Source organism: Muscardinus avellanarius, assembly GCF_963383645.1.
Source record: "Muscardinus avellanarius genome assembly, chromosome: 3".
In the NCBI taxonomy this organism is placed as follows: domain Eukaryota; kingdom Metazoa; phylum Chordata; class Mammalia; order Rodentia; family Gliridae; genus Muscardinus; species Muscardinus avellanarius.
Window position 1 is genome coordinate 160,214,651 of NC_137788.1, and position 131,084 is coordinate 160,345,734.

The 131,084-nt window shown below is 49.6% G+C and overlaps 4 protein-coding genes across 4 annotated transcripts in view; all 4 read right to left on the reverse strand.

Annotated features, from left to right (window-relative positions):
• Positions 1-437: 437 nt before the first annotated feature.
• On the reverse strand, positions 438-64,451 carry CHSY1 (chondroitin sulfate synthase 1; the record flags this gene model as incomplete). The annotated part of the gene is made up of 3 exons (XM_080693047.1): positions 438-2,030; positions 47,055-47,550; positions 64,144-64,451. 3 exons carry the CDS (start codon positions 64,449-64,451, stop codon positions 438-440), a joined length of 2,397 nt encoding a protein of 798 aa, XP_080549173.1.
• A 19,570-nt stretch (positions 64,452-84,021) lies between these two features.
• On the reverse strand, positions 84,022-92,480 carry SELENOS (selenoprotein S; the record flags this gene model as incomplete). The annotated part of the gene is given in 7 exon segments (XM_080693463.1): positions 84,022-84,101; positions 86,370-86,448; positions 86,855-86,944; positions 88,492-88,598; positions 91,634-91,768; positions 92,353-92,389; positions 92,391-92,480. Coding segments are annotated over 7 exon segments (618 nt in total).
• Positions 92,481-95,832: 3,352 nt separating this feature from the next.
• Positions 95,833-107,539, reverse strand: SNRPA1 (small nuclear ribonucleoprotein polypeptide A'; the record flags this gene model as incomplete). The annotated part of the gene is made up of 9 exons (XM_080692363.1): positions 95,833-95,891; positions 98,373-98,466; positions 99,525-99,600; positions 99,990-100,069; positions 100,864-100,966; positions 101,189-101,235; positions 104,357-104,435; positions 105,231-105,378; positions 107,458-107,539. The coding sequence occupies 9 exons, from the start codon at positions 107,537-107,539 to the stop codon at positions 95,833-95,835; spliced, it is 768 nt and encodes a 255-aa protein (XP_080548489.1).
• Positions 107,540-116,823: 9,284 nt separating this feature from the next.
• The window catches only part of PCSK6 (proprotein convertase subtilisin/kexin type 6), a gene marked incomplete at both ends in the record, with an annotated part of 187,514 nt that continues 173,253 nt past the window's right edge, over positions 116,824-131,084 (reverse strand). Inside the window, 4 exons of the mRNA XM_080691856.1 lie at positions 116,824-116,921; positions 118,464-118,576; positions 122,272-122,401; positions 129,261-129,364. Of these exons, the coding sequence (XP_080547982.1) occupies positions 116,824-116,921; positions 118,464-118,576; positions 122,272-122,401; positions 129,261-129,364 (445 nt within the window). The remainder of the gene's footprint in view (positions 116,922-118,463; positions 118,577-122,271; positions 122,402-129,260; positions 129,365-131,084) is intronic.

Sequence of the window (131,084 nt, forward strand, 5' to 3'; positions counted from 1 at the left end):
ACAACTGGAATGGGGGATGGCTTAAAAAGAAAAACTATTGTAAAAAGACAAAAGGTAGAATCTGCGAGGTTAACAGTCACAACAGGACATTTAGCAGTTACAGTGTTTTCTGTTACAATAATACTTTGTCGGGATGTTGATGTTTTCTGCCATAGGACTGTGAAGAAAGGGCCTGGAAGGAAAACGTAAAGAGTCCTGTCCTTTAGCGACATTTCAAGTCAGAACCAAGCAGGTTGCTACACAAGGTTCAGCAAGATGTGTTCAAAGGCAAACACTGATCACATTTTTGTTCAAAAAGCTCAATCTTAAAGGAGTCCTATGTAAGAAAACCACTTGGAAAATATATCCTTGTAATGGACTTCAAAAACTGATCATACAAAAAACCTTTGAAAAATAAATTAGATAATTAAAAGTGTCTTTTCCAGCAGAGCTGGACATCAGGCTGTCCTTGCAGAGCTGTTGTTATTGCTGCTTTTGCTGTAACTCGGGTCGTGTTTTTCCAGCCACATTTCCGCCAGCTGCTGCGTGGACCCATACGTCGATGCCTTGGACCCCAAGCACATTTTGTACTGCTTGGGATCCAGGTTGGGGTCGCAGAAGACAGGGTGGTGGACGTGGACGACGCCCACCTCCTGGCTTCTGAACGTCTTCAGACCTGCGTGGACCACCTTGTTAAAGAGGTCCACGTCCTCCAGCCCCCAGCCTTGGATGGAGACGTCAAAGCCGCCCACCCGGACAAGGTCCCCCTTATAAATACAAGTAATGCCAAACCCATAGTTTCTCCAGAAGCCAGTTTTCTGAGTAAAGGCAAAATGGTTGTCACTGGGAACTTTCCCACTATAAACAATCTTTGGATCGTACTGGCTAAAGATGATTGGGAAATATATTTGTTGGCCCAGAACCGTATTTGCTCGACACCGCTGCAGGAATTCCGTAGTGAACACGAGGTCAACGTCACAGAAGAAGAGCAAGGACTCGTTGTTGAACTGCGAAGACCCCACCTCCAGGGCCAGCGCTCTCGAAAACTCTCCTGACACCGGCAAGACCTGCATGTCGGCCTTGGGGTACTTGGCTCGGTAATCTCGCATCAGTTCAACCTGTTTGGCCTTGTCAGGGTTGGAGTCGGAATTGAAAAGCAGAACGACGAGCTTGACATTCTGATTTGGGATGAGACACGTCTTCTCGAAGTTCCCCATAAACCTCACGAACATGTCAAAGCGTCCGGACAAGGGGATCAGTATGTTTATCTTTGTATCTTTGGGCTCTCTGCGCTTGTCCCTGGACCCGGGGAGCTGGAAGGGCACGAGCTTCTTCAGGGAGCTGGAGAGGAAGGACAGGGCCCCGGAGTCCTGGTTGATCCTGCTGGCCAGCTCCTGCGCGTCCAGCTCCTCGTGCTCCACGAACTGGATCTTGCTGAAGGTCTGCTGCAGGTAGGCGTGCCTGCGCACGGGCACCGTCATCTTCTTGCCCTTGTGCTTCTTGTACAGCAGCAGCAGGTCCAGGATGTACTCGGCCCCGTACAGGGGGTTCACGCGCCGGTAGCCGTACTGGATCTCCTTGAAGTCGATGACACGCCCGCGCGTCTTGGCGTTGGCGTTGATCATCTCCATCACCTGCATGACGATGTCGTCCAGGGCGTCCCTCTGCGCCGAGTCCATGCCCCGCCGCGGCGGCTGCCCGTCGGCGGCCGAGTACAGGTACTTCCCGGTGAGGAAGTCCCACTCGAGGACCTCCTCCCGCTGGCGGGCCTGGAAGCGCATGAAGGACGGAGGCACGCCCAGCTGCAGGTCGTCCTTGCGCAGCTCCGTGTTGCTGTACTTGCCCATCAGCACGATCTCTCGGTGCAGCTGGATCGTGCGATGCCGCAGCTCGGCGATCTTGCGGCTGAGCATGTAGCTGTGCAGTCTGTACTGGTAGGGCGGGTTCTTGTTGGGGTGTAACGTGATGGCTCGGTGGATTTTACTGTTATGGAGATCTCTGATGTACCCCTTCTTGTTCTGCTCATAATTCTCGTAAAACAGCTGCTGCATCTGTTAAGGAAAAGAACATGACTCTTTTAGTACCGCATGGCCGAAGGTCCTCCGTTCTTATAGTTCCTTACACACCTGCTGACATTCGGGACAAGAGTCTGTGTGTTATAACTGTCTAGTGGCCAAGAGCACACAGAAGGCCATCGGTCAGGCTCAATCAAGGGCAGCCCAGTGAGTTCAGGAGAGCTCATAGACATGAACTGCTTAAGAAACAAGGCTTAATCAGCAAGCAGATTGGCTGGTTTTCAGGACAGTATGCAAAGGTTGTCCTATCATACAGCAAACCGTGAGCCTGGATCACCGTGTGCTAAGGGGGCGGGCCTGGGAGCGCGCCACCCAGCTGCACGCAGCAACCGGCTCCCACGGCCCAGGGACGGGTGCTGGAGCAAGGGAGGTGCATCAAAGGAGATGCGTGTCCCTGCATCTTTCTGTTCGTTTACTTTAAGAAGGTAAATTTCCAGGGGAACACCAAGGAACGCCCCCTGACCTGCAAAGGTGGCAGTAAGCAAAGCAAGTTTGGGAACCTCGGCACTAAGCGCATGGATGGCCCAGCCCCTGGAGCAGCAGGCCCTGCGGTTGCCCTGCCCGGGACGGAGCCGCAGGCTCGGCTGGAGCAAAGGGCTGACGGACACTGCTTTTGGGGAGCAAAGGAAAGGATGGCCAACCACACACGCTCGCGTGAGCCAGACCTGCGCCCTGGGCTTGAAGGAGACTCTGCGTGGTCCCCGGAAGCCAGCTGACCTAAAGCGCACCAGTGCCTGCTGCCGCTCGGCACCGAGCAGGGGAAACACTTCAAAGATGGCCTGGAAGAACCAGCGTCGTGCCAGGCTCCGAGCAGCTCCGGAGCCATGCTCCTGCCCCTCCCGGCCTGACACGTGGTGTCGGCACAGGAATGAGCGCACCAGCCACGCCCACATGGTGTGCGGCGGTTCCTGCCTCTACCTCCACATCCTTTCATGCAGAATTACCCACTGAAATCAGGGAATAATGAATTAACTAGAAAGGGCAGTCAAGTTTGTTATTGCTTTGTTATTAAGGATAAAATTTGAAGGGAGCAGCACTTGCCTGCCTATCCTAGGAGGGCAAACCTACCGTGACTCCGGGAGTGACACGAGGAATTGGGCACGCGGCCGCTGCCCCCCCCCCCACCCCAGGCAGCTCAGCGCAGCGGGCACCTGCTATGGGGAGTCTGTGCTACCCACCGTAAACCAGGCAGAGTGAACGGAAACCTCTGCTCTAAACACTCGGAAGCAAAGCATGTGGGGTAGACTCTGTATGCCTTCCGATGGCCAGGGCAGAGGGGAAACTGGGACCGACAACGTTAAGATAAGCGTCCTGCGGCCAGGTTTAGGTGGCCAGCATAATCTGTCTTTCTTTTTACTTTGCTCCTAATGTGGGTCACAACAAAGAAAGTTGAACAAACTCCTTTTCTTTGCGGCACTGGGAATGGAACCCAGGAGCATTCTATCTCCGAGCTCTACCCCCAGCCCTATTTTTTTAATTCCTTATTTTGAAACAGGGTCTCACTGAGTTGCAAAGGTCCTAAGTAGCTGAGGCTGGCCTCCAGCCGATATCCTCCCATCTCAGCCTCCCAAATGCTGGGATTACAAGCGTGCGCCACCACGCCCGGCTTGAATGAACTCTTTGCCAAAGGTTCTTTACTGCTCATTTCCAAAGGGGCTGGTGCTGAGCACAAGCTGCTGGGCTCGGAGGCGAAGGTGTGTAGTCTGAAGTTTCTAGGAAGCAAGAATCTTGAAAAAAAGAGTCATTTTACAATCCTGCAAACCTAAAAGTAATAGGGTACCTGCAAATACCCACTCCCAAATCTGAGAAGCCACTTCTCCTGAGCACAGGAGCCAAGGACTGTCACTCCACGCGCCGCCGCAGTAACTATGTATGCCACACAACGGGAAGCTAGAGCGCCTCCAAATGCTTCCATGATGTCATTAATAGGTGTGTGGTTTCTAATCACTTTTGATAATAAACGCGAAGAACTAAACATGCTTTGAAAGTCCTTACTGTCCCCACTTCCAAAAATGTGAACTCAATATTGTACTTCTGAATACAATTCTACAGGTCATTTTCCTCCTTTGCCTTGCTTAGCACATAACTCTGAAGTCCGATTTCTCCAGAAATTACCCGTGAGCCTAGGTAGAGGTGCGGTGTAAGGGTGCCATGGAGGGAATGCAGACCCAGGCGTCAGCAGGACCCGGCCCTCATCTTGCCCTGCCTCCTCCCAGCACTTCCCACCCCCAGCGCGACCTCAGAGTCTTCTGGAATAACCAAACAGTCCCCAAAATGCAGTTCTCCAACAAAAAAAGGCAGCCTCAATGTTGGAACACTACAGCAGAGACACAGATTTTTAAAAAACCTCATCTACAGCGCTCCCATCAGCTTTTCAGTGTTCCACCCTTCACAGAGGCCCCACAGCCAGGATTACAGCGGTGGGAAAAGGCTTCCAGCAGGAAAGATGGAGGCAAAACAAAGACACAGAAAGCTTGGCGCAAACGGAAACGACAGTGAGCAGAAGAAAGCCTCAAGACGGCAACAAGGAGAAAACTACGGCGCACTCAGGGAGAAGACACTGAATCCACACAAAGAAAACAATCCTGCAAAAAAGAACGTGAACGCACAACACCAAATCCTTGAAGCGAAACACAAAATACACAGAAAAGGGGCGGCATTTGAAAAAAAGTTGAAAGAGTTCCCCAGGAAACAAGAAAGACAATCAAATAAAAAAGTCAAGAGAGAGAAAAGCACTCATTTTAGAAAGAGAAAGTACATGGGGGAGAAAATAACAATGTAAGAAATGGACATGGAAGCCGGGTGTGGAGGCTGAGACAGGAGGCTCGCGGTTTGCGGCCAGCCTCAGCTACTTACTGAGGCCCTCCACAACTTAGTGAGACTGTTTCAAAATAAAGAATAAAAAACAGTGCTGGGGATGTAGCTCAGAGGTAGAAGGCTCCTGGGTTCCACCCCAGTACCCCCACCCCCACCCCCACACAAAGAAATGGACGTGGAACTCAAGGACCCGCGTGCCCGGGTCAAGCCTGGGCTTCAGCATGAAGAACGCACACTCAGCCGGGCATGGAGGCACACGCTTATAATCCAGTGCTCCGGAGGCTGAGACAGAAGGATCGCAGGTTCAAAGCTAACCTTGGCAACATAGCGAGGCTCTCAGAAACCTAGTGAGACCCTGTTTCCAAATAAAAAAAATAAAATTGGGCTGGGTGTAGCTTGGAGATAGAAAGTCTCTGAGTTTAATCCCTAGTACAAAAAAAAAAAAAAAAAAAAAAAAAAAAAAAACAGAGTAGAAGAGAAAATTATCCTCACTGCAGAACTCCCTCCCAAACGACTCGCCAAGGAAGAAGGGACAAGAAGTGTCTTCAGATGTTCAAGGGATCCGATTGATCTTGCATCCCTCCTTCCCAAGAAACGACTGCAGAGTGTGCTCTAAAGTGAGAGAACAATCTGGAAGATGTCCACGCAGGGTCCAGGAAGCCAGGGCTCAACCCAGAGCGCCCTGCACATGCGCCTCACGGAATGCTTCATGGCAGATGAGGGGGGACAGGCCAGGTCCGCGCTCACTGCCCTCATCCCAGGGCCGGACGTGGCACTACGTAACTGCAACTCACAGACGGGTGATGAGGTGTTAAGCTCCGAAGCACAGGAAATACCGGGAAACCGCCGAACGACTCCATGTGACGCAGCGGGTGAGGGCTGACACGCACCACACATGGTGAACGGCTTACAGGGACTATGCGGGCGTCTCTGACCAAGGTACATTTTCAAATGTAAAAATCAGTAGCACATTTAAAGAAGAATATCTGCATTGCCAGAGCAATGATGCAGTCTTCTTTCTTCTGACCCCAGGGTTTATAGTAAGACGCCCCTCTGCTGTTGGCTGTCAACACCGCACACGGCGGGCTGGAGCTGGTGGCGGAGCGCAGTGTGCACCGTGGTGTCGTCTCCTCTGGACGGCTGATCCCTTCCTGCAGACGCGCATGGCAGCAGGCCCCCAAACATTTTCAGGAATATGTCTCAAAATGTTTTAGAGGCTACTCACGGCCATTTCTTTCCCAGTGATTGGAGTGTAAGCAGGATTAACCCAAAATACAGCATATATGCCGAACATGGAGAGGTATTACCAGGGACTTGTGGAAGCCTAAAAACAGACTGAGAACTTTAAACTACACGACACTTGCTGCAGCGTCCTTCTGCCTAAACTGTTTGACTAAAATGAACATTGTGTCATACTCACTTTTTCAAAAAGACAAGTAAGAAATCTGCTGACAAAAGTAAGCGGGGCGGCAGGAGCACTGGAGGAGCAGCCAAGTCCGTGCCTGTCTGACCTGGACTGGCCTCCCCACCCGACCACGACCCACAACACAGACGCTCCACGGGGAGCTGCCACTGAAGGCTGAGTGGGACACCGCGCGTGAGCTTCAGAAACATCTTAATTAACGTCAAGGCAGCAGCCCCTGGTAGACGGGCTAACGAGGATGGACGTGCGCACCAGGGGAGTGCCCGCCCTGTAACATGTGGGGACGTGCCTCCCAGTTAGCGGTTCTGACGGTCAAACCCAGACCTGCCGGGTCGGCTTCAAGTGGCACCCACAGCCAATTAGCACACTTTGAACAAAGTCTTATTGTGGATGGCCGTGGTGGAGAAGTAGGGACCATTTCCTTTCTGCACTCAGTAAGACATGAAGGGAGGAGACGGCTGTCAAACCTGCTTTTCTAATTTCAGCGGAAAATGTTTTTGAGAGAACTGTATTACAAATCATCACCTTCAAGATTAAAAACAAGGATTATAAAGGATAATTCAAAGCAAAACTGCCAATGAGATAGTAAAACCAGATTCGAAAAGAAACTCAGAAACCACCTGTAATTTCTGAAAGGAGGAGGAGGGAACGAGGAGATCCCAGTCCAGGGCTGGAGGGCAGACGGCCCTTCGCCTTCCACCACCACGCCCAGCAAGCCCAGGGCACCCGCCCTGCCTCTGCTGCAGGGCCGCCACTGGACCTGCTGCTGGGCCGCCTTGCAGATTCTCCATCTCAGTGCCTTAACAAGTTTCTAGTTTCTCTGCTGTGACTTGGATTTTCTCTACCTTTGACTTTAAGAAGGGGACTGAAACTGAACTGCTGTGGTGAACAGGCGGAACACCTCCAGCTTTCATTTTCCCTGTTTCCCTGAGACTGTGGTAACTCGATATTTATCTCCAGGCACCCCAGTAAGCAGGTAAAATTCAGGTCAGAGTTACTTTCTAATCTCTACGCAATTTCCTGAATTCAACAGGATGAAAACCCCCAATCCTTATGAACTGTAAGTGCAGACTAAATCAGTGTTTAGCAATTGTCCAGTGACAGAAATAAAGGATTGTTTCTCTAGAAGTTTAGAATATTTTAATCTCAAGAATAAAGATTTAAATGTAAGTTTCATAGAGACACTTGGTGATTTTATGCTACTGCTAGGCTGAAAGACTTTGGACCAGTGACGTGAACTCATCAGGTCTCAGAACTTCTCATCTCTGAAGCGGCCGAGTGTTAGAGGACTATGAGGGGCACTCTATGAGGACGCCTCCCTCCAAGTGAGGCGCTCCAGGACCCAGGAGACCAGGCGCCAGCCAGCCCCCACACCATGACATCACCCCTGACACACTGGGACACACTCAGAGCCGCCTGACTCCACCCACAAACACACCTCCAGTTCTACAAAAACAAAAATGGCCGCTAAGATCATGGATGCACAGAACAGTCCATTCCACAGCTCAGGTGTGACAGAAACGTGAAGACCTTTTTGTTATAACTTTAAATAGTACTGAATTTAAAATGTAAGAGAAACTCATTACTAGGTAGCTGAATCATCTTCATTTGGCATATTTAGAAGAATATTATAAAACTAAGTTAACAGAAGAAAACACAGGTTGATGCAAACAGGTTTTTTAATAATAAGGTTATTTGTGGCTTAAAAAAACAAAAGCTAATTAGAGAAACCTCCCTAAAATGCATATAGTAGCAATGGTGGTTTAATCTCCATGCCCAAACAGCCCTTAAATCTATATTCTAAAAAGTGTCTCCCTCCTTCAGCTGTGTTGAAGCCATCTCTCTACGTGAGACCTGGAGTTACTCTGTGCTAAGTCCAGGAGGGGTTAACAGGGAAGGCCAGGCTCTCCCCAAGGACAAACACACGCTACGGTTTCGTTAGCAAATGTCCTGGTCCTGCGCACTGCACGCTAACATTCTCGCTTGGTCCTCGGTCTTCCCATTACAGCTTACATCACCGCCCTTCACTGAGAACACGCTGGCCCACACCCAGAGACCAGCACTGCTCATTCTCCTCAGATGTATGCAGTTTCAATGCATTATGAATTTGTTTTAGCATCCGTTTGCCCTGCAAACTGGTTTAAAGAAAACACAGACTGTCTAAATGTTAAGAGATCACAATTGCTGGTAGTTATAATATCCAAAGTCACAGACTTTAAAATATTTAAATTAATAGTCTCAGGAGCCTGCAGGTAGCATACTGGCCAAAACAGGTGCTTTGAGTTGAAAATCAGTGTCTGCTAACAGGTCAAAACCACTGGCACAAACTGGCTGTTCCAGGTTGTTAATACATATGGTTACCCTACAAGCCCCTACTAGGCCTCTCCTAATTAGAAATAGAATTTGCCAATTTCCATCCAATTAAGATCAAGCAGTAGATACTTTGTATTTTAAAGACTCCATTCATAATCAACTTTTTCCTGGGCTCTAGTGGCAAAAAAAAAGAGAGAGAGAGAGAGAATTATATGGATGATTCTTAAATGGTTAGTGTCAAATTCTGAAATCTAAACACCTGTCAGAGAAGGCTGGCCCTTGCCAAAGCAGTGGAGAAGAGAGCTTGGCAAAGCTAAGCCAGAACTGCTGGTAGTAATTTAAGGCATCTGCCTAAGTCGGTATAAAAAAGAAGCAGCGGAAACAGGATTTTGCAAGGGGACATTCTGTAGTTTGAATAATCAGAAAGACAGGGCAGGCAGGAGAAGCCTTATCTGCATTCAGAAAAGGTCATCTCAGCTCCTCCCAAATGCCTGACCTTAATACCTTATTTTTTTAATAGATAAAGTATCAAATGTGGCAGTGTTATGCTAAACACTTTAGTCTGCACTTGCAGTTTATGAATATACATGCAGACCTGTCTTTAAATGAACAAGGTCCTAGGCAGAGGTGGCACCACACATTACTGAACACTTTGGAAAGGCAGGGAGACTCCAAAGGGCCCTGTACAGAGGAAGTCTAAGCCAGGAGCTGGGTCAGGGCGGGGACAAGAGGGCAGCAGGGCCTTCTCTCTGAAGTGCATCTGGAAAGCCTGCCACGCTGCAGGTGGGGCCCAGGCCCCAGAGCCCCCGATGGCGCTCCATCCCTACACCAGCCAAACGCCACGTGTGAACCAAAACGTCTCTGTATCATTATGTGATTTAAGCTCTAGGCTAGGGTTCAGCAACAACAACAATAAAGGCAAAACAAAAGAAGTAAAACTAAAATGAAAGTACAGGGCGGGTGAGTGTAAGCCAGAGGGTGGAGGTGGGGAGGACAAGGGCACACCCCGCAGGCCTGATGCTGTCAGCCCTTAGAGAAGCCGAGATCCTGCTCCAGGTGGGGATCTCTGAATGTGAGGCTTTCTGTTCAAATTAGGAAGGGAGGCTGGGCCAGAAAAAAGGGGAAGGAAGAGAAGAGAGGAGGAAAAGAGGAAACCCAATGCACCTGCGAGTCAAATGTGGCCCAGGTGCACTTCCTCCAGGAGTCTGGTTTTCATCTGCTTCATTTGTTATAGAGTCTAAAGCACCCAAAACAAGCAAAACCAAATTCCACCTAAAGATTCTAACAGAATTTGTATTTAAAAAGCCTAACCAGCTGTGTGGGGCGCAGCCTCCAGGGCTGATAAGGTGAAACCACGACTGGGGGGCAAGAACAGCCCCCACCTCTGCAGTACGACACCCTCACCGCTGAGGGCGTGGGGTGCGTCACGCAGCACTGATGCTGTAGAACCAGAAGGAACGTGATGCCCTATCCTTTGGTGCTAGTGACAGTGTGTGGCAGCCCCAATTTCGGGCTATAGTATTAAGCACTTCTGCTGTGGGCTAAGGTGCCTATGACAAGTGTGCGGGGGGATTCTCACCTCACCGGCATCGTTTGAAGGCACGAGTTCTTACAGTCGGCTAGAGGGGGTGATGGAAAAGGAAAGAAAGTGGTTGGGGTAGGTGGTGTGGGAGCTATTAAAGCTTTAAATTCTGTAGTCAGATTCCCAGAAACTTAATACAAATAGCTTTCAAAACTCAGGCACAAAGAGAACAGAGAAAAGGCTTTAAGCAGATGCTGCTTGAACAACTGAATATCACCATGCAAAAATAAATAAACAAAAATAAAAATCTAGACACAGGCTCGACTCCCCTCACAAAAATTAACTCAAAACAGACCACAGACCTAAATGTAAAATACCAAACGGGACACAGAAGAAAGCCTAGATGACCCTGGGTTTGGCGATGACTTTTTAGATACAACACCAAACATATGGTCCAGGAAAGAAAGAATAGATACACTGGGCTTCATTAAAGTTAAAAACCTCTGCCCTACAAACGACAATGTTGAGTGAGAAGACAAGTCTTCAAACATTCAATAAGAATTACCAAATGACTTGTCCAAAATACACAAAGAACTCCTGAAACAGGAACACAAGCAGCCCAGTCAAAAAGTGGACAAAGACCATAACACACATCACCAAAGAAGGTACACCTATGGCAAATACGAAAAAAGGCACACCTGTGGCAGAAGAGTGTACAAAAGATACCAAAGTCACCAGGGAAATGCTAGTCAAAACGAGACACCACCACAGTGCATCTGCAAGAACGCCTAGGTCCAGAGCACTGACATCAGCAAACGCTGGCAGGAGTACGGAGCAGCAGGAACTCTCGGCCCTGGCTGTGAGAGTGCACGCCGCCGCCGCCGCCGCCGCCGCCGCCGCCGCCGCCGCCTGGAAGAGTTCGGCAGTTACTTACACAATGAAACACACTCTCTACTATACAATCCAGAGGTGGGCTCCATTAGTATTTACCCAGAGGAACTAAACTTATGTCCACACACACAAAAACCTTGCATGTGGACATTGAGGGTAGATCTATTCCTAAGTGCCCAAACTCAGAGGCAACCATGTCTTTCACTAGGTGGATGGGTAAGCGGTGACAATTTCCTCGATGGAAGAGCATTCAGCATTAGAAACAAGTAGACGACCAAACCAAAGACATGGAGCAACCTTCAAGCTTACCATGCGAAAGAAGACAATCTGAAAAAGCTGCGGCTGTGACCCAGCCAGACTCGCCATGGGAGGGGCGAGCGTCGGAGGCAGCGGAGGCCCATGGCCAGGCCAGGAAAGCGCTGCACCCTGTAGCTGCAGCTACTCGGGAGGCGGGTGTCGGGAGCCGCCTCGGCCCACGCACTGCGGCCACATTCAGACCAGCTTAGCACACAGTGCGTGCTAAGCAGAAACCGTCTGCAAGCAGACCAACCTCTTTGGACTGTCTGGGACCCAGAGGTGGGCGGGTGGCCTCCTATTCTCCCTGGAAGGTTCACCTTCCACTCCCTACCCTAGCCCGACACTGCCTTGCCCTAAAACTTAGCGTGTGATCCCGAACTTAACTCGTCAGCTCCTTGCCCAGCATGCATGTGGCCTGGGCTCAGTCCCCAGGACCGAGCAAGAGACACAGACCACCAGTGGCCATCAGGGGTTAAGGAAGAGAGATGAAAAGGTACCACACAGGTGTTTAGAGCAATGAAACCCTTCTGTATGGCCCAACAATGGAGACTTGTCCAAATCCATCGGATGCTCCAGGAAGCTGTGCGTGTACGGAGGTTGCTATTCGGGAACGCTCTGTACATTTCTCCTTAATTCCACTATGAACTTAAAACTGCTCCGAAATGATACCTATTTTAAGAAAGGCAACCTGTATCTGGGCATGGTGGCACATGCCTGTAATCCTAGTACTTGGGAGGCTCAGACAGGAGTATCGCAAACTAAACCTTTATAGAAACACAGAACGCACTGCACTTTACGTCCTTTGTGGGAAGAGGCTCGTTCCCACATCCCACCCCTAACCAACGTTAAACGGTTGGTGTGATTACCTAACATCAGCCAGCTACACCAAACACCGGGCGTGCGCTAATGAAATGGCCACGACTGTCCAGTGTCTACCCTTGGGACAGTGTGCGCTGCGCTCGGCAGCTGGTTTCCGCTCCACGTTCACCGCATGCGGAGCCAGGCTGCCCTTAGCTCTGCCGCCTGCCCGGCCCGGCCCCAGGCCTGGGTCCACCCAGAGGACAGGAGGCGGCAGCTCTCCTGGCACTCACAGGATGAACAGAGCGAGTCAGATGGTGAGCAGTCAGCAGCGAGGTCCAGTAGCTTCACCTGCGGCCCAGAGGCCTCCGCAGCAGGGGAAAGTCTGAGCGAGCAGAGACCTGCGGCATGGAGGGGCGTGCTCCTGGAGCTGAGGTGTGTGGTACTGTGCCCGGCATCTTCCTTTCTGCAGCAGCGGCACACCCCCCCTCGGTGAAGGCACTCCGCCGAGTGAGGAGCAGGCACGAGGGCAGGCCACCAGCTTGTCACCCCGGCCTCGGGGGCTCTCCTTCCCGTCGGCCACGCCGGGTCCTACCCCACCCCCAGACCTGTGGCCACCGCTCTGCACAGGCTTGTGGCGAGGCTCCAGGGCACGCACAGGTGTAATTTTAATGGTGCAATCAATAAAAAGGGCTATATGTTAGAAATGACATGTAAACTTTCTGAATAAGCATGTTGAACACCATGGAACCAAACTTGGGCCAGATGGGCAAACAGAAGTGCTGGGCCTTCCCCAACTCAGCTGCACACAACACAAGCACCCCAGCACTGAGGACAGCCCTCAGGGACCCTCAAATCCTAACTGAAGCCACGCGCTCCGCCGTGGGGCCCACGCCGTGGTCACTGCTAATCCCGTAGCAGGTGGGAACCAGCCTCTGCGGCGAGGGACACTGGGGCGCAGTCCCACCCACCCCGGGCAGCCGGCTGCCTGCCCAGGCCCACACCAGCAGAGTGGGACCTGGAAGCCACCCAGCATCTCGCTAGCGCGACGGGACTCGAGCACCAAGCAACTTTCCTGGGGCCCTCTGCATGTGGTTACTGAGTCCTCCACAGGAAAGCCATTACCAGAAGTGCTGTAGTTAAGTAACCTTTAAATAAGAAAAATTAAGATTGGGTAACGTATGTTTTATTATTTGCATTAACACATGGACTGCTACGTACGATAGGCTGAAACAGTAAGAAATAAAAACAGTCATCTGTTCAAGGTGGAGCGGTCTCAGCTCAATGGGCCTCTCCTCTCTGGTGTGCATACTTCTCACGGGCACTCCGCTGAGGAGCCATGGTGGGCTAGCAGCGCCCCGCGAGGTGAGCGCTCACCGCGCACTGTAAGTGTTGACTGCCAAATGAACTCCAGGCCACCATGGCTGTCTGGCCACCAAGGTGCCCCGTTCTCCTTCCTGCACCCACAGACACAGCTACACAGGTGGAAAGGAAGAACACGCGGAGCGGCCACTCACACAGGACAGTGGGATTTACCCCATCACAACCAGCGCTGTGCTCCACCCGGGGAGCACGCGGAGCGGCCGCTCACACAGGACAGTGGGATTTACCCCATCACAACCAGCGCTGTGCACCACCCGGGGAGCACGCGGAGCGGCCGCTCACACAGGATAGTGGGACTCACCCCATCACAACAGTGAGACACTGTTTTAAAATAAAGAATAAAAAAATAGGGCTGGGGGTGTAGCTCGGAGGTTAGAATGCCCCTGAGTTTCATCTCCAGTACCGAAAACAAACAAACAAACAAACAACTGAAAGGGGGAAGAGCCACTCAAAACCTGCTAACATTTGAAAAACAGTCATTATTATAATGCACATACACACATGTATAAAGTAACAAAACTAATACTCTTTAAACTCTACTATATTTATATGCTTATAAATACATTATGTCAGAGTAATAATTCTATTTATGAGCATCTGAGCATCTTATTTTCCTGGAATGGTAGCGTTACGCCTAAATGAAATCAAACTGTCCTGTTTGTCAATCAGGATCAACCAAAGAAAGAAGGGCTTTGAAGTTAGAGGCTACAAGAACTACAGAAATTTCAGAAGTAAGAAAGCTTAAAGGCTAATGGCAAAGGAATATCTTAAGAATGTGTCAACCAAAAACATCAAGTACAGTTCTTGCCATTAAACAGTGTGGGGACAGCAGTAGAGAACAGTAGGTAGATTCGAATTCCAGTTACACAGCACCACCGCCTCTACTCAGTCGGTATAAATCAGGTGTGAATGTAAAAAGCAGATGTATGTACAGAATAAGCATAGGCAAACTGTTATGGTCTGGGTTTAGAAAGTCTCCTAGACCTCAAAGCCATGATGGAGGCGAGGCTTAGCTGCTGCCAAGAGGTCCCTGGGGTGTGGGCTTGGGGATTATGTATGGTCCTTCCTCACTCTCCTGCTTCCGGCCTCCATGATGCAGGAGCAGGGCCCATGAAAGGCTATCATTCATTCATATCCTCTCTCCTTCCCACCACTGTGCCCTGAGCTCTGCCAGTGTAACCTAGCCTGACATGGGCTAAGCCCCTGAAATCTCCAGAACTGTGAGCAAATGAATCTCCTTCCTCTAAGTTATGGTGGTCAGGGGCTTTGGATTACAGCAGTAAGAACACTGACTAGAACATTAATAAACAATGGAATACTTGTAAAATCCCATAAGGATGAATTACACTAAAAAAAAAATGAAAACCTCTTTCTTCTCTTTCTGTCCCAGCCTCTAGGTAGGCCTTTTCTCAGGTCCGATTTGTATGGTCAGGTGTCAAATGGTACTGTGTCCATGCCAAGAAAAAAACATGGATATACATACATGCATACATACATATACACATACGGCTTATTACTCATCCTATGTTTACTGAAAAACAAGAAAACTTAGGGAGGTAAAAAGAAATATTAACTCCATTCTTACCACTCAGTAATAACCACTGCTATTAACTTAGGGTGCAATTAATGACAAAATAACTTAGAAAAGCCACAGCATCCTAATGTCGCCACGTGGTATTTCACACCAAGATCCACGACTAAGGCAATAAACAACAGAAAGATTAGACGATGTAAGCAACAAAGCCAAAATCTCAGTGTAAATGCCTTGCTTTATTTCCAAATTGTCCTGGACACACAATATGCTGCACCAGAGGTGTGCGACTACAGACATGCACCTGGAATGCTGGAACAGAAAGGGGCGAGGCAGACAGTATTATTTTAGTCTTCGCTTTATCTCAGTTACAAGTATCTACCTAAACAAATACCCATGAGTCAAAATTTGTTCTATTTCTTCCCAAAGAAGCATTATCTAATGCTTCTTTTTAATAATTTGAGATTTAATAATTTGAGATTCTCCTCTCAAATTATTGCTAAATCTGACTGCAAGCTACTTGTTCCTTCTTTAGAAATCATGTTAAGCTTTGGTAACTAACCATGAGGCATATCCATGCCCCCACCTACAAGTTAAATCAAAAAGGCATTCCCAAACCCGCTGCTATTGCAAAGTAAAGCTAAAAGCCACATATGAAAACTACAGGCTTCAATAAGGAAGATAACCTAAGAGAAACTTTCCCGTCTGGACTGATCTTTAGTTTACACTATATATTTATAGAGAGTATTCCCAATTTGTTAGATCATTATTATAGCCAGAATGATTTTCCAAAAGAGAAAAGTTTAGGTCAAGCATCTAAGAATACCCAAATTATGGCATTTCTAGAATGCTAAGTTATGAATTTATGCAATGTTAAACTGCAATACAGCAACATAAAACCAAAACTACAAATAGAAAATACTGATTACCAGTTTCTAAAAACCAAGGATTCTTGCCAATGAAAATGTCTGTTGGGAATCTCTCTTAACCTAAAAGCCAATTAAGCTGTATTGTGCAACTGTATTTCTTAAATGTCTGGCCCGGGCACACTGCCATGCGTTCCAGGAGTGTTATCCAGATAACTTACAGTCTGAGAACCTAAAACCCCAGTCCACAGGCGAGGGCGGCAGTCTGCCTGGGATGCACCACGCACACAGAGCGTGGCCTCATGGCAGGGTCTGTCCTCCCTGTGGTGATGGTCAGTGGCCTGACTCCAGCTGCCTGGCCTCCTGTCCAGTTGGGTGTGACCACACAGTGGAAGTGACGTGTGCCCGCTCCACCTCTGCCGGTCGGGCACAGCAACGGTGCGATCCAACTCCATCAAGAACACTGCCACAGGAGAGGAGACGGCAGGAAAACCAAACCAAACACCCAGAATCCCCAGTGCCAGAGGCACAGTCCCCACCACGCTGGGATACCCGGAGCTGCCACCCTGGTGTTGATACAGAAATTAGCATTTCCCTGATGTATTTTTCAGGTTTGCTGTAGCCGTTTCATTTTTTTCTAAGTCATACACATTACAAATATATACTAAACACAGCATCAGCTGGTGTGGTGGCACACTCCTGCAATCCCAGCGCCTGGGAGGCTGAGACAGGACTGCAGACTCCAGGACAGTCTCAGCAACTTAGTGAGACTGTTTCAAAACAAGGAATAAAAAGGACTGGGGGTGTAGCTCGGAAGTAGAATGTGCTGGGGTTCAACTGAAGGAAGGGAGGGAGGACAGACAAACAGACAGATGGACCCACAATGGCTCACGAACGATCCATGATTTAAACATCACCTCAGAATGACACCTCAAAAAATTAACTAGTAACCCCAGCTTGAGTATTTTTGGCATTCTGCATACTGTCTCCTGTAACCACGCGTCAGCCCTAGGTACTGTAGGCACTGCTCCGGCGTTAGAGGAGGGAACGGCCTCTGAGCGGCCGGCTAGCTCGATGCAGCAGTGGCAGGTGCTAGATCAGAGCATCATGGCCACCTAGGGCGCTGGCTGGGCTCATCAGTGCCGCTGGCCCTTTACAAAGCCTGCCGAGGCCGATCCACAGCCTCGGGCAAAGCAAACCCGGCTCCCAGAGGCGGTGCTCCTCCCCAGCAGCTCCCCTCCCCACGCAGGGCTGAGCTCCGGTGCCCTGGGTGCCTGGACACCAAGCCACCATGCTTGACACCTGTGTCTCCCTGGCGCCAAGACAGACTCTGCCTCTGCCCACGCCACACCCTTAACTCCTACCTTTTCAATTCCAACAGAATACCTTCTTTAAAGTAGTTGTTCTAGAGATTAGAACCTTTTCACAACAATGTGCACGTACTTAATACTTCTGAACTGCACACTTAGTGTTTAACACAGCCGGGCGTGGTGGCGCACATCTGTAATCCCTGTACTTGGGAGACGGAGAAGGGAGGATGGCAGGTTTGAGGCTAGCCTCAGCCTAAAACTTAGCCAGACCCTCAGCAACTTAGGGAGGCCTTGTTTCAAAATAAACAAAGGCCCAGGTGGGCCTCTAGCTGAGGCCCTCTGCCTTGGCTCCAGAGTGCTGGGTTATAGGTGTGTGCCACTGCAGCTAGCAGTGCTATGCGTATGTCGACACAATTAAAAACAAAAATTTAAAAAGATGATTTCTAAATTAAAATTTGATGTGCAATTTCCAAACACTAAATACTTTTGTGTGTGTGTGGTACTGGGGATGGAACCCAGGGGCATTCTACCTCTGAGCTATACTCCCAGCCCTATTTTTTATTCTTTATTTTGAAAAAGGGTCTCACTGAGTTGCAGAGGGCCACTATAGCTGAGGCTGTCCAAAAACCACGATCCTCCTGTCTCAGCCTCCCGAATGCTGGGATTGCAAGTGTGCACCACCACGCCAGCCCTAAATACATTTTATGTAAGTTAAACAAAAAACTTGAAAGTAACACCACAGAAGCAGAGAGCGCGATCCATCCAGTTCTGCGTGGCCTTCGCTGTGCAGTGTACATTCATTCTACTTTGGTTCTGTGCATAAAAGGCAGTTTCAAGAAACTAAAAACAGACATAACACTCCTGAAAATAGAACCCATGACCACAAACAGCCTCCTGTATTTCAGCCCTGTCCCTAAGACTCGGCGGCCTCGGCCACTGCGCTGAGTCCCTGGAGGGCAGCTCCCCACGGCCCCCTGGCTCTGCACGGCCCTCCGGAACACCCTGCATCCTGGGCGCTAGGCAATCCCCGGCAGCACCAGCTGAGGTCCCGGTCCTCGGCATCGGTCAGGCTCCAGGGCGCTGCTGCTCATGCAGAACACGTGCTGCCGGCACATGCAGTCATTTCGGAGCCAGTTTACTTCTACATCACTTTTTATTTTAATTTTTGTGAGTAGCAAGGTAAAAAGCCAGTGGTGTCATCACATGAAAATGCCAGCCGTGAGGAGGGCTTTTGCTCAGTGGTAGAGCATCTGCCCAGCACGGGCAGGGCTCGACTCTCAGCACCCCAAAAGGAAAACGCTGCCCGAACACAAAGCTGCGGGTGTACGGCCACCAGGGAGGCAGGCGGAGCAGAGCGGCCGGCCCCTGAAAGTCTATTTGCCAAGCTGGCCCAGGTTCAGGTGAGACGCAGGCTCTTCTCAAGTTACCCTGTAGAGCAAGCTGTTAGTTTGGACAGGGGTCTGTTGCAAGGCTCTGGGAGGGCAGTGGATGCAGGCTGAGAAGCCTTGCCCCCCCCCCCCCCCCGGGCACACAGGTCAGCTGCTGAGCCTCGCCCACTCGCCCTTCCTCCTGCAGTCCCCAGCCAGCTCAGGGCTGACCTCCCCCTGCCCTCAAATGGCTGCTGGAGCCCTGTGTGCCCGCCCCGCCTCAGCCTCTTCTGGACCTGGTGAGGTAGTCTTCTGATGTGAAATTCTGGCCATGTTGCTTGCTTGCTGACAAGAATTTAACCCACCCTGCTGGGCAGGCGGTGCACACTCATCCCAGCATTTGGGAGGCTGAGACAGGAGGATCGCGGTTCGCAGACAGCCTCAGCTACTTATTAAGGCCCTTGCAACTCAGTGAGACCCTGTTTCAAAATAAGGAATAAAAAATAGGGCTGAGGGTGTAGCTCCGAAGTAGAATGCCCTGGGTTCCATCCCCAGGACACCCTGACTGCTCCACCTAAGCCCTGGTCCCCATCTCCTCTGTCCACCAGGCCCAAGGCCAGGCAGGCGGCATGGGCTGGGCCAGCAGGTTCTCCCTGGCTGCACATGCCACCTGGATTCCCAGGGTGAACCCTGTGCCCCTCTGTCATACAATGTCCATTGTCCCCGCCCTCTCAGGACTTCCCAGGGTGTGGATGTGGAGAAGACAGGTATTCCAGGCAGATCCACCCCTAATTCCTCTCACAGATTACCCGGGGCACACAGCAAGTGTGCAGGTCTGCAAAAGCCCTCTGCATGAGGAATAAAAGCAGGCTGGTGGAGGTTAGTGCAAGTTCCCTAGGGTCCCCTGCTCCTGCCTTCTATCACTTCAACACGGAGGCACTAGGCAGGAGGACCCTCTTCAACCTCGGATCAGGCGGAGTCAAGCCTAGAACAGAAAGGATGCGTGAGCCCCAGCCACGCAGGAGGCAAGGCAGGGGGACTGCTTGAGCTGAGCAGTTTGTGAGCAACCTGGGCAATACAGCAAGCCCCTGCGCCTCAGCAACAGGGCAAAGATACGGGAGAAGGATGCCCAGAACAGCGGGAGGCCGGCGAGCAGCCCTGGTCAACTTGTGTCTTTCCCGGCTTGTGGACCCACCTGACGGTGGACAAGCGGGCTCCTCTTCCTGAGGACGGCCAGGCAGGAGGGGAGGGTGGCTGTGAAGGGCAATCAGCAGGGAGCTTTAGCAGGGCCGCAGCTGTGAGTCAGCGGTGGACAGGCACAGGTTAGCAAAACCAGCAGCCGGGAAGAAATGCAGACGGGCGTTCCCTGGCAGCCCAGTGGCCCTGGCCGGCAGTGCCTGCCCCTCTTTACCACAGCTGATGTGTTCTTAGAGAAGCTGGGCCAACCAGATGGAAAGGAGGGAGAGGACGGCTGGCTGTCACCCGCCACCTTTCCTGACTGTGCCTGAGACAGAAGAGGCGACTGCCTCCATGCCTCCTAGTGGGGCGCCACGTCAGGCACTGGCCAGGGGGAGGAGGGCGCCTCAGACCCTGCAGGCACCTGCCTTTCAACCTGAGCTCACTGCCCCGTGTGCGTGAGCGGCAGCAGCTTCCCAGGCTGCCTGCCCTGGAGGACAGAGGCAAAAGGCCTCTGGGAAGGGGGCAGTGGGACCCCAGACACAGTGAGGCCATCGTGGAGAACAAAGGCACTTCTGACGTGCCGCCGAGTGGAGACGGGCTAGCTATGTATTTCACTTTTAAAAGGCTTATTTGTAAACAGTAGTTTAGGGATTTGGAAGGGGTCGTTAAGACTAAAGGACAATGATTATAAAATGATGATAAGTAAGTTTAAAGGTCCTATTAAATGGAAATCAAGTAAGAAAACAAGTATTGGTAAGATGAATTGTTTCTGTATTTTAGACTTTAGAAAATGGCATGAACTAGCTGTAACTTGGGGGAGGATGCCCTGGACTCTGGGCTTCACATGAGATGCAGACTTAAGATTCCATACGGCTGGGCATGGAGGCACACGCCTGTAATCCCAGTACTCAAGAGGCTGAGACAGGAGGATCGCAGGTTCGAGGCCAGCCATATCTACATAGCAAGATCCTCACAACCTAGCGAGACCTACTTCAAATTTTAAAAAGGGTTGGCAGTATAACTCAAAGGCAGAATACCTCTGGGTTCAATCCCTAATACCACCCTCCCCCCAAAAATGATCCTATATGGCTTGCATCAATTTAGTGGGAACCTGTTTTCAAATAAAATATAAAATAGGGCTGGGGGTGTAGCTCAGAGATAGAATGCCCCTGGGCTCCATCCCCAGCATCACAAAAATAAATTCTTTTTGAGATTTCATTTGCTTTTAAACTCATTTTCGTTGCTATAAGTCACTTGTTTCTTGAATAAAAATGACCAGTACTGCATTATGTCCAGTTTTTTTTTGTGTGTGTGGTTACTATAATGAAATACCTGAGGCTGGGCATGTTCAAAGAAGCCTGCTTGGCTCACAGGTTTGGAAGGGAACCACCAAACAGCGTGGTACCAGCCCTGGCAAGGGCCCTGGCCGCACCATCCCGTGACTGGCTGGGCACAGGTGAGAGGGAGACTCGCTCCAGACAGGAGGCCAGAGCGAGGGGAGGGACTGGCCTTGCGTGTCTCCCCTACCCCCGGCGGCCGTTCACCACCGCTATGCTGGGGGCCGAGAGGCCAACAGAGGCCACACACAACCCACGTCTAAACCAAGTAGTTGTTGGCATATAATTAGAAATATGTGACACCAGGATTCAGTAATAGTATTTTTTTTTTTTTTTTTTTTTTTGGTGGTGGTACTGGGGATGGAACCCCAGAGGCCTTCTACCTCCAGGTTACACTCCTAGACCTATTTTATATTTTATTTGGAAACACGGTCTCACTAAGTTACTGAGAGCCTCACTAAGTAGCTGAGGCTGGCTTTGAACCTGCACGATCCTCCTGTCTTAGCCTCCCAAGCGCCGGGATTACATGTGTGTGCCACGACGCCCAGCTCAGTAACAGCATTTTTAAGTACACAGAATGAGATACAGATCAATTATTAATAACTTTTTTACACCTAAAACCAAGCTTTCAAAGTAGTGTTGAGTTCTAAAAGTCCCTGCAATCGACAGGAATGGGGTGTAGACTGTGTATCGGCAGAGCAGCAGGAGGGCACACTGCAGGCTCTCCCCAGTCCTGACAGGGCACGTACCGCCCCCCTGGACCGTCCAGCCCACAAGCCGAGCCGCACATCTGCAGCTCTGACGACCCCGGGCTAGGCGCTACACAACCTCAGCGCACAGCTTCTCAGGTTCACGGTCACTCGAGCGACCTCTAGAGAAAGTCACGGTGATAACAGCCTCAGTCCAAAGCTGCTCAGTAGACAGGGCACCATACGGTGGAGTGAGGAGTACTCCCACTGACACACCTCATGTCATCAATGCAGATCAAAGCCACCAAGAGCTGGCAAAGCCAGAGGACGACGTTACGAGAGACAAGACCACTCCCCACCTTAAAGGAGGGGGAAGCCACTCATCTTGCAGTGGAGAAGCCTTGCGGGTGACCAGGGTTAACAGGGAACACTGGAACCACGCGCCCCGCTGTGACGCACAGAGGACGCTCTGCCCAGGGAACCTGAGCTGAAGGGAAAACTTCAACTGAGGTTCACTGCACAAAGCAACCCACCAGGCCGAGGCCTAAGCGCTCCAGCACACACCTCGCCAACACTCTGCGCCCGCTCAGAGCGCCGCAAGTCCTGGTGCCGTTCTCGACGGAGGAAACCACCGGGGTAACTAAAATACGACCCAAGTCTGTAGTGTTATATCAATGCTGCTTTCCCGATTTTGATTACTGCACTGTGTTTCTACAGAAAGATGTCTGTGTTCTTGGGCAAAAACAAGCATTATACCTACAACTTACATAGTGTGGAAAAGTAATAGAGAAGAGGATAAAGATGATGTTACTATCGACAACTGGGACAGCAGGGTGAAGGGTTCAGGAGTGTTATTTTCTTTCAAGTTTAAATTTAAAAATAATTTAAAAGATTAGCTAAAAAAATTACCATCTGGAGAAGTTAAAATACTGCCATTTGGAAAATATCATAGTGACTTTTTGTAATATTACATATTCCAACCGCCAACAAATCATGAAGTTATAGTAAGAGATTTTTTCAAAATTCTCAAACGATGAACCGGGCGTGGTGGCGCACGCTTGGCATCCCCGCGCTGGGGAGGCAGAGACAGGAGGACCGCGCAGGTTCGAAGCCAGCCGTGCAGGTTCGAAGCCAGCCGTGCTGGCTTAAGAGATCCTGTTTTAAAATGTAAAAGAAGTCTGGGAGTGTAGCCCAGAGGTAGAAGGGCTTCCCGGAACCCCAGTACCACCAAAAAAAAAAAAAAAAAAAAAAAAAAAAAAAAAAAAACAAACCTTAAACTATTCAAAGAGATTTTCATAAGTATAAAGCAAAAGGATTTTTTTTAAATCTGTAATCTGTAATTTTTATTAGGCCTAAAGCATTAATGTTTTGTCTCTTGGACCCTTCCTTTCCTTTTTCTTTTTTAAATACAGTCAACATGGTAATGCTTCATTATATACCTTGAGGTTTCCTGGACAAAACACCCTGTTACTATTCCTATCCCTAATTCATCCTTTCTGCTTGCTGTGCTGTGGGTATGACATCAGTTTATTATAACCAATAATTTACAGTGTTTCGTGTCTACTAAATTACCACCACACTCACTGATGAGTCAGAGGGGAAAAAACTTGTATATATATACTAAAACCAGCATGCTCATCGGTTAAAAAAAAAAGCCTGGTCCTGATAGCTTCCCTATAACCCACACACTAAGTATCTATATGCAAAGACGTACCAAGCTTCCCGACAAGCATGAAGACTCTATGGCTTGACTACATTTCTACAGCTACCTGCTGAACAATTCCTATGGAAACCCACGGGTGCTGTGATAACACTACAGCAGGCCCGCCGCCGCTGTGAGTGGCTGCTGACCAGTATCAGCATCCTGGCACCTCAGCACGCAGATCCAGGATGCTCCTGCTACTCAAGGTAAGACTTCAAGACACTAGTAATGATCATGGCCGGGCGTGGTGGCGCACACTTGTAATCCCTGCGCTTGGGAGGCAGAGACAGGAGGACCGTGCTGGTTCAAAGCCAGCCTCAGCTGGCTTAAGAGACCCTGTTTTGAAATAAAAAAGTATAAAATAGGTCTGGGAGTGTAGCCCAGAGGTAGAAGGGTTTCCAGAAACCCCAGTACCACCACCACCACCACCACCACCACCACCACCAATAATAATAATAATAACAACAACAACAATAACAATAATAATAATGATCATGTTTGTGACTTAGTGCAATCACATGGTATGATGCAAACCTTGTGTGATATCAGGAATTTCATTCCAAACCCTAACCCACGCCTGATCCCTTCCTCTCGCACTGGGCAGTCTCTGGGCCAAGGAAGATGGCCGTGGGGGAGGATCGGAGGCCACACAGACAGGGAAGGCTCCCGGCTCTCGCGCCAAGGCGAGATGAGCCGAGCAAGGACAACCCAACAGGTCTCAAATCTGTGGACGAGCCAATTCCAGGAGTCACACGATCTGCTGAGGAAGCAGCTGAGCACTGAGCGGGCAGAGGCGCCCGCTCCCAGGAACAGCTCCTCCCCACCGATGGCGGTCTGCTGGTGAAGGGCCGCAACACAGACAGCGTCTCTGTGGGATAGCGCCATTCAAATATACTTCAGAAAATACATGAACCCCCAGCAAGTCAGACCCTGAAAGAATAGGGCGTTCTGCAGAGATCAGTAAACTCTGGAGCTGGGGAGCCAGAAGAGGCGGCAGTGAGACCACGTGAATAAACTGGCTACAGAACACTCGCGTGAGCTTAGACAGACTGTGAGGAAGCATGTCATTCTCGTCTCAGTCATCGTCCTCTTCTCGACACAGACGTACCGACAGCAGAGGAGTGAAGGTCCCCGCAGCCCGGGGCAGTCTGAAACCGTCCTCCAATAAACACTAGTTTCTTCCTCGTTTATAATCTCAAAAGTGCACGCAATCTGCATGATACGCCGACACCCATGCACTTCATTATAAAAAGCCTTTCTCCCTCCCCCAAACCTCAGATTAGATTACTATTCCAGGACCCTGGGCAGTGTCTGTCCCCCAGCTTGTCAGCGCCACCTGGCAAAGACGCACATGCTCTGGAGAAATCTGGCTCCAAATTAAAATTTTACTTAATAGAAACAAGACCAAACCAACCAAACCAAACTACACCAAGCAAAATAACACCTAAAGGGGAAAATCCTACTAAGATCTGAAACAAATTTTGTCTAATATATTTCTCAAGAAGAGTCCACTCCTGAAAAATGTTTTTTATATTAAGAAAGCATTTACAGTAAAAAGGAGAGAGAAACCACTCACCACCTGAAATGGGAATACAAGGCTTTTCTTCTAGACTTCATTTCTGGAAATAAAAAAAAAAACTTTGGCTGAAAGAAGAGGAAAGAGTTACACCCATGTGAACCTTCAGAATGGGAAGAATTAGTATCACCAAATGCTTTCAACTCAGCCAACTAACAACAGCAATTTGAGAGTACAGTTCATGACGCTGGCCTGCTACCTACAACAATATCATCACTTTATATAGCGCTGAATTTCAATGTTAGTAAAATATTTTTTTCTTAAAACTCAAGGTATCTTTATCGTATCCTCTATGCATGGTAATTTATTACACTTTAATTTCCTAATAGGCTAGCCTCAAAGAGTAATTCCAAAATGATCAAGACAAAACCCAACCTACAGGAAAAAGGAAAAGCTGAGTGTATGGCACAAAGGACGTCCAGAGAAGATGGACCTCCAAAGACATGCTATCAAACAGCAGCGCTTCCTTCTGTGAAGCTTACCACCATTCAAAAGCCTCTTAACATGAGGCTAGATGACACGTCATCAAGGCAGTCAACACTGGGCTCAAGTGCCTAAATCGGAGCAGGCGTGGTGGCGCATGCTCGTAAGCCCAGCATTCGGGAGGCTGACATAGGAGGACTGCAGGTTCGCGGCCAGCCTCAGCAACTTAGTGAGGCCTTCTGCAACTTAGTGAGATCTTGTTTCAAAATAAAGAAAAATATAGAGCTAGGTGTGTAGCTTGGAGGCAGAATGACCTTGAGCTCCATCTCCAGTTCTGCCAAAAAATAAATCAGTCTGGTGGTATAGCTTTGAGGTAGAATGCTCCTGGATTCAATTTCCAGTCTCACACACACACACACACACACACACACACACACACACACACACACACTCTCTCTCTCTCTCTCTCTCTCTCTCTCTCCCCTCCCTCTCCCTCTCCCTCTCTAGCTCAGTCAACTGAACAGCCCTTCAAACAGCAACACAAGCACAGGAGGCCTTCCGGTACTCCCACTCTGAGGACTGAAGGTCTTGGGGAATGGTGGGCCGCAGGGCTGCGGCAGGGAAACCTGAGTGTGGGAGAGCTCACTGCACAGAGAGCAAACAGCGCTCAAGGAAGGACAGAGGCATACAGAAAGGACGTGGAAGGCATGGAGAGGGCCGCCCTGGGCGGATCTGGAATGAAACAGGGAAATGTAGTGACAGGAAGAGATTATAACCCACTGAATGAAACAGGATCCAAGAGTCTACACTCACACAAACACACACACATAACTAAGTACATGAGAACAAAACAGATCCAAGAGTCTACACTCACAGAAACACACACATAACTAAGTACATGAGAACGAAACAGGATCCAAGAGTCTACACTCACACAAACACACACACACACATAACTAAGTACATGAGAGCAAAACAGATCCAAGAGTCTACACTCACACAAGCACACACAACTAAGCACATGAGAACAAGCTTTTATTCACTTTCAGTGAGTAACAGTAGAAGGAATGGTTGGGTCACAAAGTCACCACTTGGCAAACAGCACAATATTAGTTTACTTGGCCAAGAAACATCAATGGATGCTAAAACCAGTGGGTGCGAGTTCGATGCGGAAGAGGATGTCTTTATATAGTCTCAAAGGAACGAGGACAGTTACTAACTCGAAAAAGAGCATCTTCAGTGAGAGCCTGAAGGACACACCCACTGGGGGTCGAGGCAAAGCAGAGTGCCTGCATCCAGGACGGCGCCACTCCTCGTGTGCTGCCCGACACGCCAAACTGAGGCCAGCCCACCGGGCCCCAATCCATACCTGTCGAGATCCTGCCGTTCCGGGCTCTGAGTGTCTAAAGAGACATAGCACAGCATAAAAACTCCTTCCACTTGAATCAAACTTTAACTCACAGACTAACAGAAAAATACTTAAGAGTTTCCACCAGTATGCCATGAGACTTTCTATTCTAAAGAAACAAAGTAAAAACCTCTATCATCACTGATGCTTGAGAGACTGGGAATCATACATACTCGGTGTTCCATAGGGGGCAAAACTGCTAAACAAAAATAACAAATACAAGGTCAGTTGCTACGCAACAGTAAGACATATTTGCATGAAGTCAACAGGATAAACGGCAATAAAAAACGAACCTTTCTATGTCTAAAAATACCAAGGTAGGTTACAACGAAATCAGGACCTACATCGATAACTAGGTACCGTCTCAGAACACACCGTGGCACTCTTCAGTTTACTGGTGGAGGAGTGACATGGGCAGAACATTATCCATGTTAAAGACAAGTCTATCAGCATGTGACTTATTTCCACCCAAGGACAACTTAAAAAGCAAGTCGAACACAGAAAGTATAAAAGTGCCTTATGCTTCATAATTTAGACCCTTTAGGATTACTTCAAGTCAGTACTGTTAAAAACTCTTAAAGCACTTGTCTTTAACTAATGCTGCTGTTATTATTCCTACCTACTACCTAACTCTGGTAAAAATTTCTAAATGCTTCTAGTCAAAAATATGGGAAAGAAAGAATAAAGCTCAAAAACAAGATCTGTTTTAACGCTGGTACAAGATTTTATTGTAATTACTCTAATTAAAGTTTTAGATTAGCCAGTACCTTTTATTTGTCACATTTTAAAACACTTAGCCCCAGGAAGTTGAGTGAAGTGCACGAGAGCCATAATTTCACACAACACGCAAAGCAAAACCACACAGTAGAAAAAGAGAGGCTGAGGCTCCACCATATCTTGACAGCTTCCTGAGACTACATCTCTCGCCACTACAGAAACACACCTAAGAGAAAGACGAATCCTGGTGTGAGTAACAACCTAGAACTGGTACAGAGACACCTGAATGAATATCAGAAAAGTGCTGCTTTGAATCTCAGGTCCTAACTTCTCAAGTTTTAAAATCAGAAAGTTTCTGTGAGGTAAGGCAAAGTAGAACCTAAATTTCATTTTATTTTATTTGTGGTACTGGGGGTGGAACCCAGGGGCTTTTCTACCTCCAGGCTACACCCCCAGACCTATTTTATACTTTATTTGGAAACAGGGTCTCACTGAGTTGCCGAGAGCCTCACTAAGTAGCTGAGGCTGGCTTCGAACCTGTGTGATCCTGTCTCAGCCTCCCAAGCACTGGGATTACAAGCGTGCACCACCATGCCCAGTAGAACTTAAATTTTAATTAAAAGATGATAAATTAAGATGACTGCAAGGGGCGAGGGTGCAGCTCAGAGGTGGAGCACATGCTTACAGTGTCGAGCTGGATGCACTCCCAACACACACCCAAGAGGAGAGGGAGGCAGGAGGGGAGAGCGGTGTGTCCAGAGCTGGATGAACCCCGAACACACCAACTCCTTTAAAGATGAAGCAGCTTTGCTTGGCCAAATCCCTGCCTGCAGAAAGGTACTGTGTTCCTGTGTTAACTCCCGGGGAAATCATATCCTCAACAGAGGAGAGCAAACCCACCACAGCCTTGCCGATTTTCACATTTGCCTCTCAACCAAAAGGTGCCAGACCTGCCAGTTCTAGACTCAGCGACTGGAAACCGGGGCTGAGCGGGGACAAACACAAGAACCCACACTTCCTATACACAGACTCGAAAGAAATATGATGGATATGCTCAAGAAACAGATAGCAGGATGGGAAATTTCAGCAGGGTACATTAAGCCACTAAAAGATAAAACGAAAACCCCAGACTAAAATGTGTAGCTAAAATGTAAAACACGGTAGGTTTAATGCAGACTAGACACAACTGAAGAGAGAAGACTATAACAGAAGATGTGTCGGGGAAAATAGCCACTTTTGTGTGTGTGTGTGTGGTACTGGGGTTTCTGGAAGCCCTTCCACCTCCGGGCTACACTCCCAGACCTATTTTATATTTTATTTGGAAACAGGGTCTCTTAAGCCAGCTGAGGCTGGCTTCGAACCTGCGCGATCCTCCTGTCTCCACCTCCCGAGCGCGGGGATTACAGCGTGCACCACCACGCCCGGCAATATACAGATTTTTTTTTTTTGGTGGTACTGGGGGTTCCTGGAAATCCTTCTACCTCCGGGCTACACTCCCAGACCTATTTTTTTTACATTTTTTATTTGGAAACAGGGTCTCCTAAGCCAGTGCACGCGGCTGGCTTCGAACCTGCGCGATCCTCCTGTCTCTGCCTCCCAAGCACGGGGATTACAAGAGTGCGCCACCACGCCCGGCCATATCCAGATATTTTAATGTCATGGAATACACACACACATACACAAAATGTACAGGGAAAAGTGAAGAACACCACAGGAGTCACAGAACAGACTGAGTGGAAATGTATAACGTACATCAGCTGGAGTTCCAGACACAGACAGGAGAACGAGAGAATATTCACAGAAATAATGGCTGAGAAATGTCTAATACAGATGAAAGAGATAAACTCACAGACTCAAGAAACTGAGGAATACCCACTGCACAAAGCAGAAAGGCGTATCGTGGTAAGTCTATTCAAAAGCAGAAACACCAATAAAACACTCTGAGCACTCTACTCTGAACACAACGGCCCTTTTTCTTTTGAGACAGGGTTTCTCGAGGATGCCCTGGCTGGCCTCCAACTGAACTCGCCATCTTTCTGCCCTGCCTCCCATGCAGCTGATTAAGATATAACTACAAATGCTGTATACGGAATTTCAGTGAATGCTCTGTATGTATTCATATACTCACTGAAGTATTTCAATTCTACATGGTAAAATGCTGAACAAAAAAATATTAAAACTTTCTAAAAAAGTGATCTGAAAGAGTTGACTCTTCTGAACAGAGGGAAGAATGGCAGGTGGTAGAGCAAGGAGGCAGGAAGGAAGCGAGTGAGCGCAGGGTGGCTATGGATGCAGGTCTAGTAGAGCTGACCTCTGAAACGTAGGAAGACGTCTTGTAGGAGCACACGTGGCAAGAGCCCACAGGGTGGGAGGAGTGAAATGGACTTACCATATTCTAAAAGCCTCACATTTTCTGGAAAATGAAATTTACAGCCTGCAGGAAGTCAAAACTGCATGACACAATCTCTACTAGTTAACCATTACATAAATGGCAGAGAGAAAAAAAGCAGAATAAAAAGTAATCGAAAAGTAGGTATGAGAGAAAAAGAAATTTAGAAGTTCGATAAAAACAAATAGTATAAATGTTATGTTTAAGCTCAAGTCAGTTAGTCTGTTAAAAATAAACAGACTGAAAACTTCAATTAAAAGGCTATTCTCTCTGCCAGGCGTGGTGGCGCACACTTGTAATCCCCATGCTTGGGAGGCGGGGACAGGAGGATCATGGTTCATGGACAGCCTCAGCTACTTAGTGAAGCCCTCTGCAACTCAGTGAGACCCCTGTTTCTAAATAAAAATACAAAATAGGGCAGGGAGCATAGCTTGGAGATCAAATGCCCCTGAATTCCATCCCCAGAACCTCCCCAAAAAAAGGCTCTTAAACTGAAACAGGAGAAAGTGTGCCACCTGACAAGCACTGCTCATATCAGGCAAACCCTAGGCCTAAAACGCCCTCCATAAAGAGAAGGCATACACCTCCCAACGGAGGGACCAGGCGGTGCACAGAAAACTGCGCCAGCTTAGCCAAAGACTCCAGACTACGACATGCAGAACACGTCTGACAGATCAGATCTTGAGGCAACGTGGAAAGGAACAGATGATATCAGAAAAAGAAAAGCAAACTCACATGCCAACAAATATTCACTGAGCTTCTCCTGTGGGCAATTCCCAGATTTGGTGTTTTAAAAACAGCAATGTAACTAAAAAGCGAAACTCCAGAGGAAAGTGGCGTCTAGCCACGGTCTCATTTCCCTCCAGTGAGAACTGGCTCATCCGACCCTAAACACGTGGTCCAGGCAGAGCACAGGTCTCCCCTGTGCCAGCCCCGAGGGACAGGGGCCTGTCACCTGGGGGCCAGTGGTAAGACACCAGCGGGGAACGTGCTGAGCGTGGACATAGGCGTGCGCGTGTGCACGCGTGCCTGGACCTCATGCTTCACTAGGCAGCCGCAGCCTCCTCTGGCTCGGGCAGAGAGCATGAGCTCCATGTTAAGGGCACGCCACGCCTCCACCCTAGCCAACATGCTGACGCGCACTCGCAGGGCCTGCCTATGTGCCGGCACGCTTATTTCACTAGAGTTTAAACATAAAAGTCTGGTATGTTCTCCTTTAGGAAGATTCCAACTGAAGGAAGATCTCATCCCACAAGTACTTTGGTTTCCATCTGCCATCCCAGAAGAAAACAATGGATTTTTCAATTGGAAATATTGCTATAATTTTAACAAATGTTTCTATACAGACAAATGACATCCACAAGTACCAAGTACAGACTACAAGGCACAGAGCTTAGAATCTTCAAGTTTTTTCCTGGAGTGCGCCATCAGACGCTTGCAATGCCAGAAACACCCAACTCCGGTTTAAAAGGCCGTAAAAAAAATGAAGCAATCAAAAGCTAGCTACTGAATAAGCAAAGTAACCTTCCTTTGTAGTTGGTGCTCAGCTACAGAGCGCTCTCATGCCGGCAATCCTGGCACCTGGTACGTGGCCGTCCCTCTGGCGCCGCTGTCCAGGACGGTCCCCACCGTAGGCTCGAGCGGCGCCGTCACGCGCGTGGACCTGCCTGCCTGTGTCTTGGGTTTCCCACACTGCCCTGTTCCCAGCCGTCGGACTTCTCACTGTCATTATACATGGTCTCTCTCCTGTGAGACAAGCTCCAGGAAAGCACGCACTTGTCTTTCTCGTCTCGGATCCTCTTTGAGTGTCTAAAAGGAGAATGTTTGTATTCTATATTTGTCTGTACTGTTTCTATTTTATAACGATAAAAATGTATTCTCAAAAAAATTCACTTCCCAAAATAGTACATTCAATTACAATCTCAACACTCCATTTACTGTGAAAGGAAGAGATGGTTCAAAGCACAAAAACAGTCCTCCCTGGTGAAAACTGTCCTGACTAGAGCAGGTGGAAGACAAAACACAGGCTGCGCCTTCCGCCCTCAAAGTGGCCAGCTCTCACTCACTGCTGGCCCCGCCCCACCCGCCCCGCGCCTTGAACCTTCAGATACAGTGCTCAGCCCTCAGACGCATGCAGAGGGCAGCGGTGCTGTGGAGGCCAGCCCTTCCCGAGCCAGGCTCGCCCAGCCCCCAGCTTTGTCTTCACCAGAGGGCAGGGACGTAACTCCAGAGGGGAGACATCCTCCTGCAGTCCACCCCACCTGCTCCCCAGCCGAGTACGGCGGGCTGAATGTCAAATTTTGCAGAGTACTGAATGCAACACACACACACACACACACACACACACACACACACACACCCCATTCCACAATGGCGAGGTTGATGCTTGTCTACTCATCTTAGAATGTGTCACGTGGGACCACTATCACACAGCAGGCATTTAATAAACACCTGTTAAACAAAGAGTGAACAGTTCTTGTGCATCTTTTCAGAACCCTTTCAGCTTGTTACTAATCAGCTAGATAGAAAACATGGAACATGGTCATCTGTGAGCTGTTCAGACTTGTCTTAAACATTTTTGCCATTTCTATAAGGTTAAGTGCTCTCGTAACACTCTGCATGCCCAAGGCTCATGAATAACCATAAAGAGAATAGTGAAAAAATAAAACCCAACCCCAGAGAAGATCAGCTCAGCAATTTCTCCATATCCTCACAGTCAGGCACAGACACGTCCAAGCTTAATAGTATTCAGACACAAAACTAGAAAAGAGCCGCTCGCCCAAGTTATGAACAGAAATGCAGTTCCAACTACAAAGCCCCTCAGCCTAGACTAAACCACAAATGCGGCATTAAGAACCTCTTCCTCAAACAAAAATGAAGCGCTGCTACACAATTACTAGGATGGATAAATCCAAAACATGACGGCGTCCAGCGCCGGAGGACGGACACCAGCTGGAGCCCTCACGCTGCGGCCTGGATGCACGGCAGTGCAGCCGCGCTGGAAGACGCTCGGGTAGTTCTCCGCTAAACCCTGTCTTCCACACACGGTCCCGATCTTACATATTTACTCAGTTGATCTAGAAACTCAGGTCCACACATGGGCGTGCATGTGAATGTCTGTGAGAGCTGCATTTATAACTGCCCCAAACTGGATGCAACTGAGGTGTCCTTCAGGAGATGGCTAGATTACACGGGGCACATATCTTACTGTGGTCTATTCAGTTATAAAGATGAAAAATGGCATCAGGCTCAAGAAAGGCACGGAAGGCTCTGAGTGCACACACCGCAGAAAGGACCCTGCCAAAAAGCTGCATGCTGCATGGTTCTAGTTAAATGGTGCTAGAGAAGGCAAAACGCTGGAGACGGCGCGAGGGCGCTGGTGCCAAGGCCTAGCACGGCCGAGCAGTGGGGCCCAGGACTTCCCTCGCGGTGAGGCCGTTCTGCAGGAAGTTGTTCATGGTGAATGCCTAACAACACTGCATTTGTTAAACTTTGCAACAAATTGTAAACCTTAATGTACACAAATTTTAAAAAACTCATTAGGCGGTCAGGAGATCTCAGGATAGCATGCAGATGGTGACTATGTTATACAGGCATAGAACCACCCCAGTGAAGATGGCGGGCGGGGGAGGGGCTGGGTGGACAACCTACGCAGCAGCTCTGGGAATGAGCAGAGGCCAGACTGGACAAATGAAACCGCACCAGCACTGTACTCTAGCTAAAGGGGCGGTTTCCCACAAGGGCACATGCTGACATTTCCAAAATCACTCCACCTGTCCACTGGATTGCAGAATTAAGAAGCCAGGTGGCAGATGGGGAAAGGCAGGCTTCTTACTGTTGGGGTGGGAGCGGGCTGTTAAGCACGGAGAAGAGGCTAGAATAATCCATCCAACCGGAAAGGAGCAGGGTGGAGTCAGCAGTTCCATTCCTGTTTACCTCCATACACAGAGATGGTCACAAAGGAGAGATTCACAGATGCCTGTGCACAGACGTGCGCACAAGCCCTCTGCGTACCCCGACCTTGGTTTCTAGCAGTGGTCTCCAATACAAGGGTCCTGGGTCCTTTGAGAAACTGCTGATTCTAGAACCGGGGAGGAGATAGATGACATGAGCCCGAGCATCTTCTAATATAATAGGGAAGTGCTACAAAATAAGAAGCTCTCAAAGGGCAAAACTAGAACAATGTCAGCAACAAAATAAAGTAGCACATGAGTCATAATACAAAATAGATACCCAGGAATCCACACTGGCACACATAAGTCAACCAGCGAGGAGGAAGGAGAGACATGCGCAGAATCCAGCAGGAGGTAGCCGTTCACGTGGCGCAGGCCCGCAGGGACTTCCTTTCAAGACGCAGCGCAGGTCCAGGCCCGCGTCCGTCACCGGTCGGCCTCGGCAATCCTGGAGCGCACATCCTTGCTACGCTGATGAAAATGGCGTTCTAGCTCCGTGGTCCCACTGAACACCCTGCCTCCACTCTAGTCTTGAGGAAAACGTCAGACAACCCCAACAGAGGGGCGTCCTACAGCACCCTGACCAGGCCTCCTCAAAGCCGTCCAGGCCTCGGGCACGTTGCAGCTGGGTGGAGCCAGAGGAGCCGCCGCAGGGTGCAGCCGGGAGCTAGGCGCTGCAGCATCACCACAGGCACAAGCCCCAAGCCGAACCTTTGAAAGTGCTCTGTAAAATTAAACTTTCCTAAAAATTAAATTTTATTAAGCAAAACAACAAGAAGCTCTTTCTACTCGCCATCCTGTAAATCACCCTACTTTAGGCCAGGGGCTCTCAAAGCTGGCCCCGGGTGCCCGGCGGTCCTGTGGGGCGGGGCCCAGCAATCTGCTTGAAAATGCCCTGGCCGACTTAGGGCTTTTTTTTTAAGGTCTTTTTTTTAATGCAGTGGCTCTGGTTTCTGACACGGAAAGTAGATGGGACTTAAGAACCAGGTGATGCTGAGAATCACTGCTGCAGACACACCCAGCGTCGGGAACGGCAACTTGGGAGTGCCCCTTCCGTGCCGGGTACTGGACGCACACACCTGTGAGGCAGGGCTCATCCCCACCCGAGGGAGAGGGCCGGGCCTGGCGCAGTCTCAGCCCGTCTGCTGCTCCGCAGGGCCACTTCCTGGGAATACCACGCTAGTGTCCTGAGGCTGCTAACAAGTCACTCCAGACTTGGTGGCTTGAGCAGCGGCACAGGTTCCCTCAGACACAGGCAGGGGCCCTGGCCTGTCAGCTCCGCAGGCCGACCTGGCCGAGGCTGCTCGCCCGTCTCTGCTGTCCGCATGGGGCCGCTTTACCACTCCCCGACAGCTCCGGACTGTCTGTTATTTGAAGCGGGGTCTGAGCTGCCCAGACCGGCCTCACGATGTGCTCCTCCTGCCGCCGCTGGAGTGCCGGGCTGCACAGGGCTGCAGGGCTTCTGGTCTGTGCCCCCTCTCTGCCCCCTTCTGAGACCACCTGTGACGGCACCCGTGGCCCACCAGGGTAGCCCAGGGCCTGTCCTCACCTCAGCTTAACCAAGAAGATCTAGGTAAGACAAAGGTGGCCATTCTGCCACGGACTACACGTCCTACAAGTTACAATGATGTCCCCAACTCTCCCTACGGAATTAAGGCAGAGAATTAAGATTTCTGAATGAGGACATGACAGGCGCTTTTCTTTCCTATGGGGATAGTCGCCAAATGTTACCAAAACTCCACTGTCAACGTGGAATAGTACCGCCCTCTAAACTATCCAAAACTTGGTCATCCATCAGGTACCAAAGCCTCCATCGAGGCCAGAGGGTAAGGGGCTGTTTCTTATGACCCTGACCAACATCTTTAGAGAGACTTTAGAGGAATTTTAGGACCCTGTTGTTGTACTGGAGATTGAACCAGGAGCATTCTACCTCTGAGTTATACCCCAGCCCTTTTTTTAATTTTGAAACAGGGGCTTACTAAATTGCTGAGACTGTCCTTGAACCTGCGATCTTCCTGGTTCAGCCTCCCAAGTGTTGGCGATTACAGGTGTGCGCCACCATGCATGCCTTGGACTGGAGATTTTTTGAGAAACTAACCCAGAAACACTGAAAACTTCCCACAGGAAAACTTAGGAATTAGCTGTGTGTGGTGGCACACACTTGTAATCCCAGCTGATTACAAGGAGGCTGAAATAGGAGGATTGTGGTTTATGAACAGCCTCAGCTACTTAGTGAGGCCTTTGCAACTCAGTGAGAACCTGCTTCAAAATAAAGAATAAAAAAATAGGGCTGGAGGTGACGCTCGGAGGTAGAATGACCTTGGGGCCAATACCCAGTGCCGCAAAACAAAACAGAATGAAACAACTTCGGGATTGAAGCCGGAGCACCTCCTTAGTTCTCGTCCACTGCTTAGACCCACGCGAACACTGCAAACGCGCCCTTTACTAGCGAGGCAAGGCTGACGACGCACTGACAGTGCCATGAGGTCTAGTTATTACACCTTGAGCATTACCTTACACGTACGAGCATATCGATATATCCTGCCAAACCGAAATCTAAGAACCACCAACATTTTTCTATTTGTCTAGACAACTGCGTTTATTGGTTCTTTCCTAATGAATGCCGGCAATATTCACAAAAACAAATGTTTATAAGATTTAAAGTGCAGTGCAGCATTACACGGAAAGTGTGATCATCACAGCCAGCAAGCGCAGGCCCTGGAGTCAAACTGCCCACATCCAAGCTCTGAATCGGTCTCTTCACAAACTGTGTGACCCCAAAGGAGTCAAGTGACCAGACTGGGAGAAGAGGAAACAGGATCGGGAGAACAAGGTTTAAATGTTTTTTAGTATAATGAAAGCATAAGACACCCCTCAAGCTCATCTACGGATAGAAACCCTTTACTACAAGGGCCACCTAATGGAATCAGCGCCCAACCGTGACGTCCCGGATGAGTGTCTCGGATGAGTCATCTCTGCCTTTCTGGTCAGGATCTGCCTGGAAAGCCTGTGGATCTTCTGTAACCGTTACAGGTGGCTCAGGCTTCCTGGTGCTTGCCAGCCTTCCATCTATTCGGGAGTTTTATAGGCCAAAGATTACAAAAGTAAAGGCCGAGCCCCTTCTGCATGTCTACAGCAATTAGCAAAAGAGGTGCGGGGACTCTGCTGGTGGGGATGCCGGCAGTTCTAGCGAGGGGAGAGGCTTAGGTGCTTTAAAAACAAAGCCATCCAGTTCCAAGTCACTGATATCCATGCCTATCTTGCTCCAATAGCACCACCAAGATTCTAAATATTACAGTATCCATCTATAAACACCTACAAAGACAGCAGGCACTCAGGGGAGGAAAGGAAGGACCTGCCCACCTCCTCATCTTGAATAAACCACAGTTAGAAAGGAAAGCCTTTTCTCTTTGAATCTGACAGTCCTGTTGCAGGGAAGTGCAGACACACGGCATAAAAGGAAAAGTAGTACCTGGAATACTTTTCTTTGATAGGGAACTTAAAAAAAAAAAAAAAAAACCTTTGGAAACGAATGCCAGAAAACAAAGAAAATAGCATTGTACTGATAGTACTGATTTCTTTACCCCAAGAGTTTAGTGAGAAGATGCAGCGGACACTACAGGGTTAAGCCTGATGGTGTCAGAAAGAGGGTCAGCTGTAAGTTGCTGACTGGATGCCTAAAGAGCCCTGCTGGCCAGGGAGAAGTTCTGCTGTAATGGTACCATTACAAATTTTTTACAGTCATAACATGGTACATCATAAGTTTGCTCAAATGATAAACCCTTTATGTGGTTAAAGTCTGCAGGCCTCTCAAACAAAGACCGTTCTGTCTTAGATTTCCTAGAAGTCAATAAGCTACAAATCACATCCTGCACAATACCCACTTAGTGAACAGAGGATCCAGTCTTCTAATGCTCTGCCCATTTCCCAGGGCACCAAGAGGCTCACAGGATACCCGGGCAGGCACAGCAACATCCCTTTTGTGTCCAATCAGATCATCTCTGGGATCTAGAGGCTTTTTATTTTGAAATCATTTTAGCCAGGCTTGGTGGCACACACCTGTAATTCCAGTACTCGGGAGGCTCAGACAAGAGGGTCGCAGGTTTGCAGCCAGCCTCAGTAACTTAAGAGGCTCTCTGCCTCACTAAGACCCTGTTTCCAAATAAAAAATAAAATAGGGCTGGGGTGTAGCACAGAGACAGACTGCCCCTTGATCTAATCCCCAGTACCACAAAATAATAATAATAATTTTAGATTGCAAGTGTTGTAAACACAGTAAAGAAAGCCCCCCACCCCGCTTCATCCCACTTTCCCTCTACGATTTTATCTTAGTCAACTATGGCACATATATCAAGATGAAGAGCTCAGCACTGTTCCTGAACTTAGTGGCAGGCGTTGCTCACGCTTCACCGGCTCTCCGCACACGTCCTTGTTCCCTGAAGCCCAGGTCACTTGTGTCCAGGCTCCTCCACTCCAGAGCTTTCAGTCTCAGCTGCTTCTCGGAGCCGGCTGGCTGCCGTGTAGAAAGTACCGCACCTCAGGCTGCTGCAGGCTTTCTCCCAGTTAGCCTGTGGCTGTGAGCTTGGGGAAGACCACAGGAGGTGACACGTCCCCATCACACTGGCCCACGGCTCCCAGGAGTGAGCGACAGGCCCTTCACCTTACTCAGGTGAGTGACCAAGACCAGCCCTGGGAAGAGGGGGCAGCCTAGGCCCCACCCACCCACGGAAGATGATCAAGAATCCACCACAGTAATTAGTACTTTGTAACTACATTATTAAAAACAAAACACTGCTGTTGGCCTGATAAATAAACCTCAAATTATAGTTCATGGCAAACCGTGAAAGCTGAGTCTTGAGAAGAGACCTGTGGAATCAACTACAGAAACAAAAAGGCTTTTTTGTTTTGTTTTGTTTTATGTACTGGGGATGAAACCCAGGGGCATTCTACCTCCCAGCTACACCTGCAGCCCTATTTTATGTTTTATTTGGAAACAGGGTCTCGCTAAGGTGCCGAGGTTAGCTTTGAACCTGTGCTCCTCCTGTCTCAGCCTCCCAAGTACTGAGATTACAGGCATGCATCACCACAGCTGGCTTCAAAAAGAAATTTTTAAAGACTTACTTTTAGCTTTAAAGTTTCAGTTTCATCTCTTGCCCAGATTCTCCCATCAGCCCGTCCCCATGTGGGGCTTCCTGACCCATGCGGGGCTTCCTGACGCTCCTTCACTCACTCCTTTTTGGTTACATGTAACTCAGGGGGAGAAGGAAAATCGCAAGTACAGCATTCAGTCTACCGCATGATCATGGAGCTGGGCTTCTTCTCAAAGTGATAACGAGTCACTTACTGGAGAGACCCAAGCCAAACTCCTTTTCTGCTCTCCCTGCTGCCCTGAACAGGGGTTAAAATGGAGGATGTCACTTAGCAAGATGTCACTTCTACATAGTTCCAAAACATCAGTGCATTATAAGAAATGATTCTGAAGCATAAATGGTAACATGGCCCTTAACATCACAGAAGTGAGGACCTTAGGAGAAGCTTGCACAGGGAGATGGGGGACGCCCTGCGCGGCCCCGGCTCCGGGAACCCGGAACCTGCTCGTTCACACGCACGTCAAGGGATTCTCTTGCACAGGCTCTGCCTTTGCGAAACTCAGCCTGGTGCAAGCCCCATGAGCAATGCTAATACCCCAAATGCACGCACACGTGCATGCACACTTTTCCCAGTGGAACGTCTCCACTCAGTAGGTGAGGTGTGAGAAACCCCGGCTTAGCACACACTCCCCCCACTTTTGACTCCTCTAACCAGGCAACACGGCCTTGGCCAGGAAGGCCGCCATCACCCGCCTCCTCGCGCATCCACCCTCACTGTCGGTCTTCAGACACCGGATCATCTTATTAGTTCAACAGTTGGCGCATTGTTGGAGTTAAACTTTTAAAAGCTCTGCTGGTGTCCCTAGGTCCGTAAGCATGTGAAAGGAGGGCCAGAGGGCCAGCTCAGGGGTGGAGCACTGACCTGCCCAGCACGGGCAGGGCCCCGGGTGCCAGGCCTCGGCACCTCGGGAGAACGATGTGGAAGTGATCACTTAACAGTCCACACGTCCAACGCCTTTACAGAGGGCCCAGGCCCCCCCGAGGCCCTCTGTGCTGCCCCGCCACCGGTTACTGGCGGCCCTGCTTTCCTGTGATTCTGACGGCATTCTGCCTGGTTTCTGTTGATTTGGGAATTGGGCAGCGAGACTTTTTTTTAACAGATTAGTCCAGGTTCACATACTCATTGAAGTGTTTAGAACTCAGTGCTAATTTACTTGTACAGCACTTTAAATGCTGGTGTACAGTTTAAGAGGTGGATCTTCAGACCTCTTACAGGAATGGGATGATAACATCTGTGATCTCAACTTTTTCTAATGCTCAGGAAATGCCACTGGACAGTCTCTTAAGATAAAGAAAATGATATATGGATCCCAAGTCCTGATAATGGGCTAAAGAGCCCTTTCCCTTCCAACCAACATAACAGCTTAAATACGCCTAGTAATGACCTTCCAGTAAGAAAAGGGATTAGTAAATAAAGCTCCAGGCATGGTGGCACACATCTGTGATCCCAGTACTTGGGAGACTGAGAAAACAGGATTGCAAGTTTGAAGACAGTCTTCCCAAAACAGCAAGACTGTTTCAAAAATGGACTGGAAGTATATAGCTCAGAGGTAAAGTAACTCTGGGTTCAAGCCCCAGTACCACAGAAATAAAAAATAAGGCCTAGAACAGCTTTCACGTCCTCCTGCCAAGCTTGAACTTCATGAAGACATATCAATTCACCTCCCCAGCCAGGCTGCTGACTTATCAAAGCTAACACTGCTCACAGATGTTTACAGATGCAGAAGCTTCTACTCTGCCAGTAAACAACATATCCAAAGGAACTAACATTTCCATTTTCAGGAACCGATTTTTTTTTTCTGTCAAAATAGTCCTTTCTAAATTGTTAAATCAAAAACAGGGATTCCAATCCTGCCAAGGGGTTAGGCCGGTGCAGGGGTCAACGGCCAGCTTCGGAGCCTGCCGTGAGACAAGGCCACTCCTGCAGCCTCCAAGGCTGGGACCGAAGCCAGCTTAGGGGTTAGACCGGTGCAGGGGCCAGCGAGACCAGAAATGGGGCCTCCCATGAGGCAAGGCCGCTGCTTGAGCCAGCGAGGTCTGGATCAGTCCACTGAGTAGCCAGGCCACTACTGGGGCCATCAAGAGTGGGATCGGTACTTGCAACGCAGCATGCACAGAGAAATATCTCAAAAAATATAAATCAGACGCTTCTCTTAATCAGCAATAACTAGGAGGAAAGGGGCAACAGGAAGAGGTTGAGCTATAGAAAGAGCTCTATAGTGAAACAACTAATGTGACCAATCAGAGGGTATGTAATACTGGAGGACGGAGCCTCTTTAAAACGCAGGAGGTACATAAACAAATGTATCAAAGTAAATCACCAAAGAAGTGTGGGATGGAGGGAGGGGGAGGGGATGGGATGGGGGCTGGAGGAGGGCTAATTGGATGATGTGTGCTTGTATATCCTCTCATGTCTTGTACTCCAATGTGATTGATATATGACAATGCACCAATTTTAAAAATAAATTAATTAATTAAAAAAACTATATATAAAAAAAAAACAGGGATTCCAAGCTCACTGTGTTATGACAAGTCAGTCGGGCACGTTCATCCTGGGCGACCTCTGCGGGGCTCTGTGCAGTGACTTCTGGACGGCCCTGCTGGCCAGCCCTCGAGGAAAGCCCGCAGCCACACTCCCCGGCACTGCCGTGACGGCGTGACAACCTGCATCATCCCAAGCATCCCAGATGCCAACACACATCCTGCTACGCATGCCACCAGGCTTCATCTGCCACCCTGCTGGTTACTCTACCGCAGCGCTGCCAGCCTGCCGTCTTCACCACGCCACACGCACGGCCTCTGCGCTCCAGGCGAGCTCCGCAAGAGCAGAAGAGAGCAAGGTCTCGGGTCCCCAACCGGAACTGGGTGTTTGCTGCTGACCGCAGACATCCAAAACTTGTTTTAAAGGTGAGTGTGAGCCGGGCGTGGCGGGCACGCTTGTCATCCCAGCACTCGGGAGGCGGAGACAGGAGGCTCGCGGTTCGCGGACAGCCTCAGCTACTTAGTGAGGCCCTCTGCAACTCAGTGAGACCCGGCTTCAAAATAAAGAATGATAAATAGGATTGGGGATATAGCCTGGAGGTAGAATGCCCTGGGTTCCATCCCCAGGACCACACAACAAATCCAAATTAAATTAAATTAAATCAAATCCATCTTTGCCATCTTCACACTCCACCAGTTATGACCATACCCTACCCCAAACGCCTCTGTCCCTGGTCAAAGACTGTGTCCAGTAAGAGAAAGGCCTGCGTGTCCGTCACGACTGACCTCAGCTTGTGAAAGCCCACCCAACTCTGCTCCCATGATCTACGCGTTTCTCCACTGCACAGAAAACTAAGAAATAGAACAAGCGAGCCGGGCGTGGTGGGCGCGCTTGTCATCCCCGCGCTCGAGACAGGAGGATCGCACATGTTCGAAGCCAGTCTCACTGGTTTAAGAGACCCTGTTTCTAAATAAACTATAAAATAGGTCTGGGAGTGTAACCCGGAGGTAGAAGGTCCCTGGGTTCCATGCCCAGTACCACCAAAAAAATACAAATTAAAATATAACAATAACAATATTTCATATATTTGTCTAAATCAATTTATTTTTTCATATTTTTCTTTCTTTCTTTTTTTTTTTTTTTTTGCACATCTGGGAATAGAACCCTGAGGCATTTGACCTCCGAGCCACACCCCCTGCCCTATTTTTTATTCTTTATTTTGAAACCGGGTCTCACTGAGTTGCAGAGGGCCTCCCTAAGTAGCTGAGGCTGTCTGCGAACCGCGATTCTCCAGTCTCAGCCTCCCGAATGCTGGGATGACAAGCGTGCCCACCATGCCCGGCTACTTTTTCATATTTTTCAATGTTCTTCAAAAAATACTCATGTCATTTGAGTTAATAATTTCACTTCCATAACAAGGGGGAAACAGGCCTGACTGGCTCCTACCAACTGTTTCCAGTATTTCACAGCTCCAGGGCCACATTTTCACTCTTATAAGTTCTGTGAGTTTAAAAGTATTCCCAAATAGAGTTGTTACACCATTTATTAACAATCTAACTACCAGTAACAATCAAAGCCAGCTTAGACTTGAATCTGAGTTTTGATTTTGATGGTAGTTCCTCATGAGTCATTTTAATTATAGAGCTATAATATGAAGCAGTATTTCTGCTTGCAAAAAAAAGAAAAAAGAAAAAACACCCTCTGGCCAGGTTTACAATAGAGCAAAAATAAGTCCCTTTCAAGTCCAAATCTTAACAGAATCGTCTCTATCACAGACTCTACCTCAATGGTTTCTTATGTAATATACACCTTAGTGATTCACAGGACGTTTAATGAAGGTTCTCATCCAAATGGAATCATCTTGCCTTAGTGGTGAACACAATGATAAGAACCGTAACTCACGTTAGAAGTTCTTAAAACCCCACAAAAAGAGAAAAGGAATCGAAGGTTTAGCTAAATGCTACATGTCCCACTGGATATAATCCTTACAAATGATAATAAAAGCCGGACTTGGTGGTACATACTTGTAATCTGAGTAACTGGGAGGCTGAGACAGGAGGACAGCAGCTTCAAGGCCAGCCTCAGTAATTCAGCAAGGCCCTCAGCAACCTGGTGAGACCTTGTTTCCAAAGGGGAAGAAAGAATGCCCTAGGTTCAACCTCTACCGCCCCCATGATAATGAGTAAGTATGTGAAAGGCAGAGTTTAAAGCACATAGGAAAACATGAAAAATCTTTGTGACCCAAGGAAAGAATTTTTTAAATAAGAGATCATAAAACACAAAACATCAAGAAAAATAATTACACTTAGACACAGTTTGCCTATAATAAAAATTCTACCATGAAGACGAAGAGACAAGCCACACTCTGGAAGCAGATGCTCTGGGTCCAAAATAAAGCACAGCAGCAGAACCCTCCAGAGACAGCGCTCCAGCAGGCAATGGCGGCACCTGCCCGGCGCCGGAGAGGGGGAGCTGTCCTCAGTGCTCCGGGCAGCACCCCGTCTAGTAGAAGCTGCGTCACCAGAGGGCACATTCAACTGCCTGCCCCAATTCCCGAGACCCTTGCTGCTGTCCTCACTGCTCCCCCAGGCAGAGAGCATCCAGGGAGAGAGCTCCTCTCCCACCAGGTCCCCACAGCCAAAGGCCACGTGCGCCGCTCAGGCTAAAGGGCAGTCCTGGCAGTCCCAGCCTCCTGGCCTCAGTGCTGGGAAGTGTCATGTTTCATAACCTCGTAGCAGGAACACAGGCCCTGGTCTTCTGACCCCTGAAGCCCCAGGACACTTTACAACCACATCTTGGCCCTGATGCCAGAGCAAAGTTCTTTATCTAACTCAAGATCCCAGCTCTACTGGTGGTCTACCCAGCATTATCTAAGACACAAACATGACTACACTAAAATACTTTATTTTATTTTTTTTTTTAAGATTTTCTCTCTAAAGTAAACCTGTCCTCTCAATTCCAGTGAGAAGGCGCCCTCTCAAAGATCTGCTGGGTAGAAAGTGTTCTCAAATGCATACCGCACCACCCATTTTAGCCACAACACAACATGTTAACGTAATAACTACTTAATTAAGGATAAGGAAAATGAAGAAATACTGCCAGTTTTATTCTGCTTAACATGGCAAGAAATCCTCCAAAGGCTTTCCTCACTGCAAACATCCGTGACGACAGACTGATCCCCTGGGCCCAAGGCATGGTCTCCTACCCAGGGAAGGGTGTGGGAGAAATATAAGACCCACGAAGATTAAAGGGCTCATTCAGATCGTGTTTAGGATTTAAAATCCTATCTTGAATTTATAATTAAAATTACATGAAAACCTTTCCTTATATGCCTGAATATGCCCACTTCCTTAGAAGTTCAAATGAGAGAAAGATGACAAGACAATTAAAAGCAAGTCTAGGGGGAAGGCAAGTCCAGGCAAAAACACTGTTTCTTCACTGAAGGTTCTTTCAAAATTAACTCAGAAAAAGAACTAAGAAGTCACATCAGAAAGTACATTTTTGAGCCAGGCATGGTGGCACACGCCGTATCCCAGGACTTGGGAGGCCAACAGGAGGACCACAGGTTCAGAAACAGCCTCAGAAATTTAGCAAGGCCTTCAGCAACTTAGACTGTTTCAAAATAAAAAAAAATAAGTTGGGCGCAGTGGTGCACGCTTGTAATCCCTGTGCTTGGGAGGCTGAGACAGGAGGATCACACAGGTTAAAAGCCAGCCTCAGCTACTTAGTGAGGCTCTCAGCAACTTCGTGAGACCCTGTTTCCAAATAAAATAGGTCTGGGAGTGTAGCCTAGAGGTAGAAAGCTCCTGGGTTCCACCCACAGTACTACCAAAATAAAATAAAATAAAATAAAAATAAAAAAATAAACAAGGCTAGGGATATAGCTCAGAGGTAGAATGCCCCTGGGTTCAATCTCTAGTACCACAAAAATAAATAAATAAATAAATAAATAAATAAATAAATACATAAATACATAAATACATAAATACATAAATAAAAAGAGAAAGCACATTATTTTCTTGGGCAAAAGATCTAGGAATTTCCTGTCCTTCCCAAATACCTAGATTTTATCAATGTAAACACAACACAACCTAAACAATCTTTTTCACTGTAACTGTTATCACATCTGCAACAGCAGGCAAGAGGTACATATTTGCCAATAAAAACAGAGAAAAGTAAAAAGCTAACTCATATCCTCTGTAGCTATTAAAGAGAAAATGTCTACAAGGAGACTTCCTTCAAAAAGTCTATGCGTGTCAAGATAACTCAGAAATCACTTACCACTTAGTCCGAAAGAAACAAATGGTAAACGTAAAGATAAATGAACCCAAAGCCAAGGTTCAAAATACTTACTCATTTATTTGTTTTTGGACCTGGGGATGGAACTCAAGGCCTCACATATGCTAAGCTCACTGAGTTACACCCCAACCCCAGAGCTCAAAATACACAGCCAAACGCCACTGAGGCACACATCACTCATCATTTTTTAAAATTCAAAACATGTAAGTTTCTTGCCGGGCATGGTAGCACACACTTGTAATCCCTGCGCTTGGGAGGCTGAGACAGGAGGATCCTGCAAGTTGGAAACCAGCCTCGCTGGCTTAAGAGACCCTGTTTCCAAATAAAATATAAAAAATAGGTCTGGGAATGTAGCCCAGAGGTCAAAGGGTTCCACCCCCAGTACCACCATAAACAAACAAACAAACATGTAAGTTTCTAATCTGTATAGGTCATCATGACCAGATGAGAGTGGTCAGGCTTTGGGGAGGTCAGGGCAGGGAAGTATCCTGCCTTCTTAAAACATGTCCGTGAGCCGGGCGTGGTGGCGCACACTTGTAATCCCAGCATTCGGGAGGCCGAGACCGGAAGATTGCGGTTCATGGACAGCCTCAACTGCTTAGTGAGGTCCTCTGCAACTCAGTGAAACTTGATTTCAAAATAAAGAATAAAAAAAATAGGGCAAGGGGTGTAGCTCCGAGGCCAAATGCCCCCGAGTTCCACCTCCAGATCCGCAAAAAAAAAAAAAAAAAGTCTGTGGAGCCAGCAGAAACCAGAAAGATGAATACTTCAGGATAATCATGAAAATGCCACTATGACCACCAGCCAATCATATGCTTTCTTTGAGCCCCTCAAATTAAAAATAGTGAATAAGCCAGGCATCATGGCACACGCCTGTAATCCCAGTACTCGGGAGACTGAGACAGGAGGATCACCCATTTGCAGCCAGCTTCAGCAACTTAGTAAGGCCCTGTTTCAAAATAAACATAAAATAGGGCTGGGGGCATAGCTCAGAAGTGGAATGTCCCCTAGGGTCAACCCCCAGGAACAGAGACACACAAAAAAGAATTAAGGCTAAATGTGTCTAATTTATACAAACTTTAACCCTCGAAGAGGGTATCAGTACTAGTTTCCTATGACGGATCCAGAACTATGGTCACACAAAGCATTTCTCCCAGAGTAAAGATGTCTGCTCTTACCTCGTAGGACCAAACGCACTGCACGCCCGCGAACCTGCGGACACACCTTCCCACCTCCACGTCCTCGTGCGTGGTATACATCTCCCGGAGACACTTGCCGATGTGTGGCACCATCCTCCGAAGCACCTCACGGCTCATGATCACGCCGGGCCCCCCCATGCAGAAGTTCTCACCAGGCTCAAGGGCCAGTTTCCCCATTTCCTCCATGGTGCCCAGTCCCGTCTGCCCGAGAAAGAGGGGCTCACTGCTATTCAGACTCCTCAGGAAACTCTCCAGACGGTCCCCTTTGATGTACACGTCGTCATCGGCTCTCATAAACCATTCGTACTGGTCCAGGTAGTGGTCATGCATGTACTTGAGCATCATGAAAGACTTCTTCTGGGGGGGGTAGGAGTCGTCCACGCCCCGCAGCGGCACTACTGGAATCGGGATCGATGTGTCTGAACCTTCGCTAGAGAAGAACTCCACTTTCCCAGGAATTGTCTTGGACCACGTTCTGGAATTAAAACACGTATCAATTAGAGGAGTTTGTTTTCAACTTCTTCCTTTAGACACACGTGGGTCTGTCCACTGTGAATTACTGCGTGACTGCTTCATCTGCCCAGGCTGCTCATTTCCGCTCAACAGAAGCCCAGGCCCCCAGGTACCGCAAAGTCCAAATTCATTTTCAAAACAAGCAATGACAAAGAAGGCTGGCAGGCTGAAACAGTTCAGGATCGCTAGTGTTAGTTAAGCTGAACACCAGAGAACCAGGACAGAGACCCAGGGAGTTGGGTTAACTTCCCATACTACCAGCTCTTACTGACCACTCCTCAGCTCCATCAAACTGGCCAATCACCTTGCTCATTCATCAAGTCTAAGCCTGTGCTATGCAAAACAGAGGCCACGGTGAACAAAAACATCGTCCGACCCATGGAGCTGACCTCGGGAGACATTCATTCACCAGGACCCTCGCGTGCACAGCACAGGCTAACAAGCACTCCAAAAACAGGACACTCAACCCGCAGCACAGCGAAGGTGGACTCCAGACAGACGCCGAGGGTGCTCGGGGAGACCGGGAAGCAGCCACCTCTGGGCAGATGGAGGGAAACTGCAGGACTCAAAAAGCCCTCCAGGGATGCAGCCTCTGTGCCTCCGAAGCCCCGGGAAGTCATGGAGGGAGTGCGGCAGAGGACGGATAGAACCCCACACGTGGAAAGGCTGGCGGGAGCCAGAGGTGGTCCGAGCTTAGAGGAAGCTGCCCGCGCAGGCAAAGGATGGGTCCGGAGGGGCCGCTCAGAAGGAAGCAGAGCTCCTCCGCTCGTGCTCCTCGAGGCAGCACGTGCCCGCGGCGCCCTGCACACTCTTCACGCTATGCAGTAAGAGCTGGAGTACTTTAGCTCCTATGACCTGTTTACACAGACGACTTCCAGGAAAAACGTGCGATGGAGAATAAATGAAATACAGGTCGAGCAGCCTCCTTACCGGAGACATGGGACAAGCATTTCAGATGTGGAGCTTTTTAGATTTTGAGTTTGGAATATGTACATAGACTTTACCAGCTAAACATCGCTAACTCAACTCGGCGCTCTGAAGTCTGCCCCTGCGCACTGAGCACCGCGCCTAGTCTTCCCAGGCTCAGGCTGCGGCTGGACTGTGGACGGCAGCGGTGGCCTTGGCAGCAGCCACGGCGAGGGCTTGGTGCAGCGTCTCACACCATTTTGCTGGTCCAGCCTGCCAAGGGCCAGACGGCGAAACTCATGCTGACTGTGAATCTGTGAATGAATGCATGGGAGGTGTTTGTAAATGTATGAAGAACAACTGAAGAGAATGAGTCCCAGCGGCCCCTCCAGCACATTCAGTGTCAGCCGGACTTTATCGACGACCTGGCCAGCCTCGCCCGCCTTACACTGAGCTGCACCCAGACACCCAGCCTCCTGACAGACCAGATCAGAGGAGGAGCTGTGATTCTTCCCAAGGGCCAGGAGGGGATGGGAAGCGCTGGGCGGCTCAGGCTCAGTACACAGGTTGGTGCAGGGCCGAAGCAAAGGTCTGTACTAGTCCTGTCTCCACTGTTACACTCGAGCCAAGACTGAACATAGTAGGTACAACGTGAGGGTCTTTCCTATCTCATCCCCCATCGGCACTTCTTTCTTTTCTTTTCTTTTCCTTCCTTCCTTCCTCTTGCTTTTATTTTTCTTTTTTCCCCTAAAACATTTTTATATGACTTAGGTTGAAGCTGTTAGCAGTTAATGCTGGTTCCGGTCCTCGGAACTGTTCATACCTGCTCATACATAACACTCACTGTACTAACCCTTAAACAAGGGGTTTAGTTCTGTCCTCAAGATAAAGTCTGAGTGAAAAATCAATGTTTTCTTTAGTTAAAAAATCCTCATATTTCCGATTTCCAGCTTAGAGAAATTTATTTCAACGTAATAAATTTCATATCAACAATATAAAAAAATGATGTTTTCCTCTATAAATTTTATTTTTGCTGGTACAACTATATTTATATAGTGAAGTAACTTGGCAGATCAATTAAACATAAACACACACATACTTGTAACAGTCTTGAAAAAATATCTGACATAAATGTAAGACTTCTTGGAAAGAGGTAGAGAAGTAAGGAAACTGGGAGGGGTCGGAAAGGATAAAGATGGTTTTCATCTTTAGTCTATGCATCTCTATATTAAGGGAAAATTTTTACCTTTGAGAAAAGTTTAACTGTGATAAAATATACAGAACATAAAATTCAGCGCCTTCAGCATTTTCAGAGAAGCGGCGGCAGACACCTCTGCACTCTGGTGCAACTCGCCCACAGTGGCCGGGTCCGGGGAACGAGAGCCCACCTCTGCCTTGGGGAAGTTACTCCGTTGCTCAGTTTCCCTACCTGTAAGCGAGTGTCTGCCTGTATGGCTGATGAAGTGGGGGTTAGACAAATTTTTTTGTGTGTGTGGAACTGGGGTCCCTGGAAGCCCTTCTACCTCCGGGCTACACTCCCAGACCTATTTTATATTTTTGAAACAGGGTCTCTTAAACCAGCGTGGCTGGCTACGAACCTGTGCGATCCTCCTGTCTCTGCCTCCCAAGCGTGGGGATTACAAGCGTGCGCCACCACGCCCGGCTGGGTTAAACGAATTTTACATGTAAAGAGGCTGCCTGCCACTTAATCAGTGCAGTATTATTACGGATGACAGGACCATGCCAGTAAAATAGATCAAGAAAAAATGAGGAGTGGGGCATGGTGGCACAGGCCTGTGACAGGAGGATCACAGGTTTGAGGCCAGCCTCAGCAAACTGGCAAGACCATCAGCAACTTAGCAAAACTCTATTTCAAAATATAAATAAAGCCAGGCGTGGTGGCACATGCTTGTAAACCCAGCATCCAGGAGGCTAAGAGAGGAGAATCACAGTCCGTGGACAGCCTCAGCTACTTAGTGCGGCCCTCTGCAATTCAGTGAGACCCTGTTTCAAAATAAAGAATAAAATATAGGTCTGGGTGTGTAGCTCGGAGGTAAACTGCCTCTGAATTCCATCCCCAGTACCACAAAATAAATAAATAAATAAAATAAAATAAATAAATAATAGTCGGGCATGGTGACACACACTTGTAATTCCAGTACTTGGAAGACTGAGACAGGAGGATTGCAGGTTTGAGGCCAGCCTCAGCTACTTAGTGAGGCCCTCCACAACTTAGTGAAACTATGTTTCAAATTAAACAATAAATGCTGGGTGTGGTGTCATGCACACTTGTAATCCTAGCATTTGGGAGGCTGAGACAGGAGGACTGAGGTTCACGGACAGCCTCGGCTACTTAGTGAGGCCCTTTGCAAGTCAGTGAGACCCTGTTACAAAATAAAGAATAAAACATCGGGCTGGGGGTGCAGCTTGGAGGTGGAATGCCCCTGGGTTCCATCCCTGGTACTATAAAAAAAAATAAAATAAAAAACAGGGCTGAGGGTGCAGTTCAGAAAGAGAATGCCCTGGGTTCAACCTCCACCAGTTCCACACATACACACACAAACTAATAAAAGGGTTGGGGTGTAGCTAGTAGGTAGAGGGCCCCGGTTCAATCCCCAGTACCAAAAAACAAAACAAAAAAAAAAAAAAAAAAAAAAAGAAAAGAAAAGAAAGAACCAACCAAAAGAGGAAAGAACGAGAGGCAAGAAAGCGCGGTCTGCCCATGGAGCTGTCGTTTCAAGCCTGCGCTGGAGGGAGAGCATTATGGCGAATGCTGCTCACGTTCCGGCTAAAACCCAGCCCTCAGCCCTGTACGGATCAGAATTGCTTTATTCCCCATCTCAGGGCACAATCCTAACAGGACTTTAAATTCTAAAAGCATTTTCGCTTTAACCCAGGCCCTTTCTTTCCTGTGAGGCCGAGGCCTGGGATCCTCCCCGCCTGGCCCAGCCTCCGCGGCCTGACAGGCCGCAGCGCAGGAAGCCCCGGCGCCACGATTGAGGACGCAATTAATGCCTCAACCGTGCCTTGAAATGGTGTAATTTGTCTAAAAGAGAAAGCAATTAATTTTAAAAGCAGACGCTCTAACCTCAAGCCATCCTCAAGAGCACTCTGCAGTCGCACAGTAACTCCACCCAATTATTATCTGTTCCTTTTTAGGTAACCGGGGAAAACCTCATGTCATTCCTTTCTGTTCTAAATGATGGGTGGCTTGAGGGAAATCTCTCAATATGAAGTCTCTGTAAACCCTCCAATCATAAGAAATTATGATCTTTTCTCTTGGTCCTGGGGGTTGAACCCAGGGGCACTGTGCCTCCAGGCCACATCCCCAGCACTTTTTACTTTTTTGTTCAGAAACAGGGTCTTGCTAAGTTCCTGAGGCTGTCCTCAAACCTGCGATCCTCAGATCTCAGCCTCTCAGTGACTGGGATTACAGGAATGACCGCCACACGCAGCTTAATTAGGGTAGCTTTACCTTAAATAGTTCCATACAGAGGGAACAAGTTCTAGAACACAGCTCATAATTCACCATGGAGCGGGAAGGGAGTGCATTAATAATCTCAAAGACTGGAAGGAAATGTTGCAGAACAAGCAAGCTGGCCCCCTGCAACAAAAACAAGTCAAGTTTCTTTAACTTTCACAAGCAACTTGGCCATGGACACATTTGTTACCCAGAGCTCTTGATGGGAACAGAACACTTGCATACACCCTTCCTTCAGAAAGCTTAATTTTCAACGGACTGGTACCCAACTCCTTCTGAAGGCCAGACAGGACAGCTGGAACCTGGGAGTGCCCCACGCCTCCGCCACTCCGCTAGGTTTCTACAATCGGGCCCCACAGCACATTCAATCACGGCTGAGCGGCGTAGGAGCCCAGCCGAGGAGTCTGTGTTGGGTGCTGGCTCGGAACCTCGTCTTTCTGTTGCTCTGAAACAAGGTCTCGCTGTGCTGTTCCGTCTCCACTTTTGCGGAGCCTGGTCCGGACCAGCGGCCAGCGGCCCTCTAGTTCAGCCTCCGATTACGGGAGTTCTAGGATTTACCACCACCCCAGCTCCTAGCCTCCATTTCTAGTGTCATTTTTTATAAACGTACATACAACTTATTTCTGTGTAAAACTGTATCTAGAGCACACCTGTCCTGAGTACTCATAATAACGTGCTAAGCTTCCAAAGCAGGCAACAGTATGCCTGTGTGATGTGGCTAGCACAGATACCAAAATAAAACAAGGTCCAAATGCTGGGCGCAGTGGCGCACGCTTGTCATCCCAGCGCTTAGGAGGCCGAGACAGGAGAATCACAGTTCTCAGCCAGCCTCAGCTACTTAGTGAGGCCCTGTGCAACTCAGTGACACCCTATTGCAAAATAAAGAATAAAAATTAGGGCTGGGGGTGTCGCTCAGAGGTCATGCCCCTGGTTCCATCCCCACCACCACACACAGACACAAAAGGAGTGATCGCTATTTCTGAAAGGAGGATCAGAAGAGACTGAGTTTTCTTTGTGCTTTCTACATTTTCTACAACAAACATGCATATTTAGAACTAGAGAGAGCTGGGCGTGGTGGCGCACGCTTGTAATCCCCGCTCTTGGGAGGCTGAGACAAGAGGATCACACAGGTTCAAAGCCAGCCTCAGCTACTTAGTGAGGCTCTTGGCAACTTACTGAGTCCTGTTTCCAAATATAAAATAGGTCTTAGACTGTAACTCAGAGTTAGAAGGCCCCTGGTTCCATCCTTAGTAACACATACACACACACACAAAAAGTACTCGGGAGGCTGAGACAGGAGAATCACAGGTTTACAGCCAGCTTCAGCCATTTAGTGAGGTTCTCAGCAACTTAGTGAGACCCCTTTTCAAGATAAAGAATAAAGAAATAGGGCTGAGCCGGGTGTGGTGGCACACGCTTGTAATCCCCGCGCTTGGGAGGCTAAGACAGGAGGATCGCACAGGTTCGAAGCCAGCCTCAGCTACTTAGTGAGGCTCTCAGCAACTTAGTGAGACCCTGTTTCCAAATAAAATATAAAAGAGGTCTGAGAGTATAGCTGAGAGGTAGAAAGCCTCTGTGTTACACTCCCAGTACCACACACACACAAAAAAAAAAAAAAAAAAAAAAATTTAAAAAAAGGGCTGAGTGTGTAGCTAGGAGGTAGAATGCCCCTGGGTTCAATCTTCAGTACTGAAAAAAAAAGAAAAAGCAAGCAATGTGGTGCACACACACACACACGTCCCCCCACCCCCCCCAACATACATACACATGTGCCACACACACACATACACACACTCTTCCCTGTCACAGACAGGAAGACAACTTAACCAAAATGCAAGCAAGTTTAAAAAGAAAAAGAGCCAGAAAATGAGGCTAAAGAGAAAGGAGCAGGGGGCGCAGAGGAAGGCAGGAGGGGGCTCTGGGAAGGAGCCCCTGGAGCTGGTGGCTCCATACTGACTGAGGTGAAACTGCTACAGCACCCCTGCTGGGCTCAGAAACTGTAAGGGTGGGATGTAGCCATGCTTCTTCTTCTTAGCTATGTGTAGAAAATAGCCAGAACCCCTCTTTTTTGCTGTAAGCTTACGTGATTTTATTATTACAAAGATGGAAAGATAGAAACAGATATCAATGCCCTACACCCAAAAGGGGGGTATAGGAGAGTAACTTGAAAATAAGGTACAGAAGTTTTTGGATACAGAACAGGTCTTTGATGTGGGGATCCTTCCTGTAGGCCTGCCCTGTTTCCTGTACAGACCCCAGCTTTCGTCACACCCCACAATGTGTTAAGTGATTGTCAGAATGAGAGACCTCTTGAAGGCTGTGGCATCCTCCCACATCCTCGGGGAAATTTTGCTTGTCTTTAAAATGCAAGGGGCCCTGGGCTCCTTCTGTTCTCTTGCTAATCACCCTTGCTGCCAGGAACTCTGCAGGGTCCTTCCCTGTCTGAGTGCCTGTTCACACCCAAGCTCTGGCTTGCTAATACCAAAGCTATTTTCAAATTTTGAAGCCATTTCCCAACACCGCACACTAACTCTAGCCCAGATTCAGTCCTAAGACCCCAGCAGGCAAACACAAACCTGGAGACCTTGTTCCACTGCTCAAGGTTAACTACTTGAGTACCAAGGCCGGGGAGCCCCACCCCAGCAGAAGGTGAGAACAAAGCTGGCCAAATGTCAACTTCATCTTCACAGGAAGCCAGCACCAGCATCATGACAGCAGTCTTACTGCGTCCTCCCAAAACAGCACACGGCACTCCAGTCTCCACTGCCAGACAGCCCCCAGCGCCTGCTGAGAAGCGCGGGCTGCAGGGCCCAGGCTGAGGGTGGCAGGCCTCCCCTCTCCTGGGCTGAGGGTGTGCCCTTCCCAGGCAGGAAGCTGCCTGCACGGTCAGCTGCTCCTCTGCCCTGGGGAGCGCTGCATCAGATAGTTACAGCTTCACCCTGAGTGCGTGGCTTCCGGCAAGTGGTTTCCCCTTTTGAAATCTTTAACTGACTCGTCAGCCTTAACTACGAGTAGCTCAAATCTCTCTTGGAATCTGTGGGAAAAGAGGATCGCCAATGGCGGAGGAATTGTTGTTAAAAGAGAAATCAATCCTGAAAATTACACTCACAGGGAAAGCAAGTATTAAAGAGCACTTTTTCCTCTCAATTGAGCTGTTGGCAGAGTGGATTACAACTTCCCTCAACAAAGGCCTGGGCGCTAGCCCAGGAGGCGTCCTGGGATTAAGAGCTAAGAGTACCGTGCCCTGGAGCCCAGGTTCACAACAGGCATGGAAACAGTACCAGGAGAGGCCACAGCACCTCTGGGAAACCGCAGGCCTGAGCTGCAGAGTACAGATGACAGAGGACCTTCTCCCCACTAGATACATTGCTGAAGCTCTGGGATCTCAGGGCTACTCTCATTTGTGTACGGCTGTGGAAGTACACTTCAAAGTGTAAATATGTAACTTGGCAAGGGATACACAGGAACAAAAAGGCACTTTTTTTTTTTGCGGGTCTGAGGATGGAACCCAGGGGCATTCAACCTCTGAGCTACACCCCCTGCCCTATTTTTTATTCTTTATTTTGAAACCCGGTCTCACTGAGTTGCAGAGGGCCTCACTAAGTAGCTGAGGCTGTCCGCGAACCGTGATCCTCTAGTCTCAGCCTCCTGAATGCTGGGATTACAAGCGTGCGCCACCACGCCCCACTCAAAAAGGCACATTTTTCAAGCCTGCTTGAATGTGTCTTCCTGAGATACAACCCTAATCCGCACCTAATAAATGCCACTTTGTTCTGTTCTCTAAGGAAAAAAAAAAGACATAAATGAACCAAATCTAATTTTAAGTTTTCAAATCTAAGGGAGAAAACAGTGTTTGATGCAAACTATAAAACGACCCTGAACTTGTTCGGGCAGACCCTTTGCGCATCAGTCTCCGGGCTGAGGCACACCTGGAGACACCCTGCGCAACAACTGAGAGTCGCCCTTTCTGAGAAACCCGTGTGTGTGTGTGTGTGTGTGTGTGTGTGTGTGTGTGTGTGTGTGTTAGGGAGGCCGCGGAGCCAGGCAGCCTGGCGGGAAGGAGGAGGTGCGCCACCTTGCACAGGGAGGGCCGGGCTTCCTTCCCACACACTCTCTTCTCCCTTATCAGCCACACTTCTTTTTCAGGCTCTGGCAGCTGATAAGGCTGAGGAAGCAGGCAGGGCAGATAAGGAGAGAGCCTGACAGCCGACCTCCTTCACCTGCTCTTTGTCTACCTGCCTCCTGGCTGGCCGTCAAGGACACTCTCACAGGGCTAAGGCTGGATGTGACCCCAAAGCAGAAAACTTGATTCAAATGTTACCTTGAGGAACCCTCTTTCTGCATGAGTCTGTGGATGCTTAAAACCCTGCCTACTTCTCTGCAGGCACAGCCACCAGGAAGAGAACAGGCTGCATCTGCCTCCATGCCAGCAATGAACCTACAAAACTTCACAGTATTAGTATCCGCATTTTCGGTAACACTCCTACCAACCATCTATAAACGAATGTATTTGTATACAGAAGAAAAGCTGTGGCTACAGTGCTTTCGAACTGAGAGTTACACTGAGAAGGAAGACAGCTTTAATACCCTTAAACTATAACTAGGTACCTAGTTCTCCTAATCCACCAGAACCAGAAGCCAAGAAGGTGTGGACAGGCCAGGTGTGCTGGTACACCCTGTAATCCCAGTACTTGGGACACAGAGACAGGAGGATCACTGGTGCAAAGACAGCCTCAGCAAGTAGTGAGACTCTCATCAACCTAGCAAGATCCTGTTTCAAAATGAAAATAAAACAGGGCTGGGGGTACAGCTCAAAGGTAGAATGCCCCTAGGCTCAACCCCCAGTACTAAAAAAAAAAGTGTGGACAACAGTGGAGGTATGAATAGTTAATACACAGATCGGGCACTCACATTAAAAGGCTGCCCTGGTCCCCTCAAGCATCGCCTAGAGCATGCAGGTACACTCGCCAGGACAGCAGTTATGATAACTAAATAACCATCCCACGCCCTTACGCCCAGGACAGTGCTACCTGTAATTTAACTGAAACAAAAATGACCATGCCTGGGCCAGGCATGGTGTTACAGGCCTGTAATCCTAGTACCCGAGAGGTGAGACAGGAGGGTCACAGGTCCGCAGCCAGCCTCAGCCACTTAGTGAGACCCTCTTTCAAAGTAAAAAATAAGAAGGGCTGGCAGTGTAGCTCAGAGGCAGAATGCCCCTGGGTTCAATCCCCAGTACAAAAAAAAAAAAGACCATGCCTGCAGCCCCTGAACTTGAGACCCAAGCATAGGGGCCAACCTGCCAGCCGTGCCCAGTGGGCCTCCCTGCCTGTGACCGGGACACTTACGCTGGGCACAGGGTGCAAACCTGTAATCCCACAGGCAGGGGGATCACAAATCTGAGGTCAGCCTGGACAACTGAGTGAGACACTCTCAAATTTTTAAAAACATTTAAAAAAGGGATGGGGATACAGCCAGATGGTAAAGGTACCCTGGGTTTAATTTCTAGAACCACAAGTCAAAACTGAACCCACAGTCCCTCCTTTTTAATGTAGCTCTAGTACAAGGGAATTCTTCACTGTACAGCTAGTATATATACAAAAACGCCAGGAATAAAAGAATCAGCATCACAGTACAGATCTCTTACACTTTTTTCTATGCTACACAAATAATATAAATTATTTTGTTTGATTTTAAGTGACAATTACTTCATACCGGTCATACTATTTCATTAACTACTCTCAAATATAGTTTAAACTTCAAGAAAAATATCTGGGCCACAAATGACTCTTGCACATGGCAGGCAGAGCTCTACCACTGAGCTGCACGCCCCCCCCAGGCCAATTTCAGTGGGGCCTGGGGAAGTCAATCTGAGGCTACCCGGTGAAGGGTGTAACTGAGATACATGAAACATCCTACTGTACACATCTACCTTTCAGCAAGCCTTTACATTTCTTTGGAAAATTTCTAGAGGAATGCTAGATTATAGTAAAGATGCATTTTAAAGTTTTGGGTTTTTTTTTTAATGGTATTGGGGATTGAATCCATGGGTATTCTACCTGAAAGTTACACCCCCAACATTTCTTTCTTCCTTCCTTTCTTTTTCTTTCTTTTTTTTTTTCTTTTTTCTTTTTTCTTTTTTTTTTTTTTTTGATGGTACTGGGGGTGGAATCGGGCTTTTCTACCTCCAGGCTATCCTCCCAGACCTATTTTATACTTTATTTGGAAACAGTCTAAATTGCTGAGAGCCTAAGTAGCTGAGGCTGACTTTGAACTGTGCTATTCTCCTGTCTCAATCTCCCAAGGACTGGGATTACAAGTGTGTGCCACCATACCCGGCTGTTATTTTGAAACAGTGTCTCACTAAGTTGCCAGGGTCTTGATAAGTTGATGAGGCTGCCTCTAGTCTGTGACCCTCCTGTCTCATCCTCCCCCGTACTGAGGTAGCAAGCGTGTATCACTGCAAGCGTGTATCACATGCCCAGCAAAAGCTCTCGTTAAATACTGTTCCCCACTAGGTGCCCATCTGCCCACAAGCCCGCTCCCATCCCATCGCTAGATAAAAAAGCTATTGATTACCTTCTGAAACACAAAACACACTAAGCCTCTCTCCTGATCTACTAACACCAACAGTTCTGGACACCCATAACCCAAGTCCTGAAGCTGGCACCCAGGTGCCTTGGCTCAGGGCCCCTGTGTCCCTGCCTGCTACTCTGTCACCAAGGCTCACAGCGCAGCCCCTATGAGCCGTCCTTTCTCCAGCCCTTCCTCACTAGCTGCAGACTCCTCCTCCTCCTCCTCCTCCTCCTCCTCCTCCTCCTCCTCCTCCTCCTCCTCGGAGACTCAGCATAGACAGAAGTGTAGGAGTCAGCAAGTCTGCCCTGGGCCCCCTACAGTGAGCAGGAGCCTCTCCTCTGGCCCCACAGCAACCCGCTCAGGCAGCGCCAGCCCTGCCCACCCTTGCACTGAACCCCAAGGACTGAGGCCCAGCGCAGGTAACCTGCTTCCAATAACCCGCAGCTTAAAGGACTGGCAGGGAGAGGCCACCCTTGCGGGTGTGCTGAGAACAGAGCCCCAGCCACCCGGCCTGGTCCACGGGGCCTCGGCCTCTCGATGCCCGACGCAGAAAGCCACTCTTGTTTCAGGACCACACTCCCCACTCCTTTCTCTACGGCTAGTTCATAACCTGACGTGGGCTGAGCTGCAAAAGTTCACTCACTGGCCGATTCTTTGAATTTTATATGTAGATGTCTTGCATAGAAATGTTCGCCAAACTGAACTTCCTTTCAAAATGTGAGTACTGCTTTCAACTGTTTCAAGATATACACGGCTCACTTAGCTTGACACGAGGAATGGGCTCTGAGACATGAGAGAGGAGAGCTCTTGGAGCTGGTAAAAGGACCACTTCCTGCAGAGCATCCTGGAGAGGTGACCTCTCCTGTCCTCCCCTGTCCTCCCCATAGTCCCCTACAGGCAGACGCGCATCTTCACCGGACCCTAAGCACTCCCGAGCAAAGGGCAACCAACTCAGGCTTTCTTCTGAGAGAGAAAAGAGACCAATGAAACTCTTCTCCATCTTCAGCCCAGGGGGAGGGGAGAACCAAGACAAATAAAGGTGGTGCTGGATTAGCTCTGTGCTTTGGGCATTAAAGGGAACTAATGTGCTAAATGTGTGGGTTTTTGTTGTTGTTGTTGTTTTTGTTTTGTGGTACTGGGGATGGAACCCAGGGGGTTTCTTCCTTCAAACTACACTCCCAGACCTATTTTATATTTTGGGTTTTTTTGGGGGGTTTTTTTTGTGTGTTTTTTTTTTTTGTGTGTGTGTGTGTTTTTTTTTTTTTTTTGGGTGGTACTGGGGTTCCTGGAAGCCCTTCTACCTCCGGGCTACACTCCCAGACCTATTTTTACATTTTTTTAAATTTGGAAACAGGGTTTCCTAAGCCAGCGTGCAAGGCTGGCTTCGAACCTGCGCGATCCTCCTGTCTCTGCCTCCCAAGTGCGGAGATTACAAGCGTGCGCCACCACACCCAGCTTATATTTTATTTGGAAACAGGGTCCTCAGTAAGTTGCTGAGAGCCTCACTAAGTAGCTGAGGCTGGCTTCGAACCTGTGATCCTCCTGTCTCAGCCTCCTAAACGCTGGGATTACAAGCGTGCGCCACCACATCCATCTTGTGCATGCTTTTTCTTTATCAAAAATGTTGACTTTTAAAAAAAACAAACAGCTAAATCTCATCAAAACTCTCCCAGCAAGAACAGGTAAAGTGCAGCCAAGAAATGCCTGAAACAGATGACAAACAAAGGGGACCCTGTCTACCGGATATTAAAATATTATTCAACCTCCAATCATGTCAGTGGGTGGGACTGGCCGGAGAACAGAGGAAAGATCAATGGGGCAAAATAGGAAGTCCAAACACCCCAAGAATTCCAAGTATGATGAAGACGGCATTTCAAATTGGTAGGGAAATGAGAGACTATTCGACACCTGGTGCTGAGGCCATGTACTATTTGGAGAAAAAATGAGGTTGAGATGACTTTTCTAGAATCAGAAAAAATGTTACCTTTAGACATATCCCTAAGGCAGTACCTTTCTGAACTTAAAGGAGAGGGATCTAAAATCAGAAGATAGGCAAGCTGAATCAAAGAACATAACTCAGAAAAAAATATTTAAAATATGGAGAAAATAAGAATTACAGTTTGTAGCCCAAGAAAAAGTAACACAGGTGGTTTCTACAACAGTTTGATGAATTAGAATAACAAATTCTTCAGGGCAATCACCACAATGCCCAATTACTACAATGTGGTATCGTTTTAAAGTGAAATTACCTAAATACGAATGACTTTGCAAATGAGTCAAATTATGTTCTGTGTTTATCTGCAGAACCACAGCTGCACACCCCCCCTTCCTGCTGATAATCAAGTGGTTTTCCCATTCACTTGGAGTCAAATTCTGCGAGACCAGACACTGTGGAGCCCGTCCCTTTCTTTTGCTGACCTTCCTAGGGTTTCCACACAGGCCCCTGCCTGGGACTTTCGGCTCTTCTCTTTGCCTTGAGGGTTTGTTGAAGACACTCAGATTGAGATCCTTGCTATGAGACCCAAGTGAGGTGGTCCAAAGCCACTATCCAAAGCCTTCCTCAACCGCCTCCAGAAGACGGCACCACCCTCCCTGTCCCGTTCTCCTTTCCCCACAGTGCCCATGGCCAGCTGAAACCCTCCTCCTGGAGCAAGCATCTGTACTGTGTCCCCAGCATTCAGGGTCTGGGCCCACAGGGGCCGCACACCTTGCTTTATGGAGGGATGAAGCCACAGTGCACCCGAATGCTAACGGATCAGGATCATGCCCGTGAACCTAACCGCTGCGTAGCACTCAGGTCTACGAGATCTGGCTGGCCTCTCATCAGCTCATCTACACACACTTCCACTTTTATCTTCCTGCTTTAAAACAATATGTTTCTTAGCTGGTGGCACATGCCAGTAATCCCAGTTCTCAAGAGGACTGCAAGTTTCAAGCCAGCCTCAGCAACCTAGTGAGGCCCTTGGCAATTTAGTGAGACCGTTTCAAAACAAAAAAATACATAAAATGGGACTGAGCGTGCAGCTCAGAAGTAGAATGCCCCAGGGTTCGAACCACAGTTCCACGAAATGAAATGACAATACTGTGGTTCCGTCTGCGATTGGCTGTCACTGCCCTGCCTCCTCTTGGTGGCCCCATCCCCACCTCAAGCACTCGGCAAGTCCAGAAGGTACAAGTACATGGGATGGGCCCCGCTATCACGGAAGCGCAGGAACTTCAGTGCAGACAGGCATGTCTTCTTGGATACTCAAGGGCTTCTCAGCTTCCTCTAGATCGCATCTCATACAGTCCTTGGGAAAGAAGAGGTTGCTAAATTACGATCCCTAGACCTAAACTGATGTCCGCAGTGTCATACACCCCAGTGCCCCATTACTACAAGTGTTGTGGGCATTTCCTTTATGCAGGACCCCAAAATAGGTTAACAAAATAGAAGGTTTTTTCTTGTTTATTCCCCTAAGATAGAGAATGAATATCGTGTGTGTGTGTGTGTGTGTGCGTGTGTGGTACTGGGAGTGAGACCCAGGGGCTTTTCTGCCTCTAGCCTACACTCCCAGATCTATCTTATACTTTATTTGGAAACAGGGTCTCACTAAGCTGCTGAGAGCCTCACTAAGTAGCTGAGGCTGGCTTCGAACCTGTGATCCTCCTGTCCCAGCCTCCCAGGCACTGGGATTACAAGCGTGCACCACCACGCCCGGCTCAATACGGTTTTTAGAAGCAATGTCAAACAGAGCACACCCAGTTCCAAAGCAGAGTTCCACCTTGTTAGGAGATTCAAGAGCGTTTTCCAAAGAGAACTGTGCATGAAGTTTCCAAGTTAAGAGCTCAGTATGGACTTCTGGCCCAGGCTGCAAAGCACGGCACAACAGTAATCATAAGTTACACCCTATAACCTCCATCCCAACTCAGGCTTTCCCTGAAAATTCCTGAAGGCTAAAATTGCTAAAATTGTCTTGGGCCAGCTCCCACGGCCGATCTTTAAACACAGGGTTGACGGGCTGAGGGCAGAGACCCTAACTGGGAAGGGTAGGCCCACCTCCAGGCTCCAAGTCCTCTGACTTCTTCAGATCCGAGGACGTAAGAAAAGATCTGTGAGAAAGCTGAAGGAAGGAGCTCCCTTTCTCAGGAAGGCAGAGGAGTCACAAAGGGAGAGCCAGGCCCAATGGCACGCTGTTTCCACTCTCCCAACTGCCTAAAAGAAAATAAGTAGATAAACCTCTCACATGCAAAATAACAATAAAAAATAAAAAAGGAGGTAGGAGATGTGGAAAAGAAGGCAAAAATCAGAACGTCAAGCTTGGGCTTTGGGAAACCATCACCAAGCAAGTGTTCCATAGTTGTAGTTTACAGTTTCCTGAGTATGCTGGTCTAACAGGATCTCTGCTCATTTGTCTATGCTGATTCTGTGATCACGAAAATGTGTCTATTGGGAGCGGGGACAAACTGCTTCCTAACTGGCCCCACAGTTGCGACTTCACACGGCCTGTCCTCAAACTGCAGTCATGTGGGTTGACTCTCAGACCCATAAAGTAAACAATTTTGCAGGCTCATCGTCAATTTCTGATGTGGCTGTTTCTCCAGACAGAGTCTAAAACTCTGGGCACATGAGAGTACAGCTGTAAGAGTTCCCTGATCTGCCGGTTCCAAAATCACTGCACAGTCTATATTTTGGCAGGGCATGGAGTCTGGAGTTCAGCAGGACTGTAACATAAACGGGAAACACGCAGGGATGGAGATGAAGCCAAGGGGCAGGCCCGCTCCGCGGCTTGTACCTTCTCTCTCAATCCTTCCTCCTTGAAAGGAAGGCCATCTCTGTATATGTTTGTCTCTTTACAGTATCTACCGCCTAAAAACCTAGACCAAGACTGGACTTAAAAGATGCAGCTCTAAAGGGATTAAGAACGCCCTAAAGGTCCATCCCCACACCATGCCCATTTCCGCACTTCATAAGCAGCTTCCACTTCAAATTCGATACCATTCACCCCGATGCGAATCCCACGCCGACCATGTGCGCCATTCCCAGGCCACCTCCTTTCTAAAGGCTACTTTGGCTAATCCCTTTGTTAATCCTTAACATGAGTGCATGCACTTTTATGACTCATTCAGCCGAGGAGGGCTCCGTTACTGGATAACGTGCCTACACCACAATTAGGGAGCTAATGAGCCCCGGAACTCGGTCTTCCACCCAACCTACCACGGGAAAGGCTTTCTCCCCACGGGTCTCTTTCCCCTGCTCGGCAGTCAGTGCGCCGCGGGCACCCCCTTTCATTTCCAGGACGGCCTCCAAGTACGCTTCGGAAGGGCTCCGACCGCATTAAGTGACGCGGGCTCAGGCAAAGATGCGCTTTTTGGAGAAGCCTATTATAACCGCACCGAAACCGCTATCACAGGCGGGAGCGCTGGGTCTCCCCACAATTTTAGTCCGGCCCTTTCAACAAAGGAGGCTTGGCCGCGCAGAGCTGCGCCGCGTGCCCAGGGCCAGGACGCGGGGCGCACCCGGACCCCGCGGGCCGTCCGAGCGCCCAGCCCGCTCCGGGCTCGCTCCGGGGTCGCGGGGCTGCGCGGGCGTCGCGGGCACGGCGGCGGGCTCACCTGTAGGCGGCCACGGCGCGGGTCTGCAGGTATTTCTGCGCGGTCATGACTCCCACGAAGAGAAAGTTCCTGTCGCGCGGGCCGCCCTCCGGGGCCGAGCCGGGCGGCCAGAGCTGCGCCCCGCGCGCCCCCGCCCGCGCCCCGCCGCCCTGCGCCCCGGCCCGGCAGCCCTCCGGGCTGGGGCGGCGCCGCGGGCCCCTCCGCTGCAGCTCCGAGGCGCGGGGCAGCACCAGCCGCGAGGCCAGCACGAAGCCCAGCACCAGCCCGAGCAGCACGCTGAGCCAGGCGCGCCGGCCGCGCGCAGCCATGCCCGCGCCTCCGCCCGCCGCCGGGCCGCCGCCTCCGCCGCCTAGCGCCGCGAGGCCCGGCCCGGGCAGCGCCGCGGCCGCCGCGGGCCCGCCGCGCCCATCGCGGCCCCCGAGCCGCCGCTTTGTTCCGCACGCCCGCGCCCGGCGCCGCGGCCTGCGCCTTTAAGGGCGGCCCGTGCAGGCGCGCGCCAGGCGGCGGCGGGGGCGCGGGGCCAGCGCGGCGGCGGCGGCGGCGGCGGCGGCGGCGGCGGCGGCGGCGGCCCGGCCCGGCCCCCGGCTGGCTCGGCTCGGCTCGCGGCGCGCCCGCCCGCGTCCCCGTCCTCCTCGCGGCCCGCGCCGCCGCTGCGCATCCTCGGCTCAGCTCGCCATGGCGACGCGCCTCCCGTCGCGCCGAGGAGCCGCGGGCCGCTTCGCGCGCCGAGCCGTGGCCCCGCGCGGGATCCGTCCGCGCCGCGCGATTGGCGCAGACGTGAATGGGGGGCGGTTCGCGCGGCCGGAGTTGGACCAAAAAAAAAAAAAAAAAAAAAAAGCCCGCGGGCGCGCGCCCGGCCCACGCGCACGCGCGCTCCACAGCCCGCGGAGGGGGCGTGGCCAGCCGGGCCCGCTCCCGGCCACGCGCACGCGCGGTCCGCAGCCCGAGGGGCGTGGCCAGCCGGGCGCGCTCCCGGCCACGCGCACGCGCGCTCCGCAGCCCGCCGAGGGGGCGTGGCCGGCCGGTCGCTGCGCCGGCTCCGCTCTGCTCTGGCGGCGCGGTGGCCCCGGCCGCGCACCGAGGGCTTCGCGGCCCCAACCGCACGAGCCGCACGTTCCTCGCGCCCAGCCTGTCCTCGGGTAAACCCCGCGGCCGCGCCCCGCTGCCCCGGCTCCGGCCGCCACACTGCGCCTTTGTTCCCGCCGCGCCGAGGCAGGGGCCGGCACGTATGGAACCCACGTGGGGCCTCGGCCGCGCGGGCTGGGCGGTGAAACGCGCTTTCTTACCCGGCCCCGGCCGCCGCGGCTCGGCGGAGAGAGAGAGAGCCATACTTTATGTCCGAGCGGCTCGCACAGTGCTGGCCTTGACGGGAGGTTGCAGAAATGGGCGCTGGTGTTAATTAACACCCTGCATGATAAAACACTACTTGTATTTATAATCCACCTCCTCCCGGCACACACACCTGAGTCTGCCTATGTTGTAAAGAGCATCTTAGTTAAAAACAGCCGTGGGTTTCTAAAAATCGGTTTGGGTGCTGGCTCCTCTGTGTTGGATTTTAAGTTGTATAGTTTCGTTTATTTAAAAAAAAAAAAAAAAACCGCAGCCAAAGCAACAAAAGCTGAGTGTGCTTACACAACAAATGTTTGTGAAAGATCTTCAGACTGTTAGCTGTCAATCTATCAATCATTGGGTTTTTTTTTTTTTTTTAATGAAACTCTTAAGCAAGCTATTTCCCTCGGGGCCTGCAGGGTTCTCAAATGAACCCAGGAATTAGGGACAGAAAGTAAGCATGCCTGGGTAATCCTTGGGTCTTTCTTCATCATTATGAGGACCAAATGGCTGAAATATTACACGAGGTTTACACCACCAAGCTGTGGGAGGGGCGGAGACCTTCGCTGCCACTGATGGTGGTCACTTGAGTTTATTCTTTGGAGTATTACCACTTTCTTTGACACTTGTGATTTATGTCAAAAAATAGTTCGTTACCCACCTCCCCACAGACTCTCCCCAAGAGGGGGTGCACATCCCAAAATAAAATACTCATTATACCATGAATACAGGATTCTAGCAGTGGTTCTTGGGAAAAACACAGCACATACAACCATGAATTACAGGCTGCAAAAGCATCGAAAGAGGTTTCCAGTCAGACCAGAAACCACAAATGCCAAGGAGTCACCAGGGCCCCCAAATTCGGCAGCAGCCCCATAATTCACCATGATTTACATACGGCACAAATCTGGCTACAGGCAAAGCCCATTTAGCGTCCTAGCCAATGATTTTATCTTTTCTAACCTGCTCTAGACATGTCTGTGTTTCTTCTTCTAAACTAAAATCGAATGGTCGGTACAGAAACACAGGGAGGGAGTAATATTCAGGGAAATCTTGCCTCCTCAGTCCCTAGGTCTCTAGAAGTTCACCCATTCCAAGGCTCACAGGCTCACCTACAGGGTCAGCAGGAGGATCTCCTAGAAGCCAGAGCAGCTCCCTGCCCACAGGCCCTCCCTAGCATTAATTTACCTAAAAAGACGGTGGTGGGGGGAATGTAGGTTGATTTGATTTTACTGGCATCTCCCCACAGTAAACTAAGGAAAGAAGTGTAATAATACTGGGTTTTTACCCAGGAGTGGTGGCGCACGCCCGTAATCCAAGTATCTGGAAGGCTGAGACCGGAGGATCACTGAGGTCAGCCTTAACAATGTAGTGAGACTCTCCGCAACCTAGAGAGACTCTTATTCAAAACAAAAGAAATGAAAGGAAGTGGGGGTGTAGCTCTGGGGTAGAATGCCACTGGCTTCCATTCCTAGTACAGTAAGAATGACACCAACACTGAGTTGTACTGATCCACTATACTAGGGGCCTTCTTTGTTAGGTTAAGGGTATCACTGACCATTTTTCTAAAGACAAAAAAAGTAGTGTTAACCATCATCAGGTATGCTAGCAGGGGAACGTGAACCATGCATGCATGTATCCCATGAATGCTCCAGAAAGCACACTCCCCACCTGAGAAGTGGCCGGGGATGGGTCAGGGATTAGGGACCTGGATGGGGCCTCAGTTCTACACTGGATCCATCTTGGCCAAGCTCAGTGTCCCAAGGTCTCTAAAATGAGTCTTTCCACTAGATCAGCTTAAAGGCTCCTCCTCCGTAATGATTCTAGACTGATATTTGGAAATGTGTTTAAAAAATGCCAGATCATGTACTTCCTTTCTGCTGGCAGGGAGTGTAATTCTCTATGACACCTCATTAAAATTCATCTCTACCTACAGGACTGAACGTTTTTCTTACAAACTGCAACTTTGTTCCCACACGCATTACATTTTTTTCCTGCTGCTAATACATGGAATGCCAGTTACAGGTATAACGTTTCGTATAATTTGCAGCCATTTCTTGGAAACCCTTGGTAAATACCTCAATTGTTTGTTGGCAGGGAGCCTTGAACAACTGACGAGAGGTCCCTGTGAGGGCTTCTTTAAAGACGCAGCGTCTAGACTCATGCCTCAGGAAGGGGTCCCAGGGAAGAACATTTAGAAATGCCTTCTTTATGCAGCAGCAAACACTGCGGAGAGTTATAATAATCCATCCTTCCTGAAGGTTCTGCTCACCGCCTGCAAAGGATGTCTATAATGACTAATTAACCTCCACTAACCCAATAGAACTTTGCTTCCTTAGTAGCGCTGCTATTCAAATGACCAGTGGGGTCCTCATGGGTTCTTCTCCCCATTTCTTTCGTTTCCAGCATTTCCAGTCAAAAGCTGGAAAGGCAAGGCACTGGGGCTCATGGGACCAACACTGGTTGTCTAGAATGTTCTTCAGCGCCTCACACCCCCTCGGTCTGCTTATCCACTCTGTGCAGTGTTTCTGAGAGACACTGACACCCTGTGTTTCTCACACAAGCATGTGTGCATTGCACACGTGTGAGTGAGACAGAAGTTTAGCACAATGCTACATGCTGGCCGGATGAGATATAATCTTACTAACCAGAAAACGTTGGCCGTTGTCAGCACAGGTACTCTTGGGAAACTGATGGCCTCCCCACAGAGGCAAGGGACAGTTTGCTTCTAGTCAAAGACCTAATCCTTGTGCAGCAGAGAAGTTTGCCTTTCCCGCGTGTTGCCAAGAAATACTGTTAACCCTTAACGCGGGGCCGGAGTTCCTGCATCAGGAGAGTTTGCACAGAAACAGAGCTCCCACCCATAGGAGGGACGCCCCCCTCCTCCACATCACAGCCCTGGCGCTGGTCAGCTGGCCACCTGAGGGCCAGCCACTGCTGGGGCAGCTCTGGGCATCCTGTGGAGGCTCTCCAGATGTGCCGCTCAAACTTTCTTGGTTTCACTCCAAGCCTAATGAAACTTCAAATTGCTTGGGGGGGGGGGGGAACTGGAGCTTCAAATTGCTTGGGGGGGGGGAAACAGAAGGTTTAAGCTACTCATTGAGACAGCAGTGTTCCAGACCTCTAAACACCTAAAGAATGGTACAAAAATCAGAAAGCATCTTCTGACCTCAACTGCTAAAGACCCCCTTCTGCTGGGCTTCCACATCCCGTTACTCTGTTATCATGTCTGTGCTAGGGATAGAAATCCTCTTATCACTCACGTGATAGGCAATAAACATTATTAGCCTGGCCTGGCAAGAAGGACTGTCTGGGAATTCAAACAAATCAGGGTTCGATGCTGCATTCCGGTGTGGAGTCCACGGGAAGAGAGGAGACACAGGTCTGGGACGGCAGCCGCGGTTCAGTTGGAGGACCATTATCCGCCATTACAGACTGCAAGTGCGTTGACTTTTGACCCAGCAGTCCTACTCCTGAGAATGTCTCTTCTAGCTCCACCAGTTCATTTTCCAATGACCACACCATCGTTTATTTATCCATTCCCCTCCAAATGGACATGGGGGTCTAACCCTTCACTATCACAAAAAAATATAGCACAGAGTAGCCTTGTTTTATACCAAAACACTAGGAGGATGTACAGGGCACTGAGGCGGTGACCCGCGGTGATCAGAGGCAATGAGGGGGCTGGAAATTAAGGCCACGAGCAGCTCTCCCAAAGGTACTTCAAAATAGTAGTTAGGAGCCGGGCGTGGGGGCGCACGCTTGTAATCCCAGCATTTGGGAGGCTGAGACAGGAGGATCGTGGTTCACGGCCAGCCTCAGCTATTAGTGAGGCCCTTTGCAACTCAGGGAGACCCTGTTTCAAAATAAAGAATAAAAATAGGGCTGAGGGTGTAGCTTGGAGATAGAATGTCTCTGGGTTCCATCCCCAGTACTGCAAAAAACAAACAAACAAAAATAGTTTGGCATTTTATTATGTGTTTCTATTACCCAACAACAACTAAATGGTACCATTTTTTCAAAATAAAAAATATGTTGGATGCTCTAAAATCTCAGCAGAGTATAGATCATTAAGGTCATAGAGTCTGTATGAAAGCTTAGTTCGTCTGACTGCTCTTGTTCTGCAGAAGGGGAAACCGAGGCCAGAGAGATGAAGCAGTGAGCCAGACTGTGAGCGCCACCGCCAGCCGGAGCGTGGAGCCCAGAATGTGCCGGGGCCTAAGCAAGGAATCCCCAGATCCTGTCCTTCAGGTTTCAGCTCTCCCCTCAACAAGTTGAAACAAAAACTTCAGAGCTAATTTGTACTGTGTGTGTGTGTGTGTGTGTGTGTGTGTGTGTGTGTGTGTGTAACGGGATTAAACCCCCAGGGGCTGCCGGGCGTGGCGGCGCACACTTAAACCCCCAGGGGCTGCCGGGCGTGGCGGCGCACACTGAGACAGGAGGACCCTGCAGGTTCAAAGCCAGCCTCAGCTACTTAGTGAGGCTCTCAGCAACTTAGTGAGACCCTGTGTCCAAATAAAATATAGGGCTGGGGGTGTAGGTCGGAGGTGGAATGCCCCTAGGTTCCATCTGTCATACTGCAAAATAAATAAATAAATAAACAGATAACCCCCCCAGGGGCATTCTACCTCCAAACTGCATCCCCAGCCCTATTTTATTTTATTTTTTTAAATTTTGAAACACAGTCTCACTAAGTTGCTGAGGGCCTTAATACATTACCACGCTGTCCTCTAACCTGGGATCCGCCTGTCTCAGCCTCCCAAGCACTGGGATTACAGGCCTGCACCACCACGCCTGGCTTATTTTGACTTGCACTTCATAGTTTTCTTAAGATATCACTGTGAATCCTTTTCCAGCTTGGGAATATCATCGAGGTTTTGAAATCATCAAAATGCCTATACAGATTGAGCAACCCCAACCCAAAATGTTCCCAGACGTGAAACTTCTTCAGCACTGACATGAGGCCACAAATGAAAAACCCACAACGTGAAACTTGGTTCCACGCACAAAATTATTTTTAAAAATTGTGAAGAATTTCCTTCAGGCTATGTGTATAAAGTATATGTGTAATATTAATGAATTCAGTCCCATCCTCAAGATATCTCATACATATGCAAATATTCAAACCCCCATCCAAATCAGAAGCACTCTTGGTCCCGAGCATTTTGTTTCTTTTTTTCTTTTTACAGTATCGGGGATGGAACCCAGGGGCAGTCTACCTCTGAGATACACCCCCAGCCCTATTTTTATTTTTTATTTTGAAACAGAGTCTCACTGAGTTGCTGAGGGCCTCGAACTGAGATGCTCCTGTCTTCGCCCCCCCCCCCCCAAAGCTGGGATTACAAGCATTTTGGATGGGAATACTCCACCTGTACTTGGAATCTATTTCTTCCCTTGTTTATTTAGTTTTTGCGGTACTGGGGATGGAACCCAGGGGCATTCTACCTTCAAGCTACATCCTCAGCCCTATTTTCATTTTTATTATTCTTTATTTTGAGACAGGGTCTCACTGAGTTGCAAAGGACCTCACTAAGTAGCTGAGGCTGGCCGCGGACCCTGATCCTCCTGTTTCAGCCTCCCGAACACTGGGATGACAAGCCTGCGCCACCATGCCCGGCTCAGCCCTTGTTTTCTACTTGGTCTTCCTTGTACTTTATTCTTGGGTCTTCTATAAGCCTAGTGATTTGTGCCATCTTCCTTCCTTCCTTTCTTTCCTTCCATTTGCTTTTGGTTTTAGTTTTATTTTTGCAAGAACTAGAGTCCAAGCCCAGGGCCTCATGTACACCAGGCAGATACTCTACCACTGAGCTACATCCCCAGCCTGTCTTTATTTATTTATTTAGTCCCACTGTTAAGCATATGAAGCCACGTGTGGTGGTGCACGCCTGTGATCCCAGTACTTGGGAGGCTGAGACAGGAGGATCACAGGTTTGAATCCAGCCTCAGCAACTCAGTGAAGCACTCAGCAACTTAGCTGTGTATGTGTCCAAATAAAATAATAAAATGGAGCTGGGGGTATAGCTCGGAAGTGGGGTGGTAGAGTGCCCCTGGGTTCTATCCTCAGCAACACAGAGGAGGTAGGGGTAGGGGGAGAGAGGGAGAGGGAGAGGGAGAGGGAGGGAGGGAGGGAGGGAGGGAGAGAGAGAGAGAGAGAGAGAGAGAGAGAGAGAGAGAGAGAGAGAGAGAGAGAGAGGTCTTAGATATTGAAGCAGTTGAACACAGCAAAGCGGAGGAGAGTGCCAGAACTTTGTGGCAATGGCGCCCTCTAGTGGTATGCATCTATTCCTGTTAAGTGAAAATTCAATTAATTTGCATTGGGCAGACACTTTGTTTTATGGTTAATAATAGTCTATTTCTGATTTTTGGCTCCTCTGGCATTTCCCAAGATGATATCTTGGCTCTGGATCTGTGGTTGACTATCTAGGGACCCTGTAAGGTGAGAGAGGTTAAACTAAAAATCTGTGAATTGGAATCCATTCTTCGCATCATGAAATAGAATGTTGGGAGGTGGGGCTGGCCTGTCCAGCTTTAGCAAGCACCCCAGTGATCCCGATACCCAGTGGTATGGAAGCCGTGGACATCCTCTTTCATGGGACAAATGGCCAATGTCCCCCAGTGGACACAAAACGGCCAGGGTACGCTCACGGCTGTGGTTGGAGTTGCTGGTTAAGTTTCCATCTTCTGGTCCCAGCCTGGGGCCACATGGTGCAGAGTGCACACAGGAGCGGCTGTCGGCTGGCCCTCGCCACCAATCTGTCTTTCTCCTTATCTTTCTCTCTACCCTTTTTCTTTTCTTTCTCTCATTTGTCTTCTTTTTCCATTGCAACACTAGGGATTGAACTCAGAGACATCCTACCACAGGGCTTATTCTTTACTTTGAGGCAGGATGGCCTTGTCCTTGCAATCCTCCTGCCTCAGTCTCCAGAGTAGCTGGGATCACAGGCATGTGCCACAGCTCCCGGCCTCACTGTTGACTCTTGAGGCGCCAGATAAACGTTAAGGGGCTGATGGGCGTGGTGGCGCACGCTTGTAATCTCAGCCTTCGGGAGGCTGAGACAGGAGGGTCATGGTTCGCGGACAGCCTTGGCTACCTAGCGAGGCCCTTTGCAACTCAGTGAGACCCTGTTTCAAAAATAAATAATAAAAATAGGGCTGGGGCCGGACGTGGTGGCACACGCTTGTAATCCCCGCGCTTGGGAGGCAGAGACAGGAGGATCCCGCAGGTTTGAAGCCAGCTGCGCTGGCTTCTTAAGAGACCGTGTTTCCAAGTAAAAATATAAAATAGGTCTGGGAGTGTAGCCCAGAGGTAGAAGGGCTTCCAGAAACCCCAGTACCACCAAAAAAATAAATTTAAAAAAAATAGGGCTGGGGGTATAGCTTGGAGGTAGAATGCCCCTGAGTTCCATCCCCAATACTGAAAAAAAAAATTTTTTTTTCCAGGGCTGTACAAAATTGGGAAGTTCTTTTTTTTTTGTACATTCTATTGTGCACATTATCACCACCAGTATCAAATAGTGTCATAAATCAAAAGCTCATCCACGTACTTTCCCAAACCTGGAATATCCTGATGTTTCATCAGGTGGGTGGACGCGGAGTCAGGGAACTGTTGGAGGAGGGAGTGGAGTTAAAGGTCAGAGAGGCTGTTCACATCATCAGGCTTTTGCCGGCTTCCCAACACCAATGTGAAGATGACGAACCCTTCTTTGTCCCTCATAAGGATACGACAGTTTGGATCTGAAATATTCCCCAAAGGTCCATGCGTTCAAGAATTTGTCACCAGCCGGTCTTACTATTGGAGGTAGCGGAACTGTTAAGTCATGGATGAGCTGAGCCTGGTGGCACACGCTTGTCATCCCAGTGAAGGCAGAGGCAGGAGGATCATGGTTCTCAGATGACCTCAGCTACTCAGTGGGGCCTTCTGCAACTCAGTGAGACCTTGTTTCAAAATAAAGAATAAGCTGGGCGAGGTGGTGCACGCTTGTAATCCCAGCATTCGGGAGGCTGACACCAGAGGATCGAGGTTCGCGGACAGCCTCAGCTACTTAGTGAGGCCCTCTGCAACTCAGTGAGACCCTGTTTCAAAATAAAGAATAAAAAATCGGGCAGGAGGTGTAGCTCGGAGGTCGAATGCCCCTGGGTTCCATCCCAAGACCCACACACACACACAAAAAAAAAAAAAAAAATGAAAGAAAGAATAAAAAAATAGGGCTGGGGGGTGGGGGGTTAGCTCAGAGTAGAATGCCCCTAGGTTCCATCCCTAGTACTGTTAAAAAAAAAAAAAAAAAAAAAAAAAAAAAAAAAAAAAAAAAAAGCAAAATAGAGAGGGATGGCCAAGTGGGAGGAATTTAGCTTTTTGGGGTGTGCCCTGGAAGATCCTGGTCTCTCTTCATCTTCTTTCTTTAATACTGAGTATTAAACCCAGGAGCATTCTACCTCCTTGCTATACCCTTAGCCGTTTTTCTTTAAAATTGTTTTTTGTGGAAACAGGGTCTCTCTGGGTTGCCGAGTCTTGCTACCTTGCTGACGCTGGCCTCAGACCAGTGATTCCCCCGTCTCAGCCTCCCAAGTGCTGGCATCACAGGCTCATGCCCCACGCCTGGCTCTTCCTCGCTTTGCTTCCCAGCTGCATGAGTTAGCGGCTTCCTTCACCATGTGCTCCTACCATGATGCACCGCACGGCCACAGGCCCGAGGGCAGTGGGGTCAACAACTGTGGACTGGAACCTCCAACACTGTGAGCCCAAATCAACCTTTTTTAGCCAAAGCCCTCACTCGAGTATTTTGTTATAGTTACAGAAAGTTAACAGGAAAGGGCTGTTGGCTTCTTTGAGATGTCTGTTTTCTTTGAATTTCAACTGAAAATACTGCTTTCAGTCTACGGGCGCTCATACCAGGTCAGTGGTGTGGGCTTCGGCACACGGTTGGCCTGGCTTATTTCCTCTGGGGAAGGTCCCAGACCCCACCAACACCTGAGCTCAGAGGGCACTCTGAAAAGAGGTCCTCCTGCCTAGCACACGGGAGGGAAATCTCAAAAGATAACATGATTCTATTATCACAAACCAGAGATGGCCTTAGGGTAGAACTGGCCCTGGTTTTCGGCTGCCACTGGCAGAGGCTCCACGCCATTTGAGTGGCATCGAAATCGACAGGAGGAATTCTACTGAACTCATGCAATTTGTTTCCTCCCCAGGATCTGGATCTTTTGACATTTTCTGATGGGTGGGAAATGATTAAAAAAAAAACCTTCATTTTTATTTTTTTACGGTACTGGGGATTGAAACCAGGGGCATTCTACCTCCAAATGACAACCCCAGCCTTATTTTTTTTTTTTATTCTTTATTTTGAAACAGGGTCTGAGTTGCAAAGGGCCTCACTAAGTAGCTGAGGCTGTCCCCGAACCATGATCCTCCTGTCTCAGCCTCCCAAATGCTGGGATTACAAGCGTGCCCACCACGCCTGGCTAAAAATGAATCTTTATGTCATTCAACATTCATTAAAATAGAAACATGTATGCTGTTAAAAATGCATTTAATATTTTTTAACATGCTGACACTTTGAATAGTAAGCTTCCTCCTCTTTTTTTTTTTTTCCCCCCCTCAGGTCTGGGGATGGAATCCAGAGGCATTTGACCTCCGAGCTACACCCCCTGCCCGATTTTTATTCTTTATTTGGAAACAGGGTCTCACTGAATTGCAGAGGGCCTAAGTATTGCAGAGGGCCTAAGTAGAACTGCAATCCTCTGGTCTCAGCCTCCCAAATGCTGGGATTACAAGCTTGTGCCACCATGCCCTGCTCTCCTTATTTGGTACTGGGGAGTGAACCCAGTGGTGTCCTGCCTCAGAGGTACACCCCCAGCTCTATATTAATTATATATATATATATATATTTTGGTGGTACTGGGGTTCCTGGAAGCCCTTCTGCCTCCGAGCTACACTCCCAGACCTATTTTATATTTTTATTTGGAAACAGGGTCTCCTAAGCCAGTGCACGCGGCTGGCTTCGAACCTGCGCGATCCTCCTGTCTCTGCCTCCCAAGCGCGGGGATTACAAGCGTGCGCCACCACGCCCGGGTTCTATTTTAATTTGAAACAGGTTCACTAAGTTGCCAAACCTGTCCTTGAACCTGCAATCCTCCTGTCTCAGCCTCTCAAGTTCTGTACCCTGAGCCTAGTTTAGTAAACCTTCATTTAGTTTCTCTAATAAATGTGTGGTAGCACCTCACTATGGTGTTATGACTAATGACGTGGTCCTGGGAGTCACTCTCAGGATGGGCTTAGGGGATTGGCTTCTTCAGAAGCTTAGGGAGCGAGCATTGGGACTGGGGACCCGTGACTAGCATCGAAGGCATCCAGTGGGGATGTGCTAAGTAGACAGACAGGAGCGTGGCGATGGGGATCAGAGGACCGTAGGACGGGTGCGGCGGCGACGTGGGAATTACAGACTGTGGGATCAGCCGGCTGCTTCTCACCACCGCCTAGTGTACACAGAGAGTCTCATCCGATAAGGACACAGGAGAATCCGAAGGCCCTGCTGGTCCTCACCCTCTGCAGCTGCTGGAGAGAGTGGTTGAAGCAGAGTCCAGGCCCGACTATGGGCTACAGAGAACTCTGACTCTTGATATCCCTTCCCTTCAGCCCCTGCTGTCTCACATAGAAACCTTATTTTTTTCTCTTTTTGTACTGAGGATTAAACCCAGAGTCTTTCTACCCCTGAACTATACCCCCAGCCCTATTACTTATTTTTTTATTTTTTTTTATTTTTGGTACTGGGAATGGAACCCAGGGGCATTCTACCTCTGAACTATACCCCCAGCCCTATTTTTTATTCTTTATTTTTGAAACAGGGTCTCACTGAGTTGCAAAGGGCCTAAGTAGCTGAAGCTTTCTGCAAACCATGATCCTCCTGTCTCAGCCTCCCAAACACTGGGATTACAAGCGTGCCCCACCACGCCTGGCTAGCCCTTTTTTTCTGTTTCTATTTTTTTGTGGTGCTGGAGATTTAACCCAGGGACATTCTACCTCTGAGCTATACCCCCAGCCCAACTTTTTATTCTTTATTTTGAAACAGGGTCTCACTAAGTTGCAGAGGTCCTCCCTAAGTAGCTGAGGCTGAGGCTGAACCTGGATCCTCCTGTTTCAGCCTCCCAAGTACTGGGGTTACAGTATGTGCCACCATGCCTGGCTGCCTTTTTTATTTTGAAACAGTTCTCGCTAAGTCGCTGAGGCTGTCCCCGAACCTGCAATCCTCCTGTCTCGGCCTCCACAGTACTGGGATTACGGGTGTGCACCACTGCCAGGCCCAGAAAGCACTTTCAACTAGCACTCCCGGCACTGGGCCCTCCACCTGATGCTGATGCTGACCTCCCTTGGGCTTCACCCACTGCTCCTGTTGGCCACAGTTTAATCCAAACATAGTTAATGAAAAAACTCACAGCTGGCTACGGGAAACCATTGCTGCACACTGAGTAAGGCAGAGCCCTGTGTCTCTTCTACTGTTACAAGGACACTAGTTATTTTGGACCAACTGCATTCATGCCTCATTCCTGAGTAGGGCAGCCACCCACAACAGCGGCAGGTGGGGCAGGATTATCGTGGGGGCTCCAGTGGTGTCAGGGGGAGGGAGGGACGCCAAGGCTTGCTGGAGCCAAGTGGAGGGATTCGGGCGTGCTGGGTTGGTGGGAGTGCCTTGGAGTGGTGCTCATATCTGCCTGGTCAACACCCAAGTGGCTAGACGGGATGGACTACAGGACGAGGCTCTGCAGCGTGTGGGGCAAGAATGGGTGGAGATAAGCAAACAACGGGGTGATCGCCAGGCGTCCAGCGTGGCCTATCCCCAGACCTCGCCTTGCTCCAATCAGTTACCACGAGTGCAGCTCAAGAGTGCTGGTGTCCCACCGGGTGTGGTGGTGCACACCTGTAATCCCCGTATTTGGGAGGCTGAGACAGGAAGATTGCAGGTTCAAGACCAACTTTCAACAACTTAAAACCCTCAGCAACTTAGCAAGACTGTTTCAAAATAAAAAATAAGAAGGGCTGAAGAGTATAGCTTGGAGGTAGAATGCCCCTGAGCTCATTTTCCCAGTACTCCCTACCCCCCAAAAATGCTGGCATCCCCCTCGCCAGCGCCCTTTTGATGTTCTGCTGAAGAAATGCCTTCTAGCCACTTCCTGTTATTATGAGGTGCCTGAGCACATTACATGTGACAGTCAAGTCACGTATGTACCTCCTATGCCCTTGGACTATGTTCCCTCTAATGTGTCAGAAATTCCTACAGGGCCAATGCTCCTCTTGTCCACCACTGTATTAGCTCCTAGTGGCTGCTGTAACAAACGACCACAAACGAGGTGGCTTATAACAACAGACACTGCTCTGTCACATTCTACGGCTAGACATCCAGAGTTAAGGTACTGGCAGGGGGACGCTTCCTCTGGACTCAGGGAAGGGTCACGCCTTGCCTTTTCCAGCTTCTGGTGCCTCGGGGCTCTTGGTTTGTGGTACATCACTCCAGCCTCTGCCTCCGTGTGACCACGTTCTCTCAGTGCCCGTGTCTCTTCTGTTACAAGGACACGGGTTGTGTTCACCTCATTCCAAATTCATCTACCGAAGCCGTGCCAAGTATCTTAGAACGTAACTGTACTTGGCAATAGGGTCTTCACAGAGCTAGGTTAAAATGGGGCCAAGAGTGTGACTGCTGCCCTTAGATTAGGACACACACAGGAGGGAGGAGAAAGCAGAGGCCAGACCATGTGGAGAGGCACCAAGACAGCAGCCATTTGCAAGCAGAGGGGGGAGCCCAGGGGAAACCAGGCAGCCAGCACCTCTGGGGGGCAGTGGATTCATGTTGTCGAAGCCACTGGTGTGTGGTATTTTGTTACTCAGACCTAGCTAATATACTAATCACATTGGATAGGGCCTAGCCTAATTCAGCTGCCCCCTTCTGAACTTGATGACAGCTGTTATGACCCTATTTCCAAATAAGGACATTCACAGCTAATGGGTGTTTAGAGAAACGATGCATCCCCTAACAGACGCTGTGAATTCAGATACTGGCTAAGCAGCTCGGCGGTGATCAACACATGGCCGGGGGCTTCAGCTGCGCTGGGTAGGCGGGTAGGTGGGAGGAGAGTGAGGTAAAGTACTCTGGGTCCTTCTCGCTGGGTCGCTGCACGTTGGCCGTCTCTACTGCAGACTCGTCTGGTCGGCGGTTCTCCATACAGTCCTCTCTCCAGGTCCTAGTAACTGTTCTTGGCTTTGTGGGAGGCAGTAATGGCTTCTCCATGTTGCTAGCTACCCTCAGAATGACCATGCGTAACCCCTGTCTGCATGTTTGCACACAGCTCCTTAGTTAAGCGCTCCAGTCAACCGGTTTGAGTGTGCCATGCTTCCCACTGACGTCATGATCCAGGCCACCATCTAAGCTCTTTGGGGCTGGAACGCAGTGTATGCGTTGGAGCAGGTCTCTGCACAATTGCTATACAACTCTCTCGACTGTAAATCTTAGGGATGGCCGATCCTACGGCGCAAGTGGGGCAGCCTTGCAGACTGAGATTTCACAGGCTGCCAGGGGTGCATTAAGGTTACCTGAGCTCATAGCACCTGTGAGGATTTATACTAATTCGACTGCAAATGGCCAGTTTCCCACCACCACCTTCTCTTTTTTCTTTTTCTTTTTTACTTGAAACAGGGGCTGCTAAGTTGCTGAGGCTGACTTCAAAGCTGCAATCCTCCTGTCTCAGCCTCCGAAGTACTGGGATTATAGGTGTGCACCGCTAGGCCTGGCTCCTCTCACTGAGTGTTGGGAATCTTTAGCTTTTGCAAGCCAAGGTGAAAAGCGTGGGTATACTGGTTTTGGAGTGAAGCGGCCATGTGACCCAGCCTGAGCTGACCAGCTAAGGGATGAGCAGCACATGGCCCAGCCACCTGTGGCCCAGCTGACAGCCAGCCAACTTCCAGACACGCGGAAGGCCTCTGGGCCGGCCAGCCTCCAGCTGCCCGCAGATGTGGGAGGGAGCCCAGCTCCGCAGGACCTCGGGGATAAATGAGGGTTTTAAGTCATGCAGAGCAGCCGGGCTCCAGGTAATCCCAGTACTTGGGAGGCTGCGACAGGAGGGAGACTAGCAGTAGCAACTTAGTGAGACCCCGTTTCCAAATAAAAAATAAAATAGGGCTGGGGATGTAGCTCAGAGGTAAGCTGTCCCTGGGTTCGATCCGCAGTAGCGCGCTTGCACATGCACACACGCACACCCAAACCCCACAAGTTATAAGACGCTCCATCCTAGCCCCATGGATGAAGCCCCAAGGGTCCCCGGGGTCCATGCGGGGACTGCATCTCCCCTGGGTCTCTGGACATCGTGTCTCCGGGTGCTGGCCGATGCTCCACCAACTACTTCAGCGGCCATCTTAAGAACTCACACCTTTTCATCAGTAGTGCGGTTAATACCACAGTCACATCCTTCCGAAAAAGAACAAAGTCCAACCCAACTCAAACAACTCAGCTGCAAATCCGTCCCACTTGGCCACGAGACCACCATCCCTCTCTCGTGCCTCAGCCATGTGCATTACTGAGAAGGGGACACACGCCGGTCACTCCTCCACCTCCCTGTGGCACCTCCCCCAGTGGGAACGGATTCCCTTGAGCAGGGTGGCTGCTGGCTTGTTTCTGGACCCCTGTCCCCTTGGAGAGGGGACTGGCAGGTGGGTGATCTGGGACGCAGAGAGCGAGGGCCTCCTGAGGCGAGAAGAGCTGTTGGTTCAGGAGACAGAATGTGGCCACTCTAGGTGCTGAGGCCCCTGAGCTAGGTATGAGGAAGCGCAGGGATCTGCTGAGGTCTGGGCCAGGTCCTTCCGGTGCCCAGGACACATCTGCAGGCCAGGAAAGCTTTTGTCTTGGAGTCGGGCAAGATAGAGTCAAGCAGGTGTCCAGGCCCTCCCACAGGGGAGCTAGACAGTGGCATGGAGAGTCACCCTGCCCTGGCCTTGGGCTTCCTAAGACCCAGGCCTTAGAGCTGGGTGAAGCCCAGGATGAGACTGAGGAGTGCAGGTATAAAAGACAACACCCAAAGACTGAGTTCCAGGTCAGACAAGTGGGATAAAAGCACAAGACAGACGACTGGCCAAAAGAATAGGAGAAAAACAGGCGCACAGGGCGGCCCCAAAGCCAGGTGGAAAGCGTTTCCTAAGGGTGCTCTGGGGAGCCGGGCACGGGGCGCACAGCTGTAATCCCAGGACTTGGGAGGCTGAGACAGGAGGATCACAGGTTCAAGGACAGTCTTAGTAAGCAGTGAGACTCGTCAACCTAGAGAGATCTTGTTTCAAAATAAAAATATAATAGGGCTGAGCATGTGGCTCGGAGGTAGACCAGTCCAGTGAGACACACACACACACACACACACACACACACACACACACTATATATATATATATATATATATATATATATATATATATATATATATATATGTAAAAGGGCTAAGGGTATAATCCCAAGTTAGTGTGTACCTCTGGGTTCAATCCTTGATATCACAACAAAAGAACGAACGAACGTCAGACCTCCCAGGCTCCTACCCCTGTGCCAGGACTGCTCCCAGCTCGGTGTAGCTCAGTGTCGCTCGTGCGCTGACCGAGGCAGCGTGCACAGCCTAGGCCGGCCCTTCTTCCCCAGAGGATGCAGGTCTTGGGCCTGGCACTTGCGCCTGGCCCCACACTTGACACCTGCTCTGTTTCTGGCCCACTCAGCCCACCCTCCGCAATGCCGGCTGCCCTAGACTTGTGGTCTCCACAAGGCAACCACGCCGCTGGCCGTGCCAGCTGCCCACAGCCCGACTACCTGAGGCGCTTGACTGACAGGGGCGCAGGATGAGTGAGTGGCCTCTACTGATTAGGGCCTCGGATTACTTACTTAACCCCGCTAAGCTTCAGTTCCTGAAAACCAAAGTCACCAGCAGCACCTCCTTCAGATTATAGAGAGCTAAATAGGAAGGGACACACCTGGCCCGTGCAAGGCCTCCTCAAATACTATCCTACCTAACAGCGTGTCAGCAGAGGACTCCATGGCCTTCTCGCCAATTCTCCGAGACCAACTCCCTCTGCCACCACCACCCAGAAGTGCTAGGTGCACGCGGGGCATTCACAATGCAAGCATTCCTTCTTCCCTGCGCCCTCGACTAGAAACATTCTAAACGTACATATCTAAACTTACGGGGGGAAAGAGTTAAGTATAATCAGGAGCATCTAATAAGTCCATGACCCGTGTCCTCTACCACGACCCCCTCCCGCCCGCATCTCCCATTTCTTTCTTTGTGCTGGGGAGGGCCAGGGCCATTCTACAGGAGCCTTGCCTTCAGCCTCACGAAGCTGTTCAGGCTGGTCTTGAACCTGTGATCCTGCCGTCTCAGCCTCCCAAATACTGAGATTATAGGCGTGTCATCAGCCCCACCTCCCCGCTGCTCTTAGTTTGTTTCTACTTATTAGAAACCTTGTGTTGAGAGCTGGCTTCCATCAGACTGCTGCGAGGCAGCGGATCTGCTATGCACAAGTCTGGGGCCCAGAGCGCTCTACTTCCAAATGACCAAGGGCCGGTCCATGGAGCTCACCTCTCTCCAGCTACAGGTCTGCCTGCAGGCGGGCTGTTGGTTTGCGTGACACTGGCCTTCAAGTGCCCCCATCTCTGGGCTCTTGCTGCAGCTCTCCTCAAGAGGCTTCAAGTTCCCCATGACCACACCGTTTGCCTCTTTACTTTTCACGGTGCGAGGGATTCAACTCAGGGGCATTCTACCTCCAAGAACACCCCCAGCCCTATTTTCGATTCTTTATTTTGAAACAGAGTCATGCAAAATTGTGGAAGGCCTAAATAGCTGGAGACTAGCTGCAAACCTGTGATTCTCTTCTCTCAATCTCCCAAGTACTGAAATTAGAAGTGTGCGCCACCACGCTCAGCTAGTTATTTTGCAAGAGGGTCTCACTAAGTTGCTGAGGCTGGTCTTGAACCTGTGATCCTTCTGTCCCAGCCTCCCAAATACTGGGGTTATAGGTGTGTGTCAACATACCTGGCTTTTCTTTTATTTGGTACTGGGGTTCAAGGCGTTCTTAGCTACACCCCTCTACCCTTTTGATTTATTTTGCAACAGGGTCTAAGTTGCTGAGTCTTGCTAACTGCCATCCACGAACCTGCAATCTTCCTGTCTCAGGCTCCCAAACACTGGGATCAGAGGCACGCGCCACCACGCCAGGCTTCTTCTTTTTTACTTTGAAACAAGGCCTCGCAAAGTTCCTGAGAGTCTTGCTAAGATGATGAAACTAGCCTCAAACCTGCAAACCTCCTGTCAACCATCCAAGTCCTGGGATTAGGCGAGCACCACCAGGCTTGGCTTCATTAGCACTCTTCTGAAGTTTGATTTTGTTGCTTCTCTTGATGACCTCTATAGCAATGGTCCACAACCTACAGCACTCGGGCCAAATCCAGCTCATCAGCTAACAATAGTCCTTAAAAACAAACGAGCTGGTAATGCAGCCAGGGGAAGAGTGCTTGCCCAGCACACACTAGGTCCTGGCTTCAATCCTTAGCAACACACAGAAAATAAATTTAAAAACAAAAATATAGTCTATCTTAAAAAAAAAAAAAAAAAAAAAGCCAGGCATGGTGGTGCATGCCTGTAACCCCAGTACTTAGGAGGCTGAGATAGGAGGATCACAGATTTGCAGCTGGCCTCAGCAACCTCGGCCAGCAAACTCTGAAATGTTTATTTAGTGGGCCTTGAAGAAAACCTCTGATAGTGCCTTGCACAAGAACATCAACAAATGAGTCACAGCAGGAGGGGAACGATCCTTCTAAGGAGCCTGGTCAGCCCACGAGCCACGTGGAAGCGAGATGTTTCTTTAACCTACTTAACTCAGCAATTAAATTCCAAGAGCCTGGTTTTGCAGATGAGCCCCAAGGAATCTGCAGCTTTCCACATCACTGCGGCCACCTGCTACTTGGAGGTCATGTGTGATAAAAAGCTGCTGTCTGATACACACAGTAATACAACGAAATTTCCTTGAATTTAATAAAGATGCTAAAAATGTTACTCATCTTTTTAATATTTACAATGTCCTTTTTTTTTTTTTTTTTTACAGTTCTGTACATAGGAATAAATATACAGAAACAAACCCATCAACTGTCTGCATCAGTAATCCTCACTGGTGGGCTCACCATTTATAAGGAAGACATCATTCAACGCAACCTGTCACAGAGACCGACCTGCCAGGAAGGCCTTCTAACGCCAGAGGCCGTGACTAGCTTCACCACCAGGGCAAAAGGAGCTGGAGGTCTTTAGCTACCAACTAGCAACTCGCCAGAAAATCAGCCGCAGCACCGGCCTCCAGTGGAGTGTGGCCTAGTGGTGACGCCCACGTCCCATGCTGAGCGAAGCCTTCAACACGGGTGTAGTTAAGAACAGAAAGGCAACCCCGCCCCCCGGCTAGTCACTGTGAAAAGCGTGCGCAAGGCAATTGAATTCAGGGTCAAGGAATCACTTGCTAGTGTCAGGGCGGCACTAACAAGGCTCTTAGTTTCATCCGCCAGGCGACGGGCCTCTACGTCCAGGCCTCCAGGAGCAGGTGCCACCTCCTTCTCCAGTCAAAGGGTTATAACCTGGAATGAGAAGGGGAAGAGGAAAATAGAGATGGCTGAAAATTTGGGAACATTTCCTATCAAAAATACAACCGTGAGCTTAATGCACGTCCAAAGCACCGCAGAGTCCATTCTCGTGGACCTTTCTAAACCTTTGAGCTCTCATCTAAAAATGAAGTATTTTATATGTGAACGCAGTTTGAATGGGCTTTGGGGGGCGCTATTCAACTTCTTGGTCTTAACTCTCCAAAACATGGAAAAATTAACCTTCCCCCAAAAAAATCCTCTCAGGACGCCTGACTTAAGTATACGAAGCTGTAACTGTACCGCCTGATACAAAGTACACATTCAAATAAAGGCGGTGAGCCTGGTGGTGGTGCAAGCCTGCAATCCCAGCATGTGGGAGGCTGAGGCAGGAGGATCCTGGATCGAGGACAGCATGCAGTAATTCATGGGGACCCTGTTTCAGAATAAGAAAGCTCCAGGTACAAAGCCCCTGGGGTCAATCCCCACACGAATAAAACAAAGCAAGGATTGTTTAAGCTACAGACAATACATTTAAAAAGTTAAAACAGAATGGGAGCCGGGCGTGGTGGCACACTTGTAGTCCCAGCATTCGGGAGGCTGAGACAGGAGGATCACAATTTGCGGCCAGCCTCAGCTACTTATAGTGAGGCCCTTTGCAACTCAGTGAGACCCTGTTTCAAAATAAAGAATAGAATTCCATAGCTCAGAGATAGAATGTCCCTGGCCAGTACTGCAAACAAGCAAAAAAAAAAAAAAAAAAAAAAAAAAAAAGAATGTGGCTTGCCACCTGTACCCGCCAGAGCCGGGTCGTCAGTGCCTTCCCCAACGGGCTTCTCCAGGCAACTTGACAACTGGGGTCCTGGCTGAGCACGCAGGCGCCGGAGCCCGCCGGCCCCGAAAGAGCTGGTTTTGTCCCTAACTTGCTGTGGAATCTTCGGGCAATAAATCCCTGTGCCTCGGTTTCCGTACTCGTAGAACTGAGCTGGTCAGAGGCCCTAGCAAAGGGCCACTGGATGCCCAAACAGGCCACGCACTCGCGCGTGCCGCACAGCACACTTTCTATACGCATCTCTCTTAACAGTGCCATTATGTGCGCTGAAAACAGGCTCCCAGCAACGTAGCTTTTTTGTTTTTTTGGTGGTACTGGGGATGGAACCCTTCTACCTCCAGGCTACACTCCCAGACCTATTTTAGATTTGTTTATTTGGAAACAGGGTCTCTTAAGCCAGCGTGGCTGGCTTCGAACCTGCACGATCCTCCTGCCTCAGCCTCCCAAGCGCGGGGATTACAAGTGTGCGCGACCACGCTCGGCTTCAGCAACATAGTTTTAAAATAGCATTTTTGCCAGGGGTGGTGGCACACATCTGTAATCCTAGTACTCAGGAGGCTGAGAAAGGAGGATCGCAGGTTCAAGGACAGCCTCAGCAAGTAGTAAGACTCTCATCAACCTATCAAACCCAGTTAAAAAAATTAAAAATAAAACAGGAGCTGGGACTATACACCTGTAATCCCAGTAACTGGGAGGCAAAAACAGGAGGATCACAGGTTAGAGGACAGCCTCAGCAAGTAGTGAGACTCTCATCAATCTAGTGAGACCTTGTTTCAAAATAAAAATAAAATAGGAGTTAGGGTATAGCTCAGAGGTAGACTACCACTGGGTTCAGTTCGTATGTATGTATGTATGGTGTGTGTGTGTGTGTGTGTGTGTATGTATGCATGCGTGTATGTATAAATAAGTAAATAATGATAAAGTAGGGCTGGTGATATAGCTCAGAGGTAAACTGCCCCTGGGTTCAATCCTCAGCACCACACACAAAAAGTAGTCATGGGTTTCCATTTGTGCGCGAGTCCCTCTTTCCCAAGCAGATTTGAAATTCCTTAATAAAGAACACTGCCAGACTGCAACGGTGTCACTGAGAGCCCGGACTGCGCCACACACACAAAGGCTCTGGAGAGCACGTGTCTGTCTCCTGGAGGAAGGCGCCTGTGAGACGCTGGCGGACGCCCCGCCGCGTCCAGCCCCGAGCACTCACCTCCCCATGGGGCCGCGGTCGGCAGGACTGCTGCCGCCTCCCATTCTAACTGCTCAGTGAGGCCTCTGTGGCGTTCTCAATCAGTTCCTCTATTTAGGCATCAGAACCCTAAGCTTGGGAGTTAGTTTTAATGGGCTCTGAAACAAAGCAAGACAATCTTACTTCTCAAAGGCAAGCGCACTCTACTCGTGCTGAGCATTCCGAACACGAGGCATCCTCGTGTGCTTACCGCCTCCCCGCAGGGGCCTCCGGTCGGGCTTCCGCTTGGGGACGACGGATGAGGTAGAAGGCTCAGGACTGTCTTCCTCCTGTTTTGAATAACAGATTTAAGAATCACTGCAAACCTCCTTGGGGCTGGGACTATCGCTTGGAGGTCGAGCGCCTGCTCAGCACGTGTAAGGCCCTGGGTTTGATCCCCACACTGCTGGTCAGCAAAACGCAACACAAGCCGGGCGGAGTGGCTCCTGCTTGCAATCCCAGTGCTTGGGAGGCTGAGGCAGCAGATCACAGGTTCAAAGCCCGCCTTGGCAATTTAGAGGCTCTAAGCAACCTAGTAAGACCGTGTTTCCACGTAAGAAATAACATTGGGCTGGGGGTGTAGCTGGGAGGTAGCACGGCTCTGGGTTCAATCCACAGAACCAAAACAAAGCAACAAACCACAGAACAATGTCTGCTCCACAGACTTTCACCCATTCGAAAGTGTCAAGCCAGTACCTGAGGCTTCCTCGCACTTCTCTTGAAACTCCGGCCCTCTTGCAGGCTGTCCCACATCTCAATCTTCTGCCGCCTTCGCTCTTCTTCAAGCTGAGAAAGGACCACACAGTGCATAGAAAGAACTCATAAGCTGCCACTTTTCTCAAAGAAAATTCCAATTCTGACAATTCTTAACTTCAAAGTCCTTCAAAACAAATTTGCACCCATAATTTCCTTTGGCTAAAAAAGCTCTGGTGATCTGGTTGTGTGAGTTTACCTCGCAACAAAGCTTGTTTGTGCGCACTGTTATAGAGGCCAACACGCCACGGACAAGAACAGCGAATCATTCTGAACGTCGCCCTTCACAGGACGTTCGTGGGGAGTGGCTGCCTTGGAACAGGTGACAGGGCAGCGGGCAGCCGTCACCACCTGGCGGCACCTAGCCGCGCCTCTTAGGCAAAGCCCCTCGAGGCCCTCCGTGAGAAATAAAAAGCCAGGCTGGGGTATAACTCAGGAGGTGGAATGCCCCTGGGTTCAAGCCACAGTATATATCCCCCCCCCTCTCTCTCTCACACACACACACACACACAGAAAAACCCCCAGTACAATTAAAAAATAAAACAACAAAAAAGGGCTGAAGCCAGGCATGGTGGCACACTCTTGTAATCCCAGCATTCAGGAGGCTGAGACAGGAGGATCGCAGTTTGCTGACAGCCTCAGCTACTTAGTGAGACCTTTGAAACTCAGTGAGACCCTGTTTCAAAATAAAGAATAAAAAACAGGGCTGAGGGTGTAGCGTGGAGGTAGAACGCCCCTGGGTTCCATCCCCAGTACAGAAAAAAAAAAAAAAAAAAAAAAAAAGGCTGAAACATCTTCTGTGTGTCATATCTTGAGACCTGGACACACAATTGTTGAGTAATACTGCTGTAAGGGAATCACTTCAAAGCCAAAAAGAAACAAAAGACACTATTCCTCCAGAGTGCTTCTCCCTGGAGAACACCAAGCGCACAAAGCAAGCATGCCACCAGCACTAAGCCGCGAGGAAGGGACGCGGCCCCGGTCCCTGTCCTAAGAGCCACCCGACATGCACGCGGGCTCCGCCACACTCACACACCCATCTCCCTCTGGGGGCTGCACCTCACGCTGTAACGCTACACCCACACTATCCACAGTAGCACATTTTTTCTCAGTAGCTCCAATATTTACATCCTAGGACCTCAAATACCTGCCGGAGTTGACAGGCTAGGACCCCGTTCTGCAAGCTACAAATAAGCCAGGTGTGATGGCGCGTGCCTGTAATCCCAGTGCGTGGGAAGCAGACAGAGGGCTGCAGGCTCAGCATCAGTAACTGAGGCTGAGAACCTCGCTAAGAGACTCAAAAAAAGCGCCAGGTGTGGGGGCGCACGCTTGTAATCCCAGCATTCAGGAGGTGGAGACTGGAGGATAAGGCCCTTTGCAACTCAGTGAGACCCTGTTTCAAAAACAGAAAAGACTAAAATATAGGATGGGGGGGTGTGTGTAGCTCGGAGGTAGAGTGCCCCTGGGTTCCATCCCCAGTACCACTAAAAAGAGAGAGAGAGACAGACAGATAGACAGACAGACTCATAAAATCAGTTTGCCCTGGAAATAATTAATTCACCAAATACAACCAGTCATACCTGTCTCAGTTTTTCCTTATGCTTTTCAACTTGTGCGTTCAGTTCTTCTTGCATTTTTAAACGAGCAGCTGCTAAAGCCTCTTGCCGTTTAACAACAACATCGGGTTCTATAATGTCAGAAAAGAATCGGGTTGGGCCATCTTACGCAATACGACACGGGAAGTGCTGAGTGCGGCATCCAGGTGTGAATGAGGCCGGGAAGCAAAGGAGACTCCTCCCCAGTAAGCTTCCACGTGCTGCCTTAGTGGACAGGCAGCTGTCCTTGGCCACGGCTCTTCAGCCCAACACCCACACCACCGAAAACTGACTCAAAACACACATTTCTACAGGTAGGAGCCTGACCAACATAGCAAGCTTTATTTATTTGGCATTAGAGATTGAAACCAGATGCATTCTACCTCTGAGCCATAACCCAGCCCTTTTTATTTCTTTTCTTTTTTATTTCTTTTTTATTTTTGGTGGTATTGGGGATGGAACCCTTCTACCTCTGGGCTATACCTCCAGTCCTATTTTATATTTTATTTGGAAACAGGGTCTCTTAAGCCAGAGAGGCTAACTTCGAACCTGTGTGATCCTCCTGTCTCCACCTCCCAAGCGCAGGGATTACAAGCCTGCACCACCACGCCCGGCCTTTTATTTCGAAATAGGGCCAGGCAGGGTGACACACACTTGTAATCCCAGTAGTTAGGAGGCTGAGAGCGGAGGACTGTAGGCTCGAGGACAGCCTCAGTAGTAGTGAGATTCTCATCAACCTAGTGGGACACTGTTCCAATAAAAAAATAAATAGGCCTGGGGCTATAGCTCAGAGGTAGAATGCCTTCTGAGTTCAATCCCCAGTTCTGAGTTGCTGAGACTGGTCTGGAACATGTGATCTTCCTGTCTAGGTTTTCCAAGTACTGGGATTATAGGTGTGCACCACTGTGCCTGGCTAGTGAGCTTTATTTATTTATTTATTTTCTTGGGTGGTACTGAGGATTGAACCCCGGGGCATTCTATCTCCAGCCCTATTTTATTTCTTAGTTTGAAATAGGGTCTCACTAAATCATGAAGGGCCTGCACCTGGCCAAGAGTCTGCGCTCCACTTGTCTCTGCCTCCCGAGTATTGGGATTGCAGCCGTGGGCCATCAGGCCTGGTTTAGCATAAACTTTATTAAAAAAAAAAAAGTTTAGTGACTCAGACACATGACATTTTTTTGTTTTTGTTTTTTGAATTGAGGTCTCACTATGTTGCCAAGGGTAGAGATACAGACTTCTGGGCTCACTCCAGAATCCTAATGCACAGTCTCAGATAGTGGCCCTGTGTCTGAAATATAAGTGTTCTGATGGTCACGATGAGATTTCATTATACAATGTGGGTATTTCAGTACCTCACTCACACATGGTCATATTTGTTTTTTGTAGTACTGGGGATTAAACCCAGAGGCATTCTAACTCCGAGCTACACACCCAGCCCTTATTTTTTCTTTTCTTTTCTTTATTTATCTTTGCGGGTCTGGGAATGGAACCCAAGGGCATTTGACCTCCAAGCTACACCCATGCCCTATTTTTTTATTCTTTATTTTGAAACAGGGTCTCACTAAGTAGCTGAGGCTATCCGCGAACCACGATCCTCCGGTCTCAGCCTCCCGAATGCTGTAATTAAATTAAAGCGTGCGCCACCACGCCCGGCCTCCGAGCCCTTTTTAAAAAATTGCTCTTGCACTGAAGCAGATTCTCAATAAGTTGCTAAAGCTGTCCTCGAACCTGCGATCTTCCTGTCTCAGCTTCCCAAGTACTGGGATTACAGGTGTGAGCCAGAATTCCAGAAGACAAAGACAATGTTTTCCAAATCTTTACCCATCACTTAATTAGGCCAGAACTGCATGAGAAAAAGGTAAAGATTCTTGAGTAATTTACCTTTGTCTCTACAAAGGAAAAAAAAAAAAAAATGAAGAGCAAATGAACCCCAGGGCTTAACTTTGTTTTTATATGGTTTGTAAAACGAAGCTTTCCACCCCAGCCGCTGTAGAGACTCGATGCATGACAACTGGTGTCTGCTTTTTTTTTGAGTATTGCCCAGGTTTGCCTTGAATCCTGGGCTCACACAATGCTCCTGCCTCAGCCCCCACTGGGACTTCAGGTGTGTGCCACCATGCCTGGGTCAGACTTAATTATGCTGTTATCAAAACATTTCAGAAAGTGTAGCTTCTAGCTAATGAAAAGGCTACCTTTTTAAAGAGAATGATTTTTTGTTTGTTTGTTTTGTTTTTGTTGGTGGTACTGGGGTTCCTGGAAACCCTTCTACCTCTGGGCTACACTCCCAGACCTATATATATATTTTTAAATTTGGAAACAGGGTCTCTTAAGCCAGCGCGGCTGGCTTTGAACCTGCGCAATCCTTCTGTCTCCGCCTCCCAAGAGTGGGGATTACAAGCGTGCGCCACCACGCCTGGCTGAGAATGTTTTTGAAACAAGCAAATATAATTGGAAATTAGATCTGAGAAGCTGGTGAAAAATAAAAAGAGGGATATATGAATTAAGGCTGAACTTCTGGTCACTCTCAATGGTTCTAAAGATAACTCAGTAGACAGATCTACATGTTCCGAGCAACTCAAGTTTTCGTTTTAGTTCATCCCAAAATTAAAAATCATTCAACAAGATGCGCACTGAGTGTTAAGCAACATCAGGCAGGTTGAATTTTCCAGTTGGTTAAAATCTCTCAAACAGGGCCGGGGATGTAGCCCAAAGGTGGAGTGCTTGCCTAGCATGTGACAGGTCCTGGATTCAATTCCCCAATACTTAAAAAAAAAAAAAAAAAAAGGGCAGACACCTGTAATTCTAGTCCTCAGAAGTCTGACACAAGAAGAGAGCAGGTTTGAGAACAGCCTCAGCAACTTAGCAAAACCCTGTTTCCAAGCCAAAAATAAAAAGGGCGGCAGGAGGGGGATATAGCTTGGAGGTAAGAAGTACCAAAACAAAACAAACTAAAAGGCTGATGGTTTACTTTCATTTCTACTGTAGAAGTCTGACAACCTGAAAATAAATATCGCATGCGCACCAAAATCAACTTCAGAAAATAAAAAGCACCCCCACCCATGAGCACCGTGTACTTGTCACTCTTAACAGACTAGCTTTTAAATACATTTCTGTCCCACGCACTAACCCACAGCAGCCTGGGCTTGGTCCAGCTGCCTCTGCCTTAAGGCCCTCAGTCTGGTGGAAAGCTTCTGGAAGGCCACGTAGAAGAGGACGCAGCTGAAGAGGATGTACCAGCCATAGGTGGCCAGCAGGGAGCCCACTGCGGAAAGAAAGCAACTTTTAAGGAACCAATACTGTCCTTTCCACAAATCCCAACAGTTAAGTGCTGTTCCTGTCCCCGACACCGTCGCGTTCTAGCTGAAGAAACGGCCCGTAAGCAGCAGACAGTTACGATTCAGCTAAAAGTGCATCCGCTCGGGGACCCCCGAGTAGGGAGCCTTCTCCACCACCTGAGAGGCAGAGGGGCAGCCCGCAGGGTGGACGGGCCTGCGGCTGGGCTTTGAAGGACGGAGAGGGGCTCCTCCGGCTCGGGAAGACAAAGGCCTCTCGGAACTGGGGAGCCACCAATATTAAAACCAGGTGCCAGCCAGCGCGGGCTGCCAGGCGTGTTAGGAGTGGGGAGTGGAGGGGAACGCCGATGTCCAAGGGGCTCCAGTAACTGCAGCCGGAAGGGCCTGCGCGGATAAAGGACGGCCGCGACCAAGATCCGCGAGCGCCGCCCCGCTCGGGGGAAGTCTGCAGGCGACGTCCTGGCCCACTGCCCAGGCCTGCGGGCGAGGTCAGCGCCCGGCTGCGGCCAGGCCTCCCCGGCCCCCGCCCGGCGCGCAGCCGAGCACGACTCACCGAACATGGCGGCCGCCGGATAGCCGGCGGCGCAAGCCCCGCGGCCACTCACCCGTGACGTGCAGGAAGCGCAGCCCCTCGGTCTCCAGGGCCGGCCGCGTGGACAGCTGCTCCCCTTCGCGATCCATGGCCGCCGCCCCTGCCAGATGCGGCCGTCTCGCCTCCAAGGAGCGCGGCCGGCTGGTCCCTACGTACACGTGGCGTCTCCGGATGTGACCGGAGTCTCAGCCAATCGCAACTCGTAGATTGTCCCCGCCCCTACGCTCGACCAATCGCAGGGGGACGCGCCTGAAGGGCGGGGCCGGAAGCAGCGGGATGCCGGAAGTCCTCCCGACACTTGCCAGGTTATGGTGATCCTAGGAGCATCAAGCTCGCCACTGCGTCGCGTGAGCCCGAATGGCTGACCTCTCGGCGAATGTGCACTTTTATACTGATTGGACACTGAGGGCCGAGAGGATTAGGAGAGGATTAGGTTCCGCCTGGGCATAAGATTTGCGCCCACAGCCTTGCCCTGTGCCCTCGGGCGGCTGGGCTCAGCTCTTCTGCCACTCCCAGCCATTAAGAATCGCAGCCAAAGTCCATCCCCACGGAGGTGTAAAGCTGAAATACTGGCAGCTTCCTCCTACTTTAGAGCCAAGAAAGTCTCCAGGATCTTAAATGTTCTCCAGAATCAAAGCCTCTTGGGAAGGGGTTACCATAGCAACGGCACCATCCAGTGTTGACTCAAATGTGTCACAGATATTAATACATTTACTTATGATAGGGCCCTTTCCTCAGCCTGCAGTGCCTTCCTCTCCTCAAATAGCACCACCTCTCTGGCAACTAGAACTACCTTCTTTGATATTTCACGATTTGGGGGTGGGTACTGGAACTCAGAGGCATTCTACCTCCCAGCTACATATCCAGACTTCTTTAGTTTTTGAGACGGGGTTCCATTAGGTTGCTGAATATCTTGCTAAATTGCTGGGACTGAACTTGAACCCGTGGCCCTCTAGTCTCCCAAGTACTGGGATTATAGGTGTAAGACTCCATCTCTGGCTACATTTTGTTTTTTGGGAGTGTACCTAACTGTCAAAGGAAGGATTGAGAATTAGAAAATAATGTAGGAGGTGATCTTAAACTGCGTGCTTTTTCTGAATTATGGAACCAACAAGATCCTGTTCCTATGGAGCTGCAGTAGACTTATTCTTTGCCAAGAATAGAAGAGGTCCGGGTTGGGAGGTAACAGATGGTTGGGGTAGGCTAATTAAGGGAAGGGACGTTCAGGTCTTCTGGGAATGACTCAACATTTCCCAGGAAAGGCCCCACCTTTTTGTTCTTTTTATGCCTTTTTTTTTTTCTTTGCTGTACTTGGGATTGAATCCAGGGGCTGAGCAGCATCCCCAGGCCTTATTTTGAGCCAGGGGTCTCACTACATTGCCCAGGCTGGCATGGAACTTGCCAGCCTCTGCCTCAGCTTCGTGAGTGTCTGGGATTACAGGGGATGCCACCTCCACGGGTCTTTTATGCTTCTTTTTGGTGGTCCTGGCACTTGTCAAGTTGGAGATCGTCTGGTGGCCACTTCGGTGGTCACCTTAGATCCACCTCAGATCCTACCAGCTTGGGCTAGCTCACCGGAGAGGAGCATGATCCTCAGAGATAAACCAGATTAGGGTGGGGTGGAGAAATTCAGCCAGGTCGCCTAGGAGATACAAGATTAGGTCAAGGGAACAGTGCTAACATCCTGTCACAAGGCTGCCTTGGCCAGGAACTGAGAAGGCAAAAACAGGACAAAGGTGACCGGCAACCAGAACTGCCACTGGCCACGGCAGGCTCAACAACTGCCCTAACTCAGCTCCTTGCAGCCATACCCTTCTCGTGGACTGCAGGACGAAGTGAATTTCCCCACCCTTTTTGTATTTGGCCAGGTGGCTTGCTTTGGCTAATGGAAAGTGCGCAAAATATATCAGCCTTAGGAAGCCAATTTTTCTTCTTTTGGTACCAGAGATTGAATCCAGGGTATTGTTACCTCAAGAGAGTTATACCTCCAGCCCTATTTTGAAACAGAGTCTTCTTAAGTTGCTGAGGCTGGCTGCGAACTTGTGATCCTTCTGTCTCAGCCTCCCGAGTACTGGGATCACAGGTGTGCGCCACCATGCATAGCCTAGTGTTTACTCCTTGTGCCTTTGGTAGGCTGGCTGGTTCGTCCAAAGAGAACGAGACATGCAAGGCCCAGCCACTCTGGTGAGCTCGCAGGTCTGCAATGAAGAGCAGAGCCCCTGTGGGAACAGTGGCCACTGCTTAAATCTCCAGAGTTTTGGGGTAGTTTGTTATGTGACATTATTGTGGCAGGAGCTACTGATAAACTGCCAAATCTCCCACAAAAGTACAAGCAATAAGATGGGATCAGGGGTGTGGGGGGCTTAAAGGAGGGCAGAGATGGCAATAAAACAATAATGTTCCTCAAACATGAATACTAGGCCCACTATTCTTTGTTTTCAGTGCTGGGGAAGGAACCCGGGGTCTCACACCTGGTGTGTAGGCACTCTACTACGGAGCCCCCCCCAACCCCAGGAAGAATGGAGTCCTCTCATCACCGGCAGAAACAGTGTTCACCCTGCATTCACAGAGGGCAGCCAGGCTGCAGAGGCCTATCACAAGATACTGGAGCGCTGGCGCCCAACCCAACCCAGGACGAGCAGACTCCATGACACTCAGCAGAAGCCAGTGCTCCGAAGGCGCGGTCTCCCAGGGGTGGCAGGGGCTGAACACAGTCTTTTGTGTTTTAGGCATCTTGCCTTGTAAGATGTTACCAGCTGACCCACAATCACCAAGACACGCCAGAGACTACTCAAGAATGGTGCTCACATTTCAAATCAGCAAAGGGGCTCTCAAAACCCAACCCGAGAAATGAGAATGCCCAGGGGGAGCCCAGAGCGCTGGGGGTTTGAAAATGCTCCCCACTAAGCGTCATATTCTGGCTCAGGAACATTGATGACCGCTGAGGGGAACTACTGGCTAGTGGACGCCGGTGTGCCTTAGCCCGCCCCAAGGAAGCCATGACTCTTCTACGTGTGTTTTACAGGCTGGAAGATGCGGCTCCAACTAACAGAAAAAATTAATCAACAACCTATTCATTTGTATAATACTCAAATGCAGTTTTAATTTAGGTCAAAGGGTGCTGATCGGTGTAAGTCCGGAAGCCCGGGGCCTTTCTCCAAACTTTGAGATGTAAACATCTCCTAGATGGCAGGACAGCCACCCACGTTTCCAACCCGAATGTGTCCTCGTCCGTCACTGCAAATATACGACGACGGCGTGGCCGCACAGCCAGTGGCCTTTATTTTTACCATTTGTAGAAAACTGACACTTGGATTTGGGACTTTATATTACAAAAGCATCTCTGAGTTGCAGCCGCGCCGAGACGCCCTCTGCTCACTCAGCAAGGCGGGTTTCCGCACTCCAAGAGCGACCTGTCTCAGCCGCGTCACAGCCAGCGCCTCAGGACCCGTTGGTAACTGTGTCTTCCTCCATCTCCTCTTCTCCGTCGTCGGCGGGCCCTAAAGAGAAGCACAGACGAGGTCAGGCCAGGCTCGGCGTGTTCACTCAGTGCGCGTGCCCGCTCTGCGGCTCCCGTGCGGCGGCCACAAACGAGGTGCAAACCCAAAGCACCCCTGTGCTCGAGCTGGCAGCGCAGAGAGGCTTTGGCAGGTATTGGAAGACACAGTCGATTTCCAAGAAGAGGGTCACGAAGACGTTTCACCCACATCTAAACCACTGCCGCCGGCTGCGGTTGGCGATTCATTTCTTGTGAAGACACAAAGGTCATACCTGTGTTTAACTCTTCCACTACTTTGGACAAAGAAACTGGGAATGCTCAAAAGTCAGGTGTGGTGGCTAATGCTTGTAATCTCCATTACTTGGGAGGCCGAGACAGGAGGATCACAGGTTGAAAGCCACCCTCAGCAACTTAGCAAGAATCTTGGCAACTTAATGAGACTCCACTTTTAAATAAAAAATAAGACCAGGAGCGTAGCATAAAGGTAAAATGCCCTCAAGGTTCAATCCCCTGCACCACAGGCAAAACAAAACCCAAACCATGACGTCTTAGTAAATTGTTGAGGCTGGCCTCAGACCTGTGACCCTCTGGTTTCAGCCTCTCAGTGGATCACCAAACCCCGCTCTACTGCACTTCATTTTTCCCATCACACTTTAAATTCCAAGAGTCACTGAAGCCCAGATAAAACATTCCCGGGGGAGCAAGCTAGTGGAGCAGCTCTATCCTGCTGCAGTCACATACGCAGTTTTGCTACTGCCCCTTCCTGACCTCCATGTCAGATCCCCAGCGTGCGCCAACCCAGCGCACACCCCACGGGGCGCTCTGCCTGTGCCAGGAGCCTCACACGCCGGCCTCTGGGCCCAAGCGTGTTTCTCCTGCAGGCCTCGGTGCTCCTCTCTGCCCCCACCCAGTCCAGCAGCTCTCAAATCTTTAAGGCCAGGCCCTAAACAGCCCTCGCTCACGTCCATGACACGCACTAATTCTGTATCTAAATTAAAACTCAGAATTTTAAAAAGCAGTTAATTCATGAAACCAAAATCCACTGTTGACATTTTTGTGAAAGAACAGTGTTTTCTAAAATATCTCGTGAGAAGTTTGATGTTGCTAAGCATTTTTGCATAATCTCTGTAAAGGCTGATTTGGTAGCAGTCAGCCAGACTCTCATATTAGCTTTGGCTCTGCACCTGTTGTAGCGTGGTTTTGATTATAGAATATGAAGAAAATCAAGTCACATAACATAGGAGAAATATTTCAATTCCCTTTGCAGGTAACTGCAGATATCTTTAGGTAGTATGCCAAAATTTGACATGGGGCGCCTGTTTCCCACTTCTGAGATGGAGTCTTGCTGTGGCCTGGGCTAGCCTCAAATGATCCCCCTGCCGCAGCCTCCCTAGTAGCTGGGACTTAGAGTGCGCCACCAGGCAGGGCTCACAAAGGGAAGTTTCTCAAGGGTCGGTGTGAATGCTCAGTTCAATACGAAGCCAAGTTTGGAAGCGTATCCATGGATTGTGTTCTTACTCTTACCTGAATATCCATTTGTCTAACATTTGGAAAACAGTGTTTCACTGACTTCAGTGAAATGTTCAGTCATTTCATGAAAGTATCAAAAATCATATTTATTAATATTCTCATTGATTTCTACAGAATTTATTTTGTAGTACTCGGGATTGAACTCAGATCCTTGTGTGTGCTAGACAAGTGCTCTTCCACTGAAAAATACCCTCAGCCCCTTTTATTTTTTGAAGAGTATGGTAAGTTGCCCAAACTGCCCTTGCACTTGAGATCTCCCTGCCTAGCCTTCTGAGTTCCTGGGACTATAGGCATGTACAGTGCCTGGTTCTCCCAACAACCTTTTGAGGTCGTTTCTACTATCATCTCAGATTTAAAAAGGTTTTAGACTTGAAAGTACTTGACTAAGACAAAGAAACTTGCCAAAGGACAGAGCTGATGAGGCTAAGACTTAAGTCTCGGGCTGGTTGACTCGAGTCGGTGCTCCCAAGCACTAAGTGACCATGACAGCCACGTCTTGCTTCACAACAGGGATCCGTTCAGATCTGCATGGCAGTTTTGTTGTGCCCGCACAAACAGCACCGAGAATGCACGTGCACAGACCTGGATCCAATGCCCAGGACACTGCCAGGCCGTGCGGCACTGCCTACGCTTGCAGCCTGTAACCTACAGAGCACGTCACTGTTCTGATCGCTGCAGGCAACTGTGATGCAGAGTATTTGTTTATCTACACATGCAAGCTCTGTGAGCACAACCGTGTGGCACGTGACGCAATGCTACGTGGGCCACCGCCCACGAGGGACCTCTAGAGTTCGGTTCACGCCATGCTCCGTGACGATGCTCTTGCTCAGACTGCCCCGCCCCACCCCACAGCGCTGCGGCGCCACTTTCTTTACCAGGTACTGTTTTCTGGGTTGTGTAGCCACTGCAAGTGTAAGACTGTTTGGAAGTGAAAGACAAAGCCGCCTCTGACCTGATCTGCGTTCTCTTCCGGGTATCTGGCCCGACTGCAGCAAGCCCTTCAGCCTCTCCACTTCAGCCAGAGTCGACGCATTGGCTATAGCGTTCTAGAAGACATTGGAGATGGCCGGTTAGCGGCAACCAAGTATCCACCACCCAGAAAATGCCTACAGAAGTTCACAGCAAACTTTCAAATGGGAACATGAGTGTTCTGTGTCAAGAGAAGAATTTTATTGGTGTCCTGAAATACACCTAGAAACAAATCATTCATTTCCAAAATCTTATGAAAGAGATCAAGTATCATTTCACATGTCCCAAAATTTCAGCTAAGCATCTATTTGAAATTATATTACTAGACACTTCTAGAGGTCTTATTATAAAATTAGAGTGATGGATCAACAGGATCTGTCAGCAAGCCTTTGAAAAAAAAAATCAAGGCAAACACTGAGATCACACACTAAAGTAACTAGTGGCTCTAAGTGATAAATGCATCTTGGGAAACGAGAAAGACGCTGGTGCCCCGCTTCCACTGGCTCCGGCAGGCAATCTAAGCCAAAGGCCGCCAAATAATCAACGGGTGGGGGAGGGGAGGAGCTGGGTTGCAGTACTGGGCATGACCGAGTGTCCTACAGCTGAGCTGCAGCCCCAGCACCTCTTACTTCTCATTTTGAGCCAAGGTCTTGGTAAGTAGCCAAGGCTGGCTTCAAACTCATGATCTCCTGTCTCAGTCTCCCAAGTAACTGGGATTGTGCACCACCACGCTCAGCTAAATAGTAACTTTAAGCCAGTTTTTCCGTAATTAGTACTATAGCTGCATTTTAACAACTGTGAGGAAAATGGAACCTGCAGTGTTCAGAACTTGGTTTACTACACTGCGTCCTAATCTCACCTCAGCTCTCTGCAGCCCAAGAATCCCGGTGCATTATTTATTTATTTATTTTTATTTTTTTGCCATACTGGGGGTAGAACCCAGGGGCATTCTACCTCTGAGCAACACCCTCAGCCCTATTTTTTATTCTTTATTTTGAAACAGGGTCTCACTGAGTTGCACAGGACCTCTCACTAAGTAGCCGAGGCTGGCCGCAAACCGCGATCCTCCTGTCTCAGCCTCCCCAATGCTGGGATTAAAAGCGTGCGCCAGCACGCCTGGCTATCGCATTATTACCTTAATTGCTTCCACGTCTCCTGGAGATGGTCCACCTTTCTTTTTGTCAGTTGGCAAACCAGCACCTGGATTGAAACTTGGGAGGGAGGAAGAACATAACTGTTAAGTCCTGACCAATGCAAGTTGCTTCTCTTTTACTTTCAAAAGCTTTTGAAAGTAATTCAACCAGTGTAGTATCTTATCTTTGTTAACAAACTGATACAAGAACTCTCTCCTTCAGAAACACCACCCAATTCATCTTCCTATAGAGAAAACAAGATGTATAAAGTACCACATTAAGACCGCACAGAGATTTGGCTCTGCTGACCTAGTAGAAATGTGATGTGATGTATGGGCCATGGGTGGCCACACACTATCAGCACTCAAATGTAATACCGCATTTAAAGTTTTACTTTGGTAGGTGGCAAGCTGCCAGGCAGTGTTTCTGAAGGTGAAGTGGAGTTAAGCCGGACATCCGTGTCTTACGTTTTGCTTCTCCTGGCAATATCCTTTGCAAGCTGTGCACCCCGTTTGCCCTTGAACATTTTCTCTGCTTCCTGACGCTCCTACAGCGACACCACACACAGAGTTAATGGAAATAGGAATACCACATGTGTTTAAGATGCATTCCTCAGAAAACATGGAAGAGAACTCTTCTGAAATACTCTGGGCTGGCCAAATTATCAAAAAGCCAGTTTTATACCAAAAGAAGACAATGGTCTTGCCTTCTCTGGTGAAGCTCCCTGAAGAAAGTTCCCTCAACTAGTTAAAGGGAGGGGCTGTCAAAGAACTAAGAAGGGAGGAAAAAAACAACAAAAAACAAAAACAAAAATAAACCAGTGCAAAAAAACAAACAAACAAACAAAAAAAAACCAAACAGCTAGGACTTCTCACCACGGACTAAACTCCTCACTGGGAATATATCCAAGCAGACAACCCACTGCGTAGCTGTATCATTCTGCCAGCTTTGCAAGGTCTAACATTAGCTAACAGACTTAATTCAAAGATCTACCATTAAGCTCTGCTATGAGAAAAAATACTCTGACGACAGGTTCCTTCCTGCCCTCCTCCCTTTTGGTAAATGCAGGGCTCTCGTACTTCTGAGCTATGAGCTATAGCCCCAGCCCTTTTAATTCTGAAACAGGGGCTGCTAAGTTGCTGAGGCTGATCTTAAACCTGCAATCCTTCTGTCCCAGCCTCCCCGCTGGGATTATAGGCGTGCATCACCACGCCCAGCCCTGTCCACATTCTAAATTACATACTGGTAAAACTTATTTGATTAGTCAATTTAAACACCCAATAACAAAAGTATAAAAACTACAGTCTCTATAATGACTTACATCCAAACAATAATACCTACTTTTAGTTTCACTTTCTGAAAATCCAGCACTCTGACTTGGGGAACTTTATAAATCACATACAGTCTGTAATGCTTCTTATTTGTGACAGGATTTCTTAGAATGCTACAAGAACGAGAACAACACAATGTAAATCTTGTAGACCAGTGAAATAAACCTATAAGAAAAATCTATTCTTCGCATGTTGATGTTATAAAAATTTAAGTAACATTAGACCCGCCTTTGATAACTTTTTAAAAGGTACTTTTAACTGATTGCTTTAAGGTCACAGCTGATGAAATTGTTAAGGACGGCATTTGTTGTCATTGCAACAAATAGTTTCCATACCTTAGGTAAGTCAGTGATTTGAGCGATGCCAATGGGTCCAGGTCACCCTGTAACATGAGTAATGGCCACAGATAAGAACACTGATATCACATGCTATTTGTGTGTGTGGGGGGGGGGCGGAATGGATCGGGGGATTCTACCTGAGTTACAGCCCAGACCTACTGTAGTTTGCATTTTGAAACAGGGTCTTGCTAGGTTGCTCTTCAACCTGCAATCCTCCTGTCTCATTCTCCCAAGTACTGGGATGATTAGTGGGCATGCGCCACCATGCCCAGCTCTACTTTGGTATTTTGAAGTGGCAAAAGTGTCCATTATTTTTAAGCCAGGCATGGTGGCACACACTTATAATCACAGGATTCGGGAGGTTGAGACAGGAGGATCGTAGGTTCACGGACAGCCTCAGCTACTCAGTGAAGCCCCCTGCAACTTAGTAAGACCCTGTTTCAAAATAAAGAATAAAAAATAGGGCTGGGAGTATAGCTCAGAGGTAGAATGCCCCTGGGTTTAATCCCTAGCACTGCTAAGACCCAAAACACAACGGCACCCATTTTTTATTGTCCTGGTGCGTAGTGCAATAGCAGCACACCAATGAGTCTTACTTTCCACTGAATAAATTGGTGAATACATGTAAGCTTCTTCAAATCTTGGCACTGACAGCGTCTGTCTCAACAGTAAAAGACACACAAAATTTACTTCCCATGGCTATCTCAAAATGGACCCTGAGCAGTGATTCAAAAGAGAAAACAGCGCTGAAGCTGTGACCTGGGAGCACGCTCTTCATCCAGGAGCCCGAGCCAGGGTCCTGGCGTAATGTCCTGATTGTTGCTCGTACTTCCCAAGTGTCTGGGAACAACATGTATTATCTTTGAGAAAAACTATATTTATCCTATGCCCCCCTCATCACTTAAAATAACTTCAAGACAAAATAAACAGTATATCAGCTACTTAGTGAGGCCCTCTGCAACTCGGTGAGACCCTGTTTCAAAATTAAAGAATCAAAATAGGGCTAGGGGTGTAGCCCGGAGGTAGAATGCCCCGGGTTCCATCCCCAGTACTGGAAAAAAGAAAAGAAAAGAAAAAGTATAGCTTAAAACAAAACAAACAAAAACTCATCAAATTATGGGAAGAAGTCAGGATAGCTTAATGAATCTCCCAAAATTGACAAAAACCATAATAGAACAAGGATAGCAAAATCAAACACCCATGGTCAATGGCAGCTAAGCAGATGACAAGATGTCTCCTAAACCCTACGAGAGGAACAAGTTGGGACATGATGCTTTAAGCTTCAAGACTCGCCTGGTGAGAGTATTTGTACAGGAAGAAGCAGAGGGAAGACAAGCAGGTCTCTGAGAAGCTGCAGAACTCAGAAGCACCAACAGGTGCTTAGCTGGATAGCAGCAGCCCAGGCTGGCGCATCCCAACAACGAGACTATAAGCCTGGCAGGGCTGCGGCAATTTGGGCCCGTCCTAAATGCTAACCAGAAATTGTCTTTTCCAGAGAAAAAGGTGCCGGGAAGAGATCAAGACTGCGTAGACGGGACAGTGAGGAAAAAAGTAGAGATAAAGCAACACGTACACCAAACTGGAAGGACGCAGGGAAGACGCGCGCGTCCCCATCCACGGATGACAGGCAAGCTCCTCAAGTGGTCCAGACTAAAAAGCAAAAAGCTGTGAAGTGGCTCATGCCTGTAGCCCAGACTACGTGGGAGGCTGGGGCAGGAGGACCACAGGTTCGAGGCCCGCCTAGGCAACTCAGCAAGACCCACTCTCAAAATTAAAAAAAAAAAATTAAAAAGGGCTGAAGATGTATGTCAGTGGTAGAGTGCTCCTGGGGCCTACCCTCAGTACCACAAAACAGAGAAAACTGGGGAGGGGGAACAGACAGTGCTACGGAGCAAACTGCCATCTCCAAGCACACCAGCAGGGGGAGCTTCAGCCCAGCGCTAGAGCTACAGCTAGGTCCCCAACTGGGGCCCCGAAGAAATACAGAATAGAATGCAAAGTTGCAACTAACTGCATCTTTCTATTTTTTCAACTAAAGAAGGCAAGGTCTTGAGTATTTTCTTATTCCTGAAAAGGAGGCAATAAGACAAGTAAGTGTGGGGCCCTCTGCTTGATACTGGCGTACCACCCCCGAGGATAATTCAGAGATGCACCATCTACGGCACAGTGGCAAGTCAACGGGCTTTTAAAGAACAAACGCAGAACAAGTTGTGGGGTCTGAGATGTCTGGGGCCACTACACTGTGTTGTTTGGGAAAATAAAGGTGTTGGTTAACCTTAAACTTAGGTAAAGAGGACGGCTAAGAAACGTGGAAAGCCGGGCCTGATGGCACACACTCGTTATCCCAGCATTTGGGAGGCTGAGACAGGAGGATCTGGGTTTGCGGACAGCCTCAGCTACTTAGTGAGGCCCTCAGCAACTTAGTGAGATCCTGTTTCAAAAAATAAAGAATAAAACCTGGGCATGGTGGTGCATGCTTGTAATCCCAGCATGTGAGAGGCTGAGACCAGAGGATCGCAGTCCGCAGACAGCCCCAGCTACTTAGTGAAGCCCTCCGCAATTTGGTGAGACCCTGTTTCAAAAAATAAATATAAAAAATAGGGAAGGGGGTGTAGCCTGGAGATAGGTACAATGCCCTGGGTTCCATACCCAGTACCGCCAAAAAAAAAAAAAAAATATATATATATATATACATATATATATATGAAACATGGAATAACAAAAAAGAGTAAAGAGCCAGGCGTAGTGGCACATACCTGCAATCTCAGTACTTGGAAGGCTGAGACAGGAGGATCACAGGTTCAAAGCCAGCCCCAGCAATGTAGCGAGGCTTTCAGTGACTTAGTGAGACCCTGTTTCCAAATACAAAATAACAGAGGGCCGGAAGTGTAGCTCAGAGATAGAATGTTGTGGGTTTAATCCCCACTACCACAAACAAAACAAAACAAAGTCAAAAGGCCAGCCAGAACTGGAAGATATTTAGAGCATTTACAACTCAGGCCTGCCTAGCATGTGCGAGGCCCTGGGTCCAATGCCTACGGCAGCACCATAAACAAAACAAAACACCACTGCACAAAATCAAAGTAACCCCGCAAGCCCGGTTCTGAATAAGGAGCAGGCAGCACCTGTAACCCCGCCGAGACTCAGTGCTCCCTGGCAGCTTACCAGCTCCACGAGACTGTTGTTGGTGAGGATGAGCTCCGTGAGGCAGGGCAGAGCCTGGTCCAGGCCCTCACCGATGCGGCTAAAGCAGAGTGAAAAGTAAGTGAGCTAACAGGGGATTTCCATCCTCCCTCAGAGGACCTCAGACCTCGCAGCTCCTTCCTCCCCACTCTCTCCCGGAGGGGAACCGGCACGAGAAGCAGCCTCGTGCGAGGTACAGGGTCCATGACAGGAGTGGGATGACTTTAGGACTCCTGCCTCCTGAACACTGCCTGGCAGAACCTGCAAGATGGCGAGAGGCCTGGGCAGGACATGCTACTCACAGTTCAAGAACAAGGCAGATAACTATACCAGCGGAAGGGTTAACCTATAAACAATATTTCTATGCTATAAGGGAATGGCTAACCTACGAGAAAGACTTCTAACTATAAATCTCAACCTACCACTCAGTACTTCCTTAGACATTATCTATAAACCTTTGATATCCTTCTCCAATAAAACTGGTAGAGACAATAAGGTCAAAAATATCATAATTTCAGTAAGCTATATTTTAGAAGTTGTGAAGAAAAATACCAGAGAGCATATATTTTTTAGTGAAAAATCTCTCTGGTAACTGCTTTAGAAATCAAAACGTGTACACAGCAGCATGTTTTTAATTTGAATTGGAAACTTTGGGAAATATACAAGTAGTGAGTAGCTGCAAATAAGACTAGGCCAATGCCAAGTAAATCTCTCAGTGGAAAAAGCGCCATTCACTTCTGATTTTATTAAGAAACCTGCAGGTGTAGCTGGAAGTAGGTATGTTCTACAACTCCCTCGGGGCACGCTGCAACATCTACGGTAGGGGGAAGGCCACTCTCCACCAGCACACACTTACCATATTCTGTTGTTGTTTACTAGTAAGGTTTTCAGTCTTCTCAGCAAGGGAAATCCATCCAATTTCCTAATCTCATTGTCAGAAAAATCAATAGCATCAAACTGGTCTAAGGTAGCACCTAGGTTTTCAATGACAGGAATTTTATATCCTGTAAAATGAAGGGAAAAAACCACGATAGGTTATTAATATAGTTGAAAGTTCCTTCAAACAGTAGAATTATTTCTTGGCAATTTGACTCAATACTTTCATTGATTCAAGAAGTATTTAGCTATCACCTACACCATTTTGGACACTAAAAATAAATGATAAACACGTCCTAAGTTTCTATGCCAAGAAGCTTATGCTCTATCTAGCAGTGGACTTAAAGATGCTGAGGAAGCCAGGGTGGCGGCGCACGTTTGTAATCCCAGAACGTGGGAGGCTGAGACAGGAGGATCAAGGTTTGTGGACAGCCGCGGCTACTTAGTGAGGTCCTCATTCCAAAATAAAAAATAGGGCTGGGGGTGTAGCTTGGAGGTAGAATGCCCCTGGGTTCCATCCCCAGTAACACACACACACACACACACACACACACACACACACACACACACACCGAGGACAACACGGACACAGGCAATGATGACATTCTAAGAGTAATGCTGATAATTAACATTTACAGGAACATTTTCAAGCCAAATTCAAAGCGCTCATCAGCACATCACATCTCCATGAGGCGGTGAGTTATCCCTTATTTCACCTCCAGCTCCAATTCAATTCAAGGTCAACAATTTATATACAACCAGCAAATCCCACCGTGAACAAATTATCATGCTAAACAAGGAAAATGTACAAATCCAGCCAAGGTGAGAACATACAGTCAAGAGCCCTAGGGAGCCAGGTGTGGTGGCGCATGCTTACAATCCCAGTACGTGGGATGCTGAAACAGAAGGATCACAGGTTCCCAGCCACTTGTGAGGAAACAGGAGGTTCACAGGGTTCTCAGCAACTTGTGAGGCCCTCTGCAAATTAGTGAGACCGTTTCAAAGTAAAGAATAGGGCTGGGGCCATAGTTTGGGGATATAATGCCTCTGGGGTTCAATACCCAGTACCCCCACACACAGGAGCCATAGGAACTATTGCTTCAAAATTACTGCACCAAAATAAAGATTCTCAACAGAGTAACAGATAAACATGTGCCAAGAGAGCCAGAGTGGGCAATTTTCTCACTGGACCTTTCTCTGCAAACCTTAATTTCAACAAAAAAAGGACAGAGGCTCCCCAAAGATCAGCAAGTGATCTTAGCAGAAAGCAGAGCTGGTATCCCTGGTGCTGAGACTGAGATCATGGTTTCCCCAAGCCGCGAGCAAATTATTTTCTAAAGAACGTGCTGTTTACACCTTTCTAAAGCCTCGTCTTGAAATACTAAGCAGCTGGTTGCATTCCCCATCCCCCCCCTTTTTTAAAGCCAAGCTGTACTATGGTGGAAAGAGATATAGGGACTTGAGTACCTGGAAGAGGCTCAATCACCAAACACATGGAAAAGACAACGTGAACTCTGGTGAAACCGTTCCACCTTACAATGTGTCCATACAGGGAGATCCCAGAGGATGCAAAATAGTTAAGGGCTGGGAAAGGTGGCGCATGCCGCTAATCCCAGTACTGCGAGGCCGAGACCGGAAGATCTCCGGTTGGAGGTCAGCCTTGGCGGTTTACTGAGACCCTGTTCAGAATAAGAAAATAAAATCGGGCTGGAGTGTAGCTCAGGGGTACAGTGCACTTGGGTTCAACCCAACTACCACATACACGCAAAAGAGCATGCTGCGGGGAAAGCAACCACTTTTGTTCCGGGACTTAACTTTCCTCCTTCGCAAAAGAAGACAATATAAATGCTATCTAAACTTAAAATTACCATATTACCTACATACTAAGAACCATCGAGTCGCCCCGCACCAGAGTCACAGCCATTAATAAGCCTATTTCCCTGGCCCGAGGTGGCCGACTGCGGGACCCGCCGGGGAAGGCCTGGCCGATAATGGACCAGGAAGTGGTGTCGGTGTCGGGGAGCCGGGTAACAGGCCTCCGAAGCGCCTCGCGGGGCGCTCCTGTGGCAGCCATCAGCCCGGGGCGATCCCGACTCGGGGTCCACACTGCGGGCCCTCGGGCCGAGCTCCGGCCTCGCCGCACGCGGCAGGGGGCGGGCGTGGAGGCCGCGCACGGAGGCCGGAGGCCCGCCCGGCTCGGGACTCACCGCGGAGGTCCAGCTCGCGGTCCCGCACGGCGTTGGTGTACTGCGCCGCCTGCTCGATCAGCTCCGCCGTCAGCTTCACCATCCTGCCGCCTCCCGCCGCCCCGCGCCGCTGCCGCGCTGCCTCCCGCCAGCGAGACGTCCCAGCGTGCCCCGCGCCCGGCCACTAGGCTGCACCAATCGCCGCCGCCGCATGCGCGCGCAGCTCGGCCGCCAGGCAGGAGCAATCGAAAGAGCCTGCGCGCGCAGCTCAGCTGCCAGGCAGAAGCAATCGAAAAGAACCACGCCCCCTTCCCCTCCAGGCTCCTGCTCTAAAGTCCAGGTGCGAGCCTAGGGAACGTCTCTGCGTCTGGGCTCTTCGCTAGGATGGCTCTGGGAGTCTTGGGGGCTAAGGATTATAATGTTCACGTCCAGAAGTTGAACAAGACGCAGAAACATGGGAGTAGAACTTTCTCATACACCAGTGCTCCAAGGGTGTATGAGTCCTGTCTCCATCCAGGAGCGACCGGACCCCGTAGTCAGCGAATGCTCCAGGACTTCAGTTTTCTGACCTGGCCTTAGGCTATGGACGTTCCGCTACACCCGAGAGACCCAGGCTTGGGTCAGTGGCTTCGGGCAGGCCGCTGGCAATGCCCCATGACCCGCAGGCCCACCCAGCCCCTGGTACTGTGGGGTTTGCGGTCAGGCTCGTGGTCTCCAGGATTTTTTTTTCTGGTGGCGGTATTGGGGATTGAACCCAATCCCCAATATTTTTACCTCTGAGCCAGGTGCACCGCCAGTCTTATTAATTTGGAAACAGAGTCTCACTAAGCTGCTGAAGCTGGCCTTGAACCTGTGATCCTTTTGTCTCAGCCTCCCAAGTACTGGAATTACAGGCACGCGCCACCACACCCAGACACCCAGCGTAGATATTTAAATATTTATATCGAAGCCGGGTGTGGTGGCGCATACTTGTAATCCCAGCCTTTGGGAGGCTGAGACAGGAGGATTGTGGTTCACAGACAGCCTCAGCTACTTAGTGAGTCCCTTTGCAACTCAATGAGACCCTGTTTCAAAATAAAGAATTAAAAAAAAAAGGGGAGCCGAAGGTGTAGCTCAAAGTAGAATGCCCCTGCGTCCCATCCCAAGTATCGCAAAAATAAATATTTATATTGAAGTAGGATAGACGGGAAAGTGCCACCCGTCAACACACCTGCCGAGCTGCCACAAGGGTCCAAAAAAGAACCCAATTCTGAAAGCTTCTCTCTGTCCCCAAAGGCATCCACGAGCCCAACAGCACAAGTTCCTTTTGTTTGCTTTTGATATAAATAGAACCATGGAAGTATGCTTTTTTGCCTGTTTCTTTAGCCCTTTATTATGTCTGGAATCCATCCATGTTGCACAGGGCCATGGTCGGTTTTCACTGGAGTCAAGAGCATCTTTTAGGGGCTGGGGATAGTGGCAGAGAGCTCACCAAGCACGTATGAGGTTCAACCCCAGAACTACCAAAAAAAAATATTTCTATCTTATACTGTAACAGCCATTCCGTTGTTGATGTACACTAGAGTTGTCTCCAGTTTGGGGCTATTTTGAATGAAGGCTGCTATGCATTTCCTTGGTATGGTAGCCTCAATAAGTAATGCTCAGAGGTAGAAATGATTTACATGCTCTAGTGATGTGCAAAGGTTTTTATGACTTCCAACAGAACCTCACTGGTATTGCCAGTCTATAATTTAGTTGTTGGGTGTGTAGAGGCATTGTACTATTCCTTTTCATTTTGGGTAGTGGCAGTACTGGGGATTGAACCAAGAAAGCATATTTGTTTGTTTTGAATCCGGGTCTCACTAGGTTGCTTGGAGTCTCATTAAGTTGCTGAGGCCAGTCTGGAATTTGCAATCCTCCTGTCTCAGCCTCTCAGGTACTGGGATTACAGGCAAGAGCCACCATACCCAGCTCTTTTTGGGCTTCTTATTGAAGTATGGTATACATTCAGAGTCACGCGGGTATGCTTATCAGAAAGACACAATTCATGTCTATGCCATCCTCCAGTTGATTATTTTTCAGATGCATGGACACCAGTCCTTCATTCCTTCAGTCAGTAAACAGATAAAAGCATGTTATTGGTTAACAAACCTTCAGCAACTTAGCAAGACTCTGATTTAAAATAAAATAGGGTTGGAGCTGGGCATGGTGGCACACGCTTGTAATCCCAGCATTTGGGAGGCTGAGACAGGAGGACTGAGGTTCCCAGACAGCCTCAGCTACTGAGTGAGGCCCTCTGCAATTTAGTGAGACCCTGTTTCAAAATAAAGAATAAAAATAGGGCAGAGGGTTTAGCTCTGAGGTCATATGACCCTGGGTTCAATCCCCAGCACCAAAATAAAATAAAATAAAATAGGGTTGGGGTTGTATCTCAGAGGTAGAATGCTCCTGAACTCAATCCCTAGTATCAAAACAAACAAACAAACAAACAAAAAAATAAAAATGAGAGGGAAAGGAGGACCAAAAGAGAGGAGGAGGGAAAAAGTCTGTTTAGAAACAGGCTGTCTCTTACTTGCTGGGTCAGGAGCTGTGAAGTGGCCCTGTGACCTGACCATCCTACCCCCTGCTTCAACGAGCCACTCTTATCATAAATCAAGTGTCCAAACCTGAGCGTCTGTGCTGAGCTTATGCTATCCTTCCCCAATATCGTATCATCTTTATAATCTGAGCCTTTTATGCAATGTTTTAGAAGCAGGAGCTTGCGTGTGTGTGTGTGTGTGTGTGTGTGTGTGTGTGTGTGTGTGTGTGGCACTAGGGATTGAAGCCAGGAGCATTCTACCTCTGAGCTATACCCCCGTCCCTTTTAATTTTATTTTTTGTTTTGGAGCAGGGCCTCACTAGGTTACATTTCTGAGTCTGTCCTCAAACCTGCAATCCTCCTGTCTCAGTTTCCCAAGTACTGGGGTTACAGGCAGGCACCCCTGTGCTCGGTTCTAGTGGGGGCTTTTTATGACTTTATATTCATCCCCCAAAGACTTTCCCCTTTGTTCTTTTGGTCCTCCTCCTTTCCCTCTCCTTGTCTTTCTTTGTTGTTGTAGTTTGTTTGTTTTGACTGTTTCAAGATAAAAAGTTAATGCCAGGTGTGGTGATATATCCCTGTAATTTCAGTATTCGGGAGTCTGAGACAGGAGGGTCACAGGTTGGAGGACAGCCTCAGCAACATAGCGAGACTCAGTAACCTAGTGAGACCGTATTTCAAAACAAAATTTTTAAAAAGACTCGGGTGTAGCTTGAAGATTAATTTCGGATTCAATCACTAGTAAACACACACACACACACACACACACACGCACGCGCACACACACACACACACACACACACACACTCAAGTGTGTGCGCGCGCTCTTTCAAAACTTCACTTAATTCTCGAGATGGCCACCAGGTGGAGCTCTTGGGCCACAGAGATAGTTTTACTTGCCCCTTTGGCTGGATTTTAAGAGGGAAAGAATATATTTCTTTTAAAAGGGAAAGCTATAGGAGTGTTCCTTGCTTTAGCACACAGATAGGGATGGAAAGGATATTTCTATGAAGCTTAAAATAATTCCCTCTTCCTCCTCCTGCCCCCCTTCTCCTTCTTTGGTACTAGGGATGGAACCCAGAGCCGTGGCATTCTACCTCCACACTACACCCCCAGACTTTCTTTTTTCTGTACTGGGAATTGAACCCAAGGGCACTCTGCCTCTGAGCTATACTCACATCCCTACCTCATTTTAAAAATTTTGAAACAAGGTCTCAGTCAGTTGTGGAGAACCTTGCTAAGTTGCTGAGGCTGGCCTCGAACCTGCAATCCTCCTGTCTCAGCCTCTCAAGTACTGGGACTGCAGATATGCACCACCATGGCTGGCCCCCAGCCCTTTTTTATGGTTGCTGAGCATATCACTAAATTGCAGAGGCTGGCCTCAAACCTGTAACCCTGTCCAAGCCTCCCAAGTACTGGGATGACAGGCACGCACCACTGCGCCCGGCACAACTTTCTTCTCTGATCCCCTTTCTTTTGTCCAGAGCTTCTCAGCCCCTGCACTGTTGATATTTTGAGCGACATGAGTCACTGTTTGGGGTGCTGTCATGTGTGTTAGAGGATGTTCAGCATTCTTAGTCCCCACCCACTAGATGTGAGTACGTCCTTCCAGTTGTCAAAAATACCTGCTGATGCCGGGTGTGGCGGCGCATGCTTGTAATCCCAGCATTCTGGAGACTGAGACAGGAGGATTGTGGTTCATGGTCAGCCCCAGCTACCTAGTGAGGCCCTTTGCAACTCAGTGAGACCCCATTTCAAAAATAAAGAATAAAAATAGGGCTAGGGGTGTAGCTCAGAGGTAGAATGCCCTGGGTTCTACCCCCAGTACCGCAAAAAAAAAAAAAAAAAAAAAAAAAAAGCCTGACAATATCACCAGAGATCCGTGCCCTGAAAGATAAAAGTCACTCCTCGTTGAGAACTACTGCTGTGTGTGTGTGTGTGTGTGTGTGTGTGTGTGTGTGTGTGTGTGTGGCCAGGGATTGAACCCAGGGGCATTCTATCTCCAAGCTACACCCCCCCTTATTTTTTATTTTCATTTTGAAACAGAGCTTCACCAAGTTGCAGAGGTCCTCACGAAGTAGCTGAGGCTCGTCTCAAACCTGCAATCCTCCTGTCTCAGGCTCCCAAGTACTCTGGTTACAGGTGTGTGCCACCACGCCTGGTGAGAAGTACTGCTTTTAGCAACAAGACGCTCTCTGTTCTGGGTGCTTGGGCTCCTGTCGCCCTCCTGGGGAGGCTAAGAGGTACTGGCCACCGAGTCTGGCTGGTCCATGGCAGAGGCGGAGCCTCAGTGGTGGGATTGCACCCCGGGGCGTGAGGTGGGTGCTCAGGGCTCTACCACCAAGTTCTATGCGCAGATAACAAAGCCTTGGGCATCAGGAAAGGATTTAGAAAACCAACCGGAAAAAAAGAAGTGTTGAGTTCGTGGACGGAGCTTGGGAGTGCGGCCATGGCCGGGACAAGCTCCTCCTTTCCCCCAGCAGCCAGCACCCTGTCCCCTTGTAGCCTGGCCTGGCTGAGCTGTCAGGCGGGAGGTGGCCTTGGTACATGCTTCCCCGAACCCCTGCTTGGAGGAAGCACACCAAACGTCCTTTTGTACTTTACCTCTCCATCTCACTTTCCTTCCCACCTTCTTTACTCCCCCTATTCCGCTGTCTTAGGCACCCTTGAGTGCCCCAACTTTCAGGCAAGATGTCCTCTAGCCCCATTACCTAGGTGATGGTCTTCCCAAGCTCAAGGGCTTTCTACTGGACACATTTAGGCTTTTTTTTTTTTTTTTTAATGTGGTACCAAGAAGGAACTCAGATGCATTCTACCTCCAAGCTGCACCCCCCAGCCCTATTTTAGTTTTTATTTTGAAGCAGGGTCTCACTAAGTTACTGAAGGCCTCACTAAATTGCTGAGCCTGGCTTTGAACCTGTGATCCTCCTATCTCAGCCTCCTAAGTACTGGGATTATGGGATGCACCATCATGTCTGTGCTTTCATTCATTAATTTTTTTTTTTTTTTTTTTTGGTCTTGGGATTGAACCTAGAGGCATTTTACTCTCAGGCAAATTCCCCAACATTTAAAAAAACTTTTGTTTTGGGGGCTGACATGTAGCTCAGTGGCAAAGCACCTTCTTTGCAGGTGTAGCACTCTGGGTTCGATCCCCGGTTCCAAAAAGACAAAAAAAATAAAAAAGAACCCCTCTAAAAAAACCCTTTGTTTTGAAACAGGGTCCTGCTAGGATACTGAGTCTTGCTAAATTGCTGCAGTCCTCCTGTGTCAACCTCCCTAGGACTGGGGTTACAGGCGTGCGCCCCCACACCTGGCTTCACCCTTTATGTTTTAAAGCTCTGTTAACTCGCCTTCCTGTTATTGGTGTGTGTTCTATGACAAGTTTACTTTCCCTTGGTTTTTTGAAAAGTTACTGGATAGCTGGGCATAGGGCACACACTTGTAATCCCAGTACTTGGGAGGCTGAGACAGGAGGATCACATAGGTTCAAAGTCAGCCTCAGCTACTTAGTGAGGCTCTCAGCAACTTAGCAAGGCCCTGTTTCCAAGTAAAATATAAAATAGGTCTGGGAGCGTAGCCCAGAGGTAAAAATCGCTGTGTTCCACCCTGAGTACCACACACACACAAAACGTTATAGGATATGTTAGTAGGGGCCTGGGAGAGACAGGGATGTGCACTCCCAAAGGATTTGGAAAGAAAGTCAGAAAAATGTCACCCCTTTGAAACACAGCTTGTTTTACAGAAGTGCATGGTGGCCGCGTGCAGCCAGTGGTAGAGTTACGCCTGCTGCCAGCCTCTCTGCCAGTGCCCACGGCAGCCACTTCCGCAGCGTGGGCTCCGAGACGAGCCCCTTCAGCTCTGTGCGCCAGGGTCCTTGTCTATGAAATAACAGATCTACATAATTCATAGTCCCATCACTTAAAGTCCATGAACAGAGCCTGCCCCAACTGAATTTAAATAATCTCCTCCTTGAGATCGGGCCATTGGCAAACAGGCATCGTATTTGGTGTGCGCCATGTTTCAAGGCCCCAGGCATCATTAGCACTTGGTCAGCTTCTCAACTCCCTGCCCCACTGGCCCGGCCTCTGCGACGAGTGCCGGTGCTACCCAGGCTCCCGGTGGGTGTCCTTTGGGACATATAGAGGGAGGATTTTTTATTTTTTATTTTTTTCCTGATTGGCTTCCAGTATCTTAGACTGTAAACTCTCAGAGGACAAAAAACTAATATGCTTCAACGTGGGCTCTAAGGGCTGGGCTGGGGCCCCGTGCCAGGGGCACTTAGCAAGTTGCTGGGTTAATTCAGGCCAGTCTCGCAGGGGAGGTGGATCTTTGGGGCCATTTTCCCAGTGTGGGCTATGGGATCGCCATGTACATACTCACTCCTCCACACCGACCGCGGGTCAGTGGTGGTGGTGGACAGCTGACGCTGCCTGCCCCTCTCTGGGAGCTGCACTTGCCCCTTCTCTGGCAGGAGCTCTCTGGAGCTGTGATGTGCTTGCTGCACAAGCTGTCCCTGTGGCCACGGCTGACGTGCTAGGGAACAGTCAGGTGAGCTAGTCCTATGTTCCAGGGGACAATAGACCAGGAAGAACACACAGAAAGCTCATTGGAGGGGCTGGATGTGCCCCGGCTGCACGTGGGAGATGGTTGGCGATCTTGTCCCATCAACTGGAGACAAAGGGAGGGCTCTGGAGAGAGAGAGAAGGCCCTGCAGGATGACTTTGACTGCTGTTCTCAGGGTTCCCCGGGCCCCGCCACACCTTTCCCTGAAATTCTGAGTCCATCCAGGATGGACTTTTGATTTTTCCTAAGTCAGTTTTAATTGGTACATTTCCATTGCCTTTAGCTAAAGGATTCTAAGGAAGACAAACTTCTGACCTCATAGAGATGCCAAATCACAAATGGCATGTGACCCCTGGCTGCAGGGATTTCAGCCACTGTGCAAAAGACAAGCTGTTGCCTATTAAATAATGCTCCCGTGGCCAGGCGTGGTGGTGCACGCTTGTAATCCTAGCATTCGGGAGGCGGAGACAGGAGGATCATGGTTCATGGACAGCCTCAGCCACTTAGCGAGGCCCTTTGCAACTCAGTGAGACCCTGTTTCAAAAAACATAAAGACTAAAATATAGTACTGGGGGTGTAGCTTGGAAGTAGAACGTCCCTGGGTTCCAGTCCCAGTGGTGGGTGATGAGGCCCACCGTCCGGGCTGGAAAGAGCTCCCTTTGATGGACAGATGAATGGTGACCCTAAGTCTGGAGGCCTCTAGCCCTTCTATCCAACCAGGCTCCGGTGGCCTGAAGAACGTCTCCTTTGCCAAAGAACAGCTGGGACTGGACCTTAAGATTTCTCTCATTGTTTCCTTACGTTAACATTTGTTAAAGCTCAAAGAGAAACTTCCATGCGGTGGTATCAGATTCACAAACCACAAAGTGATGTCCACGTCACACGTGGGTCAGCACCTAGGTTTAGTGTTTTGTGCCCTGGAAAGAAATACAGGTTCCTCTTCTGTGAGATGTTAACTCTTTTATTAATTTAGGGTTAACATTGTATTTGCTTCACTGATTTCTTGTTCAGAGTCATCGATTCAACAGACAATAGCTGGGTTCTCACCAGCTCACAGGTGACCAGGCAGACGCAGTATAGTCAAAGAGGAGAGGGAGCAGGACAGTATGGAGAGGGACGAGGTCGAAAAATTTTAAGGCAAATGTTCTTTCCCGTGGTAGAGGGAATTGATCAAGCAGATCTGTGCATTTCAATGAAAATATATGAAATATTTGTCAAAATAATTAACATCGGTAAAAATTAGAACACGTAGCTTATAAAATGCCTACAAGGGGGTGGCAGAAATAAATCCAGCCGTGTCGTGTAGACTCACAACATACACAGAGAAGCATCCACCTTGAGAACGAGTTTTTCAAAAGTGCAGAGGCCAAAGGTCTTTTAAAAGCAATTCCGTACAAGGAGAAGGAACGAGTGCTAAGTGACTCGCGGGGCTCGGTTGTTCAGAGGAATCGCTTGCTCACTGCGGTCTTTCCGCCTGGCCTGGAATGCCTCCTTGGGCCCTCCTTGGAAGGGTGTGCATCATGGGGAGGTGGCTGGGCTCAGGGGACTCCTAGCGATATAGTCCTCGGCTCGCTCAGAGTGGGCTGCGGAGAGAGGAAGATGCTTCTGATCTGTGTTTGGTATCAGACCGTTCTAAGCTGCTGCTGTGGTTTCCAAAGGAGCTGACTGCGTAGAAATAGGTTCCCTCCCCAGTGGTCATACATCTTGTGCCCTGAAACCTATTTCGTGGACAGTCTGACCCAACTGTCTCCCAGGATGCTCCGAGGCAGGCGACGCACGCACGCACGGGGAAGTGGCTGGGCCCTTCCTCACGTGTGACGACAGCCCAGGGTCCTGCCGGGGGCCGAGGAGACAGTGAGATTCACAATGGAGCCGCAGAGACGCGCGTTGTATTTGCTTCTATGATTTCTTTGCCGGAGGAGAGGAGAGCGATGCGTGAGGCCCGGTGTCTTTCCTTTCTGCTTTGGTCTTGAAGATTCGGTAAACTTAGGGTCCTAGAGGCTGCTCCGAAGCTGGAACGGTGAGCTCTTGCAATTCCTGTTGTTCCCGTTTCGAGTTTGCCAGAAGACTATAGCCAGCAAGCAGGGTGTGAGGGAATCCCCACTGCGGGAGCCTGTCCTTAGAAGGGCCGCCACCCATGGGCTTGGTACCCAAGGATGCGCAGGAGGACCGGGCTCCGGGGAGGGCAAGCTGTCAGGCGCAGGGTACCGCCCCTGGCACAGGCTCTGGCCGGCAGTCTGGAGGACGGTGGACGGGCAGCTGCGTCCCTACCCAGCCAGCAGGCACGTGCGGCAGCAGAACTGGATGAAGAGCTTGCGTTCACACAGCCGGTTGGACTTCACCATCTCGCAGAAGGTCTCGTCGGCTGGGGTCCCGCGCCAGGGATGGAAAAGAAAAGAAACGTCAGACGTGGGGCCTGTTGAGATTCTTTCAGTCGTTCTCTGCTTGCTGAGTACCGTGGTGCACCGGGCTGGGGTGCACAAAGCCCCCCCCCCCCCGTCCCTCCCGGCCTGAGCTGTGCTCCACCGTGGAGCCTAGAGCCGCGGAGGCGGCACCTGGCATACAGGGCTCTGGCTGAGGCTAAGCAAGGAGAGGAGGACTTGCAGGGTGGGTGTGCCCAGTGTGGACCTGCCCTTTTGGACAACTGGGCTGGTGGGGGGCTTAGGAGGAAGCACGCGGGCAGGGGGAGCCGGAGCACAGGGCTGGAAGGGAGGGAATGCAGACCGCCACCACGGCCAGTGGTCCTTCCAAAGGGGGATGAGTGGGGATGGGAGGAAGGGGGCCATCAAGGCAGACAGGTGGGGCTCGGCGATGGACGGGCCACGGGAGGTGGAAGAGCAGCCGAGGCCTGCCTGGTCCTTGGGATTATCCTTCGGAGGCACTGTTACTCGTGGGGTCTGGGAGGCTCTCCTGCAACAATCTCACTTTCTTGGGCTCCGACATAACCTGAGCAGGTGCCTTCCTACTCAGAAAGCTTCCTGACCTTTGAAGGGACATGGTTCTGAAGGCCAAAAATGTAATCGATGAGGCCAGGCCACCTGTGGCCTGCAGGGCGTCCCAGGGCTGTCTGAGGGTTTCCTGTCCGGCCAGGCTGGGGCCTGCCAGCTTCATGTCCAGGGACCACCTGCTCCGCCCCGGGGACACCTTGGAACTGGCCCAGGCGGCTCCTCCTGCTGCCCGCTGAGGTCCTGCCAGCGACTCCTACTATGTCTCCGGGATGGTCCCCCACCAGCCTTTCCTTTTCTGCCTGGAATCTCCAGACCAGCAGCATCTTTGGTTCCTTCTTGAGTTTCTGTTTTCACAACCCTGTGTGTCCTGCTGCTATCCACCTGAGAACCAGGGACCCCATCCTTCCTCTGGGTTCTGTCCTTTAGTCTAAGGCTCAACTCCTCCAGGCCTCTTGGCTTTGACCCCCAAAGTCGGGCCTCTCCTATGGGGCAGTTGCCACACCCAGGCTACCTGAGGCCTAGGGTGTAAGGGTGGAATGGTATAAAAACAGAATAACTGAACCGGGCATGGTGGCGCACACTTGTAATCCCAAAATTTGGGAGGCTGAGATAAGAAGATTGTGGTTCGCAGCCAGCCTCAGCTACTTAGTGAGGCCCTTTGCAACTCAGTGAGACCCTGTTTCAAAATAAAGAATAAAAAATAGGGCTGGAGGTGTAGCTTGGAGGTAGAATGCCCCTGGGTTCCATCCCCAGTACCACAAAAACAGACTAATTTTAAAGAGTCACTCAACAAAACCAGCAGTGGCTGCGCTGCCCCTCTGGTCAATGGGTGAGAGTTCCCTAAGGCCTAGCAGAGGCCGGGATGGTCCATCAAATCAGGGGCGGCCACGCCTGTGCTTGCTTTTCTCTGTTGAGCAGAGCCAGGAGTGCCGAGCTCCTCCAGGGCCCGCGGCACTCACCGTTGCTGCACGTGTGGTTGGTGATACAGGAGGTGCCCAGCTGCGTGAAGCCTGTCTTGCACCTGCTGCAGTTCCTGCTGGAGCCCTCGCAGCTCAGGCAGTTCTCGTCACACCTGCGGGACGACACCAGCCCTGCTGAGGTTTGGGGAAGAGGCCAGCTGCTCTAGCCCCTTCACAGGGCCCTCCCATCCTTCCTACATGGCCCAGGGCCCTCAACTTGGGTCCTCGGTGGAGAGGCTGCCCTGAGCCAGGCCAAGCAGTGGCATTCCCTTCTTCCTGTCTGACCTCAACGGTGCCCTGGAGGGCAAAGTCAGCCCAGTGGGCCGAGCATCTCAGGCATGGAGGCCAGGCCTGAGTGTCTGGGACTCCCTGTGGCCTTCCTGGGCACAGGTGCCCACTTGCATGTGGCTCGCATGGCACATGCTTCCTCCGGCAGCTGCGTGACCACAATGGCTACCATTGTGGGGTCAGAGCCCAGCTCGCATCAGGGAGGTGGTCAACCTGGTTCCAAAGCTGACCCGAGGGCTGCTGCTGGAACCCACCAGGCTGACCATCTCTATCTGGGAGAGGTGGGGATGGCCTTCCAGCTCATGTTGCTTCCAGGGCAGTGCTGGCCCAGCCACAGACCAAGGGCCATTCCTAATGCAGAGTACTATGATCTTGCTGGGCATGGTGGCACAATCTTGCAATCCCACATTTGGGAGGCTGAGACAGGAGGATTGTAGTTCGTGGTCAGCCTCAGCTACTACTTAATGAGGCCCTTTGCAACTCAGTGAGACCCTGTTTCAAAATAAAGAATAAAAAATAGGGCTGGAGGTGTAGCTTGGAGGTAGAAGGCCCCTGGGTCCCATACCTAGTACCACAAAAAAAAAAAAAAGAAAAGAATACTGTGATTTCTGGGCACTGTCTATAGCTGGTGCCACGTTCAACAGTTTCACAGGAACACACGTGTCCATTTGCATGGGCACGGGGTCTGCAGCTGTTTCTGTGCAGCACTGGCAGAGCTGAGCAGCGGTGGCTGAGGTGCGGGGTTCCCAAACTACCTTCCAGGTGACCCCTTAATGAAGCAAGGACTTGAAGCTGCATGTGTCCGTTCACTTCCCTGAGCTGCTGCCTCCTCCAGCTCCCGGGGACCAGGTCTTCACCTGCTCCCATCGGCTGCCACCTCCCAGTCACTGCAGCAGAGAAGGGGCCAAGCCCCAGGGCTGGAGCTGAGCGCTCAGGCAGGGCCTGTGGGGCTGACGTCTGTGCCTGCCCCGTGAGCTCCGTGCGTAGGACAGATGCCTGCTGCCTGCTATTGAGGCCTCTTCCCCAAGCAGCCATCTGATGGAGTCTAAGAGGGCATCCGCACAGCTGGTACAGGGTCCCCACAGCTTGCATGAAGGTGGGGTGTTTATTCCTAGTCTGCCCAAGGAAGCCAAAACTAGGGACTAGGTCCTTGCTTTCTGTGTGTCAGTGTGTAAGCCAAGGGCAAAATGCCATGCTGGAGCCTCTCCAACTTCCTCCTCCTGACACAGCGGCCTGCTCCCTCCTCGTACTCCCCCCAGGCCCTGCAGGGAGGACGGGGTGAGGGGAATCACTGGGCTAGCCACGCAGGACCCTGCTCCTAGAGCACTTTTGTGACACTCCTGGGATCAGGCCTCTGTCACGCTGTCTCTCTAAACATTCCCCTGCACCTCTGGTGGCCCAGCCACAGGCCCCCAGCACAGGGGCTGATGTTTCCCTGGGGATCTTCTGGCCTTTCCTATGGACATGGATGCCGGCGAGATGGGCGCTAGGGCTGAGCCCAGCCAGCTAGAGGAATGCCAGTCATCTGAGAGAGGCAGGGGGCAGGGGTTCCCAGGCTGTGGCTGAGGGCACTTCAACTCTGAACAACAATGGTGTGGAATGGGCTGCAGTGAAGAACCAGGAGGACACAGCTCCTCTTTTCTTCGGACTGTACCTGGGATGGTTAGGCTATGGGATGGCCCCCAGAAAAGCAGTGCGGGAAGGTTCAGAGGTGGGGCGTGCCGGGAGGGCTGTGTCTGTCCCTGGATCTCTCCTCTCACTCTCTCCGCGTTACGAGTTGAGCAGCTTTCCCTGCCGTGCCCTGCTGCTATGATGTCTCTATCCCGGAGCCAGCCCACTATGGACCGAATCTCTGAAACCATGAGCCCAGTGAACTTCCCTTCTCCAAGCTGTTCTTGTCAGGTCTCTAGGTCACAACGGCAAAAAGTTAAAATATAACCTCACTTAGCGTGGTGGATGGCGGGTGTCTTGCTTTCTGTTGCTGCGTCACAAGCTACCAAGAGTACAACTTGCCCCCGGTGGCTCCTGGTTCTGAGGGCAGAAGCCCAGGCAAGCTCTGCTGGGTGCTCTGCTCAGGCTGCAGGAGGCCTGGGCTCCTGGGCTGCTGGAGGACCGAAAGAAGAACCCAGCATCCTGGTGCCGCCCTGAGAGACGGCTGTTGCAGCCCTGTGTCCCCTAACCTCGGTTGCCCCCCAGGGCTCCTGCTTCCTTTGACAGGTCATTGTGCTTATTCTTTATTTTGAAACAGGGTCTCACTGAGTTGCGAAGGGCCTAAGTAGCTAAGGCTGGCCCTGAACATAGGATCCCCCTGTCTCAACCTTCCACATACTGGGATTAGAAGCATGTGCCACGACACCCAGCTTTGGAAATAGATTTAGAATGAGGGGATGATCAGATCCTTTTATTTTATATAAAATATCTAATTTAAGCCAGGCATGGTGGCACATGTTTGTAATCCCAGCATTTGGGAGGCTGAGACAGGAGGATCGTGGTTTGAGGACAGCCTTAACTACTATTTAGTGAGGCCCTCTGCAACTCAGTGAGACACAGTTTCAAAATAAAGAATAAAAAATAGGACTGGGAGTGTAGCTCGGAGGTAGAATGCTTCTGGGTTTCATCCCCAGTACCGCAAGAAGAAAAAAATATATCTAATTTAGATTTTTTTTTTTTTGGTGCTGGAGAATTGAACCCAAGGGCATTCTACCTCTGAGCTTTAGCCCTAGCTCTATTTTTTATTGGTTATTCTGAAACAGGGTCTCACTAAGTTGTCGAGGCTGGCTTCAAACCTACGTTCCTCCTGTCTCAGCTTCCCAAGTACTGGGATTACAGGCGTGTGCCACCATGTCTGCCTAGATTTTTTTTTAACTCCCCTACTGTGGTTTTCTTGATTACCAATAGCATTAAGCCATCCCGTGTGGTGGCAGGGCTGGGACCACCCTGTGAAATCTGCTACTGGGATGAATGCCGCCAGAGGTAGCAGGCAACCTGTTATTCTTTTTTCTTTTTCTGTGTTACTGGAGATCGAACCCAAGGGCATTCTACCTCGGAGTTACACCCCTAGCCCTATTTTTCTTTTTTATTTTGAGACAGGAGCTCACTAGGTTGATGAGAGTCTCACTACTTGCTGAGGCTGTCCTTAAAACCGTGATCCTCCTGTGTCAGCCTCCCATGTACTGGGATTACAGGCGTGAGCCATCGCACCTGGCTTGGCACCCTGTTATTCTGTTAACAAACAGCTCATTCCAGCCACTCCCCAGTGCCTGGCAGAGAGTGGGCGCTCAACAAATAAAAAGGCACATAATAAATAGTGTCATAAGGGTACCAACTAGCTCGACACCTTGGCGGTCACTGACTGCAGGCATCGAGTCCTGGGTGCGCGGACTCCTGTCTGTCCGCTGCCCCTGCAGTAGTGGGGCAACACAGATGTCGGTGCCATCACACCTGGCCCTCTGCTGCTCCCTGCTAGACACAGCTGGTCTTCCTTCTCTAGCAGTCTGTGCCTGAGCCCGGAGCACCGTACCTTCGACACACTTTGTGGGGCAAGCCAGGAAGCTCCTCGGGGTAGAAGCCCTCGCCGCAGGCAGGCACGCATTTCCAGTCTTGGAAGTGGAAGTTTTTGGCACAGTGAATACATTCTTCTCTGCTGGGCCCTGGGAGGTGCAGGAAAGGAAGATTGTTGGGGCCCACTCGGCAGGACCGAGGTGGCACCCAGGCTTGTTGCCAGCGTGGACTCAAGATGGCGCCTGGGCTTGCAGCCAAGTCACGAGGCTCACGAGGCTGGCGGTGCCCTGAGCCTGCGCAGTGAGCCCTATCAGGCGCCTTACGGATAATTAGTGACGCAACGCCTCGTGCTACCACCTGCCCGCCCAGGAGAAGGTTAGAAAGCGCGCATGCCCTAGCGGGCGGGAGCTAAGGGAGCTAAGAAGGAGAAGGAGCTAAGAGGGTTGGTGGACAGGAAGAGCAGTTCCTTGGCGGACTGCTCCGGGCTCCGAGCTGGGACGGACATGTTCACAAAGCCACCATTGTGACCGGTGTGTGCTGCAGCAGAGACATAGAGTGCCAGAAGGAGGGTTGGTGGAGTGATGAGGGAGAGGATAGAAGACTGATGTTGTTTTTACCTGAGAGGGCGTTGAGAGAGCATTAAAGAGGAATGGTAACTGTACAAGAACCTGGGGTAATAAAACTGCTTGAGGAAGATCGTGTAAGAGTCGTCACTGCGCGCGACAAATGGTGGCCCGTACGGGGAACTTCGCTTTGATCAGAACCTCGGCAGTCCAGGGCAGCTGGCTGGTAAGTACTCCTTTGACTCCGAAAAGGGAGGAGGAGGCTCCACTAAGGAGGATATTTTTTAGTGTTTTCCCCGATCAAAGGGGGCTCCATTAAGGAGGATATTTTCCCCGATCAAAGGGGGCTCCATTAAGGAGGATATTTTGTAAATAAGGCTCGCGGATAAGCGAGGCTCGCGGAAAAGCGAGGGACAGCGCTGTATTTTCCCCGATCAAAGGGGGCTCCATTAAGGAGGATATTTTTTAAATAAGGCTCGCGGATAAGCGAGGCTCGCAGAAAAGCGAGGGACAGCGCTGTATTTTCCCCGATCAAAGGGGGCTCCATTAAGGAGGATATTTTTTAGTGTTTTCCCCGATCAAAGGGGGCTCCATTGAGGAGGATATTTTCCCCGATCAAAGGGGGCTCCATTAAGGAGGTAAATAAGGCTCGCGGATAAGCGAGGCTCGCGGAAAAGCGAGGGACAGCGCTGTATTTTCCCCGATCAAAGGGGGCTCCATTAAGGAGGATATTTTTTAGTGTAGGTAGGTTAGAGAATCGGGCTGGTCCTGATTCGACAAGATAGGAGTAAATAAGGCTCGCGGATAAGCGAGGCTCGCGGAAAAGCGAGGGACAGCGCTGTATTTTCCCCGATCAAAGGGGGCTCCATTAAGGAGGATATTTTTTAGTGTAAGCAAGTTAGAGAATCGGGCTGGTCCTGATTCGACTCCCTCTCCTAATCCGCCACCATAGATGGAAGACACCTGAGGTTAGTTGGAAAAGGCGCCTAATGTGTAAAGGATAGGTCAGAAGATTAGTTCCTAACGTAAGAGTTGTAAACTGCTGCTTGGTACTGTAGAGATGAGTTGTTTTCTTTAAGATCTTTGGGGAATTATTTCTACTTTCCCTCTTCCTTTACCTTGGTTAATGAGGTTGTTTTATTGATACCTATTTTCTGACTTTCTGCTATGCTTCTATGCATCCTTGGAGAATTTGGAATTTCTGCTCTTATTGCTGTAATTGTGGCCTCTGTGGCCGTGGCAGTTATTGCAGCCACTATGAATGCTCTATCCTCACATGTGGCTGCTGGCATGGCTCAGCAAGCTCAATTATCTGGACTATATGTATAACGCATGTGCAGTATCAGAATTTCTCCCATGCAGGCAATTTGTTTCGTCAATTAAGCAAGACGCTTCTGGGAACTTGGAGCCGTGAATTTGAACACACCATGATTGAGCTACGAGCGTCCATCGCTGCAATTAATTCTACCCGCGTGGAAGTCGCCACAGTACAACAATGAATGGACTTAATACACGGAACATTGGGTTTTTTAAAAGACTGGGGTGGCATGGCGTTCTGGGCATTCTTGCTGGTGGTAGCATGATGTTTCATGGTTGGATATATCAGGCGAACTCGACAACGCGCACTGCAACAACAGCGCATATTGGTGCAAGCTCTGGCAGCCCTAGAAGCTGGCTTATCTCCCCATGTATGGCTCAGTATGCTGGATCGGTAGTCAGTGACGGGTAAGATCGTCCCCGGGACCTTTCAACCTAAGACAGGGAAACAATCATGCTATTGTTCTCCCAATGACGGGTAAGAATGGTCCTTGAGGGTCGGCAACCTAAGACAGGCACGATCCCGAGCCTTATTTTAATAAAACAAAAAGGGAGATATGTTGGGGCCCACTCGGCAGGACCGAGGTGGCACCCAGGCTTGTTGCCAGCGTGGACTCAAGATGGCGCCTGGGCTTGCAGCCAAGTCACGAGGCTCACGAGGCTGGCGGTGCCCTGAGCCTGCGCAGTGAGCCCTATCAGGCGCCTTACGGATAATTAGTGACGCAACGCCTCGTGCTACCACCTGCCCGCCCAGGAGAAGGTTAGAAAGCGCGCATGCCCTAGCGGGCGGGAGCTAAGGGAGCTAAGAAGGAGAAGGAGCTAAGAGGGTTGGTGGACAGGAAGAGCAGTTCCTTGGCGGACTGCTCCGGGCTCCGAGCTGGGACGGACATGTTCACAAAGCCACCATTGTGACCGGTGTGTGCTGCAGCAGAGACATAGAGTGCCAGAAGGAGGGTTGGTGGAGTGATGAGGGAGAGGATAGAAGACTGATGTTGTTTTTACCTGAGAGGGCGTTGAGAGAGCATTAAAGAGGAATGGTAACTGTACAAGAACCTGGGGTAATAAAACTGCTTGAGGAAGATCGTGTAAGAGTCGTCACTGCGCACGACAGAAGATGTCAGGGATGGCTTGCTGATGGCCACATCCTGGGCCTGCCCTAGTGCCTGGGACATCTATGGTAGCATCTCAGATGCCCTAAGGTGCACACACATGTAGCTGGCAATTCCCGGGTGCTCTGAGGGCTGCTCTGTGTTGTTTGGCCCATGGGAAGCGGGCACTGCCATCCCCATGTCGCCGATGGGACGGGTGCAGGCGTGAACTGATCTTGGTGGAGATCGACACTGTCTGAGCCTTGGTGCCTGGCTCCAATTCCAAACCCTGCCTTCCCCAATAGGGCAGGCCCCACTTCGCTAGAGCCAGTGCGGAAGCCACCCCCCAGCCACCGTGGGCAAATGGAGGTGTGTGCTGCTGCATAAAACAGATCTACGCTGGATTTCAAAGTCTTAATGTGAAACAGAGGCAACATAACTCTTCTTTAAAATATTGAAGCCAGGCATGGTGGTGCATGCCTGCAATCCCAGCACTTGAGAGGCTGAGACAGGAGCATCATAGGTTCAAAGCCAGCCTTGGCAACTGAGCGAGGCTCTCAGCAACCTAGTGAGACCCTGTTTCCAAATAAAAAATAAATTGGGCTGGGAGTGTAGCTCTGGGTTAATCCCTAGTAAAAGAAAGAAAGAAAGAAAGAAAGAAAGAAAGAAAGAAAGAGAGGGAAAGAAGAGAAAGAAAGGAAGGAAGGAAAAAAGAAAGGGAGAAAAGAGGAGGAGTAGCTGTAATGTTCTATAGCAAAATAGTGTGATTATAGTCTACAACAATTTATTATATACTTTCAAATAACTAGGGAAGAGTTTGAGAGTTTTCAACATATAGAAATGATAATAGGTGAAGAGACGGAAGTATTTTCATTCTGATGTGTTCATCATGTACTGAATACACACAGTGAATTATAATACTGTCCATCAGCCAATATTATATTGATCTTGTGGTGGTGTGGTGGTGCGTACCTGGAATCCTAGTACTTGAGAGGCTGAGAAAGGAGGGTTGCAGTCTCAAGACCAGCCTCAGCAACTTAGCAAGACCCTGTTTCAAAATATAAGGGGCTGAGGGGTGTGGCTTTGAGGTAGAACACCCCTAGTTTCAATCCTCAGTACTTCCCCCCAAATAATACTGTCCACCATAAGTAGAAATATTATATGCCAATTAAAAATAAAAAATTGGTCAAGATTGTGCATTTTACGTAATTGGCATTCTACCACAATAAAAAGATACCGATTAAACACACAGTTTCTAAGCAAACTGTTTTCACAATTGCTGAAAATTATGGATTTTATAACTCAGTCGAAGTCCTCCAGGATTCCATTCAGTCACAGTCCTTCCTGGCTCTGAACGATTTAGAAGCACCCACGATCATAACAATAATAGCAAAATGGTTATGCTTATGCTGAACCTATTAAGCTCCATCATTTATGGGGCCCGGTATAAAGTAAAAATGCAGGGCCCTTTTTCAAAAAGCAGGAAAAAACTGCTGCCACAGGCCCTACGAGAGGAAACCTTCCTCTTTTTCCCTGGAGTCTCTCTGGGTGCGTTTTGGTGCTTTTATGCGATTTCATGCCATGCTCTGTAGGGCACAGGATGCCCGTGGGTGAGTGTTGACTCTCACAGGTGCCTGGGCACTGCTTCCTAACCTAACACACAGGTGCTGTGCCCATGTGCCCCCTGGCTGCCAGCTGCTGCCAGTGCCATGCCCCAGGTAGAAAAGCAGAGTGGGCACTTCCCTGTCCCAGAGGCCCATCCCATCAACCCACAGATACGTGCTCCCCACGGGAAGGCAAGCCCCACGTCAGGGGGCGCTGGGCAGCTACACCGGAGGTGGACAAAAGACTCTTCTGCACAAAGTCACCTGCCAGGTGTGGTGAGTCCTGGGTGGAGACAGATGCCACTGTGCCCTGCCCGAGATGCCACCAGGTACTCATGCTTGGCCACCCTTGCGTGGGTGGGTGGTGGGCACAGCAATTACCAAGAGGGAGTGGGGACAGGAGACCAGGCGGGCAAGGTCTCCAGCCAGCAGGAGAACAAGCGCTTCTAAAGAGACTTTACACCCGAAAAGCAGCGAGCGCTTCCAGGTGCCTCAGAGTGGGGCGAGAAGTCTTCCCCAGTCGCTGCCTGAGGAGGATACGTGGGCTCCCCGGAGGCTAGAAAGAGCCCAGGCTCGGGGGCACGGCGAGATGCGGAGACTCTACCTCCCAAGCGCATTAGACCTGCACGCTGGTGTTGAGTGCGTGTGTGACTGAGAAGATGCAGGCTGGAGATGAGAGCGCCTGGCAGTGGCCCGGCACAACTGTTTGCTGCCAGGCAGTCTGGGGACGCAGACACAGCGAAGTGAACTGAGTTACCGCTGTGGAAGAGCTACGCAGCGGCGTGCCCGAGTGTTAGGGGCTCGGGTGACTTTGACAGCTAAGCAAACGGTAGGAGCCATGTTTCTTAGACAGCCTGGGCTGAATAACAAGTCAAGAGACAGATGAAAGAAAGGAAGAGAGAGAGCAGGAGAAAGGGAGGGAGGGAGAGATAAAGAAAACAAGCTAGGAAAAGCTTCTAGGACACCTACAGGCAGAACTCTCCAGATGCTGAGCCTGGCTCCTTCTGGGGTTGTCCAGGAGGTAGAGAGGAGGCCATGTCCCTCACGGGCCAGCCCCAGACATCACTTGCGGATGCTGGCCTGGCCACACCTTTGGTTATTTGCACTCCGGACAGCACAGATGATAGCTGTATGAGGCTTACCTGGCCACGGTGAGAGGGCTGTGTCCATTCTAATCAAGGGTATCAAGCTAATTGTGATTTAGCAGCGACCTCATTCTTAATATTGCAGCAAAACATCTAATCTGTGCTTCTCAGAAGGCACCAGAATTGTGGGGCAGGAAGAAGGACCAAGAGGAGAAAACTTCACCTGAAACCTGTCGGTCCCCACAAAACCCACGGTACGCTTCAACTTATGTGTGCAGACAACTGCAAAACGAAACCCAATAAAATGAACAAAATCTCCGCTATGTTCTGCATTAAAATGGGGCCCGGAGACATCTGTGCTATAATCTTAGTGGGGAATTATAATACATGTAAAAGTTGTTTATAGCAGTCTTTTCCTCTTTGGATAAAATGCTCAAGATAAGTGAAGACAGTTGCAAAGAACTGAGGATCTATTTTAAAACATCTCCATCCCCGCCTGGGCCCATTCTCCCTCCTCTCAGAGGCCTCCGAACTCCATGGCGTGGTGTTCGGCAAATGCTGCAGCTAGAGCCAGGCTTCAAGGTGAGATCCCCACGGACACGTGAGCAGCCCCTGTCCTTCCTGCAAGCACCCACAGCCTGGCTGCGTTTCTAACACTGCGCAACCCAGGCTGCTCGCTCAAAGCGGGCCTTTGCATTTTATGTTGCTTTCTTGTTTTCAATTTTAAAATGATAGAGTAATGTACCTAACATAAAAAATTTACCATTTCAACCATTTTTAACTGTACAGTTTGGTGGCATAAAGCACATTCCTAGTGTTGCGCAACCACCACCAACCTCGGTCTCTAGAACTCAATTCATCTTCCCAACCGAAACTCCGTTCTCATTAAACGAGAACGTCTCCCTGGGAGGGTGTTTGCGTTTTATTTTGATTTGTTTTGCCTTTGTGGTTTTATGGTCCCCCTCCCCCGGTGCTGGGATGGAACCCAGGGCCTAAGGCCTAATGTGCTCTACCACTGAGCTACACCCCCAGTCTTTGCCTTTGTGTTTTTACGCTCTGATAAATGTAGAACTAACTCCCTGAAGTTCTGGGGCATTCTCCATTTCAAAATAGCTAAGCCGGGAAGGAGGGTTGCAGATTCGAGGCCAGCCTCAGCAACTTAGTGAGCCCCTGTTTAAAAAAAATAAAATAGATAAAAGGACTGGGGGTGTAGCTCAGGGGTAGAATGCTTTTGAGTTCAATTCCAAGCACCAGCAACAAAAACAACAGAAGGGCCAGCTCGCTCATCCATCTTAGTAACGCAGGTCACAAGTGCCCAGTGGAAGGAGGCCTTCGGCGGGCAGGAACTCACCCACACAGGTGCGGCAGGTGTGATGGCATTCCCCACATCTGATCAGCTCAGAATCAAAGTAGGTGCCTGGTTCACAGTCAGGAATGCAGCTGCCCCGGGCAAGGCTACAGAAAAGAAAAGGAAAGGAAAGGGGGGGGGGGAAAGACTGGTTTCCATGTCTGTTCCAAAATTCTAATTAAATTATGATTTGCCCTCAAATGCCTTTTACAGGAGGAAATGAAAGTTGTCAAAGCAAGGGCTTTGTGTCACTGAAGGCTCCCGGCTCAGGAAAGCTGGCACAGCCGACGTAAGCCTGCGGGAGGCTCCTGGGCCTCGGTCCTGGTGCAGGAGGCCAAGGCCTCGGGCTCTCTCCTGTCTGTGCCAGTTTCGCTCCACGGCTGTTTCTCAGCCCCGACCCTGATCCCCAGGAGGACAACCAGAGCATGTGGGGGTTACCGCAGGTGGCAGGCTGGCTCAGCTACATGGGTCTCTCTTGAAGTGTTGGAATTCGCAATGTATGACGGGGCAGGAGTCGGCCTCAAGGCTGACCTTCAGCCCTGGATCTGCTCCGGCTTCTCCCATGCTTGAAACCTTCCTGATTTAATCATGGACTTGAAATCAGATCCCCTCCAGGGACCTGGCAAGTCTGTTTGATGTGGCTCCAGCCTTCCTCTCTCACCCCATCAACGCCGGTCCTCCTCTGGCTCCAGCCAGACATCACAGGGACCCAAAGTGGGCTGGACCACCCACACCGTGCAATCCCAGGGAAGCCAGCGGACCCCTCTGCACCTCTCTTTCCTCCCGTTAATTGCTTCCTACAGCATAAAGTTGCTCAGAGGACTCACTCAGCAAATGCATGTAACTACTCCAGGTCTGGCACGCAGCAGTGTAAATAAATGTCACCATGATTTCTTTAGTTCCTGAGATCACACCACGCCTGATGCACATATTTTAAATGGGGTTTGCCACTCAACATATTGAGCAAGGGCTCCGAGGTGCATCTGTCAGATTCACAGAATCCTGCTGTGATATGTGATTGATAATTAGAAATACGTATTTGGTCTTCATCCCAGTACACCGCTCCAAAGCCCTTGGAATGGATAAAGTGATAAGCGTCTGTTTGCATGTTAATGAGATGACTGGTAGTGGGGGCTCCTGTGTAGCCCCAGGATGGGGGATTAGTTGCCAGGTAAACCACTCATGTGATCAAAGGGCTGCGATTTCCAGCCCACATCCCAGAGGGGAGAGGGGCTGAAGGTTAACTGGATCACCGAGGGCTGATGGTTTAGTACCAAGTGATTCCACCCACACTCCGAAAGGTAGAATTCATGTAGTTTCCAGGCTGGTGAACAGGAGCACGTCTAGCTGGTGGACGGGAGGGCACTGCATCCCAACTCCACGGGGGCAGAAGTGCTTGTGTACTTGACCTTTTCAAATCCAGTCCTATGAATCTCTTCATCTGGCTAAACATCTGTTTCCTTTTAACATCCTTTATTACAAAATGAGTAAATGTATGAAAAGTGTTTCCCTGAGTTCTCTGAACTGCTCTGGCAAATTAACCAAGCCCGCCGAGGTCTTGGGAAGCTGATTTATGGCTAGCTGGTCAGAAGGCTAGGTTGCAACCTGAGACTTGTGGCTGGCAGCTGACGTGGAGGCCTGAGCTCTCCACCTGGAGGATCTGATGCTATCTGCAGGTGGACAGCGCCAGCATTGGGTTTAGTTAGTGGGCATCCAGTTAGTGTCCACTGGAGACCTGCTTTGTGTGTGTGTGGGAAAAGGCCACCCTTTGGTGACCAGAGGGGTGTTGCGCTGAGTCTGTGAGAGTAGGCCAACCCTGATTTTTCC